The sequence below is a fragment of the Larimichthys crocea genome, chromosome X (assembly GCF_000972845.2).
Source record: "Larimichthys crocea isolate SSNF chromosome X, L_crocea_2.0, whole genome shotgun sequence".
NCBI lineage: Eukaryota > Metazoa > Chordata > Actinopteri > Sciaenidae > Larimichthys > Larimichthys crocea.
In genome coordinates, this window is record NC_040020.1 from 6,910,041 (window position 1) to 7,053,044 (window position 143,004).

At 42.7% G+C, this 143,004-nt stretch overlaps 6 protein-coding genes and 1 non-coding gene across 12 annotated transcripts; 4 read left to right on the plus strand and 3 right to left on the minus strand.

Annotated features, from left to right (window-relative positions):
• Positions 1-10,196: 10,196 nt before the first annotated feature.
• Positions 10,197-25,705, plus strand: klf3 (Kruppel like factor 3 (basic)). Its single transcript, XM_019275141.2, has 6 exons — positions 10,197-10,545; positions 18,511-18,571; positions 19,036-19,549; positions 20,388-20,535; positions 23,402-23,568; positions 23,663-25,705. The coding sequence occupies exons 2-6, from the start codon at positions 18,530-18,532 to the stop codon at positions 23,842-23,844; spliced, it is 1,053 nt and encodes a 350-aa protein (XP_019130686.2). The 5' UTR covers positions 10,197-10,545; positions 18,511-18,529; the 3' UTR covers positions 23,845-25,705.
• Positions 25,706-26,371: 666 nt separating this feature from the next.
• Positions 26,372-26,443, minus strand: trnap-agg (transfer RNA proline (anticodon AGG)). The gene has a single exon. It is a non-coding gene; the product is annotated as a tRNA-Pro (tRNA).
• Positions 26,444-26,838: 395 nt separating this feature from the next.
• fam114a1 (family with sequence similarity 114 member A1) lies at positions 26,839-38,828 on the plus strand. The gene is made up of 13 exons (XM_027282686.1): positions 26,839-26,928; positions 28,714-29,037; positions 29,895-29,979; positions 30,074-30,327; positions 30,849-30,983; positions 31,147-31,299; positions 31,372-31,528; positions 33,949-34,034; positions 35,773-36,000; positions 36,149-36,288; positions 36,390-36,462; positions 37,400-37,453; positions 37,652-38,828. Exons 2-13 carry the CDS (start codon positions 28,720-28,722, stop codon positions 37,775-37,777), a joined length of 1,809 nt encoding a protein of 602 aa, XP_027138487.1. The 5' UTR covers positions 26,839-26,928; positions 28,714-28,719; the 3' UTR covers positions 37,778-38,828.
• An 862-nt stretch (positions 38,829-39,690) lies between these two features.
• LOC104927669 (uncharacterized) lies at positions 39,691-46,485 on the minus strand. 2 transcript variants are annotated; one of them, XM_027282706.1, is made up of 10 exons: positions 46,347-46,485; positions 45,512-45,784; positions 45,017-45,304; positions 43,152-43,262; positions 43,020-43,073; positions 41,886-41,918; positions 41,756-41,794; positions 41,624-41,656; positions 41,493-41,540; positions 39,691-40,251 (listed from the first exon to the last, which is right to left on the minus strand). In XM_027282706.1, exons 1-10 carry the CDS (start codon positions 46,432-46,434, stop codon positions 40,190-40,192), a joined length of 1,029 nt encoding a protein of 342 aa, XP_027138507.1. In that variant the 5' UTR covers positions 46,435-46,485; the 3' UTR covers positions 39,691-40,189. The 2 variants fall into 2 exon arrangements, with proteins under 2 accessions (XP_027138507.1, XP_027138508.1); XM_027282707.1 differs by lacking the exon at positions 43,020-43,073.
• A 95-nt stretch (positions 46,486-46,580) lies between these two features.
• Positions 46,581-102,937, plus strand: klhl5 (kelch-like family member 5). 5 transcript variants are annotated; one of them, XM_027282682.1, is made up of 14 exons: positions 46,581-46,705; positions 49,302-49,365; positions 78,319-78,507; positions 84,661-84,797; positions 85,807-86,003; positions 88,223-88,435; positions 93,762-93,948; positions 95,090-95,314; positions 95,885-95,960; positions 96,137-96,223; positions 98,028-98,102; positions 98,366-98,503; positions 99,633-99,804; positions 101,469-102,937. In XM_027282682.1, the coding sequence occupies exons 1-14, from the start codon at positions 46,615-46,617 to the stop codon at positions 101,523-101,525; spliced, it is 1,908 nt and encodes a 635-aa protein (XP_027138483.1). In that variant the 5' UTR covers positions 46,581-46,614; the 3' UTR covers positions 101,526-102,937. The 5 variants fall into 5 exon arrangements, with proteins under 5 accessions (XP_027138483.1, XP_027138484.1, XP_027138482.1 ...); XM_027282683.1 differs by lacking the exon at positions 49,302-49,365 and having other exon boundaries at positions 46,634-46,705; XM_027282680.1 differs by lacking the exons at positions 46,581-46,705; positions 49,302-49,365 and adding an exon at positions 72,464-74,026 and having other exon boundaries at positions 78,313-78,507.
• Positions 102,938-113,025: 10,088 nt separating this feature from the next.
• On the plus strand, positions 113,026-126,883 carry wdr19 (WD repeat domain 19). The gene is made up of 36 exons (XM_010741797.3): positions 113,026-113,158; positions 114,973-115,064; positions 115,155-115,220; positions 115,324-115,449; positions 115,527-115,642; positions 115,732-115,847; positions 116,122-116,202; positions 116,317-116,429; positions 116,525-116,698; positions 116,781-116,851; positions 116,935-117,107; positions 118,134-118,254; positions 118,338-118,444; positions 118,529-118,645; positions 118,781-118,936; positions 119,036-119,183; positions 119,294-119,507; positions 119,772-119,931; positions 120,020-120,130; positions 120,209-120,318; positions 120,428-120,485; positions 121,504-121,650; positions 121,718-121,800; positions 121,879-121,962; positions 122,052-122,198; positions 122,675-122,799; positions 122,921-123,030; positions 123,121-123,189; positions 123,267-123,344; positions 124,263-124,359; positions 124,443-124,567; positions 124,661-124,742; positions 124,822-124,972; positions 125,053-125,176; positions 125,259-125,335; positions 126,660-126,883. Exons 1-36 carry the CDS (start codon positions 113,153-113,155, stop codon positions 126,772-126,774), a joined length of 4,050 nt encoding a protein of 1,349 aa, XP_010740099.3. The 5' UTR covers positions 113,026-113,152; the 3' UTR covers positions 126,775-126,883.
• A 10-nt stretch (positions 126,884-126,893) lies between these two features.
• On the minus strand, positions 126,894-135,429 carry rfc1 (replication factor C (activator 1) 1). The gene is made up of 23 exons (XM_019276300.2): positions 135,238-135,429; positions 134,799-134,945; positions 134,627-134,702; positions 133,584-133,703; positions 133,147-133,436; positions 132,981-133,055; positions 132,659-132,736; positions 132,269-132,580; positions 132,067-132,180; positions 131,806-131,985; positions 131,531-131,635; positions 130,774-131,188; positions 130,552-130,667; positions 130,337-130,451; positions 129,829-129,917; positions 129,603-129,740; positions 129,367-129,462; positions 129,027-129,280; positions 128,817-128,934; positions 128,022-128,167; positions 127,729-127,942; positions 127,463-127,645; positions 126,894-127,376 (listed from the first exon to the last, which is right to left on the minus strand). The coding sequence occupies exons 1-23, from the start codon at positions 135,238-135,240 to the stop codon at positions 127,260-127,262; spliced, it is 3,501 nt and encodes a 1,166-aa protein (XP_019131845.2). The 5' UTR covers positions 135,241-135,429; the 3' UTR covers positions 126,894-127,259.
• Positions 135,430-143,004: the final 7,575 nt, after the last annotated feature.

Sequence of the window (143,004 nt, forward strand, 5' to 3'; positions counted from 1 at the left end):
TAAATGTTTGATTGATGTTCTGTGTGATAAATCCTGACTACATTAGAATACAACGAACAGCAAGAGGCACAAATTCAAGATTTAACGTTGATTTATTTAACTTCTCGAGAAATTCTTGTGTGTCATGCCGTTTAAAGAAAGATACAACTTAATGAGCTTAATGAGAACTCCAAAGTATTCTGTTGTGGTTTTGTGGCTTTTAATGCTGCAACTGCTCACTAAAGTAATAAAATTATGACATTTTGAGGGACTTAACTTGAGTTAAATCCAAATCTGAGCAACTAGACAGAAAATAAAGATTGAAACATGATCACTCTACAGAAGTCGTCATTGGACAGTGAAACCAAACTAAGGCTGCTCCACCGTGATGAGCGTGACAGCATTTGACAGCTCAATTAATCATCTGCAGGTGTGTTGCCGGCTCTTAGGACCTCGCCGTGTTTAATTTGTTTGTAACCTTAGATCAAGATGTTGTCAGTCACCCTGCACTGAGATGCGAAGATGTAACAGCTCGATGATTTTGAGAAATTATTCACGGTCATTATCGTGTAATCTCAAGTGTTCCAGTAAAATCATACCTGACACCATCATCTTTCACCTTCTGTGTGCTTCCACAGAACTATGTTCCCCCTCACATACTTCTTTGGTATTGCTTTTTGTTGTTGTGTTTAATTTGGCAGCACGCCTTAAATCTGTCTTTCTGATTGTCTTGTTGTTGTGAATCTGATGGTAGCACACTTGGATGGTCTGGGCGTCTCCTGCTGCAGATAGCAAAGACTTTGTTGTGACTTCACTGACTGACTTATCTCTGAGGGCAACAGCAAAAGTGCTCACTGTTGCCTCAAAGAAAGACTTAAGTATACTCTAATCCTTGAAGTCAGTCAGTCAGTCAGTGCAGCAGTTGGCAGTAAATATGTCTTTTGTTTCTTTAAACATCCTCAGACTAAGAGTAACCACTGAAACATTTCAGACCTGTGCAAACAGAATATAATCCAAGGAGATGCAGGAGAGCACTGAAGTGTGCATGTGATACTTTCATAGGTAGGGTGTCACCTCCCTGGGGGCAGGCAGTGTTTGAGTTTGACCCAGCCCAGTGCTGGTGCTGCTGTTTCATGAGTTTTTAACTTTATAAAGTTAATCTTTTTCTTCATATTTAAAATAGTAAGTTAACAAAAGAAATGCATAAACGCAAGGAAAAACTACAAGGATGTACAAAATTTAACTAGAAAACAGTAAAACAATAAAGGACATAAAATTTAAAAAAAAAGACAAATTAAATGACCAAGAAACGTAAAAACAACCAGGAAACTGCGGCCGCAACTTGTCTTATAATTCACCAATACAACTCAGAGCATGATCGTATGAAGCTGTAAAAGTTATCTTAAAACTCAAGAGAGCCTTTTCAACCTTTATTGTATAGAGACAGCTGAGGAGTGACAGGAATGTGGGGAGAGAGAGAGAGAGAGATGGGGAATGACATGCAGCATACCAAGTGAACTAACCGACACCCCGCTGCATTTTAAGTTGATCTCTATCATGCTCGCTTTACCTATTTAGCCATAATGCCAGTTGAAGATAAATCTGATTACACTCACCCTGAGTCGTTAATCATGAATCAGTGACACTATAAAGAATGGATGTCACATCCGTCACCTCACCCACGGGTTTCTGAAGAGCTGATGTTGGCAGTTGTTTCCTTCACCTCAGCTAATCCATCTACCTAATCATCAGCTGATCTGAGGCGGTTATCGGCAGATTATCGACATACTTGTCTGTGATTCGTCCGATTACAAAGTGCTTCAGATGAACAATTATCAACAAACTTTATCAAACAAAGTTGATTTTTGGTGTAATAAATAAAACAATTCTGCTAATTTAAGGTAAAAGAAATAAAAAGACAACCCTAACCCATCATCATCGTCATCATCATCATCATCAATATGAAAACTTGTGTCACAATAAGTCATCGAATGTAACTTGGTTCATTCCACCACCTTTAATTTTTTTTTTTTTTATCTCACAGTGAGTCTCTTGAAGTTTATCTTGTGCAGGATGATTTTCATGACGATGATGATGGCGCTCTGATCACAGGTGGTTTGAAGCTGTTATCTCTGACTTTGTGACTTCAAGGCTGCTTAAGTCATGATTCAGTATCGCCTGTGTACGTGAACATACGTGTACGTGAACTCAGGAATCGAGCCTGAATCTATTATTTAAAATGAATTTAAATGCTATAAATTCCCAGCTTGGGATAAATAAAGTATATCTATCTATCTATCATTTCCTGAAAAGTCATGGTGCTGTCTTTCAACATTCCTGCACTTCATAGCTCCATGTCCATTTGTCAGGGTGATAAAAAACGACAGCAACACAAGCAGGAACTACCTTTATCTTTCTGCTATGCTTTCTTCTTTTTCTAGTCACAATCAGCATTATCCTGTTAAAAGCCTCTTTTTTTAGGCCTCTGCTTGAAAATGACATGACAGTATATCTCTGCAACTACAAGGTCTATTTGAGTAATTTTGGTGTCGTAATGAAGGGAACACTTGTGACACGTGTTCAGATGTGCAAGTATCAGCATGTATACAGTCGTCCCTCGCTATATCGCGGTTCACTTTTCGCGACCCGCTGTTTCGTGGATTTTTTTAGTGTAATTTTGCATGCTTTTTTTTACAGCATACTGTACAGTATGAACATGCATTGTGTTCTGTGTATGAAATTGGCTAAGGGAGAACCGCACATGTGTTCTGCGTCCTGATTAACTAAGGGAGTACTGTACACAATGCGTGTAAAAAGCTGTATAAAAGTGTGTGGTTAGGGGTCTTACGGCCTTAAAACATGTATAATAATTGTAAAACTTACTTCGCGGATTTCGTTTATTGCGGGTTATTTTTAGAACGTATCCCCCGTGATAAACGAGGGACCACTGTATTTGATAAATAATCAATAAAGGCATAGAAATCCCCAAAAATACATTTAAAAAAGAAAGAGAAAGAACTTCAGTGTCATAACGATGAATTCGTTGACAGGGCGTGTGAATTTACAATGAACAGACGATCCAGGAAGTCCAGTTTGAGTAAGACCTCAGTGAATGCGGATTAAGAGATGAGGTTTCACTGGAAAGTCCTTTTTTTATGTTTTTGGGGGTAACTGACTCAGTTAGATGGTGATAAGACTCTGTGCTTCTTCCGTGTATTTGATTGGCTTATGCAACTCCGTGATGGATGATGTGACATTGTGTTGAAGCCAAAGGTTAAAACGTTTTAACCAGACAAACCTGCTTTTTTGGTTTCGTTTTGATTTTGTTCGGATCGACCCTGCATCTGCACCCACAACAGTCCTTATCGTGCTGTGGGTGGATTTTGGTTCACAAAGTAGAAGTATAAAGCACAGTGTACGTAGCATAGTGGATTTATTTGAAAAGTTTATGTTTTTAGAGCTGAAATTGTGAACCGATGAATCGATTAACAGAAAAATGCAACTGCTCTGATAAGAGGTTGATGCAACAAGCAGCAAAAATGACAGAAATTCTCCAATTCCAGCTTCTGAATTGTCTGAATTTGATGCGTTCTTTGTCTTTTTTTCTCATAGTAAACTGAATATTTTTGGCTTTTAGGCTGTTGGACTCACAAAACAAGATGTTTGATGACGCCATATTGAGAACATGCGAATGAAAGTTAATCGATGGATCAAGATAACAATCATCGGTTGAATGCGCTCTGATAGGAGGAAGTTCCCTCACATGTGGCTATTGAAGGATCTTTGCGTTTAGTGTTTTTGATTTATTATCGTACTTTACTTCTGCTAGTTTGGTTTATTGAGTGAAACAATAAAAGACAACACTCTCTCACACCCACACAGACACACAGCCCGGCCTCCTGTCTTTCACCTCCTCTGCCCTCAGGGACAGATTTTAGTATTTGCATCGTGTCTGTATAGAAGTTTGTCTGCGTGCATGTGTCTGTGTAGCAGAGGGAGGGGCGCAGTCTGTAAATGTCAAGTTTGGCTGCAGGTGAAGGCGGTGGCTGTACACAGAAACACACACGCACACACACGCACACACACACACACACACGCACACACACACACACACACTCTAAGTGTAGATCTCTACTTCTACTAATTTTGAAAAAGAAGAAAATCGACTTGATTAAATATAAAGTTTAATGTCTTTAAAAAAATTATAATTAAAACTCTATTGTTATATTGCTAAATTCAAATTAGGATACCCCCCTGGGCGCCTTCCTGCCCCCTGGGAGGACACCCCCCCGGGGCAGACCGAGAACCTGCTAGAGGGACTAAATAGCCCATATAGCCTGGAAACGCCTCAGGGATCCTCCAGGAGGAGCTGGAATGCATTGCTGTGGCGAAAGACGTCTGGAACGCCCTGATAAACCTGCTGCCGCCACAACCCAACCCCAGATAATATGGAAAGAAATGGATAGGTGACACAAATAACACAAACAATCACAACTTTAATTTAGAATGTAAAAAAACTTGCATGCAATTAACTTTTATTCATGTATATAGTGGCAAATCATAACAGAAGTTATCTTTCCATATAGAGCAGGTCTGGACTGTATTCCTGAGGAAACACTTGCAGCAGTGGCGAGAAAAAACTTCTTTAGGAAGCAGAAACCTCGAACAGAACCCGGGTCATGGTGGACGGACATGTGTCAGGACTGGTTGAGTTTAGAGAGAGATTAAGATGCACAACAGCAACTATAATTTTAATGGATACGTGACTAATTTATATAGAATGTATACAAAAATAACTAATCTTAATGTTTTTGTCTGCTGACTCACTGAATAATCTCTTAATTCTCTGAGTCAGGATAAAAACCTTTCCCCAGTTTGAGGGTGTGTTTTGAATCGTGCTCGGACTGGACTTTGTTCTGGCGGTTTCAGCATCTTTCAGTTCGGCTCGCGCAAAAATCACACACAGTTTCAACACAACCACACACCTAAGCTGCATTTAGCTTCTATGGAACGAGCTCCCTGAACACCTGAGGAGTGCACAAACTGTCACCTTCTGTATCTGCTGGTTTTAACGATTTTAAATCACGTTCTAATGTTTCATTAATTTTAAGTTCTGTTTGATTTTTCATTTCTTTTCATTGATTCTCTTTTGCCTCTGTAAAGCACTATGAATTGCCTTTTGTAAGAACACAAATAAACTTGCCTTGCCTTGCCTTACACCTACACACACACACACACACACACACACACACACATACTTTCTTTGCTTTCCGTTTTAATTCACTGGAAAGGGTTGTTGCTGATCCAGTTGATCAACTTTACATCTTAATCAATCAAGAGGAACTCTCTAACTAAACAAAACTCACCGATTATAACAATTAAATAATCATAACTAATCTAAGTATTTGAAGCAACCCACGTATTGTTGTAAGCACAAGTCATTATTGTGTTAATAGTTTTAGTTACAAAGGACTGGAAAGGTTTTCGTTCGTACGTTTGGCACATGACAATAGAAGGTGTGGCTGTGGAAAACTAATTCCCCGTTCATGACAACAGTACTGAAGATGATTTTCTATAGAACTCACCTGTTCAGATTATATTAAAACTTAAAGTTATGCAGGATTAAGAGTGTGGATGGTTTGATTGACAGATGGGTACTGTTACAGGTGGCTTGTTTAAGTAACCAGGTTTCATTCAACCTGCTTCAGCTCCACCGACAATCCACGTCTTTGTCCATTTCTTAAGATCAGCCGGGAGGCAGCAGAGTCCGGACAGTCTATGGACAAACAAGTGAACATGGCCGATGTTTGAGCGTGCTGTCCCAGAATGCATATTCACAAAGAAAATAGAGAGCTAACAGCTCCAAAAATATAGAAGGAAAACATTTTGTTGTCCTTTTATGTCCAAAGAAAATACATCATATTATATAAGAACCTCTCAGTGTAAAAACTAAAACAATATGCAATGATTAGTATGTGGGTCATACTGTATATAACTAGCTTGGATAATGGACTTAAAGGACAGTCTTTATTTAATTTCCTCCTGCAGGTAACGTCTGTTTTGTCACATTTCCTCCTGTTTGGTAATTTCATGACCTCAAACTTTGTTGGTCACACCCATGTGGTTTGTGCTTGTGTGATATACTGATACTGGCACAGAGGTTTACTAGGAGCTCATCTGAGGACAAAATAGTTGTGTCTCTTCTGGCTCATATTCATTTCCCAGATTATCTTATCACACAAAGCCACAGGATGTTGTCAGGTCATGTGGCTCTGACCTTTACTCAGCCTATTATTAGTTGCTGTTAATAGATGATCCAGAGACTGAGACTACTCTGCAGTTTTCTAGGATATGAATTCATCTCTTGGCCTTAACCTCATTCTTTACTCTGAGCTCTGCAGCGTACGACCTGGACTCGGGGCAGCAGCTTTCACTGGAGACACAGAGGTCATGTTCTCAGTATTTTCTTACTGGGAATTTGGGGAATTCGGGCGAAGGTTAGCAACCGGGAGGGTGGGGCAAAAGGGCAGGAGAGTTTGCATAAACACTAACATGTAATGAGTATCAGTGATGCAAAGCAAAGGCCCCCAGCTGGACATTGCCGACATGGTCTACCATATTAAATGTCATGATTGGTTTTGAATAATAACAAGTAATGTCAGATAGCTAGTGGAACTTGAATTAGTCATTTTTGGCAGTGACTTATATGAAATCTCAAGTCAGACATGAAATACTGTTCCACCCAATCCCACAGATAAAGTATTAAAAAGTTATGAAACAGACTTGGTTGGCCTAAAGTACAGAACGTTTTGAAGAGTTGACACCTGTTTACTCAATATTCCAGTTCACAGTGTAAAGTGGAGGCAGGTAGAGCCTGAGCATCACCATGTCTCATGCTCCACTTTGCATGCAGATGACTAAGCCCAAGCGGATGTGTGTTCAAACTTGAAAGGCTTGAAACCATCCATGAAATAACACCTGTCACATCGTCACTGTCCTGTTTCCACTTTTCGTCGGACAGCACTTTATTGACAGATGCCAGTGTGTGTAAGAGAGATTAGGACTCTGCCTCGCCCTGCCTTTTGTTTTAACAAAAATAGGCAGCAGGATTTGTAATCCTGTGATCTTTGAGTTTTTCCACATGCGTTAAGGAATTGAGAAATACCTGCGTGTGTGTGACTAAAGCAGGAATAGAGACCTGAGGGGGTTAGTACATTTCCATAAAAACGAACAGGAATATTAAAGAATGCATTAAATGGATTATAAACAGAAGTTATAGTGATTATATAAAATGAGAAAAGCAGCAAATTCTCAGCAGGAAGCAGCTGTCGAAAGCTGTTTGACTTACCTACAGTAGCAGTGCTACACAATTTGACATGGCCCGTTGCCAAAGATATAAAAAAGGAGGAAGTGTTCACTGGAATTACGTTTGAGGCATCCTGGTGAAAGATTGCAATGGACACCTGCCAGACGTTGAGTAAACGAGTTCATCTGCGGAATAAAACTGTATCACTGCGTCGAACAAAACGTTGTGGATGGAAATAAAAGTACATGAGAAAACACTGGGTGGGATAATTAACGAGGAAAAGAAGAGTCCTGATTCAGTTTGTCATCAGTTTAACCCTTCGTTACTGTCAGTTTGGATGCACGTGTTGCTTTTTGAGCATGAGACTGCAGGAAGTCACAAACTCACTCAAAGTCCACCTCATGAAGATAATTCACCAACTCCTGAGATGAACTGGATGGCAATCAGAGGGAACTTGTGCATTTTATATGCTCTAAAAAAAATCCCTTGTTTGGCACCAAACAGCCGACAAGACACAGTAAGAAACTGGCCGGTGAACATACCAGAGTATTCTGCGGAAAAAGAGGAGTTGGTAAGGGCACATTCATTCATCATGAGCCATGCCAGAAAATGAAAGATCATTTTAGTCTTCTCGATTTCTAAACGAACAACCGTTTAACAGGTTGAACGAGTTCGACGTATGCCCAAGAAATTCAGTCATTGCAGCTTTAAGATGTGTTTTTTGTTTCGTTTTTGATTATGATGATACGGTGGAATATAACTAAGTCAACCAACTCAAGTATTTACTTCTTTTTTTTTGTTGTTGATTTAGTTCACACCCGCCTGCCAATCAAAGTTATTCAACCTGATACGTTGCTAAGACGATTAGCTCATCTCGGGTTACTTTGTGTTTTTCAATGGTAAAATTCACAGGAAATCTAAAACAATGATGGAAAATCTCCAAATGGGAGTCGGGTGTTGATTCACAGTGGGGTCACTGGTAGTACAAACTCTTTCACTTCACAGGGAGTCTTTTGATTCAGTGTTAAAGCAGCTTAATGGATCTTTAAGGGTCTAAGAAGTATAAATATAACTTTGTTTGAGGCGTCCTCAGTCTTTATCCAGTCAGAGATGTTTTGTGTGCCGAGGTGTGAAAAATGTTGTCGTTATATAATGTGTCACTCTTTCTCTATAATAATCTATAATTGTCTCTCCCTCCCTGTAACAGTAAAGTAGTTCCTTGTGGGAAAGAGCTTGTTGTTTGACACACCCTCTTCCTTCTCTGCACACACACACACACACACACACAGAAACAAGTTCACACACTCGTGCACGCCACTTACTGCAAAGCACTTATGTTTGATAGCATTTTTTTTTATGACCACGGCATAAAATGCAGCAGTGGAATGTGAATGAAACATTACTATTACGATTGTAATCGCTTTCATTTTTACATTTATTGCTGCAGAATCAGATTTTTACAAAACTTTGCACCTGAACAGTGTGACGCATCTACCTTTATGATGCCAGTTTTGTTGACACTGACATAAACGTGTTAATAAAATTAGTTTATCGTGGTGTTTGTATGTTTACATGTATAAAGGAAGGACAAAAACACTTCTGAATGACAACATTTGTCTAGTATAACACCAGCTTTACCTATGACACCAGTAAAACATTTTTAATCAATACATATTAATATTTTTAATATAAAGCTTTGTAAAGGTAGATGTTATGACAGGGCTGTTGTATTAGATTTAATGGGTGTACTTGAAGTGTATTGTGGTTTATTAACTATAATTTAATACAAATTAATACAGTTTACTTTCTATACTTGCTCACTGTGTTGTTATAAATTTCACCACTGTCACTCCTCCTTGTAATTTAGTCTTTAATGACCTTTAAACGTTTCTCTTTTGAAACCTATTCTTATATTATTTCTGTCCTTGTGCTGCTGAAACGACCACATTTCCCCTCAAGGGATCAATAAAGGTTTAACTTGTCTCAAAAATATTATAAGGTACAGTATCTTAAAGGTCCGGTGTGTCGGTATATGCAGAACACTAGTCCAGAACGGACAAACTAAACACTGGCTCTAGATTTTTCGCAAATTTTGCAGCCACTGTAGCTTCTTCGTCACTCTAAGAAGAAGTTGTGAAGTGAAACAAGGGGTTGCAATCAGCAACTGCATTGTTAGATGCCACTGAATCTTTAAACTACCCAGTATATAGGCTAATTAGCTTAGCCACCCAAAGGTAAGCCCTGGTTACATTGCCCAGCTCCGGTTCTGGCACAACACCAGCTCCACGTCAGCATTCCTGCAAAACCTCCTCCTCTTCTGCTTCCCGGTGGCCGTGGTCCAAAACGCCTGTGGTACAAACACTGAGCTCACAGTGCTAACAAACTGAGCTAACAGCAGCTACAGTTTACTTCACTGTCCATCAGGAAACTGAGGTTGAGAAACACAGAAAACATTTTCTCCATAAAATATCAAAATCAGTGAAGTAGTTGGTGGCGTGCAACTTCTTTACAAAGTTAGATAGCGAGAGAACAGACGCAGTCACTCATTCACCTGATTACAAGTCAGTGTAACATCAAAAAGATTTTAAAAAATAAATAAAAACCTGTTATTTCATGAGAGGAGAAGTTCAAACAGCAGCTCTTTGAATGCAACATTCAGGTCAGGGTGCCAAATTTGGCACAAAGATTTTTAAAAACGCACAAAACAAATATAACCTACATGTGCATGTTCATTAATAACAGCTTGTTCCTGCTGTCAAACGTTTGTCTCTGAAGCTGAAAAGAAAATTGCAACACACACACACACACACACACACACACACACACACACACACACACACACAGTGGAGCCGGACCACCCCGCCCCGGTCCCGCCCAGCGGCCCGACCCCATGGAGAACAGACAGACAGCGGATCATGTGACAGCAAGTTTCTAAACGACAAAAACGGAGAGACACACACACACACACACACTCAAACACACCGAGGGAGAGAGAGAGAGAGAGTTTCGTAACTTAGGGAAGTTTTGTGGAGCCATCGATCACTGGACCGTCTTGTTTTTCAGCCTGATGTCAGTGACACGGAGAGCTGAGCGTCGCCTGCGTCACTTTTTCACCGGACTTCTCTGACTGACACCAAAATAAAAATAAAAAAAACAAGGAGATTTTTATTTTTATCCAAGCAAAAATAAAGAAAAAAGAAAAAAATCTGTGAATCTACCGACTGTCCTTCCAGGAATAGACTGAGTCCTCCATCCGAGAAGTAAGTCCAGAGTTCCTGCGGGGGGGATCGGTGCGTTTTTACGCGGTGACCCCGGCACACTGATCTGATTTCCTCTCGGATGTTCTGCGGTGAAGCCCGTTAAATACTGCGTGGTCTTTTAATAATAACTTAGCTGTGGTCTTATATGTTGTTGTGTTAAAGTTGAGTTTATTATAGGAAAGAGAAGAAGTCTGTAAATGTTTAGTTTAATTAGATCAAGCTGATTAATTAGTCTAATTACTTAAAGATGACAGTTTCTTGATTTTTTTCTTTCTTTTCTTGGTGCGTTAAATCAACATTTTCTCACATTTCATGCTGTTGAAAAAGGAGTTTAATCTGAGTCAAGATGATGACTAATGATCTGGCTGATAACTGATGTAACCCCACAGTAAGTAAGGCAGCAGAGACGATGCTATTTATAGCCTTTGGAGCCTTTTATAGACATATAGTGTTTAATTAATTAAAATGATAACAAAGTGGTTAAACGTGAGGCATGTGAGGGAGACGGAGAGCTGTAGTGATGTGGCTCCATCTGTGGTGTTGGTTCCTCTCTTTCTCAGTGTTGGTGACATTTAACAACCTGTGGCCACATAATATTAGAGAGTTTAATCTGATATTAGATATTGATATCCGTGTGATCAGATCATCCGCTGATGTGGAAATCTGAGATGAATCAGTTTAAAATGGAGAAAAAGGGCAGAAAATCTGCAAAATGTCCCAAATTTGAAGCTGTAATTTGAGATTTTTTGCATTTGAATCATCTGCATCATTGATTATCAGAACTGTTGCTGGTTTTGTGATTGATTTGTGGCTTTCGGCTGTAGCTCTCACACTGACAGGCCCCTCACTGAAAGCTGAATCTGATGCTGATGTTTAATCCATGTGTGTGTGTGTGTGTGTGTGTGTGTGTGTTAGAGATGAAGCCTCAGTGTTGCTGCGCAGTGTCAGATCTGAGTGCACACATGTGACAGGTGTGTGTGTGTGTGTGTGTGTGTGTGTGTAACCTTCAAACACACCTGAGCTTTTTTGTCTTTGTCCTTCTTTTTTTTTTTAACAATCCACATGTCTTTTCTCCCTCTCTGTGTGTGTGTGTCTGTGTGTGTTTCTCCGTCTCTGTCTCTCCCTGTTTCCTGTGCTTTGTTTCAAGGCTGAGGCTTGCGTCACACATTCCACTTGGCATATGAAGCCCTTATCCTGTTTAGAGCCCGGAGTGAGTGAGTGAGAGAGAAAGAGGGAGAAAGAAAGGGAGGAGAGAGGGATGTGGATGTGGGGGGTGGACGACGGGTTGGAATGAGGGCGACCTCTCTCTTCCCTCTCTTTGCCTCTTTGTCTTACTTTACACTTCTCTGGAAAGAGTTTTTTGTTTTTTAAAAAAAGAGTTGACCTTATTTAATAATTATTTGTCTTTAAAAGCTGGCACACATTTATTCACACACGCCCCGAATGCCCCACCCATCCCTACGCCTTTCTTTCTTTCTTTCTTTCTTTCTTTCTTTCTTTCTTTCTTTCTTTCTTTCTTTCTTTCTTTCTTTCTTTCTTTCTTTCTTTCTCTATTTTTTTTTTCCTGAATCAACACGCTGATGTTATCTGGTGGAACAAAATACGCAAGAGTGTGTGTGTGTGTGTGTGTGTGTGTGCACACTCATATACACACTGCTCAAAGGGCAGCATGTCCTAGGGAACATTAGGGCTAAACATTAAACTCCTGGATGCTGAATAGTTGGTGATTCTCCGTTAGAAGTTCAGGGAATAAGGACACCGCCGTCCACGGACGACCATAAACGTAAAAAAAAAAGAAGCTGTAACTCGTTACACAACTTCACATGCACACACACACACACACACACACAATGTTGCTGCTTTTAAACCACTGGATTGAGCCACTGTAACTGTGTAGCTCTCTCTTAGCGCTCTGGCCCCCTCCCCATGTTTGAGGTTCATTGAAGTTTTGTCATATTTTGGTCGAAACCCACTTCGTTTTCTTCCCCGTTTTCTGTCTCTGTCTTGTTCTTTCCACTTCCATTTTGACATAGTTTGGTCAGAGCGGCTGTTTTCTTTGCCCTTTCTCTCCTTCTATTCCCCCCCTCTCTCATTCTTTGGGTAGGGAGGTGTGTGTGCAGGGTAGAGAGGAGGTGGTGGTGCTGGTGGTGGTGGTGGTGGGGGCTCAGACAGGAAACCACAGGCCCCCTGCAGCAGCACCCCCATTTGGCTTCACTCTCCTCCTCCTCCTCCTCCTCCTCTTCGTCCGCCTCCTCCTTCTCTTCTTTACACCCCCCGACCCATCACGCAGTGTGGAAATAATAACAGTCAGACTAAACTCTGAGGGCTTCCGCTTCTCTCTCTCTTTTTCTCTCCCTGGCAGCTTCCCTCGTTCTCCCCTTCCCTCCGTCCTCAGTTGTCTGGAAAGCCTCAAAGCTTCGCTCCGTTTGACAAGTACTGCTGGAGGTGTGCACACATTGATTATGTGTGTGTGTGTGTGTGTCGTAGTCAGTGTCTGAGCCTTATGTCAACTCCGGTGTGTCGTTAAATGTGTGTTTGCATGTGTGTGTGTGTGTGATGATGGATCCTGTTTCCCTTTCCCTGCTGACGGCCCCCTCTGGCTCCCCCCAAGGTCTGCAGGCCTGCAGCCCCACAGTCTGCTGGAGAGGAGCGGAGAGGGGCTACGTGCCTCTGTGTGTGTGTGTGCATTTATATGTGCGTGCGTGTGTGTGTGTGTTTGGGGGAGTATAAGGATGGGAGGAGTGGGTTAGGCAGCTCAGATGAGGGAATAGGAAGCCAAAATACGAGGATTAAAGTGAGAGGAGTCAAAGTCCGAGCATATGAGGCGTCATTAAAGGAGTCAAGAGCTGGAAGTGAGGTGAAAATTAGGGAGCAGGGAGGCAGAGGAGGGGGTACAACACGAGTGAATCTAGGGGCATCTGAAGGTAGCAGTGACAAAGCACACTGGAGGTGAGTTCAGGAAAAAGGGAAAAGTTAAACGCTGGAATATTAGCTCGCCACCTTGATGAGTCACGTAATTGAGATCCTAAATGAAGGATAATCAGTGCATCCCCCTGAGTGGTTTACAAAAGGCAACAAGGTGTGAGTCAGGCTGCAGTGTCAACATGAAGATCTACCCTGCGAGCGATGAGGTGTGAACACTTATCGAGTGAGGCGATTAGTGATCAGGTGTGAGACGGCACACGACGAGGTGAGGAGGCAAAAGAGGAGGCGGAAAAGAAATGTGAAGGAGGCAGAAGGAGGAAAGGAAAAGGCTCTGTAAGTGTGTGTGTGTGTGTGTGTGTGTTTGCGTCTATTGCGGCGTGTTCTTGGACAAAGCTGTTGTCTGGAGGTTTCTGGTCTCTCTGGTGATCTCATCATCTCCAGCCTGTTGCCATTAGAGGGTGTGTGTGTGTGTGTGTGTGTGTGTGTGTGTGCGTGTGTGCGTACAGCCCCTTTTTGTGTGTGCGTATGTTTGAGCATGTGTGCGTGCCTGTAATAATTTAGTCCTTTAGTGATTTAGTGTGTGTATTCTGTTGAGCTAGCAGAAACTTGGTGTGCGGCTGTGAGTGTGTATAAGTACATGTGTGTGTGTGTGTATGTGTGTGTGTGTGTGTGTGTGTGTGTGGTTGAGTCAGTAGCCAGGGACTCCAAGCCACAATATTTTCCCCTTCAGTCATGTTGTTTTATATCATTCATAGAGAGGGAGAGAAAAAGAGTGCGGGGTGGTGTGCGGTTCAGATAAATACAGTAGTAAAGACGTGAGCGATTGCTGAAGAAGAGGTGTAGAAGAAGAGTCCAAGGGTGGAGGAAGAGAGAGAGAGAGAGAGGTTGGGGGGTGTATAAAGTGTTTGCTGAGTGGGTTGGGGTTGAGTACACACAGTAGCTCCACTGACATAGAAGGACAATATTTGCAGACCACACTTGACATGCACAAACACACACACACCCACATGTAGCGCGCACAGGCGGAAAACACTCAGGTAGAGTTTCTTATTTACCAAAAAGGTGCAGTACACGCCGAGCGGCTCCTTCACGTCACAGTGTGCGTCTCCTCTGATTTGATTTTTACATCTGAGGGATCTACAGGTGGAAAATGCTCCGAGGTGATGAAGCAGAGCTCGCAGGAAGAGGAGCTGCAGCTAATGGTTACTGTGTATTATTGTGTTGATTCATCTTTTAATTTGAAGGTCCAGCGTGTCAGATTTAGGGGCATAAAATATTCATATGCTTCATTGCCTTCTGCTTCTACAGTAGGCCAGAATGGACAGATTTCCTGCTTCTAGATAGGCTGTTTTGCATATTTTATGCCCATCATAGTTTCTCTTACATGCTGGAAAGGAGAAGCAAAGGTTAAATTGTAAAAATTAAACCGTTTAGAGTCCTCAAATGTCTTGTTTTGATTTGTCCAGCATGTCAAAACCCAGATATATTTAATTTACAATCACAAATCCTCACAAATCAGAAGCTTTTTAGAATTATTGGTATTTTTGCCTTAAAAACAACTTCACAATTTTAGAATTATTGGTATTTTTGCCTTAAAAACAACTTCACAAATTATAAAAATAGTTGCTGTTGATTTATTTCCAGTGGTTGCATAAACTACACTGGTAGATCGTACAAACTGGACCTTTTAAAGTTCAAGATAACATCCTCAGATGTCTTATATAATATATTTACTCTACCGTCACAGTTTGTCATGATTCAGAAGCTCAAACTCTGGAAACTTTTTATGTTTTTGCTTTAAAAATGACTTCACGAATTATTAAAATAGTTGCTGCTTATTCATTTCCTGTCTAATTGACTAATCGTTGCAGCTCTAAATGCGACGCTGACTCACAAACCAATCAACAAGCTCCAGCTGTGTGTTGCCTCCTCGTCCTCCTCACGTGGTTTGTGGAGGTGTTCTGCGGCTAAATTAAAATCTCTTTTCCTGCGATTGTCTAAACTTTGTGTCTCATTGTATTAATCCGTTTATGATACACCCGGGACATCAGGGAAAGTTTGTCTTTTTCTGTTTGCCACCACACTCACCATCCGGCTTTCACATGCCTGCCTGATAACTTTTAATTTCCCCCTGTGGTAAACCTGAAACCACCTGGCATACACCTCCATGCAGATTAAAACATTCATCTTCTGCTGCTGCGGCTACTGTTCGACCCAGCTCTCTGTCACCGTCACCTAAATTTCCCCTGCATGTACTGAAACAGACAATAAGTAGATTTAGACCTGAGTGTTCGCATGTCAGGTTACATAAATCAACTTCACTCTCTCGTGAGCGGGCCTGTAAGGTGCCTCACTCCATGACAGGTGAACTATAAAATGATCCAGCGAGTGTTACCAAAGAACGAGGTGTACATACAGCGCTGCAGGGAGTTGATTCCAGTTTTAATGATAGATGAACTCAGAGGCCGGATGTTCCAAAAGTTATTTGAATATTTCCTCATTACATACATGAACATGTGACTCGTGTTCACACATGTAGCCCAACCCTGCAGAGCATCTTTCTGTTTGATTGATGTCTTTTGCATTTTAGTCAAATGTTTTAAGCTGTCCAACGTGAAGATTTTCAGTTTTTAAATCATTGTAACATGAATAATAATTGGGTGGGACTTTAAAGGAACAGTAAATGTAGCTGAGGGACATTTTATGTGTTTATTGATTTACATTTGTCAACTATAACTTTGAAATTCTTGAGTCACAGCGGCAGTTACAGGTATCACAAACCATATATGCAAAGCAGGCATTATTATGTTATATAATCCATGCCAGAGTATATAATTTATATTATCTGGGCCTGTATTTGGTGCTTTCCATCAGCGACACTGTGTCTGATTTGTCTCTTTCAATAAGTACGTGCTGCATTTCTGTTTCAGTCGTGCAGGGGAAATATTTAAAAGGATCAAGAATGTGTGGGGACTTCCACAATGAGGACTGATTTTTGGCATTTTTAAGTTTCCTGTGTGTGTGGAGGGAAAATACCTGGTCGCTGACATGTTGCTCCTTTTGTCCTTCTCCTGATCTATGTGTTTGTGCTGCATACCTGCTCTTATTATCACCTCTTTGTGTGATTCACAACCACAATAGAACAACTGCTTGACCTCTAGTTGAACCACAGTACAATACAAACCCAGATTAGAAAACACACCCTTTAAGACATATGTACAAACACCCACACTCACACACACACACACACACACACACACACACACACACGCACACCAGTCCCCACCTGACTGCAGTCTCTTTTGTTTCTTTGGAGCCGGGCGAAGGGCGAGGCTTCAGTCGTCATGTTCACACCCTTCCTGACCCAGCAAGCAAGCATCCTGCTCCCCTATCCCCATCTGGACTGTATGTGTGTGTTTATGTGTGTGTTTGTGTGTGTGGGTGTGTGTGTGTGTGTGTGTGTGTGCTTGGGTGTGACGGCCTGTGTTCCTGCCCATTTGTTAATAATTAAAGGCTAACTTGTCTCCAGACTGTGGACTTTAACCAGGTCACACACACACAGACTCCCCGAGGGTGCATTCTTTGACAGTTCACATTGACTTAATGCTCCAGTGAACACACACACACACACACACACAAACACACACACACACACACACACACACACACACACATACACACACACTCGGTTAGGCACAAACACCGAGTCATCACAGCTGCACCTGGCCATTCAAAGCCAAAGTAACTGGAACCACCTTTGAAACCTCACACGCTTTTGATCCCAACACTCAGCAGGCCTCAGTAGATGATGTGTGTGTGTGTGTGTGTGTGTGTGTGTGTGTGTGTGTGTGTGTGTGTGTGTGTGGGTGTGTGGGTGTGTGTTGTCTCCGAATCCTGTAAAACGACCCGTCGCCATGCTTCTGTAGCATTACCTGCGTGACAGGGCGACACCCACGCTGTTAATTGTTTTTTCTACACGACCTGACAAACTGTCAGGCGACGGAGAGACGACGTCGGGGTATAAAAGTAGAGCGGATTCTCGTAAGAAGAGGCGTAAAATGTGACAGAAAAATTATGTTTGGCTATCGTCTGTCGTGATTTACTGGCAGTGAGGCGGAGAGCACTGACACACAAACGCATTACACATTTTCACACACCTATACTTAACTGCAGACCCTTGTCTGACCCTCCCCTCTGTGATTTACTTTTCAAACATGTATGCGTGCGTACGTGTCGTTTTAAGGGCTTTTAAAAGTTGTCACTCGGTTTATTGTGTTTTCTTTCGCCTTTTAGTTATTTATGGTATTTTAAAAGTAAAAGATGAAAGCAAGAGAAGTAAACAGCTTCATGGATACTGTTTTAATGTAACTTTTTGTACATTTACTCAACTTAAGTATAATTTTGAGGTACTTGTACTTGAATATTTCCATTTGATGCCACTTTATACTTCTTCCGGAGGAAAATATTGTGATTTTACTGCATCCAACAGCTGTAATTACTTCCTAAATTCACATTTTCTCAACAAATATGATATGATTTATATGATTATAAACCAAACACATCTAGACATCTCTACCAAACACATCTCTAGCTGAAGCCCAATGTCACGTTTCAGGTGTCTGTGAGTTGTTAGAGACATTTCCACTCTTAACTTGCTCACATGGTTTCATTTAAACAACAGTTTTGAGGCCCTAAGAGGTAAAAAAAAAAAAAAACTTTCCAGTATTTCACAAAAAAAAAATGGCAAAGAAAAAATGAGGCTTAATTTATGTAGCAGAACTATGTTTTTACTTTCTTCCGACCTCATTAATCATCTCGTGACAGCTCAGATTTATCTTGTGACCCTTTGGAAGGGCTCGACCCGTAGATTGGGAACCGTTGATAGATATATAGTTTTTCTACGAAATAAATACCTGTAATACTTTAAGCTGATACTTTATATTGCTATATTTTTGTATTTATTACATAAGTAAAGGATCTAAGTACTTCTTCTGACTTCTGTGAGGTTCTAAATATGTGAAACGGTCTTTTATTTTGTAGGAGTCTGGCCTATGCAGCCATGCTGATGTATGATTACCCTCTGAAGACAGACATGGAGACGGTAAGGCCTGTGTGTGTTTGTGTAAATGTACCTTTGGCTGCGTGTGTGTGTGATCCCATCATGCCTCGACATGTTTTGAACATGATGCCATACTGTACCTCTGACCTGCACACACACAAACACCTACACACACTCCTGCTACGTGTCTAGACAGACTGGTTCCCACATTCCTGCTCTTCCTGGACAAACAGGCTGCTGTACAGTGGATATTTGCATACAATGAGTACAAACACTGCCAGGCAGCAGGTTAATGAACACACACACACTGTACTCTGACACATAACAGCTATCCGCTCCCAAACCGAGCTGGGTTTAAGTTCTTGGCTGGCTAGAGTTGTTTGTGTGGCAGAAACATGTTTTCCTTGTTATTCAATGCAGAACGGAAATTTTTAACTCTGCTCTTTTGTCCCCTTCCCTGCTTCCTTCTCCTGCATCCTCTCTCTCTCCCTCCCTCTCTTTTGCAGTCCTTCTACCCTTCTTTAGTGAAAGCCCCGGAGTCGTACGGAGTGATCTTCTCCCATCCCGCCCACCTCTACCACCCCACGCACATGCACGCCTTCACCCAGTCCCAGACCCCCAGCAACCCCACGCACACCCAGCTGGAGCCCGTGGACCTGTCAGTGAGCAAACGCTCCTCCTCCACGTCTTCTTCCTCCTCCCCTCCCTGCTCCTCCGCCTCCTCCCCGTCGTCCTCGCGCAGCTCCCCGTCGTCCCCCTACAGCACGGCGAGCCGCGCCTCCCCGCGCTCCTCGCCCTCCCACCCTCTCCCGCCGACCACCCCCTCACTTCCTTACCACACGATGGTGAGTCCCCTGCTCAGCTCGGGCTCGGGGGTCATCCAGGGGTCAGGGGTCATGGTGTCTCCGGTCGTGGTGCCTTTCCCTGTCCTCTACCCATCGCCTCTCCTGCATCAGTCGATCATGGTGAGCCAACCCAGCAGCGACGACGACCACCATCGAAGGAGGGCGGCGAAGACAGGTGAGGCCTCAGTTACAGTTTTATTTCATTTGAATTTTAATGAACGTGACTGATTAGATCAAGCATTTAAACATCAGCGTATCCTTCAAACTCAGGATGCTTGTTGCTTTTTGTTGCTCCTGGATTTTTAAGCTTTAACTTAAACAAATATATCCTTTTACTGAAAAAGAGGAAGTGCTTTTCATTTCCTCTGTTCATAGAATATCAGTTTCGGCAGATTCTAGTTTTGTTTTTTTTCAGGGAAGTCATGTTTCTTTTTCTTTTTTTCTCTCTGTTCTGTTTTCGATGGTCAAACAGAGTTCACATCATCAACTGAGGTCATCATCTCTGATAAGCGGAGTGAAAACGCATCCATAAGCGACGGATGAGATTTGAATCAAACTAATGTAGAAGCATACGTTGAATGCGAAATGAGATAAAGAACAATTAAAAACCAAGACTGAGTGTACGGTGAGAGGTTGCACTGAGACCGTGTTGTGTCTAAGGTTTAATTCTGACCTGATCCGTTTAAATATTTTATTAACACAAAACACAAAAGACTCTTGGTGAAGCTTGAACTCTCATTTGTTTGTTGCTGCGTTGTCGGGGAAGCATCTGTGGTGAAACCACCATATCACCCGGGCATGGCGGACCCTGCCAGGACCCTACAGGGGGCAGGAAGAGGAAGAAGAAAAAGGGTGTGGTGCAGGATACAAGAGCGAGAGAGAGGAGGGGAGGGTTGGGAGGGTATTTATAGGAATGTCGGAAGTGTTGCAGCTCCTGAAATTCTGCAGATGTTTAAGTTAATCTCAATAAATCCAGAACATACTGACCCGGCTCACATTTTCTATCTACTCAGTTCATTCTACGAAGCCCCCAGAGCTGCGAGGCGACGCCCACGAAATGCACAAGCCAATCAAAACAGAGCCTCACCCTGAGCTCGCTCATAAGCTCCACAGCTGCCAAGAGATGAAATCATCGGTCATCAGGATATCACACGAATATGGGTGAGTGACACACAGACACACTCATGCAAATTATGGAAGGTAGTATTTCATAAGATTCACTGTCTGCTGTTGCGCTTCCTCTTTAACTTTAAATGGAAGTCGTGGTCGGAGGCGTATTTTCGACCTGATCCATATCTGTTCCTGTTGGGATTTTTTTTTTTTTTAAGTTTAGGTGGAGTCCCTCCCGAGGGCTGGGTATCATTTGAAGTTTTTCAATGCAAGGACACACATGATTTACTGTCACTGATACCAAAATAGTCCCTTTTTTTTGATACTTCAGTGGAATAGACGGGAAAGAAAATGATCTGAAATGAATTAAACCTACGCTCTAATGCTCGCAGGGCAACAATATTTAGTTGAGCAAAATTTATGACTGAAAAAACGGGCGATGCTCTTCAAGCAAACACAATAAAATCATTGTTTTGTTTTGTTTGTCACTATGGGAGCTATGTTATGTGTCTGAATCTCTGACAGAAAGTTGAGCAGGCAAGATTTTATAATAATTTCCACAAAAAGTGATTTCTCAGCTCATAAGCTTCTCAGATTTATCAGTGTTCAACAGAAAGAACTTTGCATGAATATAAAACTGCATAAAATGATGATGTGTTACTTGAATCAGGAAATCCAGTTCGAGTCCAACCAGGGAACTCGCAGACAGACATGTTGCATGCTGCAGGTGGTTGGACTCTTTTCTCTGGAGTTATATTTGTGTCTCAATTGGACGTTTCGAGCACAGAGAAAACGTTATTCGAAGCACGCAAGCACATAAATTTTGTTTTGTTGCGTAATTATTATCATGCAAAGAAGATTTGAATTTGAGCTCTGTAAATGTATTTGCATCTTTGCTCGTATCTCATGGAACCGATCCCAGCTAACACCGTCAGAGAGGCGGGGTACAGTTCATCACAGGGCTGACACATAGAGACAACCATTCACGCTCGCATTAACACCTACGGGCAAATTTAGGGTACATGTCTCTGGATTGTGGGGGGAAGCCGGAGTATCCGGAGAGAACCCACGGGGATAACATGCGTACATGTGTGGACATGTATATTAAATATATGTATAAAAATGTAACATAGGTGTGTGCAAGAAATAGTTTTTTGTGCTCAAAATGTCTCATCTCATGCTCATATATAATGCCACACATTTCCTGTCAATTCTCTCCAGCCTATGAAGTAATAAATGCAGAAATTCATAAACATTGTATTGAGAAGTCTCGGTCCAATACCCACTTTACATCCAGCACAATTAGGAGGTGTATTTTTTTTATCAGCTCTGTTCAAAACTCTCAAAAAAGTGCAAAGATGGCAGTTCTCCAACAGCCTCTGGGCGAGTTAACAAAGACGCATTTAGAAACTAGTTTCTAATTTACAGAGATAACAGAGGAGCAGTGATGCAGCACTTTATCATGAGAGTTACATGACCTCACTGACTGAACTATGTGGGGTGTGTCTGGTTCCTTTATTCCACTGTGGCGTCTTTTATCCTGTCACTTCCAGTCCCCGTCCATCGGACACGCCCTTCGCCACAGCGTCTTCTTATCACCTTCCAGTCAGCCACGCCGGTTCCTATCAGCCATCTCGAGCTTGTCACCTCCTCCGGTCCTCCCCTTCCCACGTCCTCCTTAATTTCCCGACGCTCAGCGCTTCCTGTATTTTTTAGCGCTCATTGTCCGGCATCTCCCACTCCTTCTTGACCTCCTCTTCTAACCTCCTCATCCCTTCCTGTATCCGCCTCCGCCTCCTCCTCATCTCCCATCATCAGTTTTGTGTGACTGGTTTTTCTTCTACATAGTAACGGCTTTCAGGTGGATTATACGCGTTAGAAACTGGGAATGTTGCCATTGAATCTAGTATATTATATCGTACCTCCACCCACCACACATCCACACCTTAGGTGTCAGGTTGGTTGTCATCACCGGCTGCTGCCGTGAAATAATTGGACCCTTTAACAAAAGGTGTGTTTCATCTGTCATCGACCTCTCGTCTCTGCTCGTACATGAACAATTTAAATATACCGTACACAGACGGTAACTGGGTCAAGATTGGCTCAATGTGTATCGGGATAGGGTGTGTTAAATTAAGTGCTGTGTGTGTGTGTGTGTGTGTGTGTGTGTGTGTGTGTGTGTTTGCGTGTGTGTGACTGCACATTCCTTTACGCAGAACTGATCTGTGAGGGATTCATGTTTCAACACTCGACACCTGCTCTCAACCGCCACTTACAGGCACACCCACACACACACACACACACACACACACACACACACACACACTTTTTAATGATAGTGCAGAAAGATAACTCCTTCTTGTTTTCTCCTCTGACTGTGAAACACTCGTAAATGTTGCTTTTTCAACTCTTTTCTCTTCTGTTCTTTAATGTTTTATTCTCTTATCGTTTGATGAACTTTAGTAGGACACACACACACACACATTACACACACACACATTGGGCGCAGACTGTTAGAAACTTAATCTTGGGCTCTTGAGCATGACTGTAAAAAAGTGCTACAAAGACTTCCAGAGCTCTTTTAGCTGCACGTCAGCACCGCGCTGGAAGATTTCCATCAAATTTCCAGTGAATGAATTTGTTGAGTGGTGAAATGAAAACAACAAACATGAGAGAGGTGAGAGGACAAAGCAAAGGCGTGGTGGACTGGAAAAAAAAAAAAAGGCGGGAGGTGTTTTTCAACTTCCTGACTGGTAGAAGTTGTTATTGCATGGCAGACTGGCTGCCAACGAAACTTGAGTTTAGATTTCAACACCGTGAAGAAGAGGTGGCTGTTTACTTGTTGACACCAGCGCCCTCTCGTGTTTGAATGATCTCATGATCTCTCTCTCTCTCTCTGTCTCTCTTTTTTTTATAGGAGTAACAACCCGTCGGTAATAGTCCATCCGCGCACGCAGCATCCTCTCCCCGCTGAATCTCCTGACACACTGAAAAAGAGGCGAATTCACAGATGCGACTTCTCCGGCTGCAACAAAGTGTACACCAAGAGCTCCCACCTCAAAGCACACCGCAGGACACACACCGGTAAGATTTGATTCACACACACACAAAGCTGCACCTTTTTGTCATCTTTGCATCCTTCATTCATCATCTTCTCGTGTTTCCTCTCGACGTGCAGGTGAGAAACCCTACAAGTGCATGTGGGAAGGCTGCACGTGGAAGTTCGCCCGTTCGGACGAGCTGACGAGACACTTCCGCAAGCACACAGGAGTCAAACCGTTCCAGTGCCCCGACTGTGAACGCAGCTTCTCCCGTTCTGATCACCTGGCTTTGCACAAGAAACGCCACCTCCTGGTGTGAAACCCCCTTCAACTTTGGAGTGCACCACTTTTGACTTGAGAGGGGCGGGGGATTTTAAAATGAGCTGGCCTTACACATTGGACTCCCGACAGGGGAGTGGGAAGGGGAATGTTCCTCAGGGTGCAAGTTTAGGACCCTTTTCACCTCATTTAGCCTGAATATGAGCTGGTGTCAGCCTGCCTAATCATCCAACCATCACCTGTCAGTTTTTGCAGACTCATCCTGAGCTCATATTGACATTTTATTGTTGTACCAGACCTCTGATCAGCTGTGAGGCTGCAGCATCTCAGCTGGCCTGAGAGCAGCGCACTCTTGTGGCTGCACAACCAAACTTCATCCGACAACACACGCTCAGTTTAAGTCACACGGCATGCTCAAGCTTCTTCTTCTTCTTTTCCAGTTCTCATTTCTCTGTCTGCATTTAAAGTAAAAAATTGTGGACTTAAACACACACACACACACGTTATTTGCTAGCTAGGCCAACATAATGTGAAACTTTTCCAGAATGTATCATATCACACCTACAGTACTGTGCATCGTGTCATACATAACCTTTGCTTTTTCCACTCATCAGTGCATCTACTTGTGACATAACGCTAACTCCGCCACATTAATAAAGCACCACACACCACCACCTGCCTCTACAAGCTTACATCATGAAGTTAAAAATAACACAAACAGGTCGCCAATGCTCGCTTTTCTCTTTGTACATATATGCACACAGCAGAAAAAGAAAACATGCACTTAATAAAAGCAGCTCAGCCTCAGTCTGGTGTGCTTTGTTTTGGTATTTGGGTTGAAATATTTAAAATCGGTGGGACTCTGGGTCTCGTTCAATGTCAAGAGTGAAGTGTTTTTTTTTTTTAATGTTTTCATTCAGAAATGTGAAAGTTGCTGCACAGGGGCATTATTGTGTCAGTGAGGAAAAGACACCACTCGGTTGGTTTAAGGGTAGAAGCAATGAAATGTCATATATATATATCAAGTTTATGTATCTTTATGAGCTATTGTTTGGTTTGTGATGTGACACCGTGGTAGCCTTTTTTTGTATTGTATGACACTTGTATGTGGGAAAATATGCAAAGTGGAAAGCAGGGAAATTTGGTCTTTTAAGTTTTTGTTTCAGGAGCAGATGAGTTTTAATCCAGCCCCTTCGTATGCGGACATATAATTTGCGGGAAAACTTTTAATCAAAGCACCATCAGTTCTTTAATCGTCATCACAAATACAGAGCACAACTTCTGTTTTTACAGTGTCTGGAGAACAAAAAACGTTTGTTTGTAGCGCCTTTGTACATGTCTCCAATGTGCACTTTATATATAAATATATATATACATATATATATAAAACATTCCCAAAGCCAAACATTTTTAGTCACATCAGTTTTTTGTATTCGTAGATCTGCTGGTCAGTTTGATCCGAAACATTTAACAGGTTTGTCTTTTTATTCACATGTACACCAACAAACAGCGAATGTAGCCGCTCAACTGATCTGCATTTGCCTCTGGATATTCTTCGCTTGTAAATGTTTTTGTATCTCTGCAAATATAAGTTGTGTATATATATACACACACATAAATATATATATATATATTATAATTGATTATTTGACTGAAAGGGCAATTAAAGGTTTTTATTAAGCATGATTTTTGATACTCTCATGATAATGGATATTATACATTTCTATAATGTTGTTGTCTATAATAAACCCTATCTCTCTCTTTAATCTAAACGTTGGCAATTCAAAGGGAACATGTTAAACTGTGAACGTATAACTGTACAGGTCTATCTGCAATGTTGCATTTATTTTAAAACAGAATATTCATACCACTTAATAAACTTATTGATAATATTTGCAGAATGGTGTGCCGTGTCTTAAATGTTGTTTGTGTGAAATGGAGTTGTTAATAGATTGGTTGGTCATTAAACCATCACTAAACATTTGCTGGTGCTGCTCCTCTCAAATGTGAAACTTTCCTCAGTTTTATATCATCATAAGTTTAATATCTTCGGGTTTGACTTCAGCCTAAAGCTCAGTTTATTTAATGTCACAAAGTCACCCTTTATTTGACTCCTAGATGTAGTATAAGAGCCAATAAAAGATCATTTTAGTAGCACCCTTTAGATATATAGTGATATGATTTAATTTAGAAACTTGACATCAAATAGTCAAAATATGAGAATAAAAAAATACTATAAAAGACAAAAACTGTTAGCAAGATACAGTATTAACAGTATGGACAGAGTGAACTGAATACACTAAGATATATACAGCTCGTGCAGCAATTTCAGGTATACGTGTAATTTAATATTATGGAGCTAAGTTATGTACAGTAAGAATGTTTATAAAAATAACAAAACAATGAAAAATGAAGAGGATGAAATGTGCAAAATATCGACTAAAGAAAGTATAAGGTAGAAAGGAGTCCTTTGTTTGTGTATATATATAAATATACACACATATACTGATATATATTTATCAATATTCCATTAGCAGTATATGATTTCATCAAAAAAAAAAAAAGGTGGGCTCGTCCGGGATTTGAACCCGGGACCTCTCGCACCCTAAGCGAGAATCATACCCCTAGACCAACGAGCCGCCGTGTACAGGAGGCACAATCTAAAGTATTTAAAGTATAACATGTGAGTGTTATCATTAGTTTTGCATTTTCCTGTAATTAAACATAATATAAGTTTTGTCAAATCGCTTTTTGAGTCAAACGGGAACGAAATCAGAGACAAATCAACTGTATTTCTTCTTCAAACAAACGTATGGAGCCGACGTGAGATGATTCCCCCCCCTGCACCTGCGTCTTCGCTTAAAAACAGGAATGTATCTTATCACGTTAATAACGACGTGATTTAGCTAAACATATAACCGGTAATGTAAAGTGTTATTATCTATATGTAAAGCTGTAGTTAGGCTCTAGCTGTGGCTTTGTGAGAAGGTGTACCCATAGTCGACAGCCGCTGCCGGTGTGGCGGGGAGTCATCTTGACGTGTCGTTGCTCTTCGGCGCGGTCACAAACACCGGCCTGCCGACGTGGCGGGGCGGAAGAGGAGCCGCTGTCTGACACTGAACGGGTGAGCTGCACTGTCACTTTGACAAAAACAAAACTGTCTTTGAGCTTTAAAACTTTAATTCAGCACAAACAAACCCTACAACGCATAAGCCTGCCGGTTAAGTTGCATTAACGCGCAGCAGTGTTGGTAACATTGTGTTTTAACACGCGTTAAAGATGAGAATAATAGCCTAATTGTTAAAATACGCTTTCAAATACAACAGTGGTCTTTGTTGGATGTGCTGTGTGCTGTCAGAGTGTGATAATGTATTTAAATGCTGTGAAAAGAAACAGTATGAGCCTTCTCCACCTTATTTTAATATAACAAATTCAGGTGATCAGTTATTGACAATTAATTAATTCTTACAGGCTTTTTTTTTGACAGTTTATGTATTAAATACATTTAAATCTTTATTACTGCAAAGGAAAATATTTGCACATCACTTATTGTCCTGCAGGCTGCAGGATGTTTTTTCTGGATAAATGTATAGTGGTGTTGTAAAACTGGTTTATTCACCATCTGTGTGCATAACAGTTTGTCAGATAAATGACATTTTGCTGCCTCAAACAAACTTAACAGTGATTTAAAAACGTTGGGATGACAGCAGTGATGTGGATGCATGAACAGCAGCTGACCACTAGATGATGGTGTTGAACCATGAAGTGACCATCAGTGATTTTTAGTTCAATTTACAGTGTTTGAATTTGCACAACTTCAAAGATTTGGGCCTAAAATTTGACTTGGCATGCAAGAAATCCACCAGGCATCAAAGTTTATTAGAGCAATGCAACAAATTTTAATTATTATTATTGTATCATTATCAAATAATGTGTCAGACGTGATTTAATTCAAATTTAAGTCTGTTTTGTGATTTTTTTTCCCTAGATATTATTCAAAGAAATGCAAATTATGAAAAATAAAATGTGACTGATGCAAAAAATGATGACAAACTTCATTAAGAAAATGTTTAATTTATTCAGTAAGTCTATTTTATTCTTGTAAATATAAATAGTTTGTGTTTTCTGTTCTGTGTCTGCCACAAAGTTTTGTGAAAGTCGGTGAAATAAATGATTCCCTCTGTAATGCTGGAGAGAATAAAACATGAATATTTAAAGATTTATTCATATTTTTCATTGCATTAATAGAAACTGCAACCCTTTTAAAGGTACAAAATGCAACGGTCACCTGGCTGTTAAATAAGGAGGAATGTTTGCAACACGTCGAATTGATTTATTGATCCGTATGTGAACATTTGAACTTTGTGCTACTTATGAGGTGTCTGAGTGTTTTTCATATTGAAATTAAAGCCAATAATTAGTCGATTAGTCAGTCAATAGACAGAATATTCAAGCCCAAATCTTTAGATGATCAGTAAAGTAAATCATCAAGAAAAACATGTCAAATATTCTGTGTTTTCAGCTTTTCAAATGTCAGAATCTGCTACTTTTATCTGTTTTATGTCACTGTGAAATTAAAATCTTTGGACTTTTGGACACACAAGAAGTTCAGGGATGTTGTGACTGAGATTTTTCAGTATTTTCTGACATTTTATGGAGGTTAATTGGTAATTAAGGTAACTATTAGTTGCAGAACTGATTGAAATTAGACCCCTTAAGCACACACAGAGGTTAGTTACATTTCCAAAATTAAAACATCTGTTTGGACCTTGTAAGCTTGAATGTACACTATGTTATACATGCATAATATAAAGTTGTAACAGTGTGTTTGTCTGCATAATTTAAAATGTTTTAAAGAAGAACAGATCAGCACTTTCTCCACTAAAACCAAAGATGTCTCCTCTTCCAGATCACCATGTCCCAGGCTGCCCCCTCTGCCGCAGACCCCTCTGCTGACACATCTCCACCCACCGAACCTCCTCAGACTGACCCCGGCTCCTGTCAGGATGTTCTGGAAGCCCTTGCACCGCCCTCGGCTGCTTTGCAGCCACCTTTGATCCCGGAGAGCGTCCTCCCACAGTCCACTGAAGAGACGACTACAGAGGACACCACCGGCACCGCTGAGACTTCAGAGGGTCCGACTGATCAGCCGAAACCTCCTGCTGAGGGTCAGGTGATCGTATGTGACCAACCGGTGAGCCTGGAGCCGGAGCCTGCAGAGGAGGATGAGGAGGTTTGTAGCACTAGTTTTGTAGTTGCACACAGTTCATGCTTCACTATAACTTATTTTAAGCTGTATTTCTGAGGCCAGTACTGATATTTACATTTGAGGGTTTATTAATCTGGTAATTATATTGTGTTTAATATCATTTTTTACTTAAACACTACATGTAAACAAACATTTTTTAAACATTTTTTAAAGGTCCAATGTATCAGATTTAGGGGGAATATGGCAGAAACGGAATATAATATTCATAATTATGTTTTCGTTAGTGTACAATCATCTTAAAAAAAGAGTTATTATGTTTTTGTTACCTTAGAATTGAACTTTTATATCTACAGATTCACAGCCAATGTAGTTTCCACCATACACTGAGAATGGGATGGTGAGGCGAGGTGGTTCCAATCACTAACTAGATTGCTACTAAAGCCTACACACTGTAGAGGCTTGTAGCTTTTTCTAGATCAGCAGTATCTCTAGTAGTTATGGAAATAATGCAGACAGAAGTCATGATTTCTAACTGTTGGGCCTGATTCAGACAAAATCTGGCACTGTGGTAAAAACACCGGCTGGCTACGGCGGTGTGGGCTGCTATGTCTGCCAAAAAAAAAACAACCTGCGGTGGAAAAGTTGAGCCAGATTCAACTTTTGGAGAAACACAACTTGATGTCACGCTGCGGTGGCCCATCCAACAACCAGACTGGACAAACTGCTCCACAGTCAGCCTGAAATGTCACTAAAACTGGGAGCTATCCAGGTTGGATTCATGGACTGAACTATGAAACTCTCCCTGTTTTTATTCTACGTCTGTGGTTTTTATTTTCGTTTTATGATTTGGTCTAACTGTTATTTTATGTGTGTGTCTGCAGAGGTCACTCCAGGAGAAAGAAAAAGGTTGGGGAGGTTGGAGTTCATGGGGAAAATCTCTCCTGAGCAGCGCCACCTCCACAGTGGGTACGTCTTCTGTTGTTGTTTCCTTTCGCCGTCTCTGTTTCTTCACCCACTCTCTCCCTCCGGTCTTAACCTTTGTGTGCGTGTCTGCGTGCAGGTCAGAGCCTGACCTCGGTTAAGACGAAGGCTGGAGAGGCTCTGCGTCTCCACAGGACCTCGGTTGGAGAGGAGGCGCGAGAGGAGGAGGAGCGGGAGGAGGGGGGAGCAGAGGAGAAGAGAGAGGGAGGAGGTGGAGAAGGAGGGAGTGAAAGTGGAGAGACTGACCTGTCCAGCTCTGGGGAGTCGACTGCGAGTCATGCAGCTTCTGGCAGAGGCGTTTTCTCAACGATCACACATGCTGTGCAGAACACAGTGAGTCAACACGCACACGAACACACACACACACACACACACACACACACACACACACACTGTCCATCTCACTAAGACACCAAGTCATGTGATCGTAAATTCACTGATTTCCAATGCAGACCTGCTTGATTAGCAAAATTGTGACTCGAGGCGTGATGCAGATTGTGGTATTTAGAGTTAAGATGTTGTTAAGATGTGTGTTTCCTCTCTTGGCCTAAGTAGGTCGATAGCTATGCAGTGAGCTCTTCTCTTCTTTTAGCCTCCTCTGTTATAGAGGCTGGTGAACGCTGCCTCCGCTCTCCATCGGCAATCACTCCACTTGATTTCCCTGTGGTCCAAAACGCCTGTGGCACAAACACGAAACACTCCCCCGGTGCTCTGAGGTGTCAGTCCGGGCAGCCCGACTAACAAACTGAGCTAACGGCAGCTACAGTTGGCTTTACTGTTTTACTTTACTGTCCATCAGGAAAACTCTGTAAATCACAGAGAGTTGTATCTCTCTGTCTGTCTCTCTCTCTCAGGGTAAGTCTGTAATCAGTGGAGGTTTGGATGCCTTAGAGTTCATCGGAAAGAAGACCATGACTGTTCTTGCCGAGAGTGACCCCGGTTTCAAAAAGACCAAGACCCTGATGCAGAAGACTGCATCCCTGAGTCAGGCAAGCACACAGAAAACCAGCACAACTCTCTCTTATAAGACACATCATATAAAACTCTTGTATTGTGTGTCTGTGTGGGTGGGAAACTTCAGTGTGAATTCTGTAACTTCTCTTAAGATTAGAGCTCTGCAGCAAATGTTAATTAAGGGTTTCCTTTTTTTAGATGTTGAAAGAAGCCAAAGAGAAAGAGCGAGCTCGTCTGGGCAACCAGCCAATCAGCGCACCCACAGCTCATTATGGTATTCTGTTTGACGACTACCAGGGTTTGTCACACCTCGAGGCCCTGGAGATCCTGTCCAATGAGAGCGAGGTCAAGGTAAGGAACAAGTGTGAGGAATGTGTGAGTGCTTCTCAGAAAACAGTGTTGGTAAAACCATATATCTCTTAGGTCCAGGCCTTCCTCTCCTCCCTGATGGAAGAGGAGCAGGAGGAGGTGAAGAAGGAGCTGATTTTCATCAAGGACATCTTCATCAAGCGAGGGGAAGAGGAGAAGGAGGGAGAAGAGGAAGAGGAGAAAGAAGAAGAAGGACAGACGAAGGATAACGGTGATCTAAGTTCCCAATTAGACTGTTCTACCCCCCTATGTGAGTGACCCAAACCAACCACCAGACCTGCTGGAGGTAGAGGTGCTCCCCGAGCACTGACCCTGGATCAGCTGGCTAGTTGGTTTGAACTCTAACAGACAGACACAAGAACTGATATTGGATCAGAAGTTCAGGATCAGAACTGATATTTCACTTTGGTTGAACTTTCCATCCAGTCTTTTCGTACCATAACACAGATTTTTACACATGAAGATCAGTTTACTATTGAGTTGCATTATGGGAAGTGTAGGATCCAGTGTTTTTTTGGCGCTTGACCCCTACTAGAGACTAAAAGTCTGACTTCTGCTGCTTCAGTTTTGGCCATTCTTTTATTCAAACTATCTGAAAAGTTCCCTAAATGTATGCTAGTGCAATACTAAATCACCCTTTTTAAGGCGAGAATCTCTCTCTTCCAAGCTCGCATCAAAAAATTTGATGCACATCTGCACAACTAGTGATAGAGACTGATATTTTAACGTCTCACAGGAACAGGAGACAAGTTCCTGGAGGCTGCAGCAGAGACGGGAAAACAGTTAATTGTGCCGTCAGACTCGCTCCCACTCTCACAACCAGCAGGAAAAACAAAACCAGGTAATTTAGGACCTAAAAATGAGTGAGGTGTGGAGTGGGGCTGAATTTCAGTTTATAAAAACAGTGTGACTCTCCACAGAGTCGTTAATATTTTGTTTGCACCCTCCCCCTCAACATAGAAAAACTACAGAACTCTCCCCGAACCTGTCAAAATAAATAAATATAGTTTAGGCAGACAAAGTTGCTTAATCTGCAGTTTAAATGAGTGAAGCTGTGAAAATAAAATCTTAATCCGAGATGAAGGACAAAAGACCCCCCGAGCTCCCCTACTGCACCAAAAATAAACACATAATTATTCCTCTTTTCTGCTGCCATCTCCCTCCTAATATTCATACTCTCCTTTAGCTCATGCAGATCACTGTCATATGTAATGATTGTGATTTGAATGTCTCTATTTGCACGAGGCGAGGCGATAACGTTATGACGTCATGACAATGTTTCATTTAATACCATCTTAAGACAGCTTGGACTGAGTTTTATCACCACTTTACACCAGACGATCGCAAAGCGTTCAGAACCTGGACATGTGTGCAACAGTGAAGTCATTTCTGCAACATAACAGCAACTCAAACATGTCACTGTCTGTCTGCGATATTCTTTGTTCTTTGTTCTTCATTAGCTTCCACAAAACAAACAAACAATTTTAAATCATGCAGCACCAATAAAGACAAAAAAACTGCAATATAATCTCAAATATAAGAAAGTAAAATGTCTCTACACTTATAAAAACCAAGTAAAGTATAACAGAAACAAAAACAGTCACCAACAGGCGGCATCAGAAAATAAAAACAAAACAAACATTGGCAGCAGCATTAACAAAATAATATATGTGAGATAAATACATTTTTATTTTATATATTATAACAGTATGCACAAATAACCGAAGACTAGCTTTTAGTTTAGTTTCCACAGTTATTAAAGATAATCGTTTATGCATCTCACACTCTGTGAAGTGAAATCTCCTTTTCGATCGTCCTCATCGTCAGGGAGGTGAAAGGTCAGAGTCCAGGAGCAGAGAAGAAGCTCAAAGCGCAGCTTCTCTTAACAAACTCCTTGTGCTGGAACAAAAAAAGTTAGAAGACGACAGTGTTGTCTCAGATAATATCGTATTCACTCAAAGCAAACACAAATTATTTATCCTGTTTGCAAACAGGCTGAAAACCTCCTGAGAGTGTTGGAGGCGTTCTGTTCCACCAAAGTGAAATTCATGCCAAGTTTCTGGTTCTCCTCAAATCCAACCAGCCACTTGTCACTTTACATTTTAAAGACTATAATGTGACCTTACACCACGCGACAGATGCCCTCAGGCGATGTCACAGCCGAGCAGAGAGTTCAAAGCAGACTGGTGTCCCTTTACATCGAGGGTTTAACTCTGATCCAGTGTCGCTGCTCAGGGGCCACTGATGCATTCACACCACAGATTCAAAATGAAACCAACAGAAACAATCAGATCAGGGCATTAAATCTGCATGTGGGCTGCACATATCAAGATCTAATTGTAATTTATGTACAGAGTCTGAATTAATTTGGCACGAAAACAAGAAGAAGAAGAAGTGCACAGAGTCTCTGTTGTGCTGTTTGCTGGAGGCAAACAGGAATATTATGATCTCAGCATGGGGGGTGGGGCGGGCATCAAACCACTGCATGTGATACAAACTGCTTTAATTTTACAGTTTATGCATCCACGGCTTTAACATATGCTGTGTCAATTGAAGTTTACTGACATGGCGTGTGTGTGTGTGTGTGTGTGTGTGTGCGTGTGTGTCCTTGTTCTTTTGTATTCCTGCCAGCGGCCGACGGCGAGGAGTTTGTGAGCGTTCTCACCGAGCTCCTGTTCGAGCTCCACGTCGCCGCGACACCAGACAAACTCAACAAGGTGAGTCACACATGCACAGTACATTTACTCGTGTACTACAAATGTGAGGTACCTGGACAAACTGAACACCGGCTTTAAATAGGTCGTCATAGTTTCACCTTTACGTTAGGAAGGATAGATTGAGGTAATGTAATCAGCAGCTGCACAGCTAAATACCACTAAAGAGTACACATATTTTCAAGATAAAGCTTCACTAATCTGAGGGTTCACTGCTTTTTCTTTAATTTAATTTATTCTGAATAGTTTTGTGGCATTGATTTGACAAGACTTTGTCTACTCACATAATGAAAATGTTCAAATTCCTCCTCAACTAACTACAGCACTGCTGCACAGACTTTTTTGTTAATACTATACATTTTCCAATGTGATATAAGGATTTATATTAAAGTAACCTCCAACCTAAACCTCTGTCTCGAACCTGAAAACAAACGAGCACACAGCAGCAAAACTTCAGAGCCGAACAGGCGGAGATGTCACATGTCTCTTAACCAGCTGCAGCCTCATCAGCACACGTTTGTCTTGAAGGAAAGCTTCACTGTGTTATTTGTACATTTAAGGATTTATTGGTCGCTGTGATTAAACTGGGGAACACAGTTTTTTGTTAAATTAGGTCTGACAGCTGTTTTTAACTGATTTTTGGGTGCAGAATCCAAAACTGATCTCAGTTTTTCTCTATCACATCAAGTTTTTGAACTATAGGATCCTGTTTTATTGAAAAATATGACAAATACTGTGCTTGTTTTCACTAACCAAAAGTAACAGTCTGTGCAATGATCTTTTTGCTCTCGCCAAACCACGAGGATACCAAATGCCAACTTTTCACATGTTCCTTTGGTCAACATCCGTAAACTCTCGACACACTGCTGTCTTGATCACCGAGTTTTACTTTAAAAATATGCAAAATATGCTTGTTTGACAGATGCACTGATGTTTGCTTTCCTCTGACTTGGAATGGTGAAACTAGCACAAATACAGCAAAAGGAGTCAGAGTTGTTTAGGTGTTTACGACGAGAAGTAGCAGGAGCAGACATGATCTGGAACAAAGGAAATATATATCTATGGAAATAAAACACTAAGATGGAATAGTTACAATCAAACCAAATTGAACTTACAACGGTATGCCCATGGTTACAAGGTGAAGAAAAAAGCACAAATCCTCTTCATTCCTACTATGCTGGCTTTCTGTTTTTTTAAGTGTTGTAAAGTCCTGGATGCATTTCCAGTTTCAAAGTATTTAACATCCATGTTTATCTGCTGGCAGTCCTCTTCTCAACATAGTTTACTATTTTTATTTTTTGGATGCCATTTTACACATACACTTCACATTAACCTGAACAATGACGACAACAAAAAGAAAAAAGAACACCAAAACAGACAAGATAATGTTCAACTGTGTTGATATTTTCTTCGTTTACTTGCTGTAAATAAAGAATAAATGAACAGAAATCTTCATCTTTATCAACAACACCATTCTATCCTCAACCAACTGGAACTGAAACACTTCAGGCCACAAAGACTTCTCTGAGTGAATTCTGGCGTTTTCGCACATCCGCTCTCTCCTGCTGCAGTCTTATAACTAATATAAAAGTTTTGACCTTTGAAGTCCTTCTGCATATTCAGATTGACGTATATAGGACCCGCATTAGCATATAATCGCGTATACGCATCTGATTAGCATACATCAGGACGGCGATCTCTCACCACGCAGAGCTGATGGTTGGTAATTATGCATCTCCAGGCTCAGATGAGAGCCCATGATTGGGTGAGCGAGGTGGAACAGCCTGTCACTACGGAGACGGTTGGCAGGGAAACGCAGGACCAGCCAGGAGGAGAGGCCTCACCTGGAGAGAAGGAGAAGGAGGAGAGGAAGAAGGGAGACGAGGAGGAGCAGGGGGAGACGAAGAGCGAGGGCGAGGAGGTGAAGGGAGAAGAGGAGAAGAAGGAGAAGGACCCGAGATCTCTGGAGGTGAACTCAAACTTTTTCTTTACAAATTTCTCCCTCTGATCTAATCTCCCTCTCCTCCTGCTGTCACAGGCTGATTTGATTTCATACAGTTTTTCCATATATATTCATATATATATATATATGTGTGTGTGTGTGTGTGTGTCTTCAGGCTGTCTACCTGTCATCCGTTGGCAGTCTGGCTGAAGTGACGGCTCGCAGTATCGAGCAGCTCCACAAGGTGGCAGAGCTCATTCTCCACGGCCAGGACCTGGAGAAACCAGCCAGAGACCAGGCGCACATCCTCACCAGGTGTGTGTGTGTGTTTTTGTGTTTGGTATGTGGGTGTGTCAGACAGGTGTGAGAGGTGAGATGGATATAATTTGTTAAAATCTACATTTTTTTTATTCCAGGTTGACGTGTGCCATGTGTAAGGAGGTGGAGTGTCTGGCCAAGAAGTTCTCCGATATGCTGCTTCTTGTTGGGGTACGTGAGATGGATTGTGTGTGTGTGGATAAGATAAGGAGGAGTCTAATGAGACTAATTATAATTAATAATAATGAGGCCAATGACTGAAAGTCAGTCAAACAGCATCTCGATTTGTCACTCCTTTGGTTTCTAAGCCTCTGTCATAATGTCCATAGAGGCTGGTTCCATTGCCCACATCCAGCTCCGGTTCTGGCACGACACTGCCAGTATTCCCCCATGCCCTGAAAACCTGAAAACAACCTGGATAACAAACCGAGCTAACAGCAGCTACAGTTGGCAGCAGCTTCCTTCACTGTCCGTCAGGAAACTCATAGAGAAAAAACAGAAAACATTTCCCCGTCTCAGCCATCATCCCTGTGGCTCTCGGCTCCAAAACCAAGTCCTACTAAAGACCTAAAATGTCTCAAAGAAAGAGTTAATTTCTTTAATAAAGGTTCAGTAACTTCTGGAAACATCTGGTCGGTGTAGTTGTAAGAAAAAGTCCCTCCATCAGGTGTAACCAGCGTTTGTTTGAGCCTATTTTCAGCTGCAGATTAATACGCACGTCATGCTCTAGTGAGTATTTACAGCAGCAGGATGTGTGTGTGTGTGTGTGACTCAGAATAAACACATGTACATGGTAATGAGGTGAAGCAGCGTCAACATACTCTTCCGTAATGATGAAGTGAAATGTCACCCAGCCAAACGGCGTGGCTCATTATCTTTTGGAATATAATAAAAGTCTGCGGCGCAGAGGAACGAGCGGCGCGCTTGTTAGTGTCTTTTTTTGTTTTTTGCTGGGATTTGTCGACAATGAGGAAAAATAACACCAGACGTTTCCTTTTTAATGTTTGTCTTTGTGAGTTTTCCATCAAGCACACTCAGTACTTTCATTAAGATCTTGAGTCTTTGCTGCTTCCCGTTTCTCTCTCATCTCGGGCTTTCTGTCTCTCAGGGCCGGAGGAAAGCTGAGGAGTTGAATCCACTGGTAGACAGCGTGCTGACAGAGGTGAGATGCAAGGATCTTTTTCCTCAGATGATCTGAGTTAGATTATTAGAGAAAAGTTACACTATGTTGCTTAAAAAAATGGGTTTTGTTACCATGTTTGTTATTTATGTTGTATGTTCTTGTGCTGCTTAACTGTACCTCACTGTTTGATGATGATGATGATGATGATGATGGTGTACATGGGTCTCCTGTCTACAGGGCTCCAACAGTACCAACTATATCCAGAATGCATTCCAGCTGCTGCTGCCCGTCCTGCAGATCTCCCACATCCAGAGCCAGCACTGTCGGTCCACCACAGAACCAGCAGCCCAGACACAACAATAACACACAAACACACACACACGCTACATGCTCACCCGCTTGTCTTAATGTATCTATTGTTGTACAGTAAAGTATAGAGAATAGATTATTCCAGATTAAGTGCTTAGATCTACATTAAGTGCCATAGCAACAGGGAGAAGATGTTTTATATATGCATAATATAATCTTGAAGATAACAGTTTAACAAATAGATCCATGTAGGATTGACCCACATGCAGGCTGCATGTGTGTGCGTCTCTGAATGTTATTCTGATTTATTTTTTTTGCTTTGAGGAACCAAAAAAATGTTCAGAGTCGATTCGAGCTCAGATCTGACAAAGATGTTTCTCTGTCGTCTCCAATAGCTGAACCAAAAAAACAGAAAATACTGATTGTGCTGAAGGGACTCTACATTAATGTATATTAAGCTTTCTTTGCACTCCTTACAGTCTGTTGTTATTTCGATAGAAAGAGCATCGACTTATCTTCGTGAAGTGTCTGTTCGACTGACGATGTGTTCATCTGGTTTGTCAGTATTACTGATTACACACAACACTTTTTATTTGTTTTGTTTTTTTATGTTAAATTATGTGAAGCAACACTACCTTTATATTTCACTCTCATCCAGTTTCAAAATCAGATGTTCATACTTTACACGAGAAAACATTTATTGTTCTCTTTAATGTAGATGAAATCATCTCTAATTATCTTTGGTTGTGCTGCTACACTTAAAATATATAACTCAACATTTTTTGGAGCTTTATTACTTTATGCCAAGAGTTGAATAAGAAGATTGATGCCACTCTTATATCTGTATTACAAATATGAAGTTTCAGCCAGCAGCTCTCCAAGACTAGAAGAGACTTAGTGGAAGACTGGCTTCGTCTTAAGGTAACAACATTTGCCTACCAGCACACAAACTAAACCTATTTTGTTCAATTTCTACTTGTACATGTATGTAAGTGTAAAAGAAAAAGTGTTGCAAATAGGGGATCATGTGCAGGAAGTGACTGTGGTGGGCCAACACATCATTTAAAATGTCAATAAAAAATAAATAACGACTGTACAACTACAATTTGTTACATTCGTACACTTTTTTGTACAAATTTAAACCAGAGACTGTATAGAACGTTGATGTGACATGCTCAAACAAGTCACCTGTCAATTAAAGTGACCACGTTGTTAATCCTGCATAACTTTAAGCCTTAATATAATGTGAACAGGTGAGTTGTATATAAATTCACCCTCAGTACAGTTGTCATAAACGGGGAAATTAGCTACAGAGACCCAAACTGTTTTTTGTACCAGGCTGTAAACATGTTTATTTCTGCTGTGAAGTTGGACATTTGAACATGGGGACTTATGGAGACTGACTCACTTCTGGAGCCAGCCTCAAGTGGACGTTAGAGGAACTGCAGTTTTTGACACTTTGGCTTCACTTCACAGCCATGGGGGGTTGCTGCTTTATTTAAAGATGCAATAAGTGATTTATATGGAGACGAGTTGTGAACACAACGTTGACAAATAATTTTTTAAGTAGCAGATTTACACGTCCAACAAAAATATATTTACTATAACTATATTTATTTAGCTAAAATGTGTTGATCAGTGAGTTTTAGAGGTGCTGGCAGGTTTATACTATCTGAGCTATTCCCCATTTTCAGTGCTAAGAGAAGCTAAACAGCCACTGGTACCAGATACCTTCTTACCATGCAGACATTCTGTGGTATTGATCTTCTCATCTAACTCTTGGCTAGAAAGAGTATTTTCCCAAATGTTGAACCATTTCTGTAACAAAATGACAGAACATGAAGTTGTTTTGCCGTCCTGAATAAAAATGCTGTTTCGCCGGTATCTAAATTTATACGCTTCTCGCTCCCCTGAGGTATGTTAACCATTTTCCATTCCTACCCTTATTTCTTCAACCACCTATGAAGTTTCAGCAGCAGATGCACCCAGTGCATCTGTCTTTTAATATCCAGTGTTAAATTGGCTCTTCCAGCCCTGCGGTTACACAGATCTCTGCACGAGATAAAGCACTCTTCTTCTCCTTCTTTACTTCTGCGTCTTCTCTTCTGGAGATACTTTGACACGCTGGCTAGAAAGATATTAAGCATCCTTTCAGCTTTAGCCAGATAGGGCAAGACCATTCTTCAGCCGTGCTGTTGCCTTAGAATACAAAATGACTTGTAATGCGAAATGAAAAATATTTGGGAGTCGAGTCATTTATTTAGGTTTGGACAGTTTACTAATGTATTTAGACCGCCGTCTACTAAAGTGCCCGAAGACTGTTGGAGGATGAGGTGTTGAAAATAAACACATTTTAACCATCTTTATGTGTCTGAGGTGTTTTTATTTACATCTTAAAAAAGTCTTTTTTTTTCTTCTTCACTGTACATTAAGTCCATTTCTGTGCTCCTTCTGGCTGCTCCTCCGTCACCAGCCCTGCTCCTCTGTGCAGGAGGAGGTGAAGGGATGGTTGCGATGATGCAGATTTGCTAAATGTAGACAAGATTAAAAAAATATATAACAAAGAGACTGGAGTTAGATGACAGGGAAAAGAGTCAGGGTGGGGTTGATGTTAACTCTCAGCGTGAAGTACATCTGACTGCCTGTTACATTAAAATTAATTCATAGCACATTTAAACTGCTAAATATTTTATAAATGCTGAATATTAAGTATAGATTATAATGGAGAAGATCATCTAAAAGTGAGGATGGAAGATGTAGTGGTGGAAAGTAACTAAACACATTTACTCAAGTACTGTACTTTAAGATCATTAATACAAAACATTATCAACAAATAATTGATTGATTATGCTGCCCAGCAGTTAAAACTGTCCCAACTTTGACCCGCTGCAACATGAAACTGATGCATCAATAATTAATGCAATCCAAAAATATAATATACAATATATACATGATTCTGACATACACTAATGTGCATAATGAGTACTTTTACTCTTGGTACTTTGAGTATATGTTCATGTAAATGTTTAGTAGTTTTACTTAAAGGTCCAGTGTGTAAGATTTAGTGGCATCTAGTGGTGAGGCTGCAACCATGTCGGAGAAACTACGGTCACCATAAAACTAATTTTAAAAGTTTAGTTTGTCCGTTCTGGGCTACTGTGATTTCACTATGGCGTACTGAAGCGGTAACCTCAGTGGCTGTGAAGTGAAGATGTGCAAAACTGCAGTTCCTCAAATGTCCACTTGAGGCTGGCTCCAGAAGTGAGTCAAAAACAAAAAACTGTTTTGGTCTCTGTAGCTAATTTCTCCGTTCATGACAACTGTACTGAGGGTGAATTTTTATACAACTCACCTGTTCAGGTTATATTAAGTCTTAAAGTTATGCAGAATGAACTGGTTGGATTAGCGAGGATATGTCCACATTTTATACAGTTTATGGGCAGACTCCATGTAAGAGGACCTGCTCCCTTTGTAGACTTATTCTAAGGTAACAAAAACACAACAATCCTTATTTCTTACTATAACAAACGTACTTGTATATATGTATTTATATTTCATTTATGTCAGAAGATCCTCCTAAATGTTACACACTGGACCTTGAAGTAAAATTTTGAATGAATGTATTGCTATTGACATTTACTAAAGTAGGGAAAAGGTGAAAGTACTTCTTCATGTAGGTTTTCTCATAATCGGCGTCGGTGGAAACCAAATGAGGAACAAAAACACAGACTAAAAGTAGCCTCTTTCATTCGTGTGACTGTGAGTTTACCTGTATAACAGTGGTCAACATTTCCATCCAGCAGAGTTTCTATGTTTTCTGAAAAAACGTATGTAAAGATTATTATAACACACAAAGTCACAGAAAGACTTTATCTGAATTTGTTCAAGCGTGAGTCCTACCTTGACTGTCGACTTCGTGAATAGTTGACAGTTCTGTGCAAAAAAAAAAAAAGAAATAAAACATGAAGAACTGAAACAGCATGAATCAAATTATTTTCATCCAGACTCTGTGTGTGCATTTTAGGAACTGACCAAACCAAGACTGGGGCCCATGGGAGGGGAGGATCATTCCTGTTGGACAATGAGAGGTCAGAAATCTTAAAAACAGACTTTTTGTAGAGTTTATGGAGAATTATTGTATAATTTTACCAAAGTCGGTTACCATTGTGAATGACGTCCGCGTGCTTCTCACCATCTAGTTGAAAGATCAGTAATTACTCATTTCATCAGGATACACTTTTTTCTTTTATGGACTGAGTTACGGCCCACAAGACCTGTTACACTTTTTTCTTTTATGGACTGAGTTACGGCCCACAAGACCTGTTGGCTCTGTATTTATGCATATGTACATGTAAATATGTAAAAAATATTTTTGCAAGAATAATTTGTATACTTGCCTTTTATAAATAAAAATAAAATTGAAAAAATTTGTTAAATATTTACAGAACAAAACAGTTAAAATGTATCATGTTTAAATAAAAGAATAATATATTTATTTTACATTGTTGCTTTATTGTGAAATTCCAGCAGTAATATTATTAATCTGTGATCTGCAGATTGGTCTTAATCCTCTGCTGCTCTGAGATCGATTCCTTTTGTTTCAGCCCACATGGTCTCAGTGTTTTTTTCTCATTAAGTAAATCGATTATTTCTCCATTTTTCAGGTATGTTGCGCACGTTGAATCGAGTGTATGTGTCTGTAGTTACCTGATGACTTCTCAAGAGAACTTAGATAAAGTTTATGTGACATTTTGAGTGAGAGAAGTCGAGTTTTGTCAAGAGAAAGTGTGTGTTTACGCATGTGCATGAAGTTATTGTACTTCTGTCTGTGTGATATGTTAATGCACTTTGAGTTTACTGTCTTATAGATCATCCTGTAGTGTGTAAATTGTTGTATTTATGCTGCATCTCTATCCCGATAACTAGATTTAGAGCTAATCTGGACTGTGTTGATAGATTGCGTGTACGTAAAGTGAAATAGGAGGATGTTTGGTTTTATTCCAGAGAGGGAACAGCTGTACAACAGCTGGTCAGTTAACCTTGTGTTAATATTCATAAATGCACTTTTACTTTTTGCACCTTTTTGACATAAAAACATTGACATTAAACTTTGTTTTAAGTATTTTCTAAGACCATAATTAGCAGATATTTTTAGATTGTTTGTAAATATGTATTTGTGTTTGCAAAGCGTTTTGTGTTAAATTGAATATTATAAATTTCATGTTAACTGTACAATGAATTGACCAGAGGCTTTAACAGACCGATGTGTGTATCTGGGTTTATAACGTGAAGTTACCGTTCAGCTGCTGGCCGGAGAAGTCGTAACAAACAGGGTGCACCTTGGGCTTTCCTGATGAGACATTTTCAGGTCAACTTCAAAAAATCAATGTGTGTTTTGTATGTGTCTGTGTGTGTGTGTGTGTCTTACTGCAGGAGTATCCCCTCCAGTAGATTTGTCCGAGCACGACTATGACTATAGTCAGCAGCACCACGCACAGAAGAACCAGCCAGAGCACCCTGAACATACAGCTCCACTCATCTGGAGGACGAAGAGGGCGATGAAGCAGAGACAGATTAGGGTACGAGAAAATGTCCAGACACACAACAACTCTTATTTTGATTTAACAATTAATCATTTAGTGGACACAGAGTCAGAAAATGGGAAAGACTTCCATCACATTTATGAAGAACGGACAAACTAAACTCTTGCTCTAGATCAGCCCTTCTGTACTTTTCCATCATAGTCTCTCCTTCATGCTTGGAAGGACAGGGTGAGACGAGGAGGTTGCAATCTGCAGGCTAACTTCTAGATGCAACCATAGAGCGTATAAAACATGGACGTTGTATCTGTGACGTCACGTAACTCTGCATAACTTCCACATAGCTTCACTTTACTGCTTGGATGCCACTTAATCCTTTACATTGGTATTTTAATGCTTGATAAGTAACTAAATAAACAATAATTGGTGTAATAATTAGAAAGTCACTCTTATCTTAAAAAGAAGAGATGCAGACAGACACATGGATGTGATCAATAAATCCAGTCAGAGTCGTGCCAGAGACAGAAATGAGAAAATAAGATACAGTAACAAATGAAACAGAACGAAGGGGATGGAAAAGTTTGGTGGAAATCGGGCAGAAAAATTGAAGTGTGATGGATATCCAACTCTCAACACACACACACACACACACTGGAAAATATGACTTAGCTTTAAGCTTGGGGGAGTGTTGGAGAGCCGAACAGAAAGAGGGGAAGCCAAAATCAATGCAGCCTCGGAGATACAGTACATTAAGATGAAGTGTAACTCTCGGATCATACAGCAGAGAGAGAGAGAGAGGAAGGAAAACACAAAACCGAAGCAAGAGAACTGAATCTGTTACATTGATGTAGGTGTCTCAATGTTTCTATATATCCATCCATTGTTGGTTTTGGAGAGGAGGTCCTCTCTGAAGAGAAGAGGTTTTTAAAGGTAGAGAGGGACGCCCCTGATCTGGTTGAAACAACGTACGAGAAGAGTCCGGTTTGCCCTGAGCGTACGGCTGGCAGAGCCAGGCGCCGTTCATTGGAGGAGGTACCTCATGCCTGTATGAGGACATTCAAGAACCGGAGAGCACTTTGTGATTTAAATTTGATGTGGGCTGCTACGGGTGGAGTACAGTAGAGCTCGATGAGCTGCGGGGGTAACGTGTGACCTTTTGGGTTGATTGAAAGAGTTTCACTGTGCACAGGCTGCGAGGCCGGTCAGAAGGGAGGTACAGTAAAGTATAAAGTAATTGCTTGCCCCGCTGGCTATAGTATTTCTGCTCCTAGCTGCTAAAAAAAGAAATGTGATATTATAATTTTATTAAATTGGGAAAGAAATTAGAGGGTCGGTTTTCACCCAGACAGGGATGGGGGCGTGATGCAAGGGTAAAATGTTCATGTTCGTGCAGAGTATCTCCTTTGTTTCTTTTGTGATACACTACTTCGCTTAAACAGAGATAAAGATATGAGCTTTGACGTCACACAGCACAGAGAGATGAAGGGAAACAAAGTCACAAAGCTGAGGCAGAAGTCAAGAGACGAAGAATCGAGAGAGATTTGTTCTATTGAAAAGAATGACTCCACCGAGGCCCGAGAGGGAAGACGAGTTTAAACGAGATTGAATCAATTTGAGCTCAGATGAAAACTGATTGGCCGATTTCTTTGTCTCTTATTGTCTCCTCTCCTCTCCAGTGTTGAAGTAAAGCCACACTGACCAAACGAGGGGCGGAGGACAAAAGAAACGCCGCTCCTTACATCCTGACACCAACCTTTCATCGTCCGTTTCCATGGCAGCGTTTCCTTGGCCGCTGTCAAAACTGTTCGATTGGAGAACCAAAGGAGACAGCGGCTTTGATTGGCCGACGCCGAGGCGAGCCGGGAAGGGAGACAGCAGTAAAATGCCTCGCTCCGCGGTCCTTCGCCATCCTTCGTCTTTCCGTCCTCTTCCTCAGGTGGGCGGAGGTGTAAGGAGCCGTGATTATTTAGGCTGTACAAGGTGAGATTCACGACATCAGGGAGGTGAAGCTCCACCGACACCTCAAACTGTACCTTTAAAGCTGCAGATAGATAGATAGATAGATAGATAGATAGATAGATAGATAGATCAGTGTTTTTCTCAGGTTTTTTAGCCACCACAGTTTCCTAAATCCTACACTCTGGTCCTTCAACATTTCAAGGCTTTAAAATAACGACAACTCAAAGGTGTCTCACCTTTTCTTAGCCGAGAATCTAAATCTAAACTAATCTAAACTGATGTGTAATACCTGACGATGTGCTTTCTCTGAGCAGTGCCAGCATGTCTGTATCTGTTTCACACATGAAACAACTCTTTTCCGGATCTTCGTCACCTCTCCTGGAGTCTGACGCAGGATCTGTCGCGTTGCTTTGATCCTCCCGCGCGCAGGCCTGTTCCCACTTTTCCCATTCTGGAGTCTGTGATGGGTCCACATGTCCGATCCTCCCATCTTTTCCCGCCTTCACCTGTTTCCCTGGCTCGCGCGGTCGGTAAGGCTGGCAGTGGAAGTTAACTTTTGATTCTGAAAGGAGCGAGACAGAGATTTAACAACACGACATTCAGAGAGATTTCTCAGCAGGAGCTGAGGGGGAAGAAAAGCAAAACGTTCTCTAGTCAGAAATCAGAGCGACGTCTCTGTTGCCTCCAGTTTATATCTGACCGAGAAAGACAGACGGGAGAGACACAAGCAAAGAGCAAAACTATCGAACCCGTGCGTGCAAAGTACAAAGCCCAAAGCCCAAAGCAAGTTGCTCTGCAAAAGAGACAACACAGTACGGAAACATTTTTTAAAAGCAGCTGTCAGTCTGCCGTTGTATGGGGCTATATTTGGGAGTGTCTTTTATCTCAGAGAGGCTGAATCAGAGCCTGACGACATGAAGAACAAGAAGTTTACTTCTTTCAAAGGCTGACTTTGGTATGAAGTTTGAACAAAACCGAGCCGAGAAGCAGAAACAGCTTGTTCCCTTTTTTAATACTTTGAAAAGGTCGTGAACTCAGAGTGAAACACACACACACACAAACACACACACACAAACACACACACGGTAAATAAACCTCCATCTGAAGACGTTTGGATGACCCACCTTTGTACAATGTGAAGAATTCAGGGAGGCAGATGATGAAGGCGAGGATCACGAGGATGACAAGTTTAGTCAGTGCGGCTCTTGTCATGGTTGCACCATAAGATCACACACACACGGACACACACACACACACTTTCACTCTGGCTTCCTCTCCTTTAAACAAAAGCACCCATTCACACCTTGTCTCTTCCTGCCGTAGTGGCCTTTAGTCCGAGGCTACTCACGATAACATTCAGAATTCAGGCGACACAACGTGACACGGCACGACATGTGCCTTCTACGAAGCAACTTCCTATTACACTTCCTGTCATTTCATCAGAACGCAAGAAAAATGGAGAGCGAGTTTCCATCAGCTGAATGTAAGTAGAAGTGTGTGTGTGTGTGTGTGGTTTTGAAGCCGAGTGTTCACTCTGAAGAGTATGAACGTCAACACAGTCAATCATGTGTATGTGCGTTGCCTATCTGTGGAGATCAGCTTATGGTTTGTTGTTTGTGTGAACCACAGACAGAAACAAAGAGATGTTTGTCAGTGCCGGTCTGCAGCCGACGTTTCCGTTGCTGGAGACAAACTTCCCTCAGTCTCCTCCTCCTCCTTCAGTCTCTACAGAAGCACCAGTTTGTTGTTTGTCAGTGTTTTTTCTCACAATTATGACAAATCATCTCATAATTATTCAAAACAATCGCATCGTTGTGAGTTAGAATCCGTAAGACGACGATAATTAGGACTTTGCATCTCATAACGAGGAGGTTTTTCATGTTAAGATAGACTGCATTGATCCCACAACAGCAGATAGAAATGACTCATAAGTAAGAAATCTTACGTCATGCCGGTGTTAAAGAGTCTGACAGCTGCTGGAATGAAGGACCTGTGGCATGGCTCCTTCGTGCATGGTTGGGAGTAGCAGTGTGTTGCTGGAGGAGCTTGTTTAAGGCCTCCACAGTCTCCTGCAGGAGGTGAGAGGAGTTGTTCATGATGGATGCCAGCTTTGCTGAACGTCCTCCTCTCCACCACTTCCTCTATGGAGTCTAACAGGAAGGAGAGCTGGACCTCTTTACCAGTCTTTTTCTGTCTCTCTCATGAGCATTATTATTATTTATCAAGTTAGTCATTATTATAAGATATTAAATCATAGATATCAGATAGTAAATCATAATTTATCTTGTATGTAATTATACAATTTATAATCTCATATTTATGAGCAGGTTACTCATACTTATCAATCATAGATATCAGATACTAAATCATACTTCATCAGAGGAATCAGATTATTATTAGGCACTGTGTCATGATTACAAGAAGGTGTCACATAATCATGCGACAATATAGTATCTCGGGTCAGATCATATGATAATCATATTTCTCGTAATTATGACGTGCTGAGTCATAATTAAAAGACACTGAGTTAAAATTACGTTTCTCATAAATAGACGAGCGTATCCAGCTCTTTCATTTGACGTCACCACACGGTACAGAGCTGACAGTGTTTGTGTTGTTGCTGTTTTTTAAATTTAGCTCTATTATAAAAGTATATATATTTTCTTTTCCTTTGTGTTGTTTGACTTGATCTCTGCCGGCTGTTTAGTGTAGCTGAGATTTTACGGATGACTTCCCGAGAGCCACTTATCTTAGCAGGCCTGGGATGGGAACACACACACACACACACACACACACACACACACACACACAGAGTGATGAACATGGCTGGCAGGTGGAGTCTTATCTCCCCTCCACAGCACCTTGCCTCTCTCAGGGCTCAGTCGGCAGCTTGGAGCAAGGTGGAAGCAACCACCTCAAAAAAAATTTACTTTCTGTCATTTTACGTCCGATCAGAGCCGCTCGACACTTGAAGCATTTCCAAATATTTTGAAAATGTATTCACCAACTGTGATTTAGGCATATACAGCAGCAGCCAACCAACAACATCCTCATCAATAAAACTGTAATTTCCAATTAATTTTGCAGACGCTTCCTGGGGGAAAAAATCGTAATCCTGGTATACTTCCAGTTAATTAATTCAAATGAATTGCTAAAGAGCCATTTGTTGTTGCACGGCAGGTCAGCTCATCGTGCAAAAAAATGAGATATGTCTACAGGGAAGCAACAATTCAACACGTACGGGTAGTAAAGTCATGAATTTGTAGCTGTTAGTTAAGGACATTCCTCTTTTCTGCATATTTCATACCGAATAACATTTTCAGCACGTGTCATGGTAATTATTTAAAGGTCCAGTGAGTCCACCCTGTCGAACTAATATGTTTCTACAGCAGCCCAGAACAGAGAAATGAAACACTTGTCATATATCATCTTAAACTGAAAAGTTTTAGTTATTCAGGCACAAAAACAATGACAGACTGATTTTCCATAACCACTTATCCTTATCCGGTGGTTGGTGCTTGGGCGATTGGGCGGGAGCCCCTGGACAAGTTCATCACAGACCCATAAAGACAAACAACCATTCACACCTGTGGGTGATTTACAGTCACCAGTTAATTGACCTGCATGTCTTTGGACTGTGGGAGGAAGCCGGAGCACCCGGAGAGAACAGACCTGCCACCCACGCTACCCACTGCACCACGGTGCCACCAATTTCAGACTTAATCGAGAAAATAATCAGATTATTTACACCCAGATGTTGCCTTAACAACCGGTCATGTTGGAGAAGTGGCTGCAGCTCAGCCTGTAGATTGTTTCATGCAATCAACTTATGGATAAACGCTGCAGGTTTTATTTTATACACTGTCTTTATCCTATTTTTTAATGTCACTTCATGCCCCATGTTGAAATCCTCAGGTTTTCCTCTTCCATGTATTTTATGCTCGGTATGTTATCTCACAACTCCACACAGATGGTACAAGCTGCGAGTTAGAGGATGACAGCGGGGGTGATCTCCAGATCAAAACTGTTTTTATTGGCTGCAGTGGCAGAGTGAAATTAAGTGTTCCACATTTTTCCAGGGGACCAGCAGAAAATGCCTCCAGGATCCTTGAGTCTCCTTGAAACCTGGTTAGAAAACAGCAGGTAAGGATCAGTTTTCTTTTACTGCCGTGTTTGTGATTAGTAAACCGCTGTGTTCACGGATAAACCTTTTCAAACGGGGAAATAAAACCACCTTTTAGTTCCACGCAGCATGACAGTCGGACAATAAATTTGGGGTTGATTGGATGGAAACTCCGGCAGATAAATTTGAGACCTGATGCCTGGAGAGAGTTGGGCTCTCGGAGGATCTGACAGGTGTTGAAACACTCTGAGTTCAGGATGTTATACCCCACATTTTATTGATTTTCCAGCACGAGGGGGTGTGAGTCAGTGTCTGTCCATTCAGAGCAAGATTATAGTTCAATCCTTTCCCATCTCAGCCTTTCTAGGTGATCGTTTTATACCACATCATGTTACTAAGCTGTTGCCAGTTCACCTCATTTATTGTGGTTTTTTTGGCTTTTGTTGACACTTTTTTGTGTGTGGTCACCTGATGTATTCATGAAGTAGTTCATATAACAGATAAAAGGCAAACCACTAATGTCCAGCTCCATGTTTGTACATAAAATGGTTGGAGATTGAGTGTTGGGAAAAAAATATGAAAAATACTGAAAACAGAGGCTACTGTAACTGGCTGCCACCCACATGGCGCCATGATAACATGGGCATATCATTTTCCAGACTGCTATTAAATTCAGTATGAATAATGAAGTGACCCCCAGCAGCATTAGGGTCAATATTTCTGTTTGAATAAGACTTTCCAACTTGACATTTTGCTTTATTTGCTTTATTCAGAGTGTGAGATGAGAAGATTGATGTCACTTTCCTGTCAGAAATGGTAAATATGAAGCTGTAGCCAGAAAACAAACTAGTCCTGCACGTAAAAACATCCATCCATCCATTTTCCGTAACCATTTATCCTCATCGGGGTCACGTTGGGGCTGGAGCCTATCCAGGCTGACATGGTACACCCTGGACAACACACCCGTTGCACATAAAAACCCCTAGAAAAAAGACAAAAAGACTATTTTACACTTCGGTTTTTGTATGAAATTAAACAAGCAAATGATACATACATGATGTCTTTGGTGGCAGGGTGGTTAGTACTGTAGGTTTCTGGGTTGAAGTTTGAAGTTTGCATGTTCTCCCCATGTCTGCATGGCTTCCTCCTGAAGATTTTAATTGGTGATTTATCGCCAATATGTGTGAATGGTTGATGTGTCAGCCCTCTTGCATCAGCTCCAGCTCCCCGCGACCCTGATAAGGATAAGTGGTTACAGATGGATGGAGGTTACCTTTGTCCCATTTCTTTCAATATTCATGCAAAGCCAGGCCTCCTTGCCCCAAGCTTCATATTTAAAGCACACATGGAAGTAGTATTGATCTTCTCATGTGAAAGCAAATATTTTTTTTATCCATACCTGTTAATGTTTTAGCGACCCAGTGGCCTTTCCTCTAGTGCTACTAAACACCTTCATGTTTCATTGTGCGCAAGAAAAATAAAAATCCATAGCGGAGTGCCGTTAAATTAAAGCTCCGAGGATAAATCTTTGGATCTTAATGACCCTTTACTGTGGCACCGCCCTCAGGACAAACTTAACATTTTAAGCTTTTTTTGCCAGAATGACACTAAAAATATCTTTTTTTGTTCCAACTTTACAGGCTGTAATGAAGTCTGCAGCCTCCAGAGATCACTAGCAGAACTTGGTCTCGTTTATAGTGAAGCTTTGGCCTCCCGTCAGACCGCTTTAATCATTTGACCCTGTCAAACAAGTGATTTGTTCAGTAGAAACCTGCAGTCTGAAGCATCTGTCACATACAGCTACACAGCACACATCTATCACTTTTAATGCAGCAGTCAGAAGCTGTAATGATTAACACAGAAGTGCGGTACAAATGCTGACTGCTTGAGAAGTGTGTGTGTGTGTGTGTGAGAAAGAGAGATTGCTGAATATTATATGCATTAACTATACATCCTGTCAGAGACATCGACAGTCTGCAGTGTCACCTGGGACAGAAATCACTCGAGAGATGCTCCATGTGGGATATTTTTGGAGTTGTGCATTACTGCAGAATCCGATGTTGAGAGTTTAGAGATTGAATGTAACAGCGTGATGAGATTAGGGATTTAGGTACAAGAGATAATATTTAACAACAGGCCGCACTTGGCAGGCGCAGGTTGTATTTCAGGCATTAGATGTTGTACATTTGATCCTTTTCATCGCGTCCTCGCTCAGATATCTGATCTTAATCCTCAGATCTGCTTTAAATGCTTTACACAACGATGTCCTCACAGCGACTTTCTCTTTCATCCCCTTTTCACCTTCTTGTTTCGGTGAGAAACTGACAGAGAAAAGAGGTTTATTTAGATTTTTTTTAAATGCAGATTTTGTGTGATCAAAGTGCGATATAATCGCTATAACTGCTTTTTCTGATTCATTAGAAGGAGCTTTTGGAGGAAATAACCAGGTAGGAAGGTCAAAATTTAAATATCTGTTTTGTTTGTGGGCGTTTGTAGTCTAAAAAGTGCATCAAGTGACTGATTACAGATGCTAAGGTGTTCCACAGGAAGAAATAGAGGAGGTGTGAAGCCTTTGAGGGAGTTGTGAAACTTGTTTTTAAGGTGTTATTTCATATTTACTATCTTATTTTTGGCCACATCACTTCTGATGTTCCTTTCATTCAATAAGTGATGAACTGTAGGCGAGGCGTCTTCAGGACTAATGTCCTGTTGAATGTGTGTTGGTTTTGTGTATTAGTTTCGCAGTATGTTTTTTTCATGTGTCTCTTTTCTCATCATGCGTGGGCGTACAAACTAGCTTCCCCTCCAGGAAATGATCTAATCTGTCTAAACTTGCTCCGCTCACATTGCAGTTTAGATTTTGCATCAGTCATACAGCAGAAATAAAAATTCAACTTGCAAATGAGACGAGAAAAATCCCCCCCGTCCCTCCTCTGCCTACGTCTGGTATGAACTGTCAGATTTTCATCTAATATCTTTGCAGCCGAGGAGACAACTGTGTCACCGCTAGCAACTTTGGCTCTGACATGAGAATGAGCGATACACACTAAATATGTTGCTAATTATTGGATGGGTTGATGTGAAATTTTGTACATTTATGATGCAAAGAAGAGAAAATGAACTTTTTCACGTTGTGCCATCATCAGGCTAAAAATCTAATTTGTCCAGTAGTTTGATTTATTACCAAATATTGGAAAAGCCTTGAGGTCCTCGGCAGTATTAGTTGTTTGGCTTTGGTTGAGAACAGTAGGTGCCAGTCTATCTCAACACTGTGGTGGCCAGGGTCGAAGAGACCTGTTGCTGCCTTCATAGACATAATAGATAGCTTGTCGTTGACGTTCCAATCTGCGTAAAACAGACATCTGTGTCTCCAGACTAGAATATGTTGACAATAACACCTCCATGGGTAAAGACATTCTCTTTGACTAATTCTGGGCGTGTAGTATTTGTGGTGTTATCTTGGGGTTTAAAGTCGATCCACCAGGATGAGTTGGGCAGAATGTGAGACTGACTCAGGCACTTCTGATGAACTTTGAGAGTGTCTCTAATTCAACACCAGAGGCTCCTGAACACTTTCTTCCCTCCTGACCTCACCATTGACCTTTGACTTCAGCTATTTCTCCACAACATCTATCATTGGTGAACTTCAACCAATCAGATCAACAAACGATATAATGTAGCCACAGTACGTGGCAACTTTTGTGACTGTGTCAATGCAGACGTGCCAAAAACTGCAGTTCTTCTAACGTCCACTTGAGGCTGGCTCCAGAAGTGAGTCAGTCTCCATAAGTCCCCATGTTCAAATGTCCAACTTCACAGCAGAAATAAACATGTTTACAGCCTGGTACAAAAAACAGTTTTGGTCTCTGTAGCTAATTTCTCTGTTCATGACAACTGTACTGAGGGTGAATTTATATACAACTCACCTGTTCACATTATATTAAGGCTTAAAGTTATGCAGGATTAAGAGCGTGGAGGCTTTGATTACAGTTACAGATGGCTTGTTTGAGCAACCAGGCTTCATTCAGCCGATGATCCACGTCGTCTTTGCCGATATTTATATTAGGAGGAGGAAGCAGCAGGACTACCAACAAGTAAAATCATGGATCACGCATACGGTGTGATTTTATACTGTCAGTGGTTGTCACACACACCTCGCTTCAAACCACGCCTGTAGTTGATGCCGTAGGTACGGGAACTGATTTGTCCATAACCTCTGTGCTCGGACATGAGCGCATAGTTTGAAGCCTGGAAAGATGGCGTGTGATCTTGTGAGTGCAGCTGCAAGGTTAAGCAGCCTCAGCTGAACTTTATGTTAGCAAATATAAGTACACTGAATTGAGATGGCGCTCAAAGCAGCTGTAGCTGTATTTATTTTTGGCTGTAGGATGCTAAAAAAAAACAACCCTGATCTAATCATGCAAGTCGAGTCAAGGCGAGTTTATTTGTACATGAGCATGTTCATTCTTGACTTTTGGGAACGTTCTATGTGGCCCAAACCAAATAATACAAGCTCAAAGACCCATTTACCGGCAGCCAAGCTTTCTGATCTTCAACCTCCTCTCACAGTTTCCATCAGTAAAAGGGAGCTGGTTCAGTATCATCATGCGATATGATTGTGCAAAGGTTAGATCATAACTCCCGTCTCTGTTCAAACATGGTCCCAGTTGCCTCTTTGATCTTCCTCTGGATGTCCACTGTATCCTGTTTGATGGCTTTGACCTCAGTCGGTGCTCTGACAGCTCATGTTCTCTGTTTTCGGTTCTTGGATTGACTCTCTCGGTTCTTCTCTCTTTCAGGGTCCTTGCAATTTCGGTTTCCAGCTGTTGTGGCATTCACTCACATAACACTCCAGCTTTCCACTTGGAGCTCTTTCAGGACAAATACACAAATATTAGGCGATTTTGTTCACATGAAATGAGTTTTATGGACCATAACAGCAGTGGTTCAGAACTGAATTGAAGGTTTTTCCAATTCAAGGACATATAACACTTTCTTAGTTTAAAAGGCAACCGTGTCTGCATACAAATTGTGCTTTGGCTTTAGATTTTATGGGTTATGCCCAGCTCTCTCAGAAATATAACAAGGCAGGAGGTCCAGACAGCAACCGTTAAAGTAATCAGTGGTGAGGTTTTAGGTTTTGGGTGTTATGAAACTGTAGGTGCTAACTTAAAGTATGTGTAACACGAACCAAGGGTAACCTAAACTCAATCAAAAACTAAAGTGGGTCAGTGGAGTAACCACAGTCCAAAAGTTCCAGCAAAAACTGGGGTAATACCGCACTAACCCCAGGAATCGCCTGGCACATGATACTTTTCAATGGCCTCCGCCTTTTAGCCTGCAGAGGATGAACTTGCCAAGCTTGCTCCAACTTTGCCAAGATAGGTTGCAAATTTTGCTCAGCTGATTCTGCCAGCTGGCCCAACGCGGCATTCAGATGTCGAACATGAGCTTCCCATATATCTCTGAACACCACAACATCTTCCAATTAGGCTGCACGCCCTGTCAGACCAGCCAACTCCTCGTTAATTGAGCCCGCCTATAACCTTTCAAAAGGTCTAGTTTCATCATCAGGTTTGGTGACAGCCTTCACCTTTCTGACCAGTCAGTGTTATCTGCCAGCAGACATGGAGAGGCCCAGCTCGAGCACACTGGTTCCTGTATGGTTTCTATAGGCGGCCATAAGAAACGCTGTTTGACAGACTGAGGATCTTTGACATCTATGCTGTGTTCAATCATGTTGGTGCATGATGGTTATTCTGAGGAAAGAGACAAGTGAGAAGTTTGTAACTCCACCAGATCTGCCCACTGTGTCTCACAGATCTTCTAAATGTCCAGTTGAGGCTAACACACACAAAATACACACCGTCTAAAGGCCTAGGCCCCTTTATATATGACACAAGTGTTGACATATTTGTAGAACTGTCACCTGTATTAGCGGCTCCTCAATGAGTTTCTTATTGTTTAATTGTCCGGTCCACAACTTCAGTGTTCGTTCACTCCTGCAGCTCTCATAGCTTTGTTGTTTTCGCCTTCGGCAAGCAGCTGTTTTCAATGAAAAAGCTCTTAAAACCCATCGTGCACTACCTGCTCGGCACCAAACTGCCTGCAGACACAGTTAGTCGAGCATTTAGCAGCTAAAGAGTCACACATTTTCCCTCAGTAGGGAGCAAGAACAGAGCTAAAAGAGAGTGAGTATTGGACTTAAATCCATCATGTGGGTGCAGAAGCAGGACTCCTAATGGAGATTATGTTGCTCAATGTGTAAATTGTTTGCTAACAAGGTGAAGATATTTCAGTATTGCACTCGTCAGATATTTCTGCTGCCTCCAAGTGGCCAAAAAAAAAAAAAAAAAAACAATACTTTCCTTCTTTGCGAAGCCTTTTCTCCTGAAAGTATGCACGTTTAAGGGGTGTGCTCATTAACAGTGTGCTGAAGGTATTTAAAAAATGACGGGCAGCACAATGGAAAACAAGTTAAAGGAGAGACAAATGGTGGGAAATGAGGTACGGGTAGTGAGCATGTTTTTCCAGAGCAGGAGGAGGAGGAGGAGGAGGAGGAGGAAGGAGGTGGAGGAGGGAGAGCGTGGTGATTTAGTGCTGTGTCAGCAGTAAGGCGTCATCTGGCTCTCCAGAGACGAAGCCACTGTGAAGCTTTATGACTTTTTATGGAGAGATTACGACGTTTCACAAAGAGATTATCATTATGAGAGAACCTTTAAAAGGTGATGAAGGTTTTCAGACTTATCCTCCTCGTGGCTCTAATAAGTCTGTCTGTCTGTCTGACGCGCTGCCTGCCCGTCTGTCTGACTGCCTGACTGTCTGTCATATGTGCTCTGAATACAGTTTGTCCTTGTCTTTCTCCTTCCACTGTTTTGTTCTTATGAAGAAGCCACTCTCTCTCTTGGGTTTCAAAGTTTTTCGAGTCAGTCGCGTCTTTTCATCCTTGTTTACGTGTCGGTGTGTGTGTGTGTGTGTGTGTGTGTGAGTGAATGGTGGTGGGGAAAAGGCAGGACTTCAAACACGCCAAAGCGGGCTAAAGTGGGGGTGAATTTACAGAAAGCTCAATGCTGCATCTCTTTTGTATCCCTTTATGTTTCACCTTCTCTTCTCTCCTCTGCTGTAACCTTTCCTCTGGTGAGAAAATGCCATGTCAATAAAAGCTTTTTAACATGAGGAGAAAATCAATGTGCTCCGATTGCGTCTTCTTTCAACCCTGCCCGGCGAACAAATGAGTGATCCTGCTTCTGCACACGGGGTGATTGCTGGGTAGGAAAACTGTTTTTACATACTTTGTGTTGAAGGTGAAATGAAAACACACAGGCTGTCTGAGGCTCTTTAAAATCCTGTTTATGTTGATATGACTTATCATGAACACTTTGCACGTTTTTAAAGTGCTTTATTATTCGCAACTCACACCATCAACTTTTATTAGCCTGAAAGGGAAAGAGCGCTCGTAGGCAGGGTTGCAATAAAAACGCACAATAAAACTGTAACATAAACACAATGAAAACACAATAAAAACACATTAACATAAAAAGCTCAATAAAATGCATGATAAATAGACGCATCACATGCCCACGCCCGGTCAATCTCTCATCGAGATAATCGATCCGAACATCTTTGTTGAACCTCGAGAGTGATATTTTCATTCTCTGTGAGAGTTGAGAAAGAAAGGCAGCTCCTTTTTATTCTCACACATAAAAGTCAGAAGCGCTCAGATCTATATTCGCTGTGAGGACTCGGTTTTTAATGTGCATATAAAGAGTGTTAATGCAGCACTTAGTTTGAGATTAAAATGGAATAAGCAGTGAATGTTGTCGCTGTTATGACAAACCCACAAAGAATTATCATCCGAACTCTTCAGCTCCCCTCGACCTCTACAGAGTGCCTTAGTGTCTTTCAGCTCATTGTTTTGGTTTTCACTCCTCATAGTGACATTTTCTGTCATTTTCATATGTTGTTGAAGCGTCTAGTAGCTACATTTCCCTCAGAAGTTGGTAGAAATCAAAGCTACACAGGCCAATGTTGCTATGTCTGCTGGATACATATTGGCGAATGTTTGGTAACATCATAACTTTATAGGGTGATGATATCTCTGTGTTGTGTTTACCGCTTGTTACGTTGCCTCCACGTGTCAAGAAAAGATCAATTATTCATGCTGCAAAGAGTCAGATATTGAGAGAATTAATATTATCAGACTAAAGATGTTTATGATCTGAGTCGGTTCTATCAGCTGATGGAGAAAAATGTCTGACCTTTTGAGAACCCTCATTAACATAATGCATTACCTAGCTCCTCCCCTTTACCTTTTAAAAGGGGATCGGTATGGACTTTACAGTCACTATAGGTGACATGTTCAAAGAGGAAGACAGCTGCAAAGGTAAAAGAAATATATAGTTAGTTGTAGTAATGTAACGATGCATCGTGACACGATTAAAAATCGGTACAAATGCGTGACGACTCGCACCGGTTGACAGAAAAAATAAATCACGATTCTTTGCGAATGCGAGAGAAGTAGGATATGTTCTTTTTCTTACGTTATCTTAAAAAAAGTCACTGGTTGGTGATTCATTTGTTCAACGTCACGTGACTCACGTCACTACGTAGGTACGGAGCACAGAACGAGGGAAGACATGGTGACGGTAGAAAGTAGCTTTGAAATAGAGGACGCACTGAGCAGTTTGAAATCACCTCTGTGGCGGCATTTTGGATTCCCTATATACACAAATACAACCGTGAGAAATGGACAGCCAAAACCAAAAACAGCATGTAAATATTGCAAGAGACTGCAACATATAGCGGCAACACGGGCAACATGCAGCAGAATATCAGAAGCAAAGTAACTTCACACCACCTCATGAGCGAAAACTGCACATCACACCAGTTAACAGCAGTTTACTGTGAGAAAGAAAGGAGATATTTTTCATGTATTTTGTTGTTTAAGATGTAAGTTGCACTTTTTATAAGAACACAAACTGAGAGTTTCTGTAAAGAAAGATTTTTTTTCCTAGAAACAAAAAGATAATTTTATTTGGTCATAATTTGTCTGTAGCTCATTTTGATTTTAAAAAATCGTGAAAAAATCGTATCGTGAACAAAAAATCATGACTCGAATCGAGTGTATCGTTACATCCCTAGTTAGTTGTATACAGCGTTTACAACTAACTACAGTAAATTTAATAAATTGTCTCAAGTGACTTGGTTTGGGCAAGTTTAAAAAACAGGGGGTGTTGAGTTACTATAGAAGGACGTCAGCAGATCAAGCTGTAGATGTGGAAAAAAGCTACTTGAGGCTGGCTCCAGACTGGTGCGAGGCTTCATTCAGCACTGATGATCCACGTCTTTGCCGATTCCTAGATTAGCCGGGAGGTGGAAGAGGCAGGACTGCCGAGATGGCGGCGGCCAGAGACGAGTTTCAACACAACAAAAAGGAACGTCCCTGTTTTATACAGCCTGTGGTTTTGACTAATTCAGTGAAATGATCATTTTTTTTAATTTACAAGTCAGAATCAAAACATTTTGCCTTTTTATTAATCAGTTTGATTGTTAACAAAATATTTAATCGGCATCATGAGCTAAAATAAAAGCACTACTGTCTGAAAGGAGTCATTGTTAGTGGTTTACATAGGAAAACATGATCGACTATACAATGTTTCTCTGGGTGGTCTGCCTTGCTGCTGTTTTTTTAGAGGAATTTATAGATTTGTAAGCATGTTTGTGCGAAGATGACCTCTGCTATTTATGGAGCTCTTCAAACATAAACACATTTCTCTCTCTTCCTCTGCCTGTTTTGTAAAGTGTGCCGAATATCCAGAGCTGACTATTCTTGTCACATCTTGTAGCGCAAGCTTGTACAAAGAGAATAAAATTTAGCCCTGTGTGTGATGTTGTAATGGAAAGCCGCTCGCACGCAAACATTACACACAAACACACACGTAAGAGGTAATTTTATTTCAGGGCGTTTATTTTAGGATAATGTTATTCATGAGTTTACTAGAAAAGAAGCGGGCAGATGTTTTTCTGAAGAAATCCGCCGTCACATTTTGTTGACGTTGGATTTTCTGTGAAAGTCAGAGGAAGCAGGTTAATTATGTTTTTGTTAATTGTAATAATTTCCAGCACGGAGCGAACATTGAAGCCATTAAGGTTTCATCCTAAATGCTCTTCTGATGATTTCATCCATTCTCTTGCTCTCTCTCTCTCTCTCTTTCAATAAACCGGATGCGTGCTAAAAGCTCCCTTGTGCTAATATGTGAAGTACCGCGGGCCGGGTATGAGTTGATAAGCTGCAGTGTCAGCGTCCTCTAAATGCCCCCCCATCCAGTAATTATCTACCGACAAGGCCTCCTGCCCGTTCCTCCTCTCCTCCTTATCGTTAACACCACCTCGATCCACTAATTCTTATTCTAAACCTCAGTCATCCTGCCATGTTCCCTTTATCCTACACTTAGCCACACACTCACTTTGGGATGTTTGAAGGCAGACAAGCTCACAGCTTTAGGGGTTTTAAAGACAAGTCACCTAAGAGCAGCAGAATTATTTCAAATTAGATGTAAGAAATCACCCTTGGATTTCATTGCAAAGGAATTTTTTACAAGGGTTAACTTAAAAAACAGAATATAAATTCATGTAAATCAGGTCTATTGGCCCTAAATTCCAAAACAAAGAGAACATTTGTGTTAATGGGTTGGACTGAAGGTCAGTCAAGCCAGGCGGGGTCATTTTTGACCCCAGGGGACAAAAGGTTTATGGCAATAAGAGAAAACAAGTATACCAGGACACAAAAAGCTTCTAACCTTCCACTTATCCGGGGCAGTGGCGGTTAAAGACTGGGCGGTGTAAGTGCGGTGTCACCCACCCGTTTCTAAAGAGCCGTTTTGTTGCTGGCTCAAGCGGTCGCCATGTTGATATTCCTGCCTCTTCCACCTCCTTGCTAATCAAAAAATCCTGGACCTGAGACAAACTTGCCACCTGTAAAGGCACCTACCTGTCATAACTTTAAGCTTTAATATAATTTGAACAGGTGAGATGTAAATAAATTCACCCTCAGTACAGTTAAATTAGCTACAGAGACCAAGACTGTTTTTTGTACCAGGCTGTAAACATGTTTATTTCTGCAGTGAAGCTGGACATTCAGCAAATATCTACCTGCCACACAGGTGTGATGATGCTGACAGCAGTAAAAGGAAAAGTGGTAATCAAAGATCTGATGCTGAAAACCTGTGAGGAGGGTCACCTCTTGTTTGTTTATCCATCTGTGTCTCTCTTTTTTTTTCCTTCTTTAGAGCAGCCAAAATAAAACACGGTTGAATCGCTCACACTAAGTGAGGAACTGATCCAGAATTGATCAAGTGTCGACCGTCTGACTAATTACTGTGAGATTCGGACTCGTGGGTCGTGATCGGTTTGAGATCAATGTGACATAAAAGTTCAGAAGCAGACAGAATCGTAGTCCATCTTTAACCGCTATCATAATATTCATTCATCATCTTTTTAATTCTCCTCTTTCACGTCTCTCATTTGATTTCACCCGCTGTCCATCCCCGTTCTCCTCCCTCTTAGTCTCTGTTGTTTATGGATCAATGATCGGTGGGGGTAAGGTGACCTTCCTCAGACTGACCAATCCGAGGGCTTACAGGAGAGAGCGCTGACTAAAAATGCTTCTCAGGCACTATCTATTTCTTTCACACCGTGAGCAGGACGGACCAGAGAACACCATACACTCTGTATGTGTGTGTGTGTGCGCGCCAATAAACTGTGAAGGCATAGCAGCTGATCGAGGGTGACTTGTCTAATTGGGGGAAAACTGGTGTTCCCGATTGTTTTCACTGCAACTGCCTCCAGCACAAATTGGTTTCTGTCCCCAGTGGGGTAAAATTAAGGTTAGGTTGAGGTTTGGGCTGAGGGTGGATGTATCCATTGTGGTTAATGATAGTGCATGCCTCCAGGGAGTTAATGTGTATAAATAGAAAAGCCACAAAAGTGACATAAAGCTGCAGTGTGTGCATCTGTGTAACAGAGAAGAGATGGTGACCACGGGAGCTCAAAGTGACCTATAGCTGCTTTTAATTCATATTTTTATATTAGTGATTACTGATTACTGTGTGTAAGGTGAAAGGTGACTCTCAGCAGACAGTTATCACCCAACTTTGAACTTCCTGGTGTCTTTCAGCTTATTGTTTTGGTTTTCATAGCCCTCAGCGACGTGCACCACCTTAAAAAATGGGCTTGACTACAGATCCACCGCGTGCTGATTGAATGATAGTGAAGACAGATGCTCAGTAATCACATACATATCTCACAAAGTCATCTGCACAGCTGACCTGCGATCTCTACTCTCAATCACAGTGAATGAATGTAAACACAGCGGTAGCACCACAGTTCCAGTTCGAAGTACAGGACGTGTACGGGGCGAGTCCGCCGTCACTTTGTAGAGTACTGTGAGGAATATAATTAAACAATAACATGGCCTGATCGTGTTTAATACTACGTGTCTAGCTTTGCAGTGAGTGAAATCTGTTGTCCCCTTATATGAAACCAGCATCTCCTGACTCAACGTAGTGACACTTCGAGACAGACACATGTACCCTCTCTTAGTTGCTGTCTTAGCTTTAACATTTCGTCATATTTACCACACAAAAACCTCCATGGATGTGCTTCAGTGACTGTCAAAACTCCAGCAAACTCTGCCTTTGTCCAGTGTTGGACGCAGAGCGTCTGACAGCTGCAGCAGCAGCAGCAGCAGCAGCAGCAGCTCATGACCGGTTACCACTACCTCTCAGCTACACATTTTACTACACGGAAACTTTTGCAAATGTGTGTGAATGTTCTACGACTGTCAAAAAACTTCAGCAGAGTGTGTGTGTGTGTGTGTGTGTGTCTGACAGCAGCTGCTCATAGCTGATAAGTCTGGTTAGCTCTGACTACCAGCAGCTGTATATTCCTGCTACACTGAGCCGTGGTCAGTCTGGTACTCCATGCGTATGTGGTACTCCTATAGTGACTGACCTCTGCTGTGTTTTTAAATGAGCTTTGAGGGAGGGAGATAGCAGAATTTGGGGGCGTAATTTAACCCTTTGCATTATGCATAAATCCAGATTTGCAGCTTTGGTTCACCCTCTGATCAGGTTTCTAAAAATCCAACGCCTGCCCGGCAACAAACTGCAAACAGTTTGTGACTCAGCTGGTGAACGAATTGAAGCATTAAGCAGCTAAAGATTTCCCTCAGGAGTTGGTGGGGACCAAAACTGAGCTAAAAGAGAGAAAATATTGGATTTACATTCATCTCTGGAGTCTAAATGGACGGGAACGTTGACTTGTGTCAGCCAGTTGAGTAAAATAGAGTACGGTTTGTTCACCACAGGATCTTTATACGGTGATAAAACGTCAGTGTCGTGTTTATAGCTGCTTCTGCTTCTGCTTAATGCAAGTTTAAGTGCATCCAGCTCTCTCTATGAAACGACTCACAGAACAAGATTTCTTCTCACGGTTTGATCTCCAACCAACATAAATATTTCAGTCTTTTCGGGTAAACTCTCTCATATAGACCCAAACACTGGTTTTCCACTGAGCTGTTCATTTGCAGTTTTTTTCTTTAATGGTCTCCGTTTATCTCATTTTTGACATTTGACAGTGAATGTTTTGAGGCTTTTAGAGCAGTGTATCACCTCAAATAATTTATCACAGTATCAAGGGACTGTCAGTACCAACATAGCAGCTTCTCGCTCTCTCAGTCGGTTTTTCCTCCATCGCTCTCTCTCATTTCTCCGGGAGTGATTGGCTTGTGGCTGCAGGTCAGAGTAAATTATTAAGGCCTGCTCTGTATTTGGCCATAAATGCTTTTACTCTCTCTCTCTCCCTCTCTCTCTCTCTCTTTCCATCTTCCTCCCTCCCTCCCCTCTCTTGTGTTTTCTATTTCCTCTGCTCCCTCAACACTCAGCCCATTTAGGAAGAGAGTGTACAGGATAAGAAGGCACCACAGCATGAAGGAGGGGTGAAAAAAAAGAGCAGAAAATAACACAGAGACAAAAATGTTGTTTGGTAGAGATGGACAGAAATGGAGAAAGGATGTGAGTCGAGGAAATAGGAAATAAAAGAAGAGCTATGGAGCATTAAAGAGAGAGAGAGAGTGAGAGATGACGGAGTGCTGATGAATTGCACGGCAAGCACTTTGCTATCCTCCACCTGCTGCCTGCCCTGCGAGGAGACCTGTGTGCATCATGCAAGAGCAAACACACACACACCTGCTTTATACCTAAGAATAGACTGTTAGCTGCTATGTGTGTGTGTGTGTGTGCGTGCATTCGTGCTTGCAAACACAACCAGAGCCCGACCAGCTGAGTGTTGCTGTCATTAGAGAGCTGTTAAACTGCCAAATGGCTGAAGGTGGAGAGAAAGGAAGACGGAGAGAGAGAGAGATGAGGAGGAGAGACAGTTACTGATGGAGGAAGGGAAAAATAGAGTTGTTTTCATTTCCATCAATAATTCAGGATGTGTATTATCTCCTGTTGTGTGCAGCTGCAAACTTCATGCCTCAGCGATTTTAACAGCGGAAAAACAAGCCGACACGTGCACGTGTGTGCGCACACACACACACATACACAAACACACACACACACAAGCCAGAGGATTAGTGATTGTTTGTGTCATTTTGCAAAGATGGGATTCCCACTGTGAGAGATTCAGACTACAGAAGAGAAGTAGGTTGGCTATTAGAGTCCTTTTATCGGTTTCCCCTTTTCTTAACGATCAAACAGAACTTCATAATAAAACTCAATAATTGCACCATCTCTTAAAACTTTCTCTTGTTTAAGCCTTTGATCTTTTAAAGCTGCTTTAATGAATATTTCTTTATTAAAATGACTTTATGCATAACGTGAACCGGGTCATTCGTGGTGATCACAGACTGCATAAAACATGGACGTGGTATCCGTGACGTTACCCACAGGTTTCACAAGAGCTGTTGTGAAGCTCAGACTGTGTCTCACTTCAAATATCTCCATTAGTAGTAAATGTGTACATTATGTACTTCATGGCGTTAGTGCGCTAATTCTGGCCGGGTAGTGTTGTCTCAGTTGGAGAATGGTTGTTATGTACTGAAATGATGTTTGCAACTTTTTACTGCTTCTTTTTCTTTGTTGAATTGCAACCAGGTGCCGTAAAACCCACACTACAAAACTGTTTTTTGTACCAGGCTGTAAACATGTTTATTTCTGCTGTGAAGTTGGACATTTGAACATGGGGACTTATGGAGACTGACTCAAGTGGACGAGAAGAGGAACTGCAGTTTTTGACATTTTCGCAGCCACGGAGGTTGCCGCTTGGTAGTGATACTTACCACCATCATCAACATAACTTCCAGCAGCATCAGGCAGCTACAGGTTCACTGCAGACCGACAAAATAAGCGACTAGTTGGTGAACATATAGTAGAGCATTTAGCAGCTACAAAGAAAGAAAGAAAGAAAGAACGAAAGAAAGAAAGAAAGAAAGAAAGAAAGAAAGAAAGAAAGAAAGAAAGAAAGAAAGAATTTTCCTTAAGGAGTTGGTGGAGACCAAACCAGAGCTAGAAGGAGAGTGAATATTGGACTAAGCCGAATAAAAAATCTCTTAATGCAGACATGTTTAAGAATGAGTTTAATCAAGATAAATTGTTTAATAACACACAAACACAAAAACAGAGTTGAGCGAAGTGCATTAATACATTTATACATTGTGCACCTACATACATTTAAAATATGAAACCAAAAATAAAGTGAATAACCACTGATCACAACAAAGACGTTCAGTCTATTCTGCAGCAGTATAACATCCAAATTGAGGAACAATGGGATGAACTACTGGAGCATGGTTTTCCTGCTGCATGTTGTTGATATTGTTGGATGGATGCTGCTGCTGCTGCTGGAGGGCGCAGTGTGATTTGTCAGGGGTCATATAATCTCATAACATCTGCTCATAAACTTCTGTTTGTCCTGCAGCAGCAGCAGAATTTAACGTCAGAGTTGAACAGGTACGCACACCAAGGCCAAATGTCAGGCCTCTGACAGATCGATGGGAGATCGATTGCTGCCTCGGCTCCAAAAAAAAAAAAAGGTGGATATATGTGTGTGTGTGTGTGTGTGTGTGTGTAGGAGCTGATATAACAAGGAATTTAATTAGACTGGATGAGAGCCAGAAGCCATTGCTTTTCAGCTGCGGCTGCTTCCACCGCCATCATCATCATCATCATCATCATCATCGTCCTCCTCCTCTTCATGCTTGCTAAACAGATGCACAGCTCGACAAATGTGGTTAAATTGGGCAGTTCACGTTCTCCTTTCTCTTTCCTCTCAGGCAATTAGAGGAACCAGAGCTAGTAAGCCAGACCTTGCCCATTATGTTGTGTGTGTGTGTATATGTGTGTGTGTGTGTGTGTGTGTGTGCGTGTGTGTGTACCCAGGTGATGTGCTTTGAGGCAAAACGGGAAAAACTATTTCCTCCTCCCAGAGCAACAGGCATGGATCAAAGTAATTGGACACTTTGGTTCACACTCCAAAGCCTTGTGAGCATATGTGAGTGTGCGTGTGTGTGTGTGTGTTTGTGTGTGTGTTTGTGGTGTATTCTCGTCCTCGCAGACCTAATAGCAAAATGCTTCCACATAGCACACACATCTTTTTAACTACACACACACACACACACATACTCAATGTCATTTTTCTCTCTACGTTTGTGTTGAATAAAACATGGCAGTAAAAGTGTGTCAAAGTCTCGCTCGGTGCTGAGGGAGTAGGATGGAAGGTTTCTGCTCCAGTATAAGATCAGATAGAAAGTGTGCATGTGCCAGCCTCTGTCAGTGTATAAGGCGTGGATGTACTGGTGGGCAGCTTGGATGTTTTGATGCTCGGTCTCTCGGTTCATGCTGTATTTCTTCCTCTTCCTCTCTGCCGCCTCTGTCTTTTCTTGCTTTTCCTCCCACTCATTACAATCTACTCCTATCTGCCCACTCACGCGACCATCCACACAAGACACGCCTAATTAACACGTCCTCATACAGTACATCCATCTCTCAAAGGGGGGTGTGGATGGGAAAAGAAATGAGAGAACAAGGGTAATGGATGGGAGAGAAGTGGAGGATGACGTTATTAAATGGACAGTGGAGGTGATCCAAAGAGAGATAGAAGAGGAGGCATTAAAGAAACGGACGAGCCGCTCCGCTGATCAGCGAGCCGAGGTGCAGAGATTGAATCCCCCTCATGAACTTTACTGCATGTTTTCTGTCTGATAACACACAACTGTGATGGAAAAAGTCGCAGAAAAAAAAAAGAGGGAGGTTAGGGAGGAGCAGCGGAGTGAGGAAGCCTGAAATTTGCTGATGGACCGATGTTGAGTTTCTTTTATTCTTTCATCTCTCCTATTAGTTCCTTCTTGGGGGAAACTAGGACAACATGGTTCTTCTTCTGGAGCTAATACACAGACTCCCTGAACGCAGATAGAGCCCAGCGCGCACACACACACACACACACACACACACACACACACACAGACCACAGAGAAGGCCGTCATAGATATGTGTGCTTCTGCTATTGACTGATGTGAAAGACGATAACAGGGAAATTACCGTCTGAAGGTGGTCTGCGTTTTATCCAGATTAGACGTCTGTACTTCTATACTTGTGAGGACTCTCACTGACATAATGCATTCACTAGTCGTACCCCAAACCTTAAAACGAGGATTGATTTTTAAACACCAAAGTCAGTTTTGTGGCTCCAGAAGGAGCTGAGGCAAATCTGATAAATTGTCTCAAGCGATGTTACGTGAAAATGAATGAATAAATGATGAAGTGGCAACCTCTGTGGCTGTGAAATTAACTGTAGCTCCCCGAACGGCCACTTGAGGCTGGCTACAGAACGAGTCAGTCAAATGGGTTGAGTTCTCACCTCAACCCTTACCATGAACTAAATCTAAACCTATTTCTAACCTCGAAACCAGGTCTCAAACAAACTGCTCCTTGAAGGTCCAGCCCCAAGTCAGAAAGGACCAAAAATGTCCTCATTTTGTAAACTGTCCTCATTCCCAGGGTCTGAAACTCAAATTGGTCCTTGCATGCTCATAATTCGGGTCCCCTTCACCCTGCAAGCCTTTGTGACTGTGTGTGAAATTAATTTTCTGTCCAATAACATCGAATATTGCATCTCCAGATTGGTGGGATTGCACTCCCACAAACACACACACACACACACTCCCTGCTTCTTGTTCATATGTTGGGAGTAGCCGCTGTGTCAATGTGGAGAGGTAATTATTTGCTTGGCCGGTCTGAGCCTGCTCTGAGTCTCAAGGACGGACTCGCCTGCAGCTACAGTACCAAACCAACACAACGGAAAACATGCAGTGAGAGTGTGTGTGTGTGCGTGTATGTGTGTGTGTGTGTGTGTGTGTGTGTGTGTGTGTGTGATGTATTGGCCGTGACTTGAATGAAAGTCTGTCCTTGTGTTTTTATGTGCATGCATGCTGAATGTATAGTGGGTACATCTTCAGATCTGTGTGTGTGGGCATATGTGTATGATGCGTGTACACCTGTGGGTCTATATATGTGTCTCCGGCACAGCACACACACACACACACACACAATGACAGCGTGAAATCCATTTCACACACTGTTCACACTTGATAATCATCCTGTTTATGTGCATTCACACATGCAAGCGTGGATGCACCCGAGCACACGTACACACCTGCAAACGGTGGTATGCAATCCTATTTTTTATATATATATATATATAACATAACAATAGCTCTCGTCCCTGCAGGTCTCCACCTCAGGGAATCACAGCCTCGATCCTACCATTACATGCACACACAAACACACACATACACACTCCCTTGATGTCACAGTATAATAGCGGGGATGGGGAGGAGGAAATTGAGGTTGGGAAGGAGACTGGGGAGAATAGAGGTGAATGCGGGTGGGGAGGAATGAAAGGAAGAGATGGTTTCAAGCTGAGTACAGTGTAAGGGGAGAAAAAGAAGATAGAAAAGAGGGAGAGAGAGGGAAGAAAGATAGAAAAAGAGAGAAAGAGAGAGGTTGGGAAAAGGCCACTGGAGGATGAACATCAGTCACGAGAGATGAGCTGATCATCACAGACGGGCCAGACAGATAATGTTTCACTTTCTGGCCCCATAAAATCTTTTACGACAGCTCTCCCCAGATGACTGCTACCTGTTTTTATTTGGCGCTGTATTTGTATTTGTGTGTATGCGCGTGTGTAGCTGAGCGTTTATAGAGTACAAAATGTGCGTAAGTAAAATAGGATTGCATACCACCGTGTACGTGCGCTCGGGTGCATGCATGCTTGCATGTGTGAATGCACATAAACAGGATGATTATCAAGTGTGAACAGTGTGTGAAAAGGGATTTCACGCTGTCATTTTTTGTGTGTCTCTGTTTGGGTGTGTGTGTGCCATAGAGCCATAAAAGCTGTGCCGGAGACTTTTGAGTGATAGCCTTGGACTACCACAGCCAGGAGACCAATAACAGTAGGAGGCTCAAGGAGGTTCGTGCCAAGTGACCAATGATTAGATCCAACTGAAGGAGACCAGAGCTGAATGGCCCGTCATTCCTCAGCTTCATTCGCCCTCAGAGTCTCATTCCCAACCTCCCCCAGTAACAGGACGGCGTTTCTATCATGAGTGTTGCAGAAACGCATTGGTTTATGCTCTCTCTAGTTTTTTTTTTCTAGAGTTATGTGCAAGGCTCCGAAGGAGTTACCCAGATAACCTTTACTACTAATATTGGGGCTCTTATACTCAAACAGCATGTCTGCACACACTGATTTTATCATTCTTGTTGGGTAAATACCAACCGGCGTGGCCAAATTTGTCTCCTGATGTATTTTTGCCTCAGAGGACAATTAAAACACTCACTCAACATGCAGCACAGGTACACAGATGAATATTTTAGTTGGAGTTTTGACACAAAAGAAGAACTGCCGCACACTAGAGAGTCGATTTAATACATTCACAAGCTTTCGATCATCGAGCTTCTGCAGGCACGTAAGAAAAGGCTTTGACAAAGATGTGACTATCACAAGGACATTAAACATAAGAGACATTCTTCACGCGCCTTTATTTGAAAGTCTGAAATGTGGAAAAACGTTTTTATGCTGTCATGGCACCGTGCACTTGCCACAAGTAGGTAGTTTCTATATTTCATAGGTGGGAACAAAGTCTGTTTGTCGTCAGGCAGTTAATTAGCTCTTTTTTAGAGTTGTGTTCAGTGCTCCACGGGAGGATGAACTCCAGATAACCCTGTAAGACTGCTGTGCTTAAACTCAAACAGCAAATCACAGGCTGATGTAGACATGTCACCATTCTTTTTGGGTAAATACCAAACGAGCGAGGCCAAATTTGTCTCCTGATGCCGTTCATCCTTAGAGGACAATTAAAACAGCCACTCGACATGCAGCACAGGTACACAGATGAATATTTTAGTTGGAGTTTTGACACAAAAGAAGAACTGCCGCACACTAGAGAGTCGACTTAATACATTCACAAGCTTTCGATCATCGAGCTTCTGCAGGCACGTAAGAAAAACCTTCGATAGGATGTGAATATCACAAGGACATTTAACATAAAAACAACATTCTTCATGCATGTGCATGTGAAAAACATTGTTTTTATGGTGTCATGGCACCGTGCTCAAGTGCCACGTGGGTAGTTTCCATCTTATATAGGTGATAACAAAGTCTGTTTGCAGTCAGGCAGTTAATTAGCTCTTTTATTTTAGGCTCTGTAGGAGGAAGAACACCTCTGTTTGGAAATTTAGCATTATCTACATAACCGTTTAACACTGTGACTCAAACAGCAAATCACAGGCTGATGTAGACACGTCACCATTCTTGTTGGGTAAATACCAAACGAGCGAGGCCAAATTTGTCTCCTGATGCAGTTCATCCTTAGAGGACAATTAAAACAGTCACTCGACATGCAGCACAGGTACACAGATGAATATTTTAGTTGGAGTTTTGACACAAAAGAAGAACTGCCGCACACTAGAGAGTCGATTTAATACATTCACAAGCTCTCGATCATCGAGCTTCTGCACGTACAGTAAGATAGGAGCCAGTTAGTGAGAGCATTGCCAAATATTGTTTTTATGGTGTCACGGCACAGTGCATGTGTAGTTTCCAGTCTGTTTGTGGTCAGGCAGGGTTTGATGTTTTACCCAAAATCATCCCAAACATCTAGCTGTGCATCTATTCTGGTTCACTGTGACATCTCGTGCTTGGACCTTTGTTACTTTTTTTTGCCTCACTGATATTACGTCTGCTTGTTTTCACGCCTCCTTGCAGACTCTACTTGAGTGTGTGTGTGTATTGACTTTGTAGTATTGATCAGATAGAGCAGTGGGGTGGTCTTGCACGTCAGTACATCCTGAAACTGAAGAAAAAGCCCCAGTGTTTCTCAGAAACTGGCAAAACAAAGCAGCGATAGTCAAATCAGCTGCTCCGTTCAGTCATTTATTTGTGGAAAAAATAGTCTTCTGGCCCTGGCTGTTACAGTCTGTGGGGTCAGTTTATGAGTAACACATCTCCCGTCTGTGTAATTCACAAACTGACCTCGGCTGTTTGACTTATCGATTTTTGTTAAAGCGGGGCTCCTAAAGCATCCCTCCTCTCCTGTTGGTGGGACTCCATCCAGAACACACTGTGCTCCGGCTCCGTGGCTCCGGCTCATCTCATGGCCGTCCCAGGGTTACTGCACAAGGTTGAGCCAGGTTCTGGCTGCTGATCTGTTGGGTGCCCCCGGGCGCCTGGATGGGATGGCTCCCATAGGACCCGCTCCCGCTGATCATTATTGTCTATGAATAGCTGCTGCATTGCAGATGGAGGGAAGAGAGGGAGGAGAAGGAGAGGTGGGATGTTGTAATGGGTGGAGAAGAGGAATGGTTTGTGGAGGAATGGGGGAAATATGTGTGTGCACATGTGAGGAGGGACAGGAGGAATTTCATTTTCAAGGACACTCAGGTCCCCGTCTGTGGTGATTCAAAGTAATACTGGCTATTTTTTTCCCGTCTTTAATATCTACTCAAACAACAAATGGTCATCAGGCCTGTAAACACAGTGTGATTGTTATGAGGCAGTAAGACTCGCAGAGAGAGAGAGACAGGTGCTGAGAGGGAGTGAAGACAGCCAGACAGGGCAGAAAATGAAGAAGATAAAGAGGACGTGTCCGCCGCCTCATTACATTTCAGAGTCTTTGATTAACATGTAATGATTGCTGCAGCCTGCTCGTTCACTCTCATATATATACACACCTGCACACACAGTCGCAGAGACGTGTGTTTTTATAGGACGTTTATTCCCTTATTATCCCTAATCTTACTCTTTAATCCCGGCTCTAGCACTAAATCTGAGCAGAAACCGAGTCATAACCCTAAAATTTAATGGTTCTCTTAGCGAGGATGGACTTTTTGAGGTGAATCTTAACGTGGCTGTCTGAACAAACCTATATCCGCCTCTACACTGTAACAGAAAGTCAAATGAATTTGTATACAAATTACCTGTAAACTGTTTTATTATACCACTGATGACAAGCTATACAGTATTCTTCTTAAAATACATAAGAAAGCAGGAGGTGAATCATAATGTGGCTGTCTGAATGAACCTATATTCCTCTCTACACTGTTAATAAAGAGAGAAAAATAACAACGATAATGACTGTAAAATTAAAAGAAAAATCAAAATACTATAAATTCATAAATTTTGCAGAGAAACACTGTTATTTTACAGATGTTCCCCGGATTATTACGATTAAATACCTTCAATATTCTGTTACTAGCTTTACATGAATGTGTACCGTAACATTCAAACTTACAAACAATAACGTTACATTGTTAGTTTAGGAAATAAATCACAAGCCACATATTTGATTACAGATGGTTACTGTCACTTTACATGAATGTATGTAATTTAATTAAGCAGAAATATACTGTATTAACGGTCGATTAGTAATTCTTCTGTGCCAAAATGAGAATTAACTTAAATTTGTCATTAATGACATGATAAAAACAGCTTGGTTGTCAATTTACAGATATTTTTTAAAAAACAGAAAATTACTGTAAAAAGTTATTTCCCATTAATTTATTTTGTATCATCTAACTAGGACTTGATTGCTACTCTGATTCTTGATCAATTAATCACAGTTTTTGCCATTTCTTCACAGTATAAGATTCCAAAAACAACAAATCTTCACATTGTAGAAGCTGGAACCAGATCAGAATAACTTCAAGCTGAGGCAACGATGCCTAATCGATTAATCAATTAGTCGATTGACAGAGAGGGGTGAATGTTAATTAACCAGTGAGACATTTTTTCAAGCAAACATTCAATGTCTACACTCTCAAATTGTGAGAAATTGCTGCATTTTTAATACGATATTAAACTAAATATGATTTTTGGACTGCTGTCAGAAATAAAAAAAAATATATATCTGAAGACAGACAGGCACTTTTAATACTTTCTTTATAGACTCACACACACACAAAGAGTGTGTGAAAACCTCCTCTTTGCATATATTCTGGTGCCAAACAGATATTTACAGATATTATTGATTTGACTGTCTGGGCCTGTTTGAATAATGATGATGATAATAGCAATAATGATCATTCCTCTGTGCTCCAGCATGCCTGTGGCTTGCACTGCATTACTTGGCAGAAATGTGACATTAATTTGTCCTTGTGGAGAAAATGTTTGTGGTTTGGTTTGTGCACGAAAAGGCTTTGGCACTGACGTTAAAACTCTCAGACCTCCCTCTCTCTCTCTCTCTCTCTCTCTCTCTCTCTCTCTCTCTGTTCATATACTCCGCTACATTCCGCTCACTGCCTCCAGTCGCGGTTAACGGGCGTGCGGTTGCCAGGAGAGACGCGCGTACGGTGTGCAGCTTTAACGGCGGAGCGGCACCGGCTCTCTCCACCCTCCACACACACACACACACACACACACACGCACAAATACGCACAAACACACACACACACACACACACACCCGCCATTTCCTCGTGCCGAGCCCTGGAATGTCGGGCTCTTCCTCGCGGAAGGAGTTCGATGTGAAGCAGATCCTCCGGATCCGATGGAGGTGGTTCGGTCACCCCGCGGTACCTCCTCCTCACTCCCCGCCACTGGGAGACTACTTCGCCGGGAGGAGAGCGGGCGGCGGCGGCGGCAGCGGCTCCGGAGACGGACCTTCAGTTAGCGGTTGTAGCAACCCGAATCCAGCCGGTGGAAACCCGAGCGCTGCGGGGAGTCACGGCGGTTTGGTGGCGAGCGGCAGCGCCGGGTCTAACCTGTGCAACGGCAGCGGCAGAAAGTTTGCCGATCAGCCGGGGAGTCGTGCTGGTCCTGGGGGAGCGGCAGCTGGAGCGACGGGCAGCTCCTGTCCACGCTCCTTCAGCCAGCCAGAGTGCAGGAGCTCCGCCGCCGCTGCCGCTGCTTTGTCCTGGGTCTCCCCGCCACCTCAGCGCCGCTCCCGGCCGTTGACGAGCATGGAGCCGCCTGGAGAGGCTCAGGTGCCCCAGCTGGTACCCGACCCCTGCGCTCATGCCGGGGCTGAGGAGGAGGAGGCAGCGGCGGCGGCGGCGGCACCTGCACAGGCAGCGCCGGGCACTGAGGATAACAACCACCCAGAAACAGACTCCAGCTCCTGCAGGTAGGAGGAGGTGAAGGTGGACTAAAACATGGTGAACTTAAAAAAAAAAAAAGTTTTTTCTTCTTGTGCACTTTTCTCCAGTTAAAGGAAATTAAATGAATCATTCAGCTTTCTCACATTCAACCACAAAGTTGTGTCATTTCACCTTTTTATCACCATTGCTGACAGGTGGAAACTGTGAATGTGCTGCTGAATCTATACATCCACAAACCTCTGACAGCATGCAGCAGCACTGATGTGGATGTGGATGTGGTGGAGGGCCACTCATTACATACACATAGCCTTCATTTTCTCTCTCTGCCTCTCTCTGTCTGAGTACCTTTGGGACTGCATGTGGTCCACTGATTTCTCCCCTACAACCTCCTAATGAGGCTTCACCAACAGGCTCTGTTAGAAGACCCACACATGATACTGTACACTCTTGTGTATTTGGGGATTTTTTCCAGAGTCAAATTAACAATACAGCTCCAGGGGAGCTGAGCTCTGTATGTATGACATACTGCATTTGACATTTATATTGTTTTGTTTTTTCGGGGCGTCTGATGCTCCAGCTCCAAGCTTTTGTTACTCACAATCCTCTCACAGCTCGGGGCCTCGCATGTTTTGCATGCACACACATGCATGACGGGAGTTTTTGTGATGAAGGCTTTTCATTTCATTTCATTTCATTTAATAGTTGCCATGGAGACGGCAAAACAAAGCAATTAGGGCACCTCTTTTTAAAGAGCATCTTGCACAGACACTCACGGATTTATGTTTTTATTATGATGCTGCAGTAAATGTGATGAAGTGAAATGAGTGTGGTACAAACAGTGAGTGTGTGTGTGTGTGTGTGTGTGTGTTTACTATGCAGGCATAATGATGCATCTGAAAGCCTCCTATCATACACTGTGTTCCCAAGACACACACCAGAAAAAATAAATGATTCATTGCACACTTTTTTCTTTTTTAAAAACGTCTTATAGTGCAAGCGTAATTTATAAAAATCGATAAAATCTTTTGTGTGCTGCATCCTGTTTTCACCGTGAATGTGTTTGTGATCTACAGATAGAAAGGAAAAAATATATCTATTGTTATGCACGGCTTGATGTCATATCTACAGTGATGATGGAAGTCTGGCAGCACTTACACAGGATATTACTTCTGCTTAATAGTAATGCACTTACGCACATACACACACCAGTCTCATTAGACATGGACGAAGAATATGTGCATGCATCATCCATGTGTGTTGCCGTGCACATGCTATGGTTGCCATACCAACACAGAGATTAGTTTCTCTGCACATGTATGTGTTGTGATCTGTGTGTGTTCCTCTGAGAGCTCCTGGAGTACAGTGTGGTACTCCATCCCAAATGGGATCATGGGAAGGGATGCGTACTGAATCCCAGAGTGGCTGAAGCCTCGCCGCGACTCCACTGATCTCCTCCTCACTCCTTTTTACTTTCTCACACCCCGCCCAGCTTCCCCCCTTTTTCATGCCTGATGTGCCTCCCTTTTTTCTCTCTCTCCTCCCCTGTCCCATGTCCATCTCTGCCCACCCTTGTCCATTCATTTACCTTCTCTCTCTCTCCTTCTGTCTCTCCCTCTGCTAAGAAACAGAGTGCTTGTATGTGTGTCACGCAGGGTGTAACATGTGACCGGGCTGTATGGTCACGTCGTATATCAGCTTACAGATCTGAGTTTCATTTGCATTAGTGGTTAGGCTACAGGCTAATTAAACTAGATGGGTGTGTGTGTGTAGGAGAGAGACACACACTGACACACACTGACTGGCAGATGTGTGAGTGTCCTTGCCTGAGTGCAGGGGTTTAAAAAATCTGGCTGCATGGTGTTGATTCGGCCCAGACACACACTCTCTTTCTCTCCGTGTCCATGTTGAGTGTCTGCCAGGCTCAATTAAGGGGACTGGAAGGCAACGTTCCCCCCACTTCAAAGCCATCTCCTCTGGCAGTATTTAGCCACACCATTCGTCTGCATACACGCTCGCGCCAAACTAATGCGCACACACTAATACACAGAGAAGGACGGGAGAGCTGGCCAAAAAGCCTCCTTGGAGGGTTTAGAGTGGGATAGGGAAGAGAGAAAACAGAGGCAGAGACGGATGTTTGGATGAGGTGGAATGAAGTGAGTGATGGATTAGTTGAAGATATGAAAATGAGGCTGTGCAGAGGACAGAGGGAAGATGACACGCCGGCAGCAGCACATACTCAAACTCAAATATGTGCATGGATACACGGCGTGAACACCACTTACATTATTCAAACGTGAGGCGAGGGGTAGTCAGTTGGTTGTACTCTGCAACTTGACCACATGATGCCACCAAATCTAACACACTGGATCTTTTTAACTGCGTCTGGTATTATAAAAACACAAATTTGCCTCTGGGTCCTTTTTAAACCTGTTTGTGAGCAGCAGATCGAGGTTGTAAACAAACAACACGATATTTTATCACCTTTTCTAACGTTGATTTAGTGAAACAGACTAGGAGCAGCATTTGGAGTCATGTTTCTGCCACTGACAGTAATATAAAACATGACCCACAGGTTTCCGAAGAGCAAAGACGTGAACCTGAGGCAGGCTGAATGACGTCTGGGTTCTCAAACAAGCCACCTTTAACCCCACGCTGCTAATCCTGCATAACTTTAAGTAGTTAATATAATTTGAAAAAAATTCACCCTGAGTACAGTTAAATTAGCTACAGAGACCAAAACTGTTTTTTGTACCAGGCTGTAAACATGTTTATTTCTGCTGTGAAGTTGGACATTTGAACATGGGGACTTATGGAGACTGACTCACTTCTGGAGCCAGCTTCTTTGGCTTCATTTTTCAGCCATGGAGGTTACAGCTTGGTCCTGATTTATCACCTACTGAAAAGGTTTGGCACAATTCGAAACATAAAACACGCCAAAGTAGATGCCAAACTTTTGAGAGGTGTTTAAATCGATGATTACAGCGACGTCTCCTGAGTTTCCAGACGCTTACACTTACACTTCTGGAGCCAGCCTCAAGTGTACGTTTGAGGAACTGCAGTTTTTTGAGCTTCTGCATTGGCTTTACCTCACGGCAGCAGAGAAAAAAATCCAACAAACAACTAGCTGAAAGACTTTCTGAGAGGGCTGAGAGGAACTACAGAGTAAGATGATATTTCTCTGTGGGTTCGTGTAGTCACGTGATCCATCATTGATCTGAAAATATTGATTCAAATCTGTTAGTCGATTTAAGGAAAAACCCTTTAGAGAAAACGTCAACTTTCAGATACTGCTGAGCACTAACAGGATACACTTACACACTCACACACACACACACACACATTGAGGATGTTTTCTGATTCATAATCCTGTTTCAGATAATTTAGTCATCGCATTTAAAATCATGTTTGCGTACACAAGCCACATTTTTCCAGTGCCTCCCCAGAATTTCTGCCTCGCCTTCGCTCTGTTTATTCCCGAGAGAATATGCGTGTGGAAAATTGCGATTTAGGACGCACTCGCACACTCACAACGCGCACACACAAACATCCGCATCCCCTAAAAGTGTGATTTCTCTACTGTAGAGCTGAAATGATTCATCCTTGGAGTATCGGTTCATTTCTTATCTCTTTGTGCTGTAGGGCCAGTCCTGCCACTTCTGCTGTTAAATTAAAAATGTTGAAGTAGAGCTCTGGCTCTCATAAATTAAATGCTGGTTTGGGAGTGATGATGGCGGATGATTCACAGGGTAGCTATACTTTGGTGCTTATCTTTGATGAACACACATGCACACACACACCTCATCAGCTCACACTGGAAGAATAAGACATAACAGCCCTGGGCTTTAGCGCTTCCACCAGTGGGAAGCAAATATTGAAGCCACTCTGGTCCAAAACTCTGTTTTATTTCCCGTTGTTGGTATAGATACAAGGAAACTGGTTGCCATGAGGGAGCGGAGTGAATTACTGCATATCCTTTAGGCTCGGCTCCCACAGCTATTTAATTGGCAGCTTCTCTTTTAAGTGGGCTAAATTTATCTGGCCATTTATTCCTAGTAATTGGACCATTAAAGAGCTTTTGTCTGCTTCTGGCGACGTACAGTTACCCTGTTGAAAAGTGAAGGGGAGAAAACGTGTGAACGAATTTCTACAAAGAATAATGTGGCACATTGAAGACACAGAGCACACACATCTGTCCACACATCTGTCTCTTTGTCTCAAACAAAAAGAGAATCAGCATCAACACATGCACTCAAAGCCTGTCTCCTTCTCTTTGTGTCTTTTTGTCTGTGTGTGTGTGTGTTTGTATTTGTGGGAACAGGACGTCTAACAGCAGCGCGACGTTGTCCTCATGCATGTCGATGGAGCCATGTGCATGTCCGGAGGAGTGTATGTTCACCGCTCTGTCCCACGCCGACGCCACCTTCCGCAAGATGGAGGGCTACCTGAGGTCCAGACAGCTGTGTGACGTCATCCTGGTGGCCGGAGACAGGCGGATACCTGCACACAGGTAAGAGCAAAGACACTAAACATGCATCGTACGGAAGATTTTGAACATTTTTAGAGGTGAGCTACCAGGGTACCGCCTCATGTTCAAGGGCTCAGTCCTTTCTGCAGCGGCCCAGGCTTCGACTCCGACCTGTGGCTCTTTGTTGCATGTCATCCCCCCCCTTCATGTCTCTTTTCAGCTGTAACTATCATAGAAAGATAACGATTCAGAATCCCCAGAAAATAATCTTTAAATTAAATATTAATCCATCCAGCCGTTGAAAACCCAAAGATACAGAGAAAAGCATCAAATCCTCACATTTGAATAGATGCAACCAGTCAGTGTTTGCCACTTGTTTTTAATTAATTTTTAAAGTAAAGTTCAAATTTCCAACTCATTTTGGCTGTATACATGAAAAATGTCCTTCAGCGGTGTAAAAAAAACAGCAGAATTAAAAATGAGAGGATGACTTTAATCATGAAAAACTTCTTTTTACATTATTTTGGGAAATGAAGGCAGACGTTTTTAGAAACTACAATATTATACAAATGTTGTTTCTTTGGGGCAGATGCTTATTTTGGCCACGTCATTGCTGAAAATTGTTCACACAGATGTAACATAAATCTGTGTACAGCTCAAAGAATTAATCAATGAGGTGATAAATAGAAAATCTCCAAATATTTTCATAACTGAGTGATTGTTTCAGTCACTTTTCGTGACATCTTCTGACTCCAGCTTCTTCAACAGGAGGATTTGCTTTGCTTCCTTTGTCTGAATCCACGTGAGCTGAAGTTTCTGCCACTGTCGCCAAGTGCATGCTCATGGTGGGAATTGTTGAGTCTCTGTAAATAAAATAATAAACAGTACAGCCTAGACCTGCTCCTCAGGGGAAGTGTCATGAGATAACTTCTGTTATGATCTCCTGCATGTGCTGGGCTGTAATAGCAGCCCAGCACATGCAGGAGCATTGCGGTTAACTGGATGACACATTATTTCAACATCAGGACACATGCATGTACACACACACACACTCACACACACACCCACAATGGCACATGACCGCACACACAGGACGCTGTTTGGAAATAATATTCCACACTCGCGGCAGAAGTCACGCTCGTAAAAGTCCCTTTTCTTATTTTTGTAGTCCGTCGGTGCCACACATAGTCGACGTGAGTCATGCATCAGACACACGTGCCAGTCAGCCACCTCGTAGCCTCTGCCACACTGCTCTGTCACTGTTCCTCTCTGGGCATGTGGCCACCGGTGCAGCAGAAGGGTCCATCTGCACAGGGACGAAACAGAAGAGCGGCCCTCCACCGACAGAAAGAGTCCTTCTTCTCTCACTGCCTTTCCTCTTCTGCTTCATTTCACTGAGTCCTCCGGGCACAGATGGTGACAAACAAAAGACCCTGCTGTATGAGAATCCTAATGGTTTATGTGAAAGAGTGTGTCGGCATCTGAAGTTGTGTGTGTTTGTTTGTGTGTGTGCCAGCAAGAGGGTGGGAGTAAGAACATCTTTGTTTGAAAGTGCTTGTTTGCAGTTGATTTATTGTATGTGTAGGATAAAAGCGCTTTTCTAGGAACAAAACATATAGCCTCTTTCTATTCCTCTCTCTCCGTCTTACATGTACACACAAACAAGTACAGCGCACATGCTGAATATGCCTCCTGTACTCTATAGAGCTGCATATTTCTTCTCGAGTTTGTTGCCAGCAGTGCAGTTTAAGGAAAACCCTAAACTCTGTGTGGACATTTAAAAAGTAGAGCACAATTCTACATGTTGTTTCTCCTAAGCTGTATCCTACAGAAACACATTATCCTGCAGTTTTATTCTTGTACCACCGTATCGACAACTCTGTAAGAGCACTGCCGTAACTTATTTTATGCCTTTTTTAGTGCTGAAACTTTCATGTGCTATTATTGTAGATCGATAGGTATACACCTGGGGCCAATTATTATGAGCATAATATGATTCTTGTTTGTTGTTTTCAGTGCAACAATACTGTAAGTGTTCAGCCATGCGAGTGTCGGTGAGGCTGCAGTTAGTTTGATGTTTGAGCAGGTACAAAACCAAAAAGCTGCTGCTGTGTAAAAATGTAAAAAAGAAACAAAATGTGATAATGTGCACAACATTTAAAGCCCATATTCAATAGAAAATAGCACAAAGAAAGAGAAATGTTTCTGTTTTTGCAAAATGATATGCTCATTTTGATGTCAGCAGCCGAACAGGGTCATGTTTACCACTTTATTCATCACCTCTTCTTTTAACAACACTCTGTAAGCGTCTCGGAACTGAGACGACGCTGTAATCTTCAGCCAAAACGCCTCTCAAAAGTTTGGCGTATTTTACATTTCGAATTGTGCCAACTGTTTTCAGAGACCAAGACCAAGCTTGTAACCTCTGTGGATGTGAAGTGAAGCCAATGTGAAAAAGCCAAAAACTGCAGTTCCTCAAACGTCCACTTGAGGCTGGCTCCAGAAGTGAGTCAGTCTCCATAAGTCCCCATGTTCAAATGTCCAACTTCTCAGCAGAAATAAACATGTTTACAGCCTGGTATAAAAAACAGTTTTGGTCTCTATAGCTAATTTCCCCGTTCATGACAACTGTACTGAGGGTGAATTTATATACAACTCATCTGTTCAGGTTATATTAAGGCTTAAAGTTATGCAGGATTAAGAGCGTGGACGCTAAAGGTGGCTTGTTTGAGAACCCAGACGTCATTCAGCCCCACAGATGATCCACGTCTTTACCCATTTTTAGATTAGCCAATAGGCAGCAGAGACGGGACAGCTTTAGAAACCTGTGGGTGACATCACGGATACGACGCCCATGTTTTATACAGTCTCTGGTCAGCACAGCTGAGGTAGATGGCTGACGCGCCTTGTATAACTTTGCATTTCGTTGTGCATGTAAAGCTAGGCGTGTGGTCGCCATGCACTGATTGGTCCCAGCCGAGAAGGCGTGGCCTCCATTGTCCTCCAGGTCTCAAAACACAAACAAATCACAAATTTAAACCGGACTTCTTGGTAACCCACCCCTGTAGTTATTGAGACATTTCACTCAAACCCACAAATCTGAACGTCATGGTTGTTCTGCAGGAGAAGCATCCTCCAGGAAACAGTCTGTAATAAATTAGTAATAGTCGTCGAGGTATTTCAGTCTGAACCGACAAACAAACTGACATTTGCCATCCTTAGAGCAACACCATTAGCGAGGCACGGCTCTCAGTGTTCTCCTCCTATACCTTTTTATTCCTGAGTACACTGTATGTAGAGAAAAGTCGTAATAGTTGAGTAAGTCTCTCCTAACATCCCTCCTGTTGTTTTCCCCTCTCTGTTTTTCCATTACTGTATATCTGCAGCGAGCAGCACATCCACAGTCAAACACAAACAGACACAGTGTTCAGTTTCCAGCTCTTGCCCTCCTTTCCTGAGTCCGACTCGTCTGTTTCCTGCTCTCTGGCATTTTGTCTCTACTCTGTCCTCTTTCCATTACAGGGTGACACACAGCCTGCCATGTCTTTGTCTTCTGCAAGATGCATTTGTGTGTAAATAACTCGGTGCTGTATATAGCTTGTGTCGCTCGGCGCAAGTCAGACAGAGACCATATGAAAAATTAAGGAGTGTGTGTGTGTGTGTGTGTGTGTGTGTGTGTGTGTGTGTGACAGAGAGATATAAGAAAGAGATACCCGACTGGAATACTGGCAGAACAACTTCCTGCTGACTGTAGTGTATTTTGACATCTTTGTCCTTAAAACACACACACACACACACACACACACACACACACACACACACTCTTCTCTGCTTCAGGCTATCTGTCAAGGTCCCAGTGTCACATTCAGTAATGAGATTATTCACATATGCACATACACATTAAGTACACACACGTCCAAGTCCACAAAGTCAAAAAGACACACAAACACACACGAAAATCAACATAAAACTGTAAACACACACACACACACACACACACACACACACACAGCCATCTTTAACACGTGAGGCTTCATCATGACTCGTTTACTTCTCGTCAGCCAGATTTAGATCAGGATATTAAAAACTCTGGACCCTGCCGTGGTCCGGGGGGGACGACTGTCACTGTCGTTTTGCCTCCATTTAGACGGTCACCGCCTCGTTTACAAAGACATCTCCACGAGCCGCGCATGAAATATTAAATAACGAGTACTTTTTCAATACCTTGATGTTTCTGTGTGTGTTTAACTTTACGGTGACATGAAAGGGTAATGGATTGTTGCGGCGGTGGAATTAATTCTTTTTACCAAGTGACCTTGAGATAATTTCTCTCTGTCCTTCATCTGGCTCGCTCTCTCCATTAGGCCGTATATCTTCTCTCTCAGGCTCTCTCACCTCTAAATTTTACATTGACCTCATACTAAGCATATTCCTCTCCTCCATCCTCCTCCATCCTCCTCCCTTCCTTTCCTCCCCTCTTGTCCGTGAGCCCAGCTGCCGTGATTGACACGTGCAAATTGGATAATCTCCTCTCTGTCTGCACCAGACTGGCATGTCTTTTAAAAAAGTGCATGCCGGGACTCGATCTGACTGAGTTGTTTTTTTTGAAATATCAAGCCATGTGTGACTAAAGAAAATGGAGGAAGAGAGTAGAAAAAATACTTTTTTTTTATATGGGTCAGGCAAATAAAGAAACATCTGTAGAGAGTTAGAGCAAGAACTAAACGTAGGTACAGTAAGATTGTTATTCACGTCTGTTACGCCAATCGGAGGTCACCAAATTAACGTTGAGTCAGAGTGTGTACGTTTAGCCGCATGTCATCATTCGATCACTGGCTGTCGAGGTGGAGTCCAGCAAACAAACACAATCAGGGGAGGCAGAGCTGCAGTCTTACACGCTTCCCTGCGCTTCCATTAGAGCAGCTACCCACCCAATCTTCTAGTATAGAGACTGTGTCTGTCCACCGGCCACCTAAATCATCACAAGAAAACATGAACAGCAGAGGAGTCGATTGTGAAATCACCTTCTGCAACAGTGCAAAATAAAAGGACTGGACTCTTGAATATCAGATCTCTGTCTTAGTAAATCAATTAATATCAGATTATGATGTTGATTTATTTCGTCTTTCTGTTATAGAATATGTTAGCTTGAATGAATCCACTCCCCCGAGTCATTGTAATACTCAAAGTACCGATCGAGGAGGTGGATGATTCAAACCTAGTAATAAATCCTAAACCCTTAATGCTATACCATATAAAAAATCAATAGAATTGAATTTTACAGAAGAGGATTAGAGCCACATGTAAGAAAATGCATTTGAATTAAGTCAGAACTCAACTATAATATATAATCCTCTTCCGTAGAAAATAAGAAGACTTTAAGTTAATTACAGTACAGTACAGCGCTGACCTTCGAGAATCCAAATATCAGTTTAGTTTGACACAATCCAAACATCTTCTAATTTAGCACACGATAAATAACCCTGAATAAATAAACGAGTCTGGTCAGTCTCCCATGTGTCACAAGTTATTAATATTTAATATTAAAAAACTTGCTGCGCTGCAGTTTGACTATCAGGCGTTTAAATGTCTGAGGACATCAAGCTCTTTATCCTCAGTATGCTCACTTTGCACAAACATCTTGAGACGCCTCGGGCTCATGCCAGACTTTTGTTTGTTCACAGTTTTTCTTTCTACCTTGAACAACATTTAACACTTCAGAGAGAGGAGTACACAAAACGAGTCCCAACTGGAGAGGATTTATTTCTTTAGGGGAAATCAGGAGATTTAATATTTAATATCACATCCACTAATGAGTGATTTTAATTATGTCTGGAGTCTGTACATGAAGGATTTCCTCCCTCTGCCACAGTAATAATTAAACTCCACATTGATGTACTGTTTTTCAGTTCCTCCTGTGACTTTTTGGACAGTTAGAACGTTATAAGATGGACATATTTCTTCTTTAACAACCTTTGTGTTGACCCAAGGTCGCTTAATTCAGCCTCATGAACGTTGGGTTGCGGGTTTTACACGCCTTTAATGTGACTCAGGTGGCATGCGCGTCTACTCGGATACATTTACAGGATGATAGTGAGCCCCGCTCGTCCTGTCAACAAGGTCAAAGCGCTCTGTTCCTCCATTACAGCTGTCCATCCTCTCTGACTGATGCCTGACACTCTCTCGCCCTCACAGACTCGTCCTCTCATCCGTGTCGGACTACTTCGCGGCCATGTTCACCAGCGATGTGAGGGAGGCCAAGCAGGACGAGGTGAAGATGGAAGGAGTGGACCCTGATGCACTGTGGGTCCTGGTGCAGTATGCATACACAGGTATACAGACGCGCCGATAGCCTATAACTGTTTATCATTTTTCAAGATTTTGAATTTAAAGATGTTTCTTACACCGTGTCGACACCGGAGGCAGAGCGTGAGCAGCACATTATCGCAACGATTTGGCAGCACTCGCACAATCACAACAACAATCCCTGCAGTTACACACACACACACAAAATAGACTTAAAGTGTGAAATAAACGAGACGTGAGTGAAATGCAGCCAGCGTAAACAGTTGTATTGATGAAAATCAAAGCATATTTTCCATCAGACGTGCGTGAGACAGAGCTGGAATACCTTGATGTGTCGCCACGTTGTTGAAGGCCAAAACAAAAAAATGTATTCGTCTTTTATATACAAGTATGAGACACCACACACAGTCCAAAAACTGTCAAAAGCATCAGTGACACGTTCTCTAATCACCGTCATACATCACATGCGTATGAATCTGCAGCTGAAAATAGTCCACAGCGAGTTATTTACTCCTGTCGAAGTAAAGTTTGTTAAAAAAATACATCACTGTTCAGCTGTTTTAAGAAATTACTGAGGATTCTTTTATAAAAATCAAAGTGTGTATTTGTGATCCATCTTCAGCTGGAACGAACGGCTCCGATGTGTCATGGATGAACTGTTCCCATGTTCCCATCAACACAACAACAAACTTTGTTATTGTTAAAAGTAAATGAATGGATTCAGATTCAAATATGAATACATGCGCCATGGTTTGGCTCTGTGTTTACACCACTGGCTCAACTTGGATCACCAGGATAATCCCACTGGTGACAGACGTTTCAAAATGACTCCAGCTTTTGTTTTGCCTCGTGCATTTTTGTAATCCCTCCAACAGAAGTTGTAAATCAGAGAAATGAACTCCAGGCTAACTAAATGGATCAGCTGCTTGAGTGGATAGCAGAGTGACTGAGCTCAAACCTTTTTAAATAAAACATATTTGAGTCTAAAATATGCAGCATCCCCCGTTCGTGATGTCTCGTCTCTTTGTCTTCCAGGGCGTCTCGAGTTGCGGGAGGACACCATCGAGTCTCTGCTGTCGGCCTCCTGCCTGCTGCAGTTGACGTCGGTGGTTCAGGCCTGCTGTTCGTTCCTCATGAAGCAGCTCCACCCCTCCAACTGTCTGGGTATCCGCTCCTACGCCGACGCTCAGGGCTGCAGTGACCTGCAGAGGGCCGCTCACGCCTACACCATGGTGGGTACACCTCGAGCGAGCGCAGAGCCGCCGTGAGAAAATGAATGAAACGGGATGTGAGGACGATGGTGTAGATTCAGGTAGAGCTCAGGTGACGTTCGTGTAGGAACTGTAAACAGCCTCTCTCTCTCTTTCATCTGTCAGACTTTGGTCATTTTTCCAGCCTTCATGTTATTCTCGGTGACAAATTGGCTCCTCGTTGTCGACGTACCACACACCATTATCGCCACAATGGCTGTTTTCAGCACACGGTTGCTATGGTGACTGTGAAATCGCTCCTCCATGGACTTGATTATTCTTTTTCTTTTCTTGTTCTCTCTTGTCTTTATGTGTTTTTTTTTCTCTTCAGCCTGCCTCCCTCTGTGAGTCTGTCACTGTCAGTGTTCCTCTCCTCTCTCCTCTCCTCTCTCTCTGGATTAACGTTGAACTTTAATCTGGGGTAATTATGTCGTGGAGGTGGGTTTATCTGGCTGTGAGTGTCTGCGATTCACTCACACACACTCTTATTCACATACATATCACAAGCTTATCACAGCTGATGTGTAGGATCTACGCGATGGACTGCGTAGAGAGAGTCTAGATTGTTTCCCTCTCCCTCAAATTAAAGATGTAATTGAAAAACACACATATAACTCTGTACAGTAAAAGTGCACATGATCTAATAAATATCTACCCTTCACTGTCGCAGATGAGTCTCCTCTGCACAGAGGGGAGTCATCATAGTTTGTGATGGCAGTGGGCAGGAGTGACTTCCTGTAGCAGTCTTTTTTTACAGTGGAGTTGCAGAAACCTCCGACTGAATCTGCAACTCTGTTGTTTGATCGTGAGTTGGTCGTGAAGGGGACGTGAACTGTTCTGTCGGGAAGTTTATGGAGCATCGTTCTGTCAACAACCAGCTCCTGAGGCTGCAGAGCAGTCCCACAAATAAAAAAAATATTCTTACCTTTGTGCTCACCTTCCTTCTTGTTTTATTTGACACATTTAAACCCAATTACAAGTATAATGTGGGTCATTAACAGGACATTAAGCTCTGTGTTTAAGTATTTAGATTTCATTTCCACCCCGTCAGCATTCACTCACGACTAGAACCGACTCATCGATTAGCTGATTTCAAAATTAACATCCTATGTTTATAATGAACTATCCAAGTCAGTGTTTCTCAGACTTTTTACACTGCGAGTCACCTCAGGCTTTCAAAGTATGATACCGTTATGGCTGACGTCATAACAGCAGGGTAGGCCGACCCTTTTCAGCTGCAGACAGTTCACGCAGGAGTTCATTCCTAATGGGGAGATTATTTATTGTTGACTGTTGAGAAGCACTTCTCAAGTACTTCTGATCTGCACTTTCCTGTTTGGAGCCATGATTGCGGAGCTTTTAAACCACTTATTTCACCTCCACTCACTCGTCTTTTTGTCGCATTTGAGCTCATGTATGTGTGCGACGGGGTCTTTTTGTCGCATTTGAGCTCATGTATGTGTGCGACGGGTAAGAACCTGACTAGGATATTGAAGCCAAACATCTCAGGGAATGGAAAACTTATTTTAAATTACATTCCAGCAATCCCATAGTTTATTTTCATTAGAAACTTTGTAGTTTTTTGATAGTATAACATACAAAATACAAGATATTCCTTCAAATTTTGATAGTATAACATACAAAATACAAGATATTCCTTCAAATACAACTACAGGGAGGTCACGTAACACCAGTGGTACCATAGAGAAACAGTCTCTGGTTCCAGCTTCTTTTTTCGTGATCTCTTTGGGACTAAAAGAGCAATTCCAAGAAGTCACCTTGCTCTTTAGAAAGACTTCGTGGCCATTTCTTCCAGTTTTGTGTTATTATATAGACAATAATTGATTAACTTTGAGAATAATGGGCAGATTAATTGATGGCAGCCCTTTCTGAAGCGACCGTCCTGTCTCAAACCTCTGAATCATTCCAACATTTTCTCATCCTGAGCTTTTTTTCCTCTTCAGCTTTTCATCCATCTTCCTCTGACCTTTCTCAAGCCTTCATTTCCTAACTTTTTCCAGCCCTCGGTCCCTTTCCTCTCTCTGCTCATAGCTTCCTATTGTTTTTTTTCCTCCTCTCCTCATTCCTTTTTTTTTTAATCAAAAGGAATTCATTATTCATTCGCCCCTTACTCTTTTGAGACTAATCGGACTCTTTGCTTCTCTTCTCTTTCCACCATTTCATCTCCCCCCGTACACCAGGAACACTTTTTAGAGGTGGTGGGAGGCCAGGAGTTCCTGTTGCTCCCCTTGGAGGAGATGGAGAGGCTGCTCACGTCTGATGACGTCAACGTGCCAGACGAGGAAACCGTGGTAACCGCTTTACTAACGTGGGTCGGTCATGACGCCGCCACGCGGGAACGTCACTTACCTTTGCTGCTGGCTCACATCCGACTGCCACTGCTGCAGCCACAGGTGAGCCCTGCAGGGAACTCGGATATCATGCTGTTGTGACAGCCTTATTTAAAGCCACTATAGCAACTTCCTTTAGCTCTCACAGCGTCGTTTTCGGCTGCAGCAAGCAACGTTTTTTAGGGAAAAAGCACTAAAAGGCCACTGTACTCTACCTGCTCACCACCAAACATCAGATAAACACAGTTGGCATCAAGCTTTTGAACATAGTGGAGTATTTAGCCACATTTGTCCCTCAGGAGTTGGTAGAGACCAAACACAGAGCTAATATATAGTCCAGGGGTCGGCAATCCAAAATGTTGAAAGAGCCATATTGGAACAAAAAAACAAAAAACAAATATGTCTGGCCACAAAAAATTATAAGCCTTATAATAAAGGCAACACATGCTGTATGTATCTATATTAGCTACATTAGCCTACTATCAAAATTACTAAGTTGGCTACAAATACATAATGAGCATTTATGATTAAATGTTTATTTTCCCTGCAGTGTATTCTGTAGAGAACGACGCACCACGTGACTGCTCTGTTGTACGATGCTGCCTCAAGTTTAACTTCATTACAATATTAATGAATTATGTTTCATTGATTTGATAAAATTAAAGAAATGCAATAAAGAAATTTTTGATGTCATTTTTATTTTGAGGATTCGAAAATAACAAATCTAGAGATGGGCAAAGACGTCGAGCGTCGAACTGACTCTTTTTGTAGCCGGCCTCAAGTGGTTGCTTGAGGAACTGCAGTTTACTTAAAGATAACAAGAGGACAGAACAGCAGCCTGAATATAACCAACAGACGAGTTTTAAAATGACCCATCATGTCTGATACATGATCTACTTTTAACGTTAACACAGATTTGCTGTATCGTATCGTCTCTTCTTCCCTCTCGCGCTCTTGAATCGGTTAAATCAGCAATAATGAATCTGTATATTGCAGCAGAAGCGAACAGCGAAAAAGATAAATCGCAAACACTTAACAGGAGCACGTTAGTTATCTCCTGTGTTCATGGGCTTGTTGTCCATTTTTCTCGGTGAGCACATTTTAAAGCTGAAACTTTACCGCATGAATATTGCAGGAGCTTTGTTGTTCCCGCCTTAATATCTCAGCAGTTTGTGTCGGCCTCCCTCCTGATGATCCGCTGGTCATTTTCCACTCACTATCCTCTTGAGGCAATTAGAGGGACTATAGCCATTACACTAATCGTATATCACAACCATTACTTGTGTCAGGTGTGTGCTTGTGTTTATATCTGTGTGTATTTGAGTGTGTGTGTCTCTACGGTCTTACCCCGCCTCTCTCCTCTTCCTCGCTCGTATAGCCGAGTATCCTGACTGGTAATGTGATGCCGAGAGGTTTATATGCTCGGCAGAACCTTCGTTACTGCCTGAGGCGTTAGATGCAGCCGCACACAAACACACACACATTTTAAACCTTAATTAAGTGTGATATCTCTCTTAACTGCAGCTAAATTATCTGTTCTCTTCATCTCCCTCATCAGTCATTTCAGTCACCACATATAAAGAAACCATGGAGATAAAACTCCCCTCGTGGCCCTCCTCCTTCCTCCTCTTTCCATCTTCTCCGCCTGCATCCATACATCTCCCAGCTTTTGCACTTGTGCGGTATACATTGTGAACGCCGCAGATATACGGCTTTGCCCCGGTCAGCTGAAATCACGAGAAGCTGTAACATGTAATCAGGGCGGGAAGATGGATGGCAGAGAGGCAAAGCACCGCAACAGCAGTAGAGAGCAGAGAGCGAGCAACAGCAGAGATCAACACCGGCATCACGCTCACTGACAAACGAATTAACATTCGTCAACACTCGTGACCTGCGAAATGCCAACAATAAGAAGTACTTATGAACCTCACACAGACACCCTCGATCGGTATTCATCAACCAATTAGTCAGTTCTCTATCGAGGGATGATTCATCAAGAGGATGTCATTGCACCAAATTAATACCTTTTAATCCCTTTTCCCAATCACCACAGTCACACTCGCTAACAGACACACACACACACACTTAGTCTAAATCTTCTCAGAGGAGCAGCTGTGGGCTGTTACCGGGGTATACAGTGTTTTAACGGGCGGCAAGCGCGTCGTCATCGATGGTTAGTTAATCTGCTGAAGAAGGAGACTGATGGAGCTGATGGGGATATCATTAGCTTTGCATGTTCTAACTCACAGATTTTGAATCATGTTGATCTACACTGACTTGAAATCAGGTGAACGGTGTCTCTGTCGTACGTCTGTTCACACACTTTGTAACTTTGGGCTCCGGGTCGGGAGAAGTACGTAATGCTTTAGTCACACACCACCAACTATTTCACTGATTTTGGTGAAACTGGATCATATTTTATGGAGAAAATGTTCGCCTCAAATCTCTGTGATTTACAGAGTTTCCTGATGGACAGTGAAGTAAACTGCTGACAGCTGTAGCTGCTGTTAGCTCAGTCTGTGACCTCAGAGCACCACAGGCGTTTTCGTTTTTTTAGCCCCGGGGGGCGAATGTTGATGAGGAGAGGAGCTGGTGTCGTGCCAAAACTGAACATGGGCAAGCAGAGGATTGTAACAGAGCTCAGCAGCCTCTATGAACATTGTGGCAGAGGAGAGGAGACCGAAGGTGACGTTGACAGAGGAAGTTAATAAGAGAAAACGAGAGAGTGAGCGAGGAAGAAGCCGCCGGACAAGAGTAAATCTGGGACTGACTTTTAGTGGCTGGTGAGAGCTTGGTGAAATAAAAGGCTGAGAGACAGACGCCAAGCTGGGCTGAGTGCTGTTGGACTAGTCAGTGATATGAGCTGCTGCCGGGTCTGCTGCTGGTGACCTTGATGGATGTTTGGCTGCAAAGTTAACAGAACAAATACACGTGGTGTTACACTCTGAAACTGGGGGACACTAAATCACAAGAACACAGATTTCTACACAGTGTTGCTTTGAGGAAAGTATTTTCTTCTGATGATGTCAGTCGAGGAAAAATCTGGGAATCACCAAAGTTAATGAGTTTCAGTCTGTGTGTGTGTGTGTGTGTGTGTGTGTGTGTGTGTGTGTGTGTGTGTGTGTGTGTGTGTGTGTGTGTTAACCAGATTTTTATGCCTGTTCATCGAGCACTTACACAATACAAAACCACAAATGTGAAACTCATGGTGGCACTGGAGGAAATGTGTGAGGACTATAAAATATGACTGACCGACACTGGCATCCATCGAAGATGACTCATGTTTAACTGACCAACAGATTCAGCTCTAGTGTGTGTGTGTGTGTGTGTGTGTGTGTGTTTCTGTCTATATGTGTGTGTGTGTGTGTGGTGGTGGAGATGGTGCAAAGGCAGGATGTTCATAAAAAGTCAAGATGGAGACGGGTAGATGTCTTGCAAGGGAAATGAAGGAGGAGTAAAGCATGAAAAATGTGCATAGCTGGAAGGTGTGTGTGTGTGTGTGTGTGTGTGTGTGTTTCTGTCTATATGTGTGTGTGTGTGTGTGGTGGTGGAGATGGTGCAAAGGCAGGATGTTCATAAAAAGTCAAGATGGAGACGGGTAGATGTCTTGCAAGGGAAATGAAGGAGGAGTAAAGCATGAAAAATGTGCATAGCTGGAAGGTGTGTGTGTGTGTGTGTGTGTGTGTGTGTTTCTGTCTATATGTGTGTGTGTGTGTGTGGTGGTGGAGATGGTGCAAAGGCAGGATGTTCATAAAAAGTCAAGATGGAGACGGGTAGATGTCTTGCAAGGGAAATGAAGGAGGAGTAAAGCATGAAAAATGTGCATAGCTGGAAGGTGTGTGTGTGTGTGTGTGTGTGTGTGTGTTTCTGTCTATATGTGTGTGTGTGTGTGTGGTGGTGGAGATGGTGCAAAGGCAGGATGTTCATAAAAAGTCAAGATGGAGACGGGTAGATGTCTTGCAAGGGAAATGAAGGAGGAGTAAAGCATGAAAAATGTGCATAGCTGGAAGGTGTGTGTGTGTGTGTGTGTGTGTGTGTGTCTATGTGTGTGTGTGTGTGTGTGTGTGTGTGTGTGTTTCTGTCTATATGGGAGTGTGTGTGTTTCTGTCTATATGCGAGTGTGTGTGTGTGTGTGTTTCTGTCTATGTGTGTGTGTGTGTGTGTGTATGTTTCTGTCTGTATGTGTGTGTGTGTGTGTGTGTTTCTGTCTATATGGGTGTGTGTGTGTTTCTGTCTATATGTGTGTGTGTGTGTGTGTGTGTGTTTTTCTGTCTATATAGGAGTGTGTGTGTGTGTCCATGCTGTCTTTTTTTTTGAGTGTGAGCTGACACCGACAGGAGAGCTCACCACTTTCTCTCCGTGACGACTGTGAGGTAAAGAGAGGACGGAGAGGAGAAGAAGGTGGGACGCCTTCAGGATTCGGCCTTATCTCGCCCTTCACAGCGTGATGGATAAATAGCACAGGAGTGATCTTTTATCACACACACACACACACACACACTGCCGAAATAGAGTTCACCCTAATTTCTCCCTGGGTGATTGTGTGCAGTGGAAGCGTGGGTTCACCCTGGCGTGTAAGCTGCTTATCCATTTACCATGCCTGCTTTACGCTCTCCACGTCTGGCTGCGGAAATTGATTTTTTTTTTATTCAGTGACCAAATTGAATTATTTCGTCCGAATCTTTTTTTGTGTTTTTTTGTACGCGATGGGAATTATGACAGGAAAATAATTTCTCTCTCTCTTATACTTGTTGCTCTGTTAGCAGCCATTTCTCAACGTCTCCCCGCTGACTTCAGCCAACACACACACACACACACATCTCTGCAGGTTTATACACACACACAGTCTGGAAAATTTCAAATCAGCCTCCTCTGGAAACCTCTGCTGCTTTCCATCTATTAACACACACACACACACACACACACACACTCGCTCACGTACACAAACACACACCTATCTAAATGTAAATCATGTAATTCATGCCTTCTTGCCCTCAGGGGGGGAAGCTTGCTTCTCACCACCCTGCCTCTTTCACAGGCAGTGATTTCCTGTGGATGGATTTTAAGGAACAGACTGGTGGATTGAAGTGTGTGTGTGTGTGTGTGTGTGTGTGTGTGTGTGTGTGTGTGTGATCATAGATGAGGTTAGAGAGTACAGACTTGAACGCTGATGAGATGTTGAGGACAGATTAGTCCTCTAGTGTGTCAGATGATCAGTGTGTATGTGTGTGAGCACTAATGGTTGCTGGTCTGATCTGATCTAATCTCTCAATCAATGAGAGAACAGATTTCGTTCGACCCCTCAGACCTCCACAATCACTGACAAAACACACACACACACACTGCTTTTCTTCCAAGCCATCACATGTCCCTGTTTGTGTTTGTGTAGTTCTTGGCAGATCTGGAGTCCAACCCTCTGCTCAGGGACAGCATGGAGTGCCAGCGGCTGCTCATGGAAGGCATGAAGTATCACCTCTTGCCCCAGCGCCGGCCCCTGCTTCAGAGCCCCCGCACGCGGCCACGAAAAGCCACAGTCGGGGCCATGTTCGCCGTCGGAGGCATGGATGCCACGAAAGGTAGAACGGTCGCACGTAACCACACACACATTGTGTGGTGGTGACCTGCAGAAAAGGGCAGTGGGGTGGTTTATTTGTGTAGAACAATGCACCATGAAAACCAAGTAAATTATGGAAAACAGGGTGAGGCAACCACCACCAATCCGATTTACGCCAAACTAGCCACACAAGTTAGTTCTGGTTATTTCAACACTCTTTGGCTCAGCGTCGTGGCACCAGACCCGTTTCCAACATTTCTTCATTTCTTGGCTTTGGCTTTTGGAAAAGAATGCCAAAGAATACCAGGATCTGGACAAGGTCACTTTGGCCTGGATCTGCTCAAATGGGGCTTTCCTGAGAAGTCATAACAACCGGAGTTGTTCCATTTCTAGTCATTTTTTGTCTTTATTCCACAGAACACACCAGAGAGCTGGCACAAAACTGAAGTCAGAGTCAGGCTATAACCAAGGATGTTTTGATAAGTGGATATTATGTGGAAGACTCCCTCAGAAACAAGATGACCCATGTCAAGACGCTTATCCTAAATAAATAAATAGAGCTGCAATCATTAGTCGGATAATCAACTCAAAATTAATCACTATTCTTTTGATTTTTCAAGCACAAATAGCAAAAAAATGTCCAGTTTAATAAAATGTGAAGTTTTTTTTAATACAATAAATAAGACAGTAGATGTGCTGAGTAATACATAATGAATATAATCATTAGTTGCAGCCCAGAGGGAACAGTTTATATAATTTAAAGATCACAGACGTTTTCAGTTAATTATTGATCAATGGAACTATCTCACAATTATTATTAGACCTTTATCTTGTAGTCCTCTTTAGAGATCATCATAAACAGAACTCCTTTCCACTCAACAAAGCCAGAGCTTGGTTCCTCTCGTCCGTATCCGCGTCCAAGAAATCCGCGAAACCTCTCGTAAAGTTAAATTCTGTAGATTGGAGAAAAAATTGGTACAAAACAATTTTCATTTCCACTCATAAAATAATGAGACCAAACTAAGAGAGAGGTCAAAAAACTGCTTCTGCCTCACTGTAAATCTTCCATTTACTCAAGAACGGTGTAAACTAAACGATTAACCATCATTAACTAGAGCTCTCCACAGTTTGTATCTGACTTGTTTTATCTGTTGTTGGTCCAGGTGCCACCAGCATCGAGCAGTACTGTCTGCGTCGGGACACGTGGAGGCAGGTCGCCACCATGAGTGGACGCAGACTGCAGTTCGGCGTAGCTGTCCTTGACGGCCGTCTCTATGTGGTGGGCGGCCGAGACGGACTCAAAACCCTCAACACTGTAGAGTGTTACAACCCGCACAGCAAGACCTGGAGCGTCATGCCGCCCATGTCCACGCACAGGCATGGTTTAGGTGAGCCAGACAACCTGGAAAGGGTTTTTTTTAAAGGTGGATTTGTTGAGTTTGAGATTCAATATTTTACAGAAAACTGACACAAATTGTTGATTTATGTTTTTTTTCTGGTTAAATCAGTCTTCTCGCTCCGAACACAGCGAGGTCAAAGGTCAGTTTCGACCACAGCACTTCAGCCGGGTGGACTGAACTTGTGTCACCTTGTTTGAAGGACAGTCTCCTCTCTCACTCTGCAAGCAAACTATCACAATGACAAAATTTGATCGGGCGTGCTGCGCCACTGCTTCATTGTTTTTATAAATGTGTGTGTGTGTGTGTGTGGAAGGAGGTGGGGATTGAAACACACATCTGGCACCACAGATGCTCCGGCAGATAAATCCCTTGCGGATGGAGGTGTCAACATGCTGCTAACTCCGCTGCACGCCTAATGCCCTTGGTGTCTTTTCACACACACACACATAAAACCTCACACTCTTGTCCAAAACGTGTTGTGTTTTACGATTTTGTCCCGGCTGATTGTTTTGGTTAGTTGCCATGATTTAATCATGCGTGTGTGGGTCTGTGTCGCAGGTGTAGCTGTCCTAGAGGGGCCCATGTACGCAGTGGGAGGACATGATGGCTGGAGCTACCTCAGCACGGTGGAGAGGTACGAGGGTCCTTCACACAGATGTTTTATTCCGGAGCGGTTCGCTGACATTTGAAAGAAGATTAAATAAAGGCTGTTGATTATCTAGAGTAACACATTGATGTGGAAACACAGTCTATTACCTGCACTCTGTATTTCATCAGAAAGATGTGTGTTTACATCCTTTTTTTTACCAGGTGGGACCCCCAAGCTCGCCAGTGGAGCTTTGTCGCGAGCATGGCTACACCCAGAAGCACAGTGGGAGTCGCTGTGCTCAATGGCAAGTAAGTGGGCTCACGACTTGCCTCGCACGTATGCATTATATTAGCACATGCACGTTCAAGTCGTTTTTTATAAATGCTTCTTGCGACGTGTGCGAGATTTGAGCCTCGACTCTCGTGTTTCTGTCCACCTCACCGCGAGATTTGAGCCTCGACTCTCGTGTTTCTGTCCACCTCACCTGGTACATGTTTCCGCAGAGCACACATTGACCTAATCGAAGCTATTTTACTATTTTAGATTCAAATCAACATAATCCAGATTAATAGCCGTCTGACACTGACGCGTGTGCATCAGTCTGACTCGGTTCATCAGAGAGATCGCAGAGCTTGTCGCCTCTCTTTGAATCAGAACTCAAAATGTTGTTTATCCAAAGCTATCCTCCTTCAGTGACGTAACAAAACATCTTTCCGTTGGTCAATAAGATGCTGAATGCTGACTGTAGATGGAAAAGAATGTGCATAGAGATGATAAGTTCTTATATTTACCATATAGATACATATACATACACATGCATCTACATATACAGTGATTTGTGTCTTGTTTATGCTATAAGTGTGTCTTGGCATCATCAGAAGCAAGAACAATTAAATTAAACAGTTCTTAAACATGTGAAATGATGTCTGAAGGTAAGTTTGTTTGGAGCCTTAAACATAAATACTGACTGTATGAACGGAGAGTAAGTATCGCTCATTGTTCAGAGTGCCTTAATTGACATATTGAGGAATTACGGTACCAACAACTGTTGGCAAGTAAGAGGACAGAGTGTCTGTCTGTTTATACTGTATGTTGCTCATTAAAGTACATATCCTCTGTGTGCCTGGAAAATATTCCATTAATAAGCTAAATCCAGCGCTTGTGGTTTGGAGAGCAGAGACCGATTTTTCAGACGCTTGAAATAAAACAGTTTTGGTCCGGCGAGAGTTGCCGAAGCTTCATGAAGCTTTTTATCCAGACGTGTTGTGTCTGTTTGTTTAGAAGATCAAAGTTAGGTGAGGTTGTGTTAGTGTAACGCTGTGAAATCCCTCCTTTCCTTTCCTGCACAGACGCATAGTAATATAAAACAGTACGGTGACACACAGCGGACACACACACACACACACGCTGGATATATTTATAATAATAGTGAGTTTCAGGACTTGAATCTTCTCTCAGAGTCCTCCAGCAGCCGACAGTAGAGGTTAGAACTGGAATATTTCACCGTTGTTTTCATTATTCAGTGCCTCAGAGAGCGGCTTTATAGATGCTAATTAATACAGAAACAACTGATTTGGCTAAGCATGCCCAACAGTAGAGAGTGTTTTTGTGTGTGTGTGTGTGTGTGTGTGTGTGTGTGTGTGTGTGTGTGTGTCTGAGTGTGTGTCTGAGTGTGTGTCTGAGTGTGTGTCTGAGTGTGTGTGTGTATTCTCTGGGCTCCTTTCCTGATGGAGCTCATTATTTGCTCGACTGGTTCTGATGCACTTCTTTCTTGTTCGCCCTCCCAACTCCAAATCCGAGGATGTTTGTACACACACACAAACACACACACACACACACACACACACACACACACCGAGTGACTCCTCAGGGTTGTAAAGCCCCAAGAGTGTTGGCTGATTGATTTTGCTCACCTCACACACACATAAATACACCCTTATACCATCTGTTTAAGTGTCACTAAATTGAAAAGGTGTTTTCAGAGTCCAGGAATATGCACACTGTGTGTGTGTGTGTGTGTGTGTGTGTGTGTGTGTGTGTGTGTGTGTGTGTGTGTGTGTGTGTGTGTGTGTGTGTGTGCAGAGGGATAACACCGTCTTATGTCTTCTTCAGGTTGTATGCAGTTGGAGGTCGTGACGGCTCATCCTGCCTGCGCTCAGTGGAGTGTTTCGACCCCCACACCAACAGGTCAGAGACGAGAGACTTCATTTAACCAGAATTAATTGCCGCCTCCTGCTTTTATTTCCTGTCTGCTGTTCTTTCCTGTGAAGTGCATCTGTGCTCTTAAGGTTATTTACCCACAGATCAAAGGAGGCCGCTAACCCTCTCAGGACGTAGACCAGCTCCTGTACATTCATCGTGGTCTTCACTCGCTCGGGGAACATTTTAATGCTGCACGTTTGTAAGAAAGTCTGTTTTATCTTTCTGGTGGTTACATCATCTGTCCGCAGGTGGAGTGCGTGTGCTCCTATGGCTAAAAGGCGAGGAGGTGTGGGGGTGGCCACATGGCACGGCTTCCTGTACGCCATCGGAGGTCACGATGCTCCGGCGTCGTCTCTTGCATCTCGGCTAAGTGACTGTGTGGAGAGGTGAGTCTATGTGTACTGGATACAAGGTAGATTAAAGAAAAATGAATTTAGCTATATACTCCCAAGAGATATATGTAACATATATATGGACATACATCATTTCACAGAAGTAATTGCACAGGTTATTTAACAGCGATGCTGGTCAGCACTGTCGCCTCACAGCAGGACGGTTCCTGGTTCAGACCCCCCAGCTGTCCAGCATCCTCCCTCAGTCCAGAGACATGCAGTTAATCGTTTTATAGTTATGAATGTGAGCGTGAGTGATTGTTTGTCTCCGTGTGTGTCAGCCCTGTGATGAAGTGTACCCCGCCTCTCGCCCAGTGGCAGCTGGGAATGGCTCCAACGCTCAGCGACCCTGATAAGGATGAGCGGTTATGGAAAACGGACGGATGGTTACTGAATACACGCATGGTGTATACTAAAACGTTGATATATATTTCCATTAAAAACATGCAGGAGATACTTGCACGGCGTAATATGATTTAAATGAAATGTACATAAGTGAAGAGAGTGTTAAATCAGCTGCTGATCTGAAGGACTGGACTCCATACACGGTGGGTGCAGCAGTCTGTTGCTGCAAAAGCTGAGCAGGAGGTGAGAGGAGTTGTTTATCATCGATGACATGCTCCTGTCCTCTATAGAGGGGGCAGTCCAGGACAGAGCTGGACCTCTTCACCAGTTTATTGAGTCTTTTGCTGTCCCTCATTCATCCACAGTGTCATAAAAGTTTTTTTTAAAGAGTCCTGCAAACTGCGACGACTTTGGCCCTCCAGTATAAGAGAGTGACCTTGCATAGCAGTCGATGGATACCACTCTGTAAAGTTGAATAATCAACATGTTGTATCTCGTCTGTTTAACTGGGACACCAACACCACCACCACCAACCACCTAACTGCCCCGAAAACCACACGCGGTTTATCTTTATGTCTATAGCAAACCTCACTGTCATAGCAACACTGTCAAAAGTTACTCGTAAAACCACAGATTGTCGTTTCGTGTGTGGATTACACGGACAGGCGTGTTACTTAATGAGCTTTATCTGATAGTGTGTTTTGTGGAATTAAATAAACATGTTCTTACTTTGTGTGTGTGTGTGTGTGTGTGTGTGTGTGTGTGTGTGTGCGCACAGGTATGACCCTCAGACAGACGTGTGGACGGCAGTCGCCCCCATGAGCATTAGCCGAGATGCTGTTGGTGTTTGTCTCCTTGGCGACCGTCTCTATGCCGTGGGCGGATATGATGGGCAGGTGTATCTCAACACTGTGGAAGCTTACGACCCTCAGACGAACGAGTGGACGCAGGTACACACACACACACACGCACACACACACACACACACACACATTGACTGTAGCTCTGAGTTTGACCCTCCTCGTGTTATCTAAGCATGTTTTCATTGGTATGTAAATGTTAATATTGTCCTTGCCGCTGCAGCAGTAGGGAAGAAAAACGAGGGACTGTTTGAAAAGCTGAATGATCTCACTCACTTGATATCGCACTTGAGTTCATCCCTCATCTCCGGCATAGTCCCCCGAGGATCTGGGGATCTGCTATTTTGGAGACACGCACCATGCTGAGAACAAGAAGGGGGGGGTGTAGGTTGGACGGGTACAGCCTGAGACTCAGACTGACACAGCGGGATGAGGACTTACTCAGATATAAGGGGGAGACCATTAAATGTGTCCTCTGTTCACTGTCAGAAACTCAAACAAACAATCCAGTGGATGGGTTGTCTGTCCTGTCCTAGCAGCAACACTTCCCCGGCCTGCTTCAGCACAAATCTGTCAATCTTTTTTTATTTCCGAGTCAGCTAATGTGGGCGGTAAGTTCTGGTTTAAAATTAGTTGACTGACGGACAGCTTTGACTATCCATGTCTAAAAAAACAACAAAAACTAACAGGACTAGACAACCACAAAAAGCACAAAGTGTCACACAGCGCTCCCTGCTGCGCTGAAGTCAGCGTTTCCTTGACGAGGTCAGAGCCAAGACGTCACACATCCTGCGTTCACTCCTTTATGACGGAGTTTAAAAGTTCATTTTTGACCTCGGAAACAGAAGTTTGCACCTTTAGTAGTTTTTCTGGAGCTTTCTATCATCATCGAGTTCACAGAAATGTAGAATCTGTCAGCAGACAGTTGCTTATTTTACACATCAAGCAGACACAGAGGAACATTAACATTTATTTGGAGTCATGTTTGTGATTAAAGTCCAGTATCTTATATAAAAAATCTGTCTTTGTGAAGCACACTGGTGCAAAATAAAGTTCTATATAAATGAAATAAACTTTTGGCCACCACAGCAGTCGTGGTCAGTCAGCTGTTTGGTGCTGACCAGTCGATGCACACTGAGTTTTTAGAGCTTTGTCACTGCCTGCGGTCCAAAAACATCAAGTTTTATGGCAGACGGCTAAAAACTGAAATGCACTATAACACTCAGAGTTCTCTGTTCAACTTATTAAACGTTACATCAATCATTTAAGACGGTATCATAAAAAAAAAACACAGATTATTGACGTTTTAAGGACGTTGGCTTAAAACTTGATGGGTGATGACTTCAGTATTGACTGTATGCAGTCGGCTGACAAAAAATCTATAATGATAATAATAACTTTATTTATAGAGCTGCTTTAAAAAACAGAGTTTACAAAGCGCTTTGATGGACGAGAACAAACATGAAGCTCAGGCCAAACAAAATTAGGATTTAAGAAGATGGTCGGGGAAGACGATGAAAGACGAGGACGGTGAGAGCAACGAAACATAAAAGCTACAAGATAAATAAATAAATTACTTTTTAAAATAAAAATAGTCCAACTGCACACTGGACGTACAAAGATACGTCTTATTTATCTAACAGGCTCTGTAATTCTGTTGGGTTTGATACATCAGGTCAGACACTGGGATCCTGCTTCACAGGGATTAGTCAAGTTGTCATGACTGTGTGTTCTTGCTCCGTTCATCTCTCCAGGTAGCTCCTCTGTGCGTGGGCAGAGCAGGAGCATGCGTGGTGGCCGTCAGACTGTGATAACGCCAACGCAGACGTTCAAAGGAGGACGGTGACTCGTCTGTGTCACCGCTGACGAAGTCACACCAAGAAAAAACCTGCCAGACACCAGGAAGCCAGAGACCGACGGCAGGTTCATCAGATTTGACTCTTTCCTGCCGCTCATCTCGACGTTTTTTTAAAGGGTTAAAGTCACGTGTCAGGTCTCTGATGATGAAGTTTTCATGTTTGAGCATAACTTCTGCCACTGACGCGGCTGATGATGAGGAGGAATCGGCGAGCATGACAGAACAGCTGTCTCGCTTGCCTATTATTTTGTTCCTGTAGACAAGGTGGGACACACACAAACCTGCATGTCTGCTTTCAGCTTCTATTTCTGCTGACAGAAAGGTGAAAGAGACACAGAGAGAGAGAGAGGGAGGAGAGGGAGAGATTGTCAGGACTGTTGAGATGCCTCATCATTTTTTACACTCTCAGTTTTCCTAACAATATCTGATCGTGTGTTATTGATGCTGTTTTAATGTATTCCCTATTATTTTCTGCTGCACTTGGCACACTGCTCTCCTCTTTCTTTCTGTTTTTTTTTTTTTGTTTCACCCGCTGACAGATGAAACAAAGACTTTTGACATAATCAGCACAACCTTATGAACAGCCATACTGTAAGAAACTGTGACGCTCTTTATTCATCACACGCTCTATCGAATATTTCTGCGCTCGTGTGTCTTCCACGTTGCATCAGCTCACATCTGAGGCCTACAGCGTCGAAGCTTTTTTTTTTTTTTTTTTAACAACCTAAGCTGGAAAATCCTCCAACTTTTTTCTTTTTGTTTTTTAATATTCTAATCCAGCCATTGTTCCCATAATTGAGGTCCATGAAGTGCTGTTACTGGGTTTATAGCCTCAGTAATAATCAGAGTAACTGTGCCCCTTTTGTTCTTCCCTGTAGGGAAATTTTTATTTTCAATTTTCCACAGAGCACAGGGTCAGCTATTTACAGCTTTTGGTTTTTACACAGGGTCAGTCCAGCTTTTCTGACTCCACTATAGTTGTTTCCTCAGTGTGTGTGTGTGTGTGTTAGTGTGTGAGATTGAGAGTATATTTTTATCTCAAATGAGAATCTTTCCGCTTCCCCTCTCCACATCTTCAATTCCCTGCTGCTTTCTCTTCATCCCCTTTTTCTCATTTCATCACCACACACACACACACACACACAAATACACAAATACACACACACACAAAGCAACACACACGCATGCTACGTTTTAAAGCAGAACTGGATACCCAGACACAAAATGAACAACAGACCTATAATGAGCCCATGAATTTTTATATTCAGCCGGTGTAATGTTTTGTTTGATGTCGGGTTCAAAGCGTTATTAGATTTCACGCAGCTGCACACAAAGTATGAGACATTAGTGTTGGAAACGTGTGTGTGTGTGTGTGTGTGTGTTCATGTTTCAGTAAACTTACTGTACACGTCAAGACGACAGTTCGACAACACAATCACGGCGACTGCAGGTTCACACGCCACAATCGCTTTATGCTGTATGCTTAATTTTGTGTTTCCCCCCTCACACGTGTGTGTTTGTGTGTGTGTGTGTGTGTGTGTGTGTGTGTTTATTGTCCGTGTGTGTTTCTGAAGTGGGGCTACATTAGCCCTAGATCTGTCAGTTCAGACAGGAAGCCTGCTTTGCCTCTCACTGTTAGAGTTTCATGCACACACACACACTGAACCACAACAGCTGAAAGCCAAGTGCCCCAGAAGCCGGCGTAGATTGAAAAAGCCCTTCCATATTTTGCCGCCACTGACATCTAAAAAGCAGAGACGGGCGGGCAGGCAGGCAGGCAGGCTGGCGATTCCCCACAGCAGAGCTGATGTTTATTCAAGCCTAATGCTCGGCTGCATTATTCTATTTTCTCCCCCCCTTCAAACCTGCCTGCTGTTTATTTAGAGAGTAATTCTCTTCGGATCAGAGCTGGAGAAGAAGTGTGTCACCTCCACTGTGTCGACTGGGAGAGAGTTTGAGGTTAGAAATAAAAAGACAGACATTCCAAATCAATCTATATATTGACTGTATATCATGTAAATAAATGAATATAAGAATCTGTATTATGCGTTATGCTGTATATTATACAGTGCACACTAAATATGCCATGCGTTATCGTGTGTTTCTTTTTGTACCATGAGTCGGAGAAAGATGGTACAGCTGCTCAACTTCTCTTTTTGTACCACAATACGACACCTCCTCTTTTACAATATAAATTATGTATGTACAATATATATATATAAATATATATATATATATTTATGCTGCTGTAATATGCTGTTATTGGTCTTTTATACATTAAAGTCAAGATGTGATTTAACGCTCCTTTCTGTGAAATACTAATGCACAAACAGTTTAACAGTAACAACTAAATCATGTTTACGGTACAGATGTTTTCACAAGCAGTTTCCATTTGTCACCGCAGCGCTATAAATGCCAATATGGTGTAAATTTGTATGTTTATATGTGGCTCTTATCTCTAATGGCACCCCCCATTGGAGCAGCCCCAGCAACCGACTGTGCAGTTCAAAGGTTTCTGTGGTTTTATGAAGCTTTTTCTTCTGCTTGAGTGTGGCTCTGAATTAATTTTCCAGGCTCGGAGGTTAATATGAATCTTCATTACTCTTAAGTGTGGATGATTTAACTTAAAAGCAGCAGCCTGAGCAGGTTGAAGTGTTTGCAGAGTGAAAAAAAGTGTGCAAGGAAGAGGAATGCTCACAATTTACAGATACTTTAACCCGGGGACAGCCGCCAGTAGCCAGCTGATTCACTCTGTTATTTATTGCTAGTGAAGCTTTAAATCATAACCAGCTCTGACAAACGGTTCCCGGTGGCGCTGAGAAATGATGCCAGTGACCTTGTCTCGCCGTCTTAACAGCACCTGAGTCCATTACGCCTGACAGGAACAAGAAGGAGACAGAAAGTGCCAGACCGTGTGACTCCGCACATTCCACATCCGAATGCAGACGTAACCTGCAAACGGTTCAGACATGCAGCTGCACATTTCACCACAAACATCAAGCAAGGTCAACAACACAAGACGTAGCAGCCAGCGAATATCACTGACTAGTCCAACAGCAGTCAGCCCAGCTCGGCGTCTGTCTCTCAGCCTTTTATTTCACCAAGCTCTCACCAGCCACTAAAAGTCAGTCCCAGATTTACTCTTGTCTGCTGGCTTCTTTAACGTCCTCTTCTGTCTTTTTGCCTCTTGTCATTACGTCCATAGAGGCTGCTGAGCCTGGTTATATCGCCCAGCTCCGGTTCTGGCACGACACCGGCTGCGCTCCCCATCAGCATTCTCTGAAACCTCCTCCTCTTCTTCTTCCCGGTGGTCCAAACCTCCTGTGGTACAAACACTAACACTCCCCCGGTGCTCTGAGCTCGCAGTCCGGCTAACAAACTGAGCTAACAGCAGCTACGGTTGGCAGCAGTTTACTTCACTGTCCATCATAAACTCTGTAAATCACAGAGAGTTGAGGCGGAGCAGCCGGAGGACAACAGAGGGAAAACCAGAAAACATTTCCTCCATAAAATATGATCCAGTTTCACCAGAATCAGTGAAATAGTTGGTGCTGTATGACTTAGTGCCGTAAAGCGTGCGATCACTTCTCGCGGATGATCGTGTTGTCAACCTTACTCCAGGTGAAATGAAATGAGCAAGGTGTGTTTTCTGGGGTTAATTGCCTTCGATGGTGTTATCACAGATGCAACACTACTGTCATCCATAACGTTATCGTCACTCAGTCTTTTCAGGTGTTTATTTTGTTAAAACCCGAGTTCACTCTCGCCTTTAAGGAACAAAAGTGTGTGATTACACTTGGAAGTTCATTGTAGACCATTGAGACGGTTAACTAAACAAATCTCATTGATCATGTCAAATCTTCCTCATAGCTGAAATTTAAACATGACAGCTGCAGAATTTGAACTAGTATTAATATCTTTATGACAATGGAAAAGATGCTTGTGTTGCTCTGCAGACGATGAAGGAGTGTGGACTCATTTAGCATCTTTATGTAGTTTTAAAGACTACTAATAGAGTGATTTGTTAATTAACACAGTACTGCAGTATCTTTTTCTAATTCATGCAGCGATGATTAAGTATTTATGTGGCATATAGACTTCTTGTTTAATTAGCCAAGCGTGAAAGTTTGGATTTTTCGCTGACTCACTGTATCTTGCGAGATGAGTCTCCTGCAGCAGTCCAGCAGGACACGAGGAGGATGTTATGTCCTGCAGTGTTAATCTACAGATGTACAGATGTCCAGCATGACAAGCGAGCGCTTCAGTTGGGTTATTACAAAAATGTCCTGCAGAAAACATGAGCTGATTCTTGTGGGGCAGATTAATTAACTGCAAAAAGAAAAGAGAAGTGAGGTTTGACCTCAGCGGTTTAACGGTGGCAGGTGGATTTGATTAGATTCAGTCACATTTTGTGATTCGTGGCAGGATTACAAGATGATTGCATCAAATTGATTTCATTTTTTCTGTTGTTATTGGATAGAATAACACTGGATTGCAAAAAGCATCGAGCTGCTCTCTTCGCTTGGCTTTTATTGTCTCACTGGCAAAAACACTTCACAACAGTCATTTTTCACCCTTGTTCCCCCCCCTCCTCCCCTCATCTCTCTGCTCTAATTTTACCATTTTGCTCGGAAATCATGCAGCTGCTCCCTTCAGTGCATCTTAATGAGATCTGAGTCAGCAGGGTGTACTCTGTTTCGGCATGCCAGAGCACAGTGAAGAATATTTGTGTCACACAGCTGGCATTTCATTCCAGCTCCGGGGTTTGTACAGCAGAAATAAGCTGTTATCCCTCCATCAATATATGGGAAAGCACAGGAAGTGCTGTGTCACCAGAGTGTGTTTCTTTCTCCTCTCCCCTTTGTCAGTAATGAAATAACACACGAGAAGGAGACGTTGATTTATTCCAGATGGACTGTTAGTACTGTCTAGTGAGCCTGCTCAGTATTGAGTTGGAGAAGCTGGTGTTTCCTCTCTTTCAAAGAGCATCATTGATTGCCTACAGCACGACAGGGAGAATTAGACGGGACAGATGGGATGTTAGGAACACTGTGACAGAGGAGTGATGAAGGCCGAGACGTTGTGCAAGGTTGCCGTCTGCTGGATCTGTGGCGGAAACACAGTGTAAACACAATTTATAGAGTTTACTGACAGTGAAACTGCTGCGATGCTTCTTACAGATCATGTACGTATGTATTATTAGTTTTCAGTTTTTTAGTTTTATTGGTCATAGTAGGTTAACACAGGATCAATGAAATATGTTGAGAAGTGAGATAAACAGGTTAGTTCTGCTTTAACAGCACAAACCTAAGACATAATAATAACATTTTAATTCAAATCTGTAGAGATAAAAATAAAATTAACAAAATAGAATATGCATAGTAGTACTGTACATTGTATAAATATGAAAGGATTGTGCTGATGAGGCATGACTGTATGAATAAACATGAACGTACTATATAAATAAGACGTACTACACTATATAATACATGAATATTTAGGATTGTCCAAAGGGGTTTTGCACAAAAATATCAGTCCTGATAGATTAGATTATAATCATTCAATCATCCCCCCTCTATCCTCAGTTTGTTATCAACTTGTGCAGTTTATGCAAAAGGGAAATTTAAAAAATCATTACATTCTGTACATATTATAAAGTTTCTCACAAGAAGATTGTAAAACTAAATTTAAAGGAACCTCAGTGGAATAAAACTTCATCACCTAGGGCGGTCTTCTTGCAGTGTCTCTTAATTAGCTCAATTTAATGAGTTTAGTGAGGTCAGTGGGACGTTCACTGAGCTTCTCATCACATCATTTATAATTTACAGAGTTTACTGACAGTCAAACTGCTGTGATCATGTTCTCATGTCCTATAGATCAGTCATAACTGCCATCGAATGTTGTTATCATTTGTGCATTATTAGTAATGCTATAATAACAAAGATTGATTTGATCTGATTCCCAGTTAGTAATAAGATTAATAGATTAATGTAATATATATTTAAAAAGACAGCATCATTATCCTATCCCCAATTTATGTGACCCTAAAACAGAAAGGGAATCAGAAACCGATAAAATTCGAACTTATTCATATAAAGTTTCTCACAAGAAGATTGTAAAACTAAAAGGAAACAAAATAAATGCAATTTTCTGCCACATTTTGAATTATGATATGATTTATCATCATGTTGCCTGTAAAATGTGAAAACAGTGAAACTTCTTTTGCCAGATCATCAATTTCATCACCATTGTGAGGCTGCCACTTTCTAGTTTTCCTGAATGACTTCTAGAGTAAATTAAACACACAATATGAGGCAAACACGTTGTTCCTGAAGTTGTTTCTAAAGTTTGACTTCCAGTTAAAGAGAATTCATTCATATAGAAACTTTAAAACTGGATTTTAGGCTGCTGTCGTTGACAAAACAAGCAAAAGATCAGCAGACGTGCTTTACTTTGCATGCACAAGTACAAATTGTTTACCGTGTGTACCGTATTTTAAGAGTTTGTACTGCACTTGGTGCAATGTGTTTTACATACGCTGCCCTTTGCAGCCTTGTAGGAGACACCAGTGAAGCTTCTGTGGGTAAACACGGTTCAGTGAGCAGCTTGTTTCTCCCACAGCGAGCAAACAAAACCTCAAACAGGTGACATCTGGTAAATGTACTGCTCCTGCTCATCTACTGTTTCTGTCAGGATTGTCTTTATCTGCACAAGAAACAGCACTGAAATAAACAACGGGACAAACGTGCTAGAAGAAACAGACATTTGCTGTTGATCTAGTCTCAGTATTGCAGCCTGCAGGATGTTAACAAGCTATTTAAACCAATGCACAGATGGGATCATATATTCAGCGAGCTGATAAAGCTGCTCATGAAGTTACTTTGACAAAAAAGAACATATCAGCTCCATTATTTGCTGAGCTGGGCCCAATAAAACATCTAATAAATGTCTGTGCTGTTATTAACGATCTCTCAGTTCATTGCTGTTGTTTGCTGTATAGAATCCTGTCAGAGGCTCCGAGACAGATGCAGAGCTCAAATCAGTGCTTCCGCAGCTTTACTGTGTGCATAATGTAATATATCTCCTCAGCAAACACAGCTGCTCCCACACTAAGATGTTATGTACACAGTGTAATACCTCAAGGCTGACTTTATATGAGCTTCTTGAAAAACGGGGACATCTCTTTATTGTTTCAGCTTCACTCGGTTTAATCTTCCTGTGGAAGGATTCAGAGCGTCTGTCAAATCTACAGGATTTTCTGACAATCTGTTTACTCTGTTCAAGATCACGAGGGAAATACATCAGATCGTTTATGTCTTTGACTTTGTCAAAGGGGGAAAAACACAATCCAGGACCCTGAAACTGAAACAGAGATGAAGTGATAGAAATCGATAAATGCAGCAAAAATAAAAAAAACATGATCTTCCTTCTTTTCCTTTCTGACTTTTATTGATGTCTACCAATGATGGAGGTGTGCTGAAGTTAAAGGCTTCAACTAATGTTTATTTTAATCGAGTCTTAATTAATATTATGATCTATAAATCCCAAGAAAACAGTGGACCAACAACCCAAAGCCAAAATATATTTCATCCATCCAACCTTATCTGGGTTGTCGAGCCCATGCCAACTAAGTTTGGCGAGAGGTGAAAGTACACCCTGAACAAGTTTCCAAAGATATATTTTCTACAATGTTAGACAAGCTAAAGAATAAAATTCTCATATTTTTAAAGATCCCGTCCACCCCCTGAGTTTTACTGCACACAATGATGTATGTGAGTTTGACAACAGAAGGCGGATTTTAAATTCAGCTTACACAACCGTGAAGGGAGAAGCTGAAGTGTGCACACAATGAGACATCTTGTGAAGCAGTTAAACTTATAAAAATATTTGTATATTCACACATTTTCACACAAATAAATAATAATTACATGATGTTTGATTAAAGAACACAAGAATTTAACTTTAAATGTTTGGCATGTTGGCTTGAACAATGTTCTAGCTGTGTATTGTGACTCTGCAGTTTGTCTCCACGCCTGCAGACCAAATGAGGACCCCAGTCAGCATCCTGGCACTCACCTGCACCTGGTGTGCTCTCCATGCGTAAAGCCAGAGCAGCAGCAGCCATTCCCGGGAGGACCATACAGTATATAAGCTCTCCATGCAGCACTGATTGGCTGATTGACTTCTCTTCTCAGCTATAAGAGTTGTTTTTGGTGTGACTTGTGGTTTGTTTTCCTCGCTCTATCAATTTTAAGACTTTAAATTAATATAAAAGTCTTCTTTTGATATATTGCACAGGTTTGTGTTACCATAGAAACACCGGAGGAAGAGGAGGAGGAGGAGGGATGCTGTAGAGTAAACTGGAAGATTTTGTATCAATACCTCTAAAAGTCTTCAAAGACAAAGAGTGTGTGTGTGTGTGTGTGTGAAGCTCTGCTAGGATCATTCCGAGCGATCAATGTTAATAACTTTCCACCATGCTCGGTTGTGTGAACAGGATTTTGCCTGCGGCGGTGAGCGGTGTGATGACATGAGGTTTACAGCTGCCCTCTGTGGATCCACAGAAGAAACGCTGCGAGGAGGAGGAAGAGGAGCTGAAGGCAAAGAAGGAGTTTTATTGAACAAACTGCACGTCACACATCTTGACAATAAGAAGAACCCGAAGTGCAAAATTCAAACATGCAAGAAGGTGACAGTTTGGAGCTCGTAGTATAGACAATTTAAGAAAGCAAGGCGCATCAGCCACAACTTAGAACTTTACAGGCAGCACATGCAGTGGTGAAGTGCAAGGTGTACTCAGGTATTCATAGTACACCTACTTATTTTACAGTCAGGTATACCCACCTCTAAATCTGCTCTGCTGTGGATAGTGTCCTGCGAGCTGAATTTTACCTTCCCTTGGATGGTGAAGACATAGTTGTGCAACTTTCCATGAGTGGATGGAGTAAAAAAAAAAGAAAAAGAGGAATACTTCACTCAAAATGCAGAAATATGCAGAAATATGCAATATATCTCACCCATCTCTGGGTCAGTATTCATGGCAAAATCGACACCTCTTCTGTAGCCGTAATGATCCCAAGGAAAGGAAGAAAAAACTCATTAAGAAGATGACGCTCAGCCTCTATGAGATGACAGATGATGTGTTAGAGAGAGAAGAAATTGTGGACACAGATAACACAGAGAAACAGCTGGTGTGTGTGATCTCACAGAGCAGAGATGGAGATAAACACCCGGGAAATTATCGACTTACTGTTTCCTACTGAACTCCTTCTCAGGACAAGATGTTCATCCTGGACCATGATGGATACAGGCTGCCCGCGGATATAAAATTGGCAGCCATTCTTGTTCCAGAAGATGATTTGAGTTGTTTTTATTTTAATTTAGAAAGAAAAAAGGACCAATTCGACCAACCTAACATACATGGAAATCATCTAAATGAGCTGTAATAAAACTAGAGGAGCATATTAAGGATATATACTGTATATCTTATATTAGGCGTATGTAGGTGGTTCAATTCCCGGCGTCCTCCTGTCGACATGAATGTGATATAATGTAGATAAATGATAATTCATAACACAACGTCCTATACTGTCACCCTGTGGCCACCTAATGAAAACAGCAGCCAGTGTTCCCGATGAATGAGTCCCTGTTTGAACTTATTTTGGCTCATCTGACCTGTTTTAAGTTTAAAGTTGAGTATAGCTGAGTTTGGTATGTACATTCAGTCCTGAGAAGAAGGGTGAGCTGCCAAATATTTGTGATGATCGGTCCATCGGTTTATGTCTGCTGCTGTTTCATGTTTTGTGATTAGTTTGTGATCCCCTTAAGTCTGTATTTCACAAAAATAGTAAGTACTACTAGTGTAAAACATAAAATATTATATGAGATGTATTGGTCTTCATCCTTCAACATCCAAAAACATGCAGGTAACCAGTTTGTTCTTTAAGGCATTGTGAGTACTGAAGCCTCTCCACCAGGCTTGGGCAAAAAATAGCAGCTCTTCAACTCCAGCTCCCTCATCTCCTCCCTCCTCATCTCTATACTGCCAGCCGATGACTCTCCTGGATGTGGTTGCACTCCTCTTCTCCTCTCTTTCATAATCCCATTTCATTCAGCTCCACTCACTTGAGACTGGTGGTGGTGGTGGCGGTAGTTATGGAGGGAGGCAAAGGATGGAGGAGATGAAAGATGGTGGTGGATAATGAAGAAAAAAGGGCAAAAAAAGAAGAAGATAAAAGATGTTACATCAGAAATGATGAATAATAAAGTGTTAGGCCTCATTTCTACTCGGTTATTTAGTATATAAAGATGGAAATTTGAGACCAGGATGATGCACAATGAGCAATGAGCAATGAACAATGTGGTACTCTGAGCAGACCAGCTGGGGAGGATCGCAGTGAGCGAGGTAGGGGTGTAGATCCCAAGGAGGTCAGAGAGGGCCTTGTATGCCAGAAGCAGGATTTTATAGTGAACTCTATAGGCAACTGGTAGCTAGTGAAGCTGCATCAGCAAGGCTTGTGGACCTAGAGCATGTTATCATCCTGACTGCAGAGTTCTGGGTTAGTCGGAGGCAGTGGAGTGATTTCTCTCTCTCTCTCTCTCCATCTGTAAACATTCATGTCTCATTAATGCATGTTACTAACTAAACTTCTTCCCTGGAGTTTCTGTGCTCTCTCGTCCAGCAGGTTCTTGTGGATCGTGGCTGCTGCTGGGGTCCTGCATGACGTCCACTACACATATTCCTACTGTCATTATTGCTGCCATATCTCCATTACAGTTTAAAGTTAGTTGATGATTTGCTGCTGCTGTGCATCTGTGTCTCTCTATCTCTATCACAGGTTCCACTGCTACTGTAATCATTTTATCAGTCATTGTAAATATGTTAATATTGTACAATATGTTTGTGTTGATTTGTTCTGTACACGTGACATCTATTGCACGTCTGTCCGTCCTGGGAGAGGGATCCCTCCTCTGTGGCTCTTCCTGAGGTTTCTTCCACCTTTTTTCCCTGTTAAAGTTTTTTGTGGGCAAGTTTTTCCTCACTCGAACCGAGGGTCTAAGGACAGAGGGTGTCACTCCCTGTACAGATTGTGCAGCAAATGTACTTTGTGACTTTGGGCTATACAAATAAAATCTGATTTGTTTTGATTAAATCTCTGTCTTCTTGCAGATTTAGTTTTAGGTAGTTGTTTGTCGTCCACAGATTGATATCATGAAGACAGGCAGCTGCACAATATCTTCATGATATCTTGTATTTTTATTATATGTTTCTGTCAGCAGATGTGTTAAAATCACAGATTTATCTTATATTTTATATATTTACATTTGTTTACATTTGTTTACATTTGTTTACATTTGTTTACATTTGTTGTTTGTGTGTTTTGCCTCGCCTCTGATTTGGAGGCCTCTGATTGGCTGTTCGCTCTGTCGCTCTGTTGCTATGACACCGCCGCAGCTCCCGCAGACGCTTCAGAGTGAAGCATTGTGGGACGTGTCCGCAGCGGTTTGTGTCGGAGATGTTTTTGAGTTTTTTGAGTTTTAAAGAGGAAAAAAAAGTTTAAATGACCGAACGGCGACAAGATGAAGGTTTGTATCGGCGAACACGTTTAGAAAGACTCGACTCCCGCCAGTTTTAACGGTTTATAACCGAGTTTAGTACGAGAAAAGGCTGCAGGCGGCTAGGTGAGCTACATGCTAACAGCGGCTGCGTTAACCAGACAACCTGAAGATAATTAAAGATAATTAAAGATAATTAAAGATAATTAAAGACAATTAAAGCTGATTAATGTTAGTTAACGTTAATGTCAGGTAATGTGAGTTTAACTGTAACTGTCCGACTTAAGCCAGGTCACAGATAAACTGTGTGCTGCTGTTTGGAGAGCTAACAGTCAGAGTGATGTTACAGCTCATAACAACAACAACAACAACAACAACAACAACAACAACAACAATAATAATAATGTTATCTGAGGCAGCTTTAACGTTTAAAAGAAGCAGTCAGAGTAATGTCAAAGCTCATATTTTAACTTCAGCTATAATAATGTTATCTGAGGAAAGAAACAGATTCACACTTCAGTGTTTTTAGTGAAGACAGTTAAACTAACGTTTATTTCAGCTTCATAAAGCAGCAGTAACTGATTTAGGTTGAGGCCAAAGGAAGAGTTGTGAGAAATGTTACGTTACATAGATGGATGGACGGATGGGTGGAGGGACTGATAGATGGATAGATGGATGGTGGATTACATTGCATTGCATTTAGCAGACGCTTTTATCCAAAGCGACTTACAGAGGAGGACAAAGCTGAGAAAGGTGTAAAGGAGCACAGAGTAGTTGTTAGTTTTGTTAGGCAGGGAAGCATTCTCGAAACAGAAAGGTTTTTACAAGTTTTTTAAAGGTCGGAAGGGATGTTGCTGTTCTAGTAGCCGTTGGTAAGTCATTCCACCATTTGGGGACGACCACAGAGAAGAGTTTAGAGTGACCTCGCTTTGCGAGAGGCGAGGGTACATGGATGGATGGATGGATGGATGGACGGACGGACGGACGGACGGACAGATGGATGGACGGATAGATAGATAGATAGATAGATAGATAGATAGATAGATAGATAGATAGATAGATAGATAGATGAATGGATGGTGGATGGACGGATGAATGGATGGATGGATGGATGGATAGATAGATAGATGGATAGCTGGATGGTGGATGGATGGATAGGTGGATGGTGGATGGACGGATGGATAGGTGGATGGTGGATGGACGGACAGATGGATGGATGGATGGACTGATGGTGGGTGGGTGGATGGATGGATGGACGGATAGATGGTGGACGGACAGATGAATGGATGGATGGACGGACAGATGGATGGTGGATGGATGGATGGGTGGATGGACGGATGGACAGATAGATAGATGGATGGTGGATGGACGAACAGATGGATGGATGGATGGATGGACGGATGGTGGGTGGGTGGATGGATGGATGGACGGATAGATGGTGGACGGACAGATGAATGGATGGATGGACGGACAGATGGATGGATGGATGGATGGACGGACAGACGGATGGATGGACGTACGGATGGATGGATAGATGGATTGATTGATCGATTACACTGGGGAACACAGTTTTTGTTGAGTTAGGTCTGACAGCTGTTTTTAACTAATCTTTGGGTGCAGAATCCAAAACTGACTCTATCACGTCAAGTTTTTTTAACTATAGGATCCTGTTTTCTTAAAAAATCTGAAAAATACTGTACTTAACAGACATGTGCTCGTTTGTATTTAAAAATCTGCATCATTGCTGCGTTCTTCAACGTCACTCAGATCCTCTGGAGGAGGTAGTTGGCCCTGGAAATCTGTTTAAATGAAATGTACTTTAAAATGAATCTTTGCGTCAGCAGAACGTTTTCATCCTCGACGACCAAGCCTGGCTGGGTTCTGGCCTCCTGTATAAGTGGCAGAAATCCCTCGGGAATTATATCGCTGTTGCAGGGTGAGTGAAATGTTGTAATCTGCTTCTCTTTTATACGAGATGTACATCAGGACATCACGTAATATGTGTTTGATATTTCTAATCATACAGACAGGACAACTCAGTCAAAGTGTTTGACCGACATGGACACAAGTGGACTGAACTCAACCTTCCGGGGTAACTTTAAGAACATAATTTTTGTGAAATCAAAAAGGTTTTGGTGTTTACCGCTCACCATTAAAACGTTTTTTTAACTTCCACTCTCTCTTCTTCCATCCAGGCGCTGTGTGGGAATGGACTGGGATAAAGATGGGGACATATTGGCGGTGATAGCTGCAAAATCCAGTTCTATCTATCTCTGGGATGCCAGCGTCAATAAAACATCCCAGATAGACAGCGGCATGAGGTGTGACAAACCTTTCCAAAGAACTCAAACAGAATGATTGTTAATCACTTCTAATACTCTGGGTTTCATTCTCGCAGAGATCAGATGTCCTTCATACTGTGGTCAAAGACAGGCCCGCTGTTGGCGGTCGGGACAGTCAAAGGAAACCTGTTGATTTACAATCAGCAGACGTCACGCAAGATCCCTGTACTCGGTAATAAACACACAACACAACTGCACAGATACAGTTCATGCTTTTGTTTGTCTTCTGTGGTACTGATTGTCTCTCTTCACACACGCTAGGTAAACACAGCAAGAAGATCACCTGTGGGAGTTGGAGTACTCAGAATCTGCTCGCTCTGGGAAGTGAAGACAACACTCTGAGCATCAGCAATCACGAGGGAGACACCGTCAGACAGGTAGACAGACGATTATTAATGTATCACCTCAGGCATATAACTCTACACGTTAAAGATCTGATTATCCAGGGTGGACTTAAAGTGCTTAATTAACCGGCAAGAACCACATCACCAACAGAATATGTTTAACTGATTTATTAACGTATTTATATTAACATATTTATAGCAGAAGTCAGAAGTGGCACAGTTGAGACGAACGTGCTCCAATGGTCGTGTTGTACGTGATGAATAAAAATGGACAGTATCAGTAAGTGAAGGAGTCTTCTCTAACCAGGCGACGCTTCGTGGTGAGCCGGCTGAGATGTGCTTCTCAATGATGAAGACGGATGAACGATCAGCTCAAGGAGACAACACTGTGAGTTTTTCTAACTTTGACTCATCCACGTTGTTCTTTAATGTTTCATGTTGATATTTAATGTCCTGAGATTTCATCGTGTTTGCTGTTGTTTGATTTTTATGATTCCTTCAGGTGAGTCTGTCTGTGGACAAGAAGATACTGATGCTTTACCTCGTCAACGACCCTGAAAACCGGATAGAGCTGACCTTCCAGCGCCACTACGGGAACATCGTGTCCTACCGCTGGTACTGCGCATGATCACTCACTGATGAAACACCGGTGCTGAGTCACGGCAGTGAGATGTTTGTACTAAAGTTCTTCCTCTGTGTTTCTCTTAAAGGTACGGTGACGGGTATATACTGATTGGCTTCTCCCACGGCTACTTTGTAGTTATTTCCACTCACATCAGGGAGATTGGGCAGGAGCTCTATCAGGCTCACAACCACAAAGAGAGTCTCAACAGCGTGGCCATCTCGCCAGCGTTGAACAAGGCTGCCTCCTGTGGAGACAACAGGTACACACACACACACAGGTGTTCAAAAGAAACAGCACCGTTTGTTTGTGAACAAACTAAAGCTGTGTGTCTCGTGTTGCAGCATAAAGATCCACGAGCTGTCCGAGCTGAAATACATCAGCAACGTAGTTCGTCTGGATGATGAGACCAAAGGTGAGATGGTTTGCGACCCAGAAGGGTCATGCTGAATGCACCACCCACTCCTCCTTCATCTGCCTCTCGCTCTCCTCCTCCAGGTCTGGACCAGCTGAGCTGGACAGATGACGGCCAGCTGTTGGCAGTTTCCACACAGAAAGGGACGCTCCATGTCTTCCTGACCAAGCTGCCCATCCTGGGTGACAGCTTCGGCACCCGGCTGGCCTACCTCACCTCCCTGCTGGAGGTCACCGTGTCCAACCAGGTGGAGGGGGTGAGGACCCACACACAGCACACACACAGTAATGAAAAGGTATCAAGGTACTACACCGTCTACAAAGTCAAACCTGCCAAAGCATATCCAATTAGACTTGATGTAAGCTGCTCCCTGCTGGTCTGGCACACATGTTCTGGTTCTGTCCTAAATGATCTAATTACTGGAACTCTGTTTCCCAAACTCTGTCAGATGTAACAGAGCCTGAACCTTTAATTGCTATATTCGGCATCCCGGGAGAGGATTGTCTAGACGATCTCAGACTTTCTTATGTTATTAGCGCACAGGAGGATTTTTCTACAGCCTCCCAGTTATATTTCGTGGTTAATAAATGTCGTTCAGCAGTTGAAACTAGAGAAATTCAGGTTTATGCTTCGTGGTTCTGTCGACAAATGTGAGAAAATCTAAGCTTTAAATCTCCTCATACATATAAATAAACTGCAAACTGAACTTAGTCATTGTTCTTATTTCTGGACACGCCGCATCAATGAAGCTCTTATTTTTATTAATTACTTAAGAAACTTGAACATCCCCTTTTTTTTAATTTGATTTATTTTTACTGTTTTTGGTCCTTTGTTTATTTATTTTTATCCTTTTCTCAGCTTTGTCTGTGAAACCTAAAAAGTTATTTGCATTGAACTTTTATTTTTTTAAATTTATAAAACTAAAAAAATCAATAAACACGTTTTTTAAAAATCTGAAAACAGAGGCTGCACAGTGTTGAAATTAAAGATTATAAAATTAGTGTTGGCAGAGATGCAATGTATACGTTATATATGTTTGTATAAAATAAATAAATAAAATAATAATCTTGTCTGGGTGACGTGTCAACAATTTTAAATCATTACAAAAGTTCCAGTAGCTAAAAGTAGGAGTACTCAAGCCGTACAGATATTACTATGGCCCAAGAATTAGTAAGTAGTATTAGTACCAGTATAATTTAAGATGGCTGTTTAGCTCAGCATTGAGCTGGAGATGAACGCAGCTGACCTGATTCCTTCCCTCTGTGATGCTCTGTGTTTTCAGGAGACTCCTGTGGCCATAGAAGTGGAAGTCGAGCCTACGTTCATTGCGATCGGACCGTACCATGTGGCTGTGGGGATGAACAACAGAGCCTGGTTCTACGCCTTGGTGGACCAAGAACCTGGTGTGTGTGTGTGTGTGTTAACCGTGTTCTGCGCTGTGTTCACGTATGAATGAGTCTTCTAAACTTCTTCGTCTGTCGTTCAGGCTACAACAAGCTGAAGGACATTGAGTATTTAGGGACGATAGCCAGCATGTGCCTTAACGCAGACTACGCAGCAGCGCTGTTTGAGGGAAAGGTCCAGCTTCACATGGTGAGTCGTCTGTGTGTCCGATAACTGACGAGTGATTATTCAGCGAGGCTTTGTCGGTTACTGTTTCTGTGTGTTTGTGTCCAGATCGAAGGCAAAGACCAGGAGGAGAAGAAGCAGATGAAGCTGTTTCCTGACGACGACAGACAAGGCCGGATACTTTGCCACGCCCTCACCGCTGACTTCCTCTACTACGGCACTGACGTAAGGCTCAGCACGCCCAAGACAGAAGTGTGCTAAAAACATGAATATGTTTCAGTTTAAAAAGTGTTTGTGAGGACATGTCCTCGTCATCCCTGCCTGTGTTATCGTCTCTCTCGTCCTCCGTCTGTTTCACAGTCCGGTAACGTGGTGTGTGTGTTGGTCGAGGACTGGGTGACCGTGAGCAGCTACAGCCACTCGGTCGGTGTGAGGAAAGTGTTCCCCGACCTGAACGGAACGCGGCTGGTTTTCATCGACGACAAGAACGGCGGCTTCCTGCTCTCTCATGCAAACGTCAGTGCATGTGGTTACTTACCAAAATCAGAGATTATAAAATAACAGACATGGATTAACAAGAGTCTAAATGTGTGTGTGTGTGTGTGTCCAATCTAGACAACAGACTCCTGCTTCGAGCTGCCCAACTTCTCCCCCACCATCACAGGAGTGCTGTGGGACAACTGGCATGCCGACAGAGGAGTGTTTGTAGCTTATGACGATGACAAAGTCTACACCTACGCCCTGCATAAAACCACCATACATGGTAGGGTGATGCCACACACACACACACACACACACACACTTTGCCTCATGTTAAACAGACAGTACATGTCCTTCATATGTAAATCAACATGATTTAAATGCTGTGTCCAGGCCCGCGGGTGGTGTTGGTAGGCAATACACCGCTCCTCTTTTCCCAGAAGCCTTTGACTTTGTACAACGGGGAGCTGACGTGTCAGACGGCGAGCGGCAAGACAAGCGAAGTGTCTCTGAGCACACACTCCTTCCTGAAACCCTCGACCGGCACGTCGGCGGATTCACCACCGGAGCTCGACAAGCAGCTCGCACAGGCGCTCATGCTCAAGAGGTCAGACGCGCTACTGTAGCTTTTTTTTTAATCATGACACAGTATGCTACGTATAGAACAGCAGGATTAATATCAGAATATAGAATGAACCAACACAAAGTCCAGTTTTAATGTGTCCAAAGAGGCTTGAGATCTGAAAATCATAGATATTAATTGGAAAAGAAGACGACACTCCTCTTCCTATAAGCTCACCTGGTACAAAGGTTCAGGTCTTGCCGCATTGATGTTATATATATGTGTGTGTGTGTGTGTGTTGTGATCCAGGTTCCACGAAGCCTGGGATCTGTGTAAGTCCTCAGGTACTAACACAGACTGGGCCGAGTTGGGCAAAGCTTGTCTGATCCACATGGAGGTCGAGTTGGCCATCCAGGTGTACCGCATGAGTGGAAACGTGGGCATGGTGCTGTCGCTGCAGGGCATCCAGGTACAGCTCACGCAGACCACAGGTCACTCAGACACCTCTTCAGTCTGTTTCTGATACAGCCACCCTTCCTCTCTCTCTCTGTGTTCAGGGCATAGAGGACATGAACTTACTGGCAGGACATTTGGCCATGTTTCTAGGCGACTACAACCTGGCACAGGATCTCTACCTGTCCTCAAGCTGTCCAATCGCTGCCCTGGAGGTAAAAATGATATGCGGTAGATGTTGTCATTAAAACTTGGACCAGCGTCTTCAGCTCTCACTGTGTGTGTGTTTTTAGATGAGGAGAGACCTGTTGAATTGGGACAGCGCTCTTATGCTGGCCAAGAGGTTAGCAGAAGACCAGATTCCCTTCATATCCAAAGAATACGCCGTCCATCTGGAGTTTATGTAAGTACAAACACACACACACACACACACACACACACACACACACACACACACAAACCTCGATCCACACTGTACCTAAACCCCCCTCCCTCTCTCCCTCTCTCTCTAGTGGAGACTATGTGAACGCCCTGGCACATTATGAAAAAGGGATGACCCACAATAATAAAGTAAGTTTAATATGTTTGTGATATGTTTGAAACTGTGAGCACGGCAGCTTATTTTATTTATGACAACTTAATATTTCACTGTACTCGCCATATTCATCAGCTGTTTCATAGGTGACTGCTTTAAAAAGATGATCTCCCTGTATCAAAACGAGTTGATTGTGCTGATGTGATATTTTCCATAAACAATGTCATGGGATTTTTTTAAGAAGAACCCTTGAATTATGAAGACTGGATTCAAAGTATCAAAGTTTAAGTTTTAAGTTTATTATTCTTGTACAAAACGGAGCGTTTAACAGTGCCACACACAAAAAGCGGTTACAGAGAAAAGGCTCCTCGAGGAGCTCTAACAGTTCATTCTTATACATTTTTTAAATGGGCTGTCTCGGACACCTCCCCACTTATACAGATAATATCATAACGTCCTTTTTTGGTTTTCTGCTAAATGAGCATGTTTTTTATCTAAATGAGACTCCCCTAGCCTGTCTCTCCCAACCTTGTACTACTGATTTATAATAATCTCTCCCTGCCAGCCTCAGAAAATCACAGACCAAATAAGGGAAGTGCACGAGACATGCAAAAGACAGGACACACACACACTATATGAATTAAAACACCTGAACCCCAGTATAATCTTAATTTTTACAACAGTTATTAAGATATGAAGCTGTTGTTGGACAACAGTCCAGAGGGACTTCATAGAAAATCAGAGATATTAACTCAAACTGGAGGGGAGAAAAAAGGCGCCACTGCTATTTCTACATCGTCAGTTTAAGAGCATGCATAAAATGACAGGTTGTACATGTTCAATTAAAGTATATTAAACAATGAAAACAAAATATAAAACAAAAATCTAGTGTTTGACTCAAGTCCCGGCATGTCTGATGCCACATCGTCTAATCTCCTGCCCACACTTTGTCTTGTCTACTCTGTATTTACATTTAACAAACTGGTGTAGATCCTTTCAGAGTGTCAGTAAATACAGAGTCTCGCCTTCCTCCGTCTCCACCTCGCTGTGCAGTTCCAGGAGCACGACGAGGCGTGTCAGGCAGGTGTAGCCAGGATGTCCATCAGGATGGGTGACATCAGGAGAGGAGCCGCTCAGGCCATTCAGCACCCGAGCAGAGTCCTCAAGAAGGAGTGTGGAGCCATACTGGAGAGCATGAAGGTAGAGAGTGCACCTCCTTACACCTGATGTGTTTTTGAGGAGTGTTTCAAGTATTTTCTTCTTACAGCAATTCTCTGAAGCCGCTCAGCTCTATGAAAAAGGCCAGTATTATGACAAGGCTGCATCGGTCTACATCCGCTGCAAGAACTGGTGAGACACACACCGACACACACAGACACACACAGCTGCGAGTTTCTTCTATAACATTTATTTTTATTCCACACTCAGGGCGAAGGTGGGAGAGTTGCTCCAACACGTCACCTCTCCCAAGATCCACCTTCAGTACGCCAAAGCCAAGGAGGCGGACGGCAAGTACGTCCTCCGTTTGAGTGTTTGTCACGTTGAGGTTAATGAAATCACTAAAGGGGGGAACACGATGTAACTCAAACTCTGTGCACAAGGTATAAGGAAGCTGCGCGGGCCTACGAGAGCGCGAAGGACTGGGACAACTTGATACGAGTGCTGCTGGACCACCTGAACAACCCGGAGGACGCTGTTCGCATCGTCAGGGAGACGCAGAGCATCGACGGAGCAAAGATGGTTGCCAGGTAGGACAAAGAAACGCCCGCTGTCAAACAGCGTGGTACTTTTCTAAGGAAAGTTAAGCTAAATAACTTACTGTCACGGCACACGAAGTCCTGGTAAAAAATATATTTTTTAAATTTTATTTATTTTATTATTTTAATAAATAAAGTAATTATCTCCGTCCAGTCGATGGCAAATTAACTTAACCACTTTCTCAATTATTTCCACTCCAGATTAAATCTAGAAATCAAGATTTTTTTGATTATTTTGCCTATAAAATTAAAAAGAACAATCACAATTTCGTCTTTAAATTGTTTTGTTTAAACTCGGCAGCCCAAAGATTCAATTTACAGTGAAATGAAACAGAAAAGATGCAAATCCTCCCATTTGAAAAGCTACAAGGAGCAAATTACTTTTCTCACTGTCTGTATTCATGTGACAGTTTCATCTCCACCAAACCTTCAACATACTGCACGTGTGCACGTTTGTGTGTTTGCAGGTTCTTCCTGCTTTTGAACGACTACGGCTCAGCCATCCACTTCCTGGTGCTCTCCCAGTGCAACGATGAAGCTTTCCAGCTGGCGCAGCAGCACGGACAGATGGAGGTGTATGCAGACATCATCGGTCAGTCTGTGTGTGAGACTGTGCAGACGTTTTTAGATATTGAAACATTCTGAACAGTCTGACTTTATTTGCTGAAAGTGGAAATGTAATTGAACGCCTGCTGCTGCTGTTTGTTCGTCAGGGTCTGAGGCGACGCAGGAGGACTACCAGAGCATCGCGCTCTACTTCGAGGGAGAGAAGAAACACCTGCAGGCTGGAAAGTTCTTTCAGAAGTGTGGGCAGTACAGCAGAGTAAGAGCTCCTCTATTAATTCATTATTTTAACACTAATTCATGCGGTGTTGATTCACTCCGCCGTCTCTTCTTCCTCTCCGTCTCTCAGGCGTTGAAGCACTTCCTCAAGTGTCCCAGCACCGAAGACAACCTGGCTGTCGAGATGGCGATAGAGACGGTGAGTGTGTCAAAGTGAATATCGTACACAAACATGGCGTTCAAGTGTTGTTAATGAGTGTATGTGTGTTTTTCCAGGTGGGTCAGGCCAAGGACAGTTCTCTGACCAATCTGCTGATAGATTACCTGATGGGAGAGAGCGACGGCATGCCCAAGGTAATCAACACACGCTGAAACACTGCAGCATGTGACCTTCTTAGCACTATGAGATTATCGTGATATATTCACTGTTTTAATTCATTTTTAATGTATTCATCACTCACTCTCGCTCTCTCCTTCTCGTCGTCTGGTGTGCGCAGTGTCTCTCAGTGAGTAGCTTTGTTGTAGCCGTTTGATCAGCAGTCACAACAAAAACTAAACAAACACGTCGCCTCGTTCTTAAATCTGGAAGCTGAAACTGACAAAACGTCACATCAAGAGAATTCATAAATGTTACGAGAGCAAAATGTTCAGATCAATCTGGCAAATCGTCTGTATGAAACTGTTGTAGTGCCAGTGTGGAGACTTGTGTGTTAGTTTGTCATCAGTACATCCGTGTGTGTGTGTGTTCAGTGCTGTTGTGTTGCAGTACGACCTGATGATGTTTCTCTTCCTCCAGCTCGCTCAGAGCGAGGTGAAGGAAGAGAGTCGGTCGTCTTTGTTAGAGGTTTAGTCGTTTGGAACCGTTTCAAAAACCACAGATCGATTTAACGGAGCAGTTTGCTCGTTATTTGCATTTAATCAATAAAGTGAGAAACATTTAAAGGCCCTAAAAAGTCCTGACGGCTTCAATAATGTTCCTGTAACTAGTTTGAAGTCGACGGGTCTCACGTGATCAGGATTCAGCAGCATTTGGATTCAAATCTGACGACAGTAATTGTCGTTTTTTTATCTTATGTTGTCATCAAATATGATCGAACCGCAGCCAGAGTCAAGAAGAAACAGACCGAGAGTCTTCTTCAAGTTTCAGAGGCTTGAAACACGATCATAGAAAATGTTTTAGGTTAGATTTCCTTTGAGTTTAAACCACAGCCCACGATTGTGTCATCAGCCGTGACTTTAAATCAGACAAATCTACAAACTGTTTCCTCCCAGGATGCAAAGTACCTGTTCCGCCTGTACATGGCGCTGCAGCAGTACAGAGAGGCCGCTCGCACCGCCATCATCATCGCCAGAGAGGAGCAGTGTGCAGGTACAAACACATCCTCACAGACAATAACCAAACAGACGTGGAAAAAAAGCTCCTGTAAGTTTGTTTTTGCGTTACTCCAACAGGAAACTACCGTAACGCTCGTGACGTGCTGTTCAGCATGTACACGGAGCTGCAGGCCCAGAAGATTAAAATCCCCGCGGAGATGGCCACCAATCTGATGATCCTCCACTCCTACCTGCTGGTCAAGGTGAGCACGACGGGAATCCAATCGCCTCTCCTGCTTCTCAGCGTTAACGTGACACGAGCGCAGCAGCGTTCCTGACTGTGTGTTTTTATGTAGATCCACGTGAAGAGGGGAGACCACCTGAAAGGGGCTCGCATGCTCATCCGTGTCAGCAACAATATCAGCAAGTTTCCTGCACGTGAGTTCACGCAGAGGAGCAACTCAGATCTGTCGTCCGGCTCACGACACAGACGTCTCACCTCTGTGTTTGTGTGTAGATGTCGTTCCCATCCTGACGTCAGCCGTCATCGAATGTCACCGTGCCGGACTGAAGAACTCGGCCTTCAGCTTTGCCGCCATGCTGATGAGACCGGAGTACCGCAACGAGATCGACCCAAAGTACAGGAAGAAGATCGAGGCCATGGTCCGGTCAGTCCACACATCCTGTTGTTTCCTTCCTCCTTACCTTCACCTCCTTTCATCCACCCTAACCTGCATCTGATTCACAGACGTCCGGACACGTCGGAGCTGGAGGAGGAGACGACTCCGTGTCCCTTCTGCGGCTTCCAGCTGCCGCAGAACGAGCTGCTGTGCATCTCCTGCAAGAACAACCTGCCCTACTGCATCGCCACGGTAACAACAGTCACCGACGTATTCGAGCACACGGTTTGTGAACTTTACTTTAAATCACAGTGATCGTTGAACCTTTTTTCAGGGTCGTCACATGCTTAAAGAAGACTGGTCTGTGTGTCCTCACTGTGAATTTCCTGCTCTCTACTCGCAGTTCAGCCTGTAAGTAATGAAACTTTTTTTCCATCTCCACCTTGAACATTAGTTTTAGCAAGTGCTGAGAGAAACGTTACAGTAACGTCACGCGGAGAATATGGGCTGTTCTGTTTTTGACAGATGCCTCTGAATCTGGTCCGTCACCTCGCTCTTTACTCAGAGCGAGGTGAAGGAAGAGAGTCGTCCGTCTTTGTTAGAGATTTAGTCGTTTGGAACCGTTTCAAAAACCGCAGATCGATTTAACGGAGCAGTTTGCTCGTTATTTGCATTTAATCAATAAAGTGAGAAACATTTAAAGGCCCTAAAAAGACCTGACGGCTTCAATAATGTTCCTTTAACTAGTTTGAAGTCGACGGGTCTCACGTGATCAGGATTCAGCAGCATTTGGATTCAAATCTGACGACAGTAATTGTCGTTTTTTATCTTATGTTGCCCATCAAATATGATCGAACCGCAACCAGAGTCAAGAAGAAACAGACCGAGAGTCTTCTTCAAGTTTCAGAGGCTTGAAACACGATCATAGAAAATGTTTTAGAAGGTTCGATTTCCTTTGAGTTTGCAGTTAAACCAGTCATTTCATCTCCACCTTGAAGCTCGAGTGTTTGTGACTCCACCTGAAGCAGCGCGATGCGTTTCAGTGACGTCACGTGGCTGTTCTGTTTCTGACTGATGTCTCTGAATCTGGTCGGCTTTCAAAATAACTGTGCAGACGTCTAATCGGAAAAAAAAAAACTACGTGGCATATTTACGCTTTTCTTAGAGGCACAAATCAAGGAAAATTAATTAAGTCTGACAGCCGTAACAGACCAGAATCTCCGAGTGAATTGTCTGCAGGTGAGCCGCACTGTTTAAGAAAGGCGCCAGGTTTAGACAAAAAAAGAAACGTGTGGAGTTAAAAATATTATCTGTGGTTCTGCTGTAAACTGTCGTGGCATTAATCACAGGCGTAAATCTTTCACAGTAGAAGTTTAGAGAGCTAAGGAGAGTTTCACCCTCATCGTAGTTTCTTCTTCACATTTCACTGCCTGTTCATATTCCCAGGTTGTCAAATGCTGACGCGAGGAGTGTTCAGTTGTTTGCAACCAGTTTAGAGGAATAGTTTGACATTGGCTTTCTTGCCAAGGGTTCAATGCGAACACTGCAAGTGTTAACATAATAAAAAAATTACTTTTAAACAACACACGAGACATGACATGTTGATTAGGACAGATCCAGGTTAACTGTGTTTCCCTATTTCAAGTTTAGTTTATGCTCCTGACAGCGTACAGACATAATGTCAGTCACTTCTCCTGTTCTTAATCTACACTGAACTGTTCGTGTGTGCGTGCAGGTTGTTGGAAACAGAGACGGTGTGTCCGATGTGCTCCGAGACTCTGAGCGTCAAACAGGTGAAGAAGATCTCCGACTGCACGACGTACCTGCAGGCGGCCGAACTCGATCAATGAACAACAAACGATAAAGCTCAGACGGCTGATTCTCCAAACAAAGAATGTATATGTTGTATTTATATTATATATAACGCCGCTGTAAAGTGGAATAAAAAAAGAAAAATCACAGACGCTCATGAGTGACACATTTCTCTATTCATTTTTTTTTTTTTTACAAAATTGCAATTTACAAGAACATCAGCGCTAACCGGAGAGCTAAAGCGTTCACGCGTTGTAGTCGTAGAAAACAGTAACAGTCTTTTAACATCACATATTTACAGCCCTGAAACAGCCGGGCCACACACACACACACTGATAGCGGAGGAAAGCGTTGCAGAGACATGATGATGATCGGGCAGATGGAAACATGACAGGACGTTTAAAAAGGCGATTACCTGCAGAGGCTAAGACACTTTCACTGCTCTCTTCTCGTTAAAGGATTGTTGCAAGTGCTGAGAGAAACGTTACAGTCTGTGCGGGCGGAGGAGGCGGCATGTTTCTCGTCATTTCTTGGCCTTGCCTTTCCCCTTGCCCGTCCCCTTGCCCGTCCCCTTTCCTTTGCCCCTCCCGGAGTCTTCCTTCTCCTTCTTCACCTCCTTGGTGGCTCTGGCCTTCTTCTGCTGCAGAGAGGAACGACACAGACGGCGTGTGAACATAAAGATAAGACGACAGACAGGAAGTACTTTGTTCGCTCTCGTGCTCTCACTTTGATCATGGCGTCCGTTTTGAGGCTGTCCCCCTCCTCTTCAGACTCCTGCACCTCGTCCACGTCCTCGCCTCCCAGCTCTGACTCCCCGCCACCACCACGGCGTCCCTTCTTCACCACTTGCAGGGAGTACGGCGTCAGGTGGACTTCTTTGTTGTAGGTCCGCGTGAACGCGGCCTTCACCTGTGAAGAGACGGACAGCAGAGGTGAGTAAAGCAACGGCACGTCAGCCAATCACAGCGGCCTCAACTGCGGCATCATGTCACCTTGGAGTCCAGTTTGGAGTACGGGTCCGGCTGTCCGCCCCAGACGCTGATCTCCATGATGCTGTCCACGTCCTCCTTGATGAGCTGGTAGTCGTCCAGCAGCTGCACGGCTTCAGCGGCGCCCTCCGCTCCGTGCCTCTGCAGCGGGCTCAGCAGCGCCTGCCGCAGGTAGTACAGGTAGTCCAGGTTCACAGCCTGTCTGCTGCTCATCGTCCTGCAGGAGACAACAAATAAATAAATTCAGCTGTGTTTGTTCGTGTTTGTGCGAACAGTTAAAAAAAGATCGTACTCACTTCAAACACATGTGCGACGACAGCTCCTGGACGATGCGGGAATGTTTACTGGTGGAGGAGTTCTTGCCGAGCCAGCTGGGGAAGGTGGGGAAGTGACTCATGTAGCCTCTCATGAGCTCGCCCGGTAACACGCTGGCGTAGATCGCCTGTGGAGCGCACACAAACACACACACCAGCACAGCGATCAATCTCTCATTTCAAGTGACGGATTGAAGATTGTGTTTTGACTACGGAGGTTGACAACAACTGTTGCTGTCTTCAGTTGCACCAAAAGTTTAACCAAACAATTTCATAGCAACGAAATCTAAATCGCCACGTTCTGAACAAACACAAATTTTTATGTAACTATAGTTGAAAAATTCTGTAAATTTTCAAAGTTGGAAACTTTCCATGGGAATACACAGGAATAAAATTTTCAAAGTTGGAAACTTTCCATGGGAATACACAGGAATAAATGGGGGAATTTACTAAATCAAAGGTTGTCCCTAAACAGAAAACTTAAAATATAGTTGAGGGAAAATATATTTTAGAATAATCTCGGCTAAAACAACCTGATTTCATGCAAGTACACTTGAATATCTGCTCTTCAGATTCACGCACCACATGCCCAATTTCCAGTTAATTCCCATGGAAGATTCCTGGAAATTTACCACCTCTTTGCAACCCTAAAAGTAATAAAGTGACGTTACATTTTATAACTTAAAAACAAAAAAACTACCACAGGCTTTGGTTGGTTAAACAGGTCGAATACCGTAACGCTGAAGACGGACAGATTCAAACGTGTGTGTGTGTTACCTGAGTGGGCAGCAGTGACCAGTTCTGTCCCGAGCGGATCCGTCTGTCCACGAGGTCGCCGTCAGAGATGGAGTCGGCCGTCTTGCTGAGCAACACGAGGTGAGACTTCGGATCGCCGCTGTGAGAAGAGAGAGAGAAGTCAGGAGGTGATTAGCCTAGCTGAGCATAAAGACTGGAAACAGGTGGAAACGGTTAGCCTCCCCCTCTCACCTGGCGGCCTTCGGTCGAACTTGCAGGTAGTTCTCTTGGACAAAGAGCGGCGCGAGCGAGTAGTCGTGGAAGAAGAGGTCCGACTTGTCGATGAGGCTCATGTGGGCGGTCTCCTCCCCGGCGGCGAACACCTTCCTGCAGACGTCGAACGGCCCCATCTTCATGTCCTTTCGGGCTCGCGCCGCGTCGGACTTGCACTGGTCGTACGTCATCACCTTGTCCCTGGCCGACCACATGCTCAGGTTGTGGATCACCTGGAGACAAAACACAGCCGGACAGGTGAGAGGGTGGCGAGTAAAGTCGTGACCTCGGTATGAATCTTAAAGTTTGTCTTCTTTACCTGTCGGACGTCCTGATTGGAGGCGAGGATAATTTCGTTGAGAGCCGGAGGCGGGATCTTTATTCCCTCTTTGAAAGCGAGCGACATCATGGCTCCCTGATGAATGAAAAAAACAGTGAAGGAAACTAAATATTTAAAATTTAAGACTTTAAAAGATTTACTCACATTCCTCACAATCAATCATCACCTGATAATCACGCCTCGGTGTGTGTGTGTGACGTTTGGTGTGTGCGTACCTTGATCTGTTCGACTCGCGGCCTCTGGAAGCGCAGGTCGAAGCAGTAGTTTGCCAGCGATCGGATCTTCTGGTGGTTGCGATCGTTGCACATGCAGATGATGGGAATCTTTGAATTCTTGATCAGGCCGATCATCTCCTGCAGGAGGCGAGGTCAGGAGGAAATCAAGTCAATCCGTCCAACTCTTGAAACGATCACACCATCATAGAAATGTTGTTTTTCTTACCTGGATTCCTCCGCGGTCCTCGTTGCCGGCCATGCCGTCGACCTCGTCCATGATCAGGACGTGTTTGCTGGTCACTGTCTGAGACGTACCTGAAAACACACACACATCGTACTCACTTAACTCCTGGACAAACAGCATGTTACATTAATTATTGAACATGATCAAATATCTGCAAATTTTAATTCACAATTATACTTTTATCAACAGATTGAACTGAAACAGTAAACACAGCAGCATCGTGTGCTTCAGTTCAGGTAGTAAGATTCTTTGTCTCGTCACGGCTTCCTAATGAGCTCAGATATTCTTAGTTTGTTCTGCATGTGGATTTAAAATTCAAATCAGGCTGCATACATGATTAATTTTTGGAACTACATCAACAAAATATCCGAATATCAAACGCTTCCGGTAGCCGCGTCAAATTAAAAACCTTCCAGTGATTTTCTGTTTCTGAGAAACGAGCATCAATACGCGTGTACGCAGAGAAGCAGCTATTAAAAAGAGGGATCACCTTTGTAGAAGTTCTCGATGCTCGTGTTGTTAAGCGACTCCGCGACGACTTCCTTCAGGTTGTTTCTGCTGCGAGTGCAGCTGGCGTTCATCTCCACGAAGCTGAAGCCCAACTCCTGCAGGCCGACACACAAACGCAGCAAAACATTCAAGTTTATTATTAATATAAGCTTAAAGATAACACACGGACTGCGTGTGGTGTGTTTTCAGACTGACCTCACAGACCAGGGCGGCCGTCGTGGTCTTCCCGACCCCCGGAGGTCCAGAGAGAAGAGCAGCTTTGAATCCTGATCCGTCGTCCTTCCCTCCTCCAAACTTACCGAACCTCGCTGCTGCACGGCGAGAGACAGGACAAAAACAAACACGCACACTTCAAACACACCTTCACAAATAAATAAATCACGACACCATCGAGATATAAACTGAACCGTCTCCTACCTGGTGGCTTCGACGCGCCCCCGCCGTGGTGTTTGTGCCAGCTCTGCAGCCAGCGCAGCAGCTTATTGGCACAGCTCTGCTCTCCCTGCTGGCCGATCACGGTCTTCAGAGAGCGCGGGCGGTACTTGTCCACCCACAGCAAGCTGGCTCCCTCTCCGCTCGACGATGGCGGTCCAGCAGGTGCTGATGAAGACGTGGAGGAGGAAAGGCCCAGGTCCCTTCGGGCTGTGTGACCCGAGCCTCTCCCAGGTGGAGTGCCGCCGTGTTTTGTTCGGGCGGCGTGGCCTTGTGCCAGGCCGGTCTTCGAGGGGCTCGGTGTCTGAGGGGACCTGGAGTTACCCTTGGAGGGAGAGATCTTCTGGGATTTGGGGGTGTTTTTCTTGCTGGGGGGAGTCCTGGTCTTTGAAGCTTTGGCCTAAAACAATAGAAAAACGAAAAGAATATTAATATATTATTATATTTTCTGCTACAGCACACAGGTATGCTCTGTCAGTCACGAGTCCTGTGCTCTCATTTTAAGAAAGATGTTTTATGAGTCTGTTGTGGCCAGCGCGATCGTCTTCACTGTCACATGCTGGGGCATAACTTGTTTAACATAACCTTGAATTCCTGGAGTAACAAAAATAATTTCCCCCTGGGATTATTAAAGTATTTCTGATTCAAAAACATTTCACAAATATTTGAAATGTGTCTGAAAAAAAGAAGAAGGGATAATTAGAGAAATGAAGTAAAGAAATAATGAAATGTGAGCGCTGACCTCGGCCTCTGCGACGATCTCATACTTGGACTTCTTCCCTGGTTTGGTTCTGATCAGCTCCAACAGACCGTCCTCATCCAGGATCGTGGTACCAAAACTTTCCGCCTGAGTATAAAGATCATCGTACAGACACGCTGAATGTGACGGTAAAAGATAAATACTGATTTGAGACTTTAGCGCCTACATAAACAGTGATTTTACTCTTAAACTTTGCATGAATATACATATTTCTTTCTCGAGCTCTGACTCTCGCCCCGGTCAGGTCGGTCGGTCACCTTCTCGAGCTTCGACACTCCGCCGTCTCTGCCCTGCACCAGGTACGTGGTCTTCTTGCTGATGTTGCCCGTCACCTTCCCTCCGTAGCGCTCGATCAGGGATTTGGCGTCATCCCTCTCCATGGACTCCAGGACGCCCGTCACCACGAACATGCAGCCCTCCAAACAGTTCTCTGCACCCTGGACAACGAGCAGACAAACGTCAAAACGAGATGGTGGTCAGATGATCGATGGATTTTCAGTTTGTCGTGTGTTTGTTACCTGTGGGATTTCCTTGGAGCCGAGAGCTCGCGGCCCGTCTCTGTTGAGGAAGTTCCTGTAAGCTGAAGCGTTGCCCTTCCTCTTCTCTGCGTCGTCGGGACTCGTACTTGTGCTCTGATCAGATTGAGACAGAGAGAGAAGATGTTTAACTCGTCTTTCTTTGCGTTTCATCACTGACAGATGAGGCATCTCGCTCGCTCACCTCGGGTTTCTTGGGAGAAGTCTTCACCGAGCTGGGCGTGGCTCCTGTTTTAGGCGTCAGCTTCTCCTTCTTGGGAGAGATTTGCATTTTTACCGGCGATGCTGGCGTCTTGCTCTTCGGCCCGGCGTCTTTCTCTTCATCTCTTTTCTTCATCATGGCCAGCTTGGAGCTGGTTTTGGCGGGGACCGGGTTCTTCTTCGGAGACGGGCTAATCACGTCCTCCGACACGTCGCTCTTCCTTTGTCTCGTCTTTGACGGGCTGCTCGTGCTGCCAGCAGCCGGGGACGGTTTTTCATCAGAGCCTTTACGAGCCTGGAAACACACAAAGTTATATTTAAAAACCACAAACATCTAAAGCAAACGTGCGTTTGTTTGTTTTTTTAAAATCACCTTCTTTGCTTGAGGCTCCTCGTCCAGCATGGCCAGTGTTCGGGCAAACTCCTCGTCCTCGTGGACCTGCTTCTCCAGCTGAGTGAAGCCAAAGTGAGGAACAACGTCATGATTTAGAAAACTCTCCACAGGTATAATAACTTGGAAACTTTTAGAAACATTTCCAGTCTTGAAAGGCAACTTTCAAAGTCTTTTATCATCTGATTATTTTAGTATTTTGCCTAAAATTGTAACTTCTAAAGGCCGAAAACAATACGCACCAAACTATTTTATTAAATTAACAAACTACAACCCAAAGCAGCCGTTATCTCGATGAGCCTACCTCCATGTCCTCATCCATCTGCAGCTCTCTGGCGATCTGCTCATCGCTTATCAGATCCTCAGCGTCGTGAACCGGCTGTGGAGAGGAAGAGTTTGTACAAAGTCAGTCTGTGAACTGGTTCAGTGTGCGACGACGCAGCAGCAGGAGATGATCCGTCAGTACTCACAGCCTTTCGTTTGATGCTGGCCACGAGCTTCTTATCCGAGCGATGAATCGTCGCGCTGCCGAAGTAGTCCATAACCGAGGTGGGGGTCTTTTTGGGCTGAGGAGGCGGTGCCGACTTTGGCGTGATGGGAGACTTCACGGCAGGTTTCTTCTGCGTGGAGACGGGAGACTTCACCCCGCCTTTGGTTCCCGGTCGAGCGCTCTCTGCTTCGGACTTTGTCGGCTTGGCCGTGCCGTTCTGCTTCGGTTTGGAGACTTTCTTCAAGGACTGGAAGTTGTCGCTGTCCGAGTCTAAAACCAAAGAAAGAAAAACACATTTTCTCCGAATTAAAACATCTTAATCTTCTTACAATCTCCCTAATTTAACATAACCACATTACTTCATGTTGCCCAGTCTGAGCTGCGTGTTTGTAATTTGATGATTTCCTTTTCCGTCACCTGTTTCAGAGACGTACTGCACAGGATCTTTTTTGGGAGGCGTCTCCGTCTCGTTCGCCTTCTTCGGTTTCTCTTTCGGGGATTTCTTCGACTTCCTCGTTATCGCCTCATCCTCCGAGTCTGGACAGACGGAAAAACAAGATGAAGATCACAGCTGATCAGAAAGTCTGAGTCTCTCTCATTTACAGCTATTTTTAAGGTATTTCCAGAATCCTCAGATACTTTTCTAATCATCTGAATAAATAATAAGCCAATATATAAAAAGGTAAGAAAGGGACTTTATTGACGTCACGCCTGGGGAGCTCGAGAACCGGTTCTTGTTGAGAATCGTTTCAGTTTATCCAACGATTCTCTTATCGATTCCAGCAAACACGACTAATTACTCCACGTAACTTACGTTACACGTGGCACGTGCAATCAGTAGTAAACAATGTCACCCACTCGGTCCAACGAAATGTGAACCATCGTGCAAGAGACACTGAATTAGACAAACTGTGTGTCTGTTTTAAAAAACCGTTTTTAAAGTTTAATAACAGGGTATGGGAAAGATAGATAGTTTTGTTCTGATCGCTTTCACTGGATCTTGCTTTAAACTGTTTTAAACTTGTTTTAACTTGTTTTACCTGTTTTAACTTGATCTTGTTTTAACTGTCAACCGTTTGGGCTATTTATTGTATATTGTTTGTGTTTGTTGTGATCAGGGCATTGCTGTAAAAGAGCAATTTGCTCAGTCAAGGTTTCCCTGAATAAAGAACGGAAATTTAAAAAAAACACTCCAAAGTTTGGCTGCATTTTACTCAAAACAGACGTCAACAGGGCGACTTGCAATCATTGCAAAGTGGAGATAACGGCGCCGGGAGGGAACACGACGAACATTTAGAAACATTTGCGCACACGACACGCAATATTTTTAAATGAATGTCGTGTTTTTGACACGCTCCAGACCGGAGAGAGAGAGTCTGGCTTTTTTCCCCGAATGAGAATCGATAAAGAATCGATAAGGGAATCAGAATCGTCCCTGGTTACGGCTGCATCATACAAACCTGATTCAATGACTCCGTGCTTCTTTCGTTTCTTGTCACCGTCCTTTTGTTTCTCGTCTGATTTGGAGTTTTTGACCTGAAGAAGAAACAAGAAACATTATTACAACCCTTGATGAATAAAAAGACGATCACACACACACACGCGAGGCAGGAGAGGACTCTGCGTTCTCACCTTGGCGCTCTGTTTGTTTTTATTCTTCACGTCCTCGTCTGAAGACAGAGACTTCTTCTTCTTCTTCTTCTTCTGGTCTGTGTTGTTGTCTCCATGCGGGGCGGCTGCAGGTTTGGCTGCAGTCGGCTGGAAGAACCGCCTGATGTCCTGCACACACACACACACACAACATGCAGATTAAACACACTTTATTCACCTAAAACTGAATAAAAATGATGTTTAACGTCACATTTTTAACGTGCATTTGCATCATTTAGTTCAGCTTTATCACTAAAGCAGCAGAATGAGACTAAATCTGCAGCTCTGCTTCAGTTTTCTTCTTGTTTGTCACCAACATGTTGCTGTTTCTGCTCTTTAGCTGCAGCTAACACTGCGCACTGTGACTTTATTTACACTTTGTGTCCACACAGAGAGGAACGAGTCCGAGTCTGTGACCTACCATGACGAGCAGCTGTCAAACACGTTAGTCTGAGGTTGTTCTGAGGTTGTTTTCAGGTTGTTTTCAGGTTGTTTTCAGGTTGTTTTAATGTTCGCTGTCACTCATCGACTCAAATCCTTCAGCTGCTTGGCGCGAAGCTGAGCTGCTGCTGGCGCCTGGAAATGACGTGAGGGAGGCGTGCGTGGCCGTGCGTGGCCGTGCGTCGTGTGCGTCACGCACGGCCACGCAGAAGAAATGCGTTTCTGTGTTTTTAATACTTTTATTTATTTATTTGTTTATTTATTTTTGCACAGAAATGTCAGTTCAAACCGTTAATCGACAATCGAGTGTGGTTGTTTTTATTATTATTAATTATAGAGTACTATTTTAGTATGTATGTATATAATATATAGATATATATATATAATATATAGATAGAGATATATAGAATATACTAAGAATAAGAATTATTAGTAATTCGTAGATCCCTTCAATGCTTAGCTGAGTAAATTATATACTAACCGTATATATCTCTCTATAATTCTAATTGATCTATACTTCGTCTATTAGAATATTTTTTTGTCTTATCCTAATTATTCGCTTCTCTTATTCGCATTCTCCGTCATCACATGTACACTCTAGATATCTCGAGCTATATCTCTCTATATATCTATCGATCCACCCACTACTACTCCTACTACTACATAATACTAAATAATCTACTAGATCATCACATACTACTCATACCCCACATATATGTTACAAAGTTTGCATTACACATAACAAAGAACACAATACACACAGATACACATTCTTTTCTACATCAAATAAAAAATTAAAAACTTCTGTATACAAACGGCTTTTTGCAGTTGTTGCAACATTATTAACTGTAAATTGATCTTTCATATACCTTGTATATATATATAAGATACAATATTATTCAAATACACACACACACACAGTTACAATATACATATTGCAATAATGAATATAGCAGCGTTTACAAATCAGTGGGTGACCAATTGCTATTTAGACCAATCTTCAAGCTGAAACATGCTTAAAAAAAAAAAATTAATTTGATAATATGTTCATAAGTCCAGAAATAGAAAGTGTTAAAAAAAATAGCAAGTGTGTGACATATTTCTTTACACATTTAAAAATGTACGTAATAAACTAAGAAATGCTGAAGATTAATCAACTTTCCTGAGAATCATAAACTAATATTAAGTTTGCATAACCACAGTTTTTCTGATAACTGCCCTTCACATCCTGTGGTACAGGGAGTCGAAACTGTCTGGCACCGGGCACAGGTAAGTAAGCCCCCAGGACAATTGTACTACTTCACAATTCCTCGCATTTCTTGGTTTTTTGCCTATGAACAGCATTTTTATTTTTATGCAGTGGTAGAAGTTTGAAATCGAACAAAAACAGTGAATTTATCTTGCTAGTTTAGGTGGGACAAGATTACACACTTCTACATAAATAAAACTAAATCATAATATGAGAAGAGCAGGTAAATCATGCAAAAAATTACACTAACAACACTTTAATAGAAGTAAGTTATCTATTGTGTATCTGTGGATAGTTTGTGATAGTTGGTTCAGTAGTTGTGAGTTTATATTAATGTTAATGACAAGCACCGCTCCAGAATTTTGTGTAGGAGATAAACTTTGCGTGTGGTGTTTACTGAGCTGTGTCCTGAAATAAAGTTAAGATGACATTGAACGTTTGGTGCCTGTTTGTGTCGATTGATTTTTATTTTGTCATGCAGAAGTTAAACAGAGTGAGTTTCACGGATACAAACTTTTTTTATAATCTGAAAGTGGCTTCATCGTGTTCTGTGACACTTTCATCATAACTTCTATCATCCATACATTTTTATCTATACACAAAAGTCTTTACATCAACCATCTCTTAGTCCAATTATACATATACTGACTTTTCCTGTTGCTAGAGGGATTATTAAAGATATTAAACTCATTAACATTCCCCAGATTTCTTCTCAACGTGTTGCATTTAACATGTATAGCCAAGTGACTTACTGGGGGCAATTTGGGGTTCAGCATCTTGCCCAAGACACTTCGACATGCAGACGTGGAGGAGCCGGGGATCGAACCACCTGATTATCTTGATTAGTGGACGACTCGCTCTAGCCTCCTGATGCACACCACCTGCGCTGGTGTTGTCATTTAAAAATCAAATAAAACTATGAGGAGATCCTGTTTGAGAACAGCGGATTAAGTAAAACTTTCACTACCTTTAAACTGACCCGACACAGTGGATTAAATCAGTGACAATACTGAACTGTGGTTGACCAGTGCAACGGGGTAACGCAGCCCATTTAACTAAATCATGAGATGCTGCTACATGAGCAAGGACAAAAAGAAGCAGAGGACAGATTATGGAAAAAGATTGGTGTTTTTTATAATTGGGTCATAACATGACAGGGTAAATAGTTATTCGACATCTTTTCGACCACGGTGTTTCTCTCGCTGAGAGATGCCGTCCAGGAACTTCCGATGTCCTTATTTTCTGACCGTGGTGGCCTGCTGGATCAAGGCCGCTGAAAAAGAAACAGAGACCGAGTGTGAAGGGAGAGACGGACACGAGCAGGACACGAGACACACTGAAATAACTCAGATGTTAGAGACAATGCAGTGGTTAGTGTTAAAAGACAGAACAGTTTCCAAATTAGACCTAGAATTCATTAAGAAGAAAATCGACAGAAATTAATATTTGATATCTGTTTATCATCATTGTTTCAGGCAACAACGCCAAACCAGCTTCAATACAATAACGTTATAAATAAAATGTGCTGGCACAGAAACATAAAATTGCAAACATCAGACAGAGAACACAGGTCGTTTTGCAAAGCCCAAAGACCACAGTGTGCCAGGAACATCAGAGAAAACAGACGGAGGCTCCGCGCTGCATAGCTAACCTCTACGAGTGCGAGGTGACTTTTTACGAATCCGGCGTCCACTACTGTTTTCCCTGGGTCTCAGACCGTAGATACCGGCGCAAGACTTTCTAATCCTTATTTTTTGACTGTGGTGGCCTGTTGGATCAGAGCAGCTGGAACAGAGAGAAGGTCGGGGGTTGAGATCAACACGTTCACACAACAGATCAAATCAACAACTACATACAGAGTTTGAGGAGATTCAGACTCAACAGGGCAAAGTTAACAGAGGAGGTTCCTTCAACAATAGTAAAAAATACAGAAGTTGTACAGACAGATAATAATAATAAAGAGGTACAATAGTCGTAGTCGGTATCTTTTCCAGAGGTCAGGCCTGAGTGTAAACTCAAAAAAAAATTTTGGTTTTTGAGCATCTTTTATATGTTTGGTTTTATTATGGCCGGTCCGCTGAAAAACGTCTGTTTAGTACTTAACATTTATTCCAAATTGCACATTAACTTTCCCAGCGAGTTAACGAGTTCAGTTTTTTCACGCGAACGGGTAACAAGCCAAATAAGTTCGAAACTCAGTCTCTTCAGTTCAGGAAATATTTTAACCAGTCTGAAATTAACTAATGTTATACATAGAACTTTAACTTTAGAAGAAATCTGTTTTAAATTTAAAACACATCATATGGTACTGAGGGAAGAGTATGACTAGAAGATACAGGCATAGTGATCGACTCGTGTTGAACAGTTTCAGGGATAATTTGGGGCTCGACGTGAAACAGGGTTAACTACACAGCACCACTGATGTAACACACTGGTAGTGCGGCTATAGAAACTACAGGGAAGGCAGCAAGCCACCAACAACACTGGTCCTGATGTCCCGCTCAGTCACCCTTTTGATAGAAACACTTTGCTTTGAATGAATCTGAAACAATCCGCAGCTTCTTAGTGGAGGACAGAAAATAAAAATGGGGCGATGTAAACCAAAGCGTGTAAAAAAAAAAAAGGAGACGTGGTTTCCTGAGTTGGACACCAGCTCAATTTCTTCCCTCCAGGATCAGCTCGCCTTCTGGGCACGTGAGACGGCACAGTTTCACAACATGAGCGACGAGAAACTCCGTTATTTCACTGATAACATCGGAATGAAACAGATTGCACGACAGAAAATGCAGTAATTAGAGGTACTTCAGTAATCTAGTAACGAACATAATGAAATTCTGATTTAGCAAGTTTTTAATTGTAGAGCTACAATTAAACAGAAAGTTTGAATTTAATGTCGTTCTGTTAGTTTATTGAAATCTGTGATTCGTCACTTCACATGTCTGATCTCTGATCATCGCGACGCATGATTCAGCGACTCAACGTTCCTCATACGGAAACGGCGGATGTACTTCTCTCGCCAGGAAGTTCCCTGATCTCCACCAGAGTTCCCCAGTCCTCCTGGATGACGACGTTGAGGGGGAAATGGGCCGTACCCAGAGAGCATTTTGTACCGGAAACCCTGCAGGCGGACGGAGGCGCGACGGGAGATGAAAGTCAAACAATAACGCAGTTAAAAAAGAGCACCCGCAGAAATCACGACTGCACTAATCCCAGCATAAGGACGGGCACAGAGTGGAAATTGTAGGCAGCTGGACGTGGTCATAGTCCCCCGGACCGGTTGTACGCACCAAAGTGAACCCTTGGATCATGTTCTGACGTGGCTGCAGATGGTGCGGACTGTTGGCCAGCTCCTTCCTGTTACCATACCACCCCCCACCATTTATCTACACGAAGCTGAGGAAGGCAGTAGAGACACTTAGATAAAACTGTACAATAACATGACGTATCAATCACCAGAAAATTAACCCATCATCCAGCCAGTGGTCAATTTTCCACTTTTAAGAAATTCACTGAGTAATATGTGTGTTCGGGGACTACCGACATCTCGGAAATTTATGGTATACTGGCAGCATCAAGAACACAGTAAAACATTAAGCTGGGAAGGATTAAGCTGCATCACCTTAAAAACTCCAGACCGTCTTCAACAAACGCGAGTCACTTGTCTGAACGATACCTCTACATTCAGCCTCTTTGACATCAGTTTTACTTTAAAGAATTAAAAGTCACATGTCCAGGACTAATACGTGGAAGGCTAGTCCTCTTCACACATAGATAAACAGAACACGGCCAAATTCATTATTTAAGCGCTTCGAAACACTCACATTGTTTTCCAACTTCTTACTTGCACAAATAAACAGTTATAAAAAAAAGGCTGAAACCAACTAAGATGACGACGTTATGGACATTACAAACTGGAAAAACTCAGCGGGATGCAAGTCACAGCGTTGATTGTATTTGTGTAGGGAATATACTTTTGTGGGTTTACTGATGATAAATAAAGTTAATAGACTTGAACTTGGCGTCCCCGTTTGTGTCTTAAAATCGTTTTTTATTTCGCAAAGTTAAAAAATCGGAGCGTGACGCTTCACGATACAAAGTTTGTTTGGAATCTGATGCGGCATTCAATCGTTCTACAAAACAAGTCGTTATCCGATATACAACAGTTGTTGAATAAATGGTGACACTTTGTTCCTTCTCATGTACATCAACCATCTGCTGAGTCACCTCATCACAGCACACACATACTGACTTTTCCTGTGGCCAGAGGGATTATTAAACGAGATTGACGTGCTGCCATTCATAACCAAGATGCATTCACAGCTTCGATCGCCCGTACCGTCTTCGGTTTCTTGCCAGCAGCTGAAAGCTCCAGGTTGATGTGGGTTGAACTCCCTGACAGTGTTCCCACCCGGGGCCCCTTGCGATCACCGTCCGGCCTATCAACCTCAAACACCTCAACTCGACTGTAAACACACAAAAAAAGGGAAGGTAAGACCGTTTTGACACAGTTTAAAAAACAAACAAACACATGAAAGTTGTTGGGGTTATCCATCTGTACCCTTGTCGGGGATGTCACAGTCGGGCTGCTGGAGAATGGTCTTCATTCTGTAGAGAGAGACCAGTGAGTGTTTTATGTGTGCCACCTTTTAAAATATTGACCAAAGCATACGGTTACATCTGCGGAGTTGCATCAGGGCCTGGCTGACACGACGCTGTACATCAAAAACAGCCACAGGAGAACAGTTTTAAAAACACTTTCTGAGCAACATGTGGTCACCACAGAGCTGACATGAGCAGCTGATCGAATGCTAACGCAAAGCTCATCAGGCACAGACATGTGGACAATCGTAAAAATAATCTACACAACATATTAATGTGTGTAAACACAGATGTGACTATGAAAAACAACTGTAATGTGTTTAAACACCGCCGCGGACGTTATCACGGACGAGCGCCGCGTAAGGCCGGGCCTCGAAACTCCAACAAAACCACTAATAAATCTGTGAGTTAGTGCTAAAATAAGCGCGTGTAGGAAATATAACACCGTCCGCGTGGAACCGGTCAAGATGAAGTCAAAAACTGTTTAATTGACGCGAGGAAGTGAGATTAAAGCCCGAGCGATTAGTCTCCGCCGTCCTCAACCTCAGGCCGGTAGCAGAGGAAGGAGGAGGAGGGAACGTCCACCCGACGCTGTTGTAAGAGCAACGTACGGACGTCATCGAGGCGTAAAGACGATCGAGGGATTTTTTTTTTTTTTTTAATATTATTTATTATAGTAGATATAATTTAAGGTGGGTGTGTCGGTTAGAGGGTAAGAGAAAAAATTTAGAAGTAGTTTTAAAAATGTATCTTGTAAAAAGAACAAACACATACTGACGTTTTTTTTTTTTTTTTTTTACGTCGCCCGTTTAGCTTTGCTGCTTCACTGTCCTAGTGTAAAGCCCGAATTTGCGGGTAAGCCGAGTGGGAAAAACCGTTAAAAGCCTTTTTAAAAAATGTTTTATGTATATAAAAAACAACTCTTAAGTTCAAGAGACAAAAAGGTCCAGTCTCACCTTTTGTCTCTACACATCTATGCTGGTTGCTCGTCCCCTCCCCGTCGCTTCCTCCTTCTCCGAGCGTCAAACCTGTCAGTCCTCTATCTATGCTGCCCACCTCTTCCCACAGCCCCTGAACGCCTCACCGCGCCCTTGTTTAATGACATCTAATGTGAGCTCACTGAAAGTCATGGCGCTGTTGTAGAGCACGTACTACGTCATCCGCGGCGTGTAAAAGACGATCGAGGGAATTTTTGTTGTAAAAAATATATATATTTATTTAGAGTTAATATAATTAATAGTGTCGGTTAGAGGTGTAAGAGAAAAAAAGGTAGAAATTAGTGTTAAATATTTATCTGTAAAAAATATAAAACAAACACCAACGGACGTTTTTTTTTTTTTGTTTTTTTTTTTTTACGGTCGGGGCCGTTTAAGCTTTGGCTGCGTTCACTGTCCCTATTGTAAAGCCCGGAATTACGGGTAGCCGAGTGGAAAACCCTTTTAAAAAGCCTTTAAAAAGTGTATTTATGTAGATAAAAACAACTATTAGAGTTTAAATCCTCATCTGTTGTTCTTCGTACGGACATCTGATGCTGGTTGCTCGTCCCCCCCCCCGTCCGCTTCCGCCTTACTCCGAGCGTCTAACCTGTCAGCCCTCTATCTACTGGCCCACTCTTCCCACAGCCCCTGAACGCCTCACCGCCCTCGGCCATTGTGATGACTGAAGTCATGGCGCTTGCTCAAGCGGAGCCTTGCATGTGAGCTGCTCGTTTCTTTTCTTCACAAACCATCTATGGCGAGCCCCCAGATGTGTCCCACATGTGAGTTATGACACTGGGCCGCTCAGTGTTCTCCAACAACCGAACGTATGCGAAGTTAAATACAGGCTACCGTTGGTCGGCACCGGCCTTGTCCACGGGCCTTGATGGCGCATGTTTTTGTAAGTCAGCGCAGAGACCCT

What these genes read in the sequence shown, in the direction of transcription:
- klf3 (XM_019275141.2), top strand. Translation starts at nt 18,530, where the DNA reads ATGCTGATGTATGATTACCCTCTGAAGACAGACATGGAGACG. An exon ending in AAGGAGGGCGGCGAAGACAG is followed by an intron (nt 19,550 to 20,387) that starts GTGAGGCCTCAG and finishes CTATCTACTCAG; the next exon opens with TTCATTCTACGAAGCCCCCA. An exon ending in ACACCGCAGGACACACACCG is followed by an intron (nt 23,569 to 23,662) that starts GTAAGATTTGAT and finishes CTCGACGTGCAG; the next exon opens with GTGAGAAACCCTACAAGTGC.
- fam114a1 (XM_027282686.1), top strand. Translation starts at nt 28,720, where the DNA reads ATGTCCCAGGCTGCCCCCTCTGCCGCAGACCCCTCTGCTGACACATCT. An exon ending in CTGCAGAGGAGGATGAGGAG is followed by an intron (nt 29,038 to 29,894) that starts GTTTGTAGCACT and finishes GTGTGTCTGCAG; the next exon opens with AGGTCACTCCAGGAGAAAGA. An exon ending in ATATGCTGCTTCTTGTTGGG is followed by an intron (nt 36,463 to 37,399) that starts GTACGTGAGATG and finishes TCTGTCTCTCAG; the next exon opens with GGCCGGAGGAAAGCTGAGGA.
- LOC104927669 (XM_027282706.1), bottom strand. Translation starts at nt 46,434, where the DNA reads ATGACAAGAGCCGCACTGACTAAACTTGTCATCCTCGTGATCCTCGCC. An exon ending in CTGGAGGGGATACTCCTGCA is followed by an intron (nt 43,074 to 43,151) that starts GTAAGACACACA and finishes ATGTCTCATCAG; the next exon opens with GAAAGCCCAAGGTGCACCCT. An exon ending in CTCCGGCCAGCAGCTGAACG is followed by an intron (nt 41,919 to 43,019) that starts GTAACTTCACGT and finishes TCTTTCAACTAG; the next exon opens with ATGGTGAGAAGCACGCGGAC.
- klhl5 (XM_027282680.1), top strand. Translation starts at nt 73,395, where the DNA reads ATGTCGGGCTCTTCCTCGCGGAAGGAGTTCGATGTGAAGCAGATCCTC. An exon ending in AGGCGGATACCTGCACACAG is followed by an intron (nt 78,508 to 84,660) that starts GTAAGAGCAAAG and finishes TCGCCCTCACAG; the next exon opens with ACTCGTCCTCTCATCCGTGT. An exon ending in TTCGACCCCCACACCAACAG is followed by an intron (nt 98,103 to 98,365) that starts GTCAGAGACGAG and finishes ATCTGTCCGCAG; the next exon opens with GTGGAGTGCGTGTGCTCCTA.
- wdr19 (XM_010741797.3), top strand. An exon ending in TGTCCAACCAGGTGGAGGGG is followed by an intron (nt 117,108 to 118,133) that starts GTGAGGACCCAC and finishes CTGTGTTTTCAG; the next exon opens with GAGACTCCTGTGGCCATAGA. An exon ending in CAGGCGCTCATGCTCAAGAG is followed by an intron (nt 119,508 to 119,771) that starts GTCAGACGCGCT and finishes GTTGTGATCCAG; the next exon opens with GTTCCACGAAGCCTGGGATC.
- rfc1 (XM_019276300.2), bottom strand. An exon ending in AGGACCGCGGAGGAATCCAG is followed by an intron (nt 129,741 to 129,828) that starts GTAAGAAAAACA and finishes CGCCTCCTGCAG; the next exon opens with GAGATGATCGGCCTGATCAA. An exon ending in CCAATCAGGACGTCCGACAG is followed by an intron (nt 129,281 to 129,366) that starts GTAAAGAAGACA and finishes TTTTGTCTCCAG; the next exon opens with GTGATCCACAACCTGAGCAT.